Genomic DNA, 112,553 nt, shown 5'->3' with positions numbered 1-112,553 from the left:
CCTGAGCTTTAAAGATCTTTTCCATCCCAGCCCATTCGGTGAGTTGCATGGCCTGGAGCTGGGTAGGAGATGGGAGCAGCGATCATCATCCCTGCCAGCACAAGGGTGGGTGCAGTGCTGCCAGCACCGGCGAATGCTCATCCCCCCGGTGCACGGCCAGCGGCAGGGAGCTGAGGCTCTGACGCACAAAGGGAGCTTGCTGGTGGCCCCTGTGCAGGACCTCAAAGTGCTCTGCCAGTGCCAGGCTGATCCCTGGCAGCCGCCTGTGCTGGGAGGGAGGAGGCGTCGCTGTCCCCTGGAAAACCAGGGGAAAAGAAACAAGGTGGCAGAGACGAGCCGCGGGCACCGTTTTGGGCCTGTGGGAACCGAACCGGCGGAAATTAGGGTCCCAGGGGCTTGAAGAGCAACGACACAACCGCTGCGCCACGGCGGGGCCTCCGCGACCGCGCGTCCGGCCAGCGCCGGGCGGGGCGGGGCTATGCAAACGACGGGGCGTGGTTATGAGACACGAGCGTGGCCGCCATGGCGGAGCCGGAGGAGGTGAGCGCGCGTGGGGGCAGCGCGGCCCCGCCGCTCGCCCCGGCCCCGCCGCTCGCCCGGCCCCGGCCCCGGCCCCGCCGTTCCCACCGGCCTCACCGCTCGCCCCGGCCCCGGCCCCGGCCCCGGCCCCGGCCCTTCTCCCACCGGCCCCGGCCCCGGCCCCGCTCCCACCGGCCCCACCGCTCCCACCGGCCCCGGCCCCTCTCCCACCGGCCCCGGCCCCGCTCCCACCGGCCCCACTCTTCTCCAGGAATCCTCGGAGCCAGAGACGAGAGCGCCCCGGCTGCGGGACACCCCCGAAGATATCTGCTTCGAGGCCACAGCCAACGCCATCGCCCTGCACCCGGCCCGCCCGCTGCTGGCGGCGGGGGACGTCGACGGCGACGTCTACCTGTGAGTGTGGCCGGGCTTGGGGAGGTGTTCCGGGTGTGGGATCCGCTGAGCACCAGCCGCTGGGGCTCCCCGTCCCTCCGGGTGAGGCTGACCTGGAGCCGGCAGGTACTCGTACTCCTGCACCGAGGGGGAGAACCGGCAGCTCTGGTCGTCGGGGCATCACCTCAAGTCGTGCCGGGATGTGGCCTTCTCGCAGGACGGGCAGAGTGAGTGCGGGGGGCATGGGGTAGCATGGGGGCGTGTCGAGGGACACCGGAGCTGGGGGTGCTGAGGCTCCTCTCCAGAGCTTTTCACCGTTTCCAAGGACAAGTCCATCCATCTCCTGACGGTGGAGGAGGGACGGCTGGAAACGCGCTTCCCCAAGGCCCATGGGTAGGTCTGGGGGGGACTTTTCCCTGGCACCCACTGCTGGGCCAGCAGCCTCTTCCCTCCCCCAGGGAGGCAGAGGCCAGAACATCATCCTCCAGGCTCTGGAGGTGGTCGCTGTGGCAGTTCCAGTGTGGGGCTGGGGTCTCCACAGCTCGGCCCTCAACTGCGTGCTGCCCATCGACCCCCACGTCTTTGCCACGGGCGATGACAACGGGGGACTGAAGGTGTGGGACCTGCGGAAGGGAGACTCCATCCTGGAGGCCCAGCAGCAGGAGGAGTACATCAGTGCCATGGCCGTGGATGGCAACGGGAAGATGCTGCTGACCGCCAGGTACCGGAGGTGCCGTGGCACTGGGGACAGCTCTCCGTGGCTTGGGGGCATGTCCTGCACCGTGTGCCCCCCTCATGACGTGCCCCTTCCACCTCCCACAGCGGTGATGGCACCCTGGGCGTCTTCAACATGAAGAGGAAACGCTTTGAGCTGCTCTCAGAGCCCCAGAACGGAGACCTGACCTCTGTCGTGCTGCTGAAGGTGAGCGCCAGGCCCTGCCCCAGATCCCTCTCCAGGCCCCGGGGTTCCCTGCTGCGCCTTACTGTGCTCCATGCTGCCCAGCGGGGCAGGAAGGTGGCCTGTGGCTCCAGTGAGGGCACCATCTACCTCTTCAACTGGGACGGCTTCGGGGCCGCCAGCGACCGCTTCGCACTCAGGGCAGAGTCCGTCGACTGCATGGTGCCCGTCACGGACAGCATCGTCTGCGTGGGCTCCCTGGATGGAGTCATCAGGTCAGAGCCACGGGGTGAGGTGGGGAGGGCCTGAGACAAGATCTGCCTGAGTTATGGACAAGCTGTGGCAGAACCTGCCCAGCCTCAACAAGGCCAAGGGCAAGGTCCTGTGCCAGGGCTGGGGGCAGCCCCAGGTAGCAATACAGGCTGGGGATGAAGGGCTGGAGAGCAGCCCAGGGGAGAAGGACTTGGGGGTGCTGGAGATCAGCCAGCACTGAGTGTTGCCAGCTCAGAGCCAGCCCTGCCCTGGGCTGATCCCCAGCAGTGTGGGCAGCAGGGGCAGGGAGGGGATTCTGCCCCTCTGCTGTGCTCTGCTGAGACCTCCCCTGCAGTGCTGGGGCAGCTCTGGAGCCCTCAGCACAGCACAGACAGGGACCTGGTGGAGCAGGGCCAGGGAGGCCACAGCAATGCTGGCAGGGCTGGAAGCCCTCTGCTGGGAGAGTTGGGCTTGTGCAGCCCGGGATAGACCAGGCTCCAGGAACACCTTCTGGTGGCATTTCAGTGCTTACAGAGCGCCTACAGGAAAACTGGGGAGGGACTCTCTCAGGGACTGTAGTGGTAGGACAAAGGGTGATGGTTTGAAACTAAAAGTAGCCTCCTGGTAGCCTTTCAGTGCTTCAAGAGCTGAGGACAGTATGGAGCAGGGTCTGTTGTGACAGGCCAAGGGGCAATGGTTTGAACTGGAAGAGGGACATTCAGAGTGGAGAAAAGGGAGAAATGTTTGACGCTGAGGGTGGGGGGAGCCTGGCCCAGGCTGCCCAGGGAGGTGGGAGCTGCCCCATGGCAGGTGAGGTTGTCTGGGGCTCTGAGCAGCCTGCTCCAGCTGCAGCTGTCCCTGCTGACAAAGCTGTAAGGTCCCTTCCAGCTCATTCTATGGTTGAACACCGGAGCAGGTGGGCTTGTGGAGGCCCCTGCAGGGCCCTCACTGCCCTTGTCCCGTCCCAGGGCGGTGAACGTCCTGCCGAACCGTGTGCTGGGCTGTGTGGGGCAGCACCTCGGCGAGCCCATCGAGCAGCTGGCAGTGGCGCCGGGCGGGCAGCTCCTGGCCAGCTGCGCCCACGACCAGAAGGTGAAGTTTTGGGACATCTCGGCGCTGGGGGGGATGGTGGTGGACGACTACCGCAAGAAGAAGAAGAAGGGGGTCCCGCTGCGGGCCCTCAGCGGCAAGGCGTTGGGCAGCGGCGAGGACTTCTTCGCCGATCTGCGGGACGAGGCCGAGCCGGAGGCGGCTGCGGGGAGCGACAGCGACGATAGCGACTGAGGGAGCGGCGCCAGGCAGGGCCTGGCCGCGACCTTCCCTCAGAGCGCGCTTCCGGGGTAGGATTCGACTCGATTGGGCGGTGCTGGCACCAGCCCCGGAGCCTGATTGGCTGCCGGCGGTGCCACTCCTGGGCGTAGGCGGGTTCTTAAAGGGACACGACAGCCGCCGGGGCGCCTGGCAGGAGGCCGGCAGCGCTTGTGGGGCGCAGCGGGCAGCCTTGGGGTGGCCCAGGGCTCGGGGGGGGGAGCCTAACATGGGAGGGACCTGGGGGGAGGGGCAGGAGGTTGGGGGGGGGTCTTGGGGAGTGAGGATTTGGCTTTGGGGGTCCTTATGGAGAGGAGCATGGGGAGGGGATGTGACTGAGGGCTGCTGGGGGGGGCAGGGGCAGTCCAGGGCTCCTCTGGGATGGGGATTGGGCCGGTGGGCCCTAGGGAGGAGGATTTGAGGGCTGTGGGGTGTGATTGGGGGGTTCTGGTATGGAGGGGGGTTCAGGGGTGGGGGAGCATGGCCGGGGGTCTGTGGTGAAGGGGTTGTGGGGGGCTCACATCAGTGGGAAGCAGCTTACTGGGGTCACTGGTGAGGGACTGCAGGGTGGGGTGGTGTGACTGGGGGGTCTCAGAGGTGTCCGGGGTGGATGTGGCTGTGGGGTACATTTGGGGGGGGAGGGGGAAGGGGGCTGGAGTTGTGACTGAGGGTCCCTGGTGTGGTGGGGGCAGGGGGATGTCCAGGGGTGGGGGGTCAGTGTGTAGGGGGGTCTCTGGTGGAAGGGTTTGGGGCAGGGGTGGGAGGTGTCATGAGTGAGGATCCCTGATGGATGGCATGGGGGTGTCTCTGATAGGGGGTTGGGGGCCCGTGGTACCCCAGGGTGGGGGTTGGCCATGGCTGGGGTTTGCTGATGCATCTGGGGGGCTTGGGGAGGGGTGAGAGGCAGGAGGTTCTTGGAGGAGAGTGGGTCTGCCCTGGGTGGGCCTGGCCTGGGCAATCAGCTCCATCCCTTTCCTGGAGACGTCGCTGGCCCCCACTGCCTATTAATGAATCATTAATTAATTAGCCATCAGCTCTACTGCAAATAAACCCAGTGCCTTTCACTTCCCAGTGCCTCCTGCCCGTGGCTTGGCACCCCTGGCACGTGCTGCAGGGTGCTGGGGGACACAGGGGGTGGCAGTGCAGAGGGCACCCTGTGCCTGGCTGTCCTGACCTGCAGCTGGTGCGAGGAGGGAACTGGGCTGGGCTGGGGCAGAGCTGCAGGCACTAGACTGGACCCTCCTGCACAGGGTGGTTGGTGGCTTCAGGACACTGCAGGCAGCACAGATGAGGACAGGGGACCAGCACCACCTTCTCCTGCCAGGAAGGGGGCATCTGCACCCTGGCAGTGCCCTGGCCAGATGCAGCTCCTCAGCCATGGCACACGGGGAGCAGTGCGCTGGGCTGGGGAGCCAGATGTGCCCAGTGCCTGGAATGCTGGAACCAGCTCTGGAGTCTCAGCACAGACAGCAACCTGCTGGAGCGGGGCCGGGGGAGGCCACAGCCATGCTGGCAGGGCTGGGAGTGAGGCCAAGCTGGCAGAGTTGGGGTTGTTCAAAATGGAGAAGAGAAGGCTCCAGGGAGAGCTTCTGGTGGCCCTTCAGTGCCCAAAGGGGTTGAGCAGAAAGCTGGGGATGGAGTTTTGAGCAGAGGCTGAGGTGCAGGACAAGGGGGGGTGGTTTGAACTCAGGAAGGGAGAGATGTTTGGCACTGAGGGTAGGGAGAGCCTGGGCCAGGTTGCCCAGAGGTAGGAGCTGCCCCATGCCTGGCACCACTGCAGGTCAGGTTGTTTGGGTCTCTGAGCACCCTGCTCCAGCTGGAGATGTCCCTGCTGGCTGCAGGTTGGACTGGATGAGCTCTGAAGGTCCCTTCCAAGCAAGCCCTTCTGTGATTTGATGATCTCCTGCTGAGGCTCTGGCTGCAGCAGGGAGGTCACCACCAGCACCCAGCTCTCATGCCCGGGCACCAGACCCTGCTCTCTCCCCTCCCTCACAGCCCAGCCCTGAGTGGCATCACCATGGGTCAAGAAGGACATGGGCACAAAAGATGCCATGACCAGGTTGGTGCTTTCCAGGCTACTTTAATCCCAAATGAACAGTGTGGACCTCCCAGCCCTGAGGAGCCATTCGTGGACCCCATGGCTGCTTCCCCACAGCCTCCCAGGGCCCACAGGGCCTCCCCCTGCTCCACCACCCCATGGAGCATCCTCCTTCACCAGGGCTGTCCCCAGGAGTGGCCTCCTCCACCTCTGAGGCTGTTCATCAAGAACCAGGCATGCCAGTGGAGGGGAGATGATCCCCTGGTGAGCTCAGGCAGCCTCATGTCCCCTCCCCCTCCCCAGCCAAGGCTGCCACTGTCTCCAACAGCTGCTGCCTCTGCTGAGACCTCCACCAGGCCCTCCACTGCAGCAGAGCAACCTGCTCCACAAAACAGCTAGGAGCTGCTCCTCCAACCACCAACTGGGAGCTGCTCCTCCAACCACCAACTGGGAGCTGCTCCTCCAACCACCAACTGGGAGCTGCTCCTCCAACCACCAACTGGGAGCTGCTCCTCCAACCACCAACTGGGAGCTGCTCCTCCAACCACCAACTGGGAGCTGCTCCTCCAACCACCAACTGGGAGCTGCTCCTCCAACCACCAACTGGGAGCTGCTCCTCCAACCACCAACTGGGAGCTGCTCCTCCAACCACCAACTGGGAGCTGCTCCTCCAACCACCAACTGGGAGCTGCTCCACCAACAACCAACTGGGAGCTGCTCCTCCAACAACCAACTGGGAGCTGCTCCACCAACAACCAACTGGGAGCTGCTCCTCCAACAACCAACTGGGAGCTGCTCCACCAACCACCAACAACCAACTGGGAGCTGCTCCTCCAACCACCAACTGGGAGCTGCTCCTCCAACCACCAACTGGGAGCTGCTCCTCCAACAACCAACTGGGAGCTGCTCCTCCAACCACCAACAACCAACTGGGAGCTGCTCCTCCAACCACCAACAACCAACTGGGAGCTGCTCCTCCAACCACCAACTGGGAGCTGCTCCTCCAACCACCAACTGGGAGCTGCTCCTCCAACCACCAACTGGGAGCTGCTCCTCCAACCACCAACTGGGAGCTGCTCCTCCAACCACCAACTAACTGGGAAGTGCTCCATCAACTAACTGGGAGCTACTCCAACAACAAACTGGGAAGTGCTCCATCAACAACCAACTGGGAGCTGCTCCACCAACCAACTGGGAGCTGCTCCATCAACCAACTGGGAGCTGCTCCAACAACCAACTGGGAGCTGCTCCAACAACCAACTGGGAGCTGCTCCAACAACCAACTGGGAGATGCTCCAACAACCAACTGGGAGATGCTACAACTGGGCAGGTGAAGCTACATCCCCAAAAAACTGGAACTGTGCCCAAGAGCTGTCTGGGCACAGGGCAGGTGTGCCAGGGCAGGTGTGCCAGGGCAGGCCACCAGCCCTGCTCTCCAGGGGCAGCTCTCCAAACAAAGCCAAAGGAACTCAAAGCAGAACTGGGACAGGAGCAGGACCCCAGCAGGGCTCTGGGCAGTGCTGGTAGCTCAGGCTCCAGGTGTGCTTGGGGCAGAGGCTGCCTACATCAGCTGGCACCCTGCAGAGGAGAGGAAGCAGTCAGGTGGGCAGCAGCACTCCAAAGCCCTCCCCTCCTGCTTCCAACCTTGGAGCTCAGAGCTGCTGGAGGCATGGCTGGGGGGGATGTGAGGGTGCCTGGCAGGCAGGGCCCCACCAGTGCTGGAAGCACCACAGCTTCCCTCCCAGACTTTGGGACGGGCAGGGGGCTTGGCACCAACCCTGAGGGAGGACTCACCCAGTCTCTGGAGAAGGTGCAGTGCCACGGCCACTTTGGCCTGCTTGTGCCCGCTGCTGCCAGGCCTGTCCTGCCACACCCACACGAAGCCACTGAAGGCCAAGGGGCACCCTGGGATGGCCACTTGGCACCAGAACCGCAGCCACCCGCTGGGGGCCACCTGGACACACTTGGTGAGGAACAGAGGGGTGCCCAGGCGCCACCTCTGGCACAAGGTGTTGAGCCGGGCCAGGGCATCACGGGGCACCGGCGCCAAGGGCACTGCAGCCAAGGGCACCGCCGGGCACTCAGCCTCCTGCTCCTGCCCGGGCGCTGCGCTCTCCTCACACGACTGCAGCCTCTGCTTCAGGTCACTCTTCAGCCAGTCCACGTTCATCTCCATGCCCACCAGCCTCGGGTTCCCTAGGGCACACCAGTGGCACCTGGCAGGAGCTGGCAGTGCACCAGCCCCCACTCACCTCACCCCCTGCTCACCCCCACCCCCAGCAGCTGCCCAGGGACCCCATGGCTGGTGTGACCCCAGGGGTGCTGGGACCCTCACCCACAGTATGCAAACTGCTGGGGTCCTCCCCCTGCCTCCACAGCCACCCCACAGCTGCTTCTCCACCTCCTTTCGCTACCACGATGGGCTCAGGGCTGCTGAGCTCAGGGGGCTTTAGGGACAGATGTGAAGATGGCAAAGCCAAAAGCTTCTCAGCTGGGGCAGAAACAGCTGCAGAGCAGGACTTTGGAGGCTCTGCTCAGAGATCTGAGCAACATCAGAGGGCACTACCATCAGTAGGGTTTCATCACTTGATGAAAGCTCAGGATGCCCTGGGCTGGTCCTAGGGATGCTTCTGCTCCAAGCATCTGCCCCCATCCGCCACTAGGTCTGCACAAGGACTGCTGGGGAGCAACACCAGGGAGGAGAGCTGCCTCCCATGGGACAGAGGCAAGGGATGAGGCTGAAGCCACCTGGCAGCTGAGCCTGGAGATGTGATCACTGCTTCCTGAGAGGCACCAGGAAGACTGCTTGAGAGAGTCCAGCCCAGAGTCCCAGAGCTGCTGCAGGCAGTGGAACGTCTCCTGTGAGGCCAGGCTGAGGGAGCTGGGGCTTGGAGCTTGGAGCAGAGGAGCCTGAGGGCTGCCCTCATTGCTGGGGATAAAGATGTGCAGGGCTGGAGCCAGGCTCTGCTCAGGGATGGCCAAGGACAGCACAAGGGGCACTGGGGGCAAGCTGGAGAAGAGGAGGTGCCAGGGGAACAGGAGGGAAAACTTCGTCCCTGTGAGGGTGCCAGAGCCTAGAGCAGGCTGCCCAGAGAGGTTGTGGAGTCTCCTGCTCTGGAGCCTTTCCAGCCCCATCTGGCTGTGTTCTGTGTGCCCTGCCCTGGGTGCTCCTGCTCTGGCTGGGGGCTGGGCTGGATGATCTCTGGAGGTCCCTTCCAACCCCTTGAACATTCTGTGCTCATCCCAAGCAGCACCCACATCTCTCCAGCCTCCCCCTGGCCCTTACCTTCCACGAGGGTTTTCTTGGCCATGGCAGCGGCGTGGTGCGAGCTGTACCTGAGCAGCGCCAGCTGGCACCGCTCCCGGAAGGGGCTGGGGTAGAGGGCGACGCTCAGGAGCCCCTGGGTGAGCCTGCGCAGCGCAGCCTCCAGCTGGGGGCGCCCCAGCGCGGGGCCCAGCCCGTCCAGGCTGAGCTCGCACTTCTCGGTGCTGCGGCACACCAGGATGGCGCAGCCCCGGCGCACCTCGCGGTTGTGCAGGGTGGCGATGGCCTGGCTGGCGCCGCGCCGGGAGCTGTACCTGGCGTAGGCGAAGCCGCGGTTGAGGCCGCTGAAGGTCATCATCAGGCGGAACTCGTAGAGCTTGCCCACGCTCTGGAAGAGGGGGATCAGCTCGTGCTCGTACATGTCCTGCGGCAGCCTCCCGATGAACACCTCGGAGCCGGCGCGCGGGGGGCTGCCCACCCAGCCTGCGGGGAACGTGCGGGAGAACGGAGACCCCGGCTCAGCCCCGCGCCCGCCGGGCAAGCCCTGCCCGCCCTGCTCCCGCGGCGCCCAGAGGCTCTCCAGACCTACCCGGCGGGGGCCCTCCGTAGCGCCGCTGCCCGTTGATCTGCACCAGGGTGATGCCAGTCGCCTTGGCCCAGGCAAGCAGGGCCACCTTGTTGGCCTGGTTGATAGTGTTGGGCCACAGCTGAGGGGGAAGATGGGCACAGAGTGGGTTGGGTGGGAAGAGAGCTTAAAGATCATCCAGTTCCAACCCAGTGATGGTGGTGCCTGTCTGGGCAAAGAGGGTTCCCAGCCTCCCAGCTGGGGACATCCTAACTCCACGAAGTAGCCCGAGATGGTCACAGAGTGGGATGGGAAGGGTTGGGAGGGAGCGCAGAGATCCCAACCCAGTGATGCTGATTCTTGCCTGGGCAAAGAGGGTTTGCAGCCTCCCAGCTGGGCACATCCCAACTCCATGCAGCAGCTGCAAGGCCTAGCACCAGAAAGTGGAGAAGGAAATGCTGAACCCCTGCACCCTCAGGGAGCTTGAGGACCCTCTCAGCACTGCACACCCCAGGGACCACCCACGCTGCGTGCTCCACAAGGCTCAAGCCAACAGCTTCAGCAGAACACAGGGACCCCAGCAGCTCCTCCAGGGACACCTGCAAGGCCAAGCCACGACAGGCAGCACATGGCCGGTGCTGCAAGAGGGGTCTGAGCCAAGTGACCCATCACGGCACCACATGCCAGGCAGGCTGGCACCCCGAAAAGCCAACACTCTTCAACCAGCAGCACCCAGGAGGGTCAGCACCATCCATGCTGCATCAGTGTTCAGCTCGCTAAGGCCTGCGAAGGCTCAGCAGGGCTGGGAAGCTGCACCCCAGCTCAGCCTGGCTGCACCTCTTGCAGCATCCGCAGCTGCTGGCACCTTCCCCGCAGAGCAGGGAAGGCCTCGGGCCGCGGGTGAGGCCCCACGTGGGGCCAGCCGGCGTGGGAAGGCCGCAGAAGCCCAGCCAGGCACAGCCGGGGCCAGGGGCTCCGCGGCTGCCAGCGGGAAACGGCACCACCCTGCCCCCCGCACCGGGAGCCGCCGCGGCTCCGGGAGAGGCTGGACCCGGGGAAGTTCGCAGCCCATGAGGCGCTAACGAGGCTCCATCATCGGTCCCCGGGGCAGCAGGAGGGAGCTCACGGCGGGGGGAAGCGGCTCCAGGCCGGGCCAGGTGCAGGCTCGGGAACGGGGCCAGGCTGGAGCCTGCCGCGGCGCCCCGGGACGGAGCAGTGCCCCGAGACCGGACCGCAGTCCCCGCTCGACGGCCGCCTCCGTGAGATCCCCAGCTCCTCCCCGCCGCGCCGGGGCTGCTCGTGTTCCCCCGGCCACCCGGTTCCCGCCAAGCCCTCGCTCACCTCCGCCTCCATCGCCACTCTCCCGCCGCCCAGCAGCGCTCTGGAAGGTTCCAGCGGCCCCGCTCCGCCCCTCGGGCCGCGCCTGCTCCGCCCCGGGCGGGGCAAGGGACGCCGTACGGCAGCGACCACCCTCGGCAGTGAGGGGAGATGGGGGGCACCTCGGGTACCCATTGCAGCCGTGACTAGGCACGGGGGCTGCGGCCTGGCTGGTGCGGGCTGGCCCTGCACGTAGAATGGTTTGGGTTGGAAGAGACCTTTGAGCTCATGGAGTCCAACACTGCCAGGGCACCACCAAACCATGGCCTTCAGCACCACATCTCCACAGCTCTGAAGAGCCTCCAGGCATGGAGACTCCACCACTGCCCTGGGCAGCCTGGGCCAGGCCTCTGACAACCCTTTTGGAGAAGAAATTGTTCCTCATGTCCAACCTAAACCTGCCCTGGGGCAACCTGAGGCCATTTCCTCTTCTCCTCTTCCTTGGGAGGAGAGACAGATCCTCACCTGGCTGCAGCCTCCTCTCAGGAGCTGTAGAGAGCAATGAGGTCTCCCTCAGCCTCCTCTGCTCCACACTAACCACCCCCAGCTCCCTCAGCTGCTCCTCCCCAGCCCTCTTCTCCAGACCCTTCCCCACCTTTCTTGCCCTTCTCTGGACCTGCTCCAGCTCCTCAATGTCCTTCTTGCAGTGAGGAGCCCAGAACTGAACCCAGCACTGCAGCTGTGGCCTCCCCAGTGCCCAGCCCAGGGGCACAATCCCTGCCCTGCTCCTGCTGCCCACACACATGGTGCAGGGGTCAGAGCTGGAGGCGAGGGAGCGTCACAGACATGGAGGCATCCTCAGCATCACAGCTGAGGAAAGGTTCCCTGTGACATTCCCAAAGCAGCTCAGGAAGGCAGGAGAGCAGCCAAGCAGTGACAGACAGCAGCCACCAGCGTGGGGGGGGCACATTTATTGTTCCTGGGAGCCTTTGCATGGCGCTGGGATCAGGTCAGCCACCCACCTGCAGACAGAGCAGGGCTGGGGCAGGAGGCTGATTCCAAGAGATGGGAACAAGGAGCTGCAGCCAAGCCCCTGGGGGCCTGCTGCCAGCAGGGGGCTCCGCCTGGCACCGCGGCCAGGAGGCCACTTGGCAAACAGCTCTGCAGGGGACATGGTGCAGGAGCTGCTGCTGTGACCTCTCTGCTCCCACCGGGGAAGGGAGGGCACCAGACAAGAATAAATAGAGCTGCCCGAGGCCAGCTGCTGCTGCTGGCCTGGAAAAGGCACTGGCAGGAGGCAGCTGCCAGCCAGGATCCATCACAGCAGGAGATGTGTCGGGGGGTCAGGGCTGGCTCGTTCGCATCCTGATCTCCTCAACCAGGCTCTCCCTGCCGACGTTGACCTGCACAGGGTGAGCACAAAGCTGCTTCAGTGCAGCCTGAGGGACCTACCCTGCTCCAGCAAGGGTGGCCCTGCCCTGCAGCCATGCTGCTGGCCCCAGCCCCTCCACAAGGACTGAGTGGGGAGCTGAAGCTGACAGAGCAAGCTGCTGCCTGCCACCCTGCCCCAGAGCCGTGCCCTTCCCACCCCTTCCTACTGGTGCCAAAGCCCAGGGCAGTGCCCTCCCTGATCAGCATAGGTCCAACTTGTGCCAAGAGGGCAGCTCCAGGACCTTCACCAATGGTCTTCTGCCCTGGCCAGAAGGTACAGCCCCTGGATCTCCCTTCATGCTCCAGGCTCCTGAGCTGGGGAGCAGCAGGGAGGTCAAGGAGGCCATCATGGAGGGGAACTCTGCAGAGCTGGAGCCAGTGGTGCTCCACAGCTCCAGGAACCTGCGTGGGCTGAGGGAGGGGAACATGGAGTGACAGAGGCTCTGGAGCGACCTCTGCCTGGAGAGGTCTAAGGAGGAAGCCAAATACAGTCCTGAGAAACTGCTGGGATGGCTTGGTGGCAAACTGACACCAGGGCAGCTCCACAGCAGGTCAAGAGGGGCTGAGGATGCCACCCAGTCTCCAAAAGTACACCCACAAGGTCACCCCCATGTGCCCACAGCCCTCACCACCAGTCTGCCAGCCCATGCTCCTCTGCCTCCCCCTCACCACCCCTTCTGTGCAGGCAGCTTTGCTAAGCCCTGCAGGTCTTTTTCCCCTCAGGTGGAACTGCTTGAGGGCTCTGGTTTCCCTTCTGGCCACCAAAGGTGGGCTGGCAAAGTCACCTGGCCATGGACAGCCTGATGGCACCGCTGCAGAGCAGGGCACAGAGGGGGCTGGAGGCCTGCTCTGAGCTGGCTCCAGTGGCCAATGCCCCCCCAGGCTGAGCCACCCTGGGCCTCACCTCCTCCCTGGTGGCCAATGCCCCCCCCCCCCAGGCTGAGCCACCCTGGGCCTCACCTCCTCCCTGGTGGCCAGTGCCCCCCCCGAGGCTGAGCCACCCTGGGCCTCACCTCCTCCCTGGTGGCCAATGCCCCCCCCGAGGCTGAGCCACCCTGGGCCTCACCTCCTCCCTGGTGGCCAATGCCCCCCCCAGGCTGAGCCACCCTGGGCCTCACCTCCTCCCTGGTGGCCAATGCCCCCCCCCCGGCTGAGCCACCCGGGGCCTCCCCTCCTCCCTGGTGGCCAATGCCCCCCCCCAGGCTGAGCCACCCTGGGCCTCACCTCCTCCCTGGTGGCCACCACCCGCAGCTTGACGACTCCTTCCTTCAGCTCCTGCTCCCCCACGATGGCCACCAGTGGGATGCCACTCTCCTCACAGTACTGCAGCTGGTTCAGCAGCTTGGGGTTCTTCTTGTAGAGCACTTCTGCCTGCAAGGGGAGCAGAGCAGGACACCATCAGCACCACGGGCCTGGGCACCCCTGCTGTGGGGGGTGGACTGCTGGAGGTGGTGATGAGCAATGATGGAAGCACAGAATGCTGCTGCTTGGGAGAGACCTTTAAGGTCGTGGAGCCCAACGCTTACCCCAGCACTGCCCAGGGCACCTCTGAACCATGGCCCTCAGCACCACATCTAGACAGGTTTGAAACTCCTCCAGGCATGGGGCAGCCTGGGCCAGGGCTTGGTAACTCTTTTGGGGAAGAAATTGTTCCTCCTGTCCAACCTAAACCTCCACTGGCACAACTCCAGGTTATTTCCTCTCCTCCTATCACCCGAGACTAGGGAGCAGAGCCCAACCCCCACCTCACTGCAATCTCCTCTCAGGAGCTGTAGAGAGCAATGAGGTCTCCCTCAGCCTCCTCTTCTCCACCCCCAGCTCCCTCAGCTGCTCCTCCCCAGCCCTCTTCTCCAGACCCTTCCCCACCTTTCTTGCCCTTCTCTGGCCCTGCTCCAGCTCCTCAATGTCCTTCTTGCAGTGAGGAGCCCAGAACTGAACCCAGCACTGCAGCTGTGGCCTCCCCAGTGCCCAGTCCAGGGGCACAATCCCTGCCCTGCTCCTGCTGCCCACACCATTGCTGCTCCAGCCCAGGCTGCTGCTGCCCTTCTTGCCCACCTGGACACTCCCTGAGCTCATCTTCAGCTGCTGGCACCCAGCACCCCCAGGGCCTTCTCTGCTGGGCACTTTCCAGCCACTCCTCCCCCAGCCTGGAGCCTTCCTGGGGTTGTTGTACCCCAAGGGCAGGACCCAGCCCTGGGCCTTGTTGAACCTAATCCCATTGACCTCTGTCCATTGACCTAGCCTGGCCAGGGCCCTCTGCAGAGCCTCCTGAGCCCTCAGCAGATCATCACAGCCACCCATCCTGGTGTCATCTGCAGGCTGCCTGAGGGTGCCTGGATCCCTTCATGTAGATCTTTGAAGAAGACATCAAAGAGAGCAGGCCCAGCTCTGAGCCCTGGGGAACAGCTCTGAGGCAGCACAGCTCAGAAGTATTCCCAGAGCCTGGGGAAGCATCAGGCCATTACCTCCTGTCTGTGTGTGACCAGAGCTGGCCTGTGGTGTCCCTACAGGCTCAGGAGACCAGCAGAGCACCCATGCATTGTCCTCCCCTCAGCCATCAAGGGCCTCTGCCTGCAGCAGACAGGGAGCAGGGCCCTGCCTCACAGCTTCCCTGTGGCAAGAAGCCCCTCCCTGGCTCCTCTCCCTGCTCACTCTATGGTGCTTCACTCTCTGTTGGAAGCAACAGGGTATCCCATGGGAATCTGTCCTGAGATGGCAGACAAAGAGCAGCCCAGGCAGGGTTCCATGGCTGACCACACTGCCCAGCCCTTCATGGAGAACACCTGGTTGAGGACACCAGGAAGGGGCAGGCTCCACCCAGGCAGGCATCTGCTGCTCACCCTCTCTGTAGGGCCCCCTGCTCCCACAGGAATGCCAGATCTGATCCCTTCCTGGCACAGGGTGGACCAGGCAGCTCCTGACTTTGCCACTGCCTGCTCATACCTTGATGCCAGCATCCCACAGCTCGCTGACAAGCTTCAGCCTCTCCTCAAGGAGCTTCTTTTGTGCAGAGGCCACCAGCACCTGCGTCTCTGTGGTCCTGATCTTCTCCCCAGAGGCCTAGAGAGGAGACAAGACTCAAATGGTGCCATGGACACACACAGAGGTAGCTGAGACTCTCTGAGCAGCATGGGTCACCACCCCAGGCCCAGCACTTCAGAGGTGAAGAGGCCCAGTGGGAGAAGGGTATCAGCTCAGGAGAGGCAGCAAAGCCCCACAGACCCCATCCTGGAGCTCAGCTTCTGCAGTGCTTCCATGATGGGGGCTGAACACTGCAGGTGCAGCCAGGCTGGGGAGAAGTAATTTCCCTGCCAGCTTCTGCCTGGAGATTGCTCCACACCCAAGGACATCCCAGAGGTCTGCTCCAAGCGGCCCAGGAGCAGCAAGCCCTGGAGAAGCTGGGCAGAGGCAGCTGCCTGCTCTGCAGTGCAGCTGGTGGCTCTGGGCTGGATGAGCAGCAAGCTGAGATACCTCCAGCACCACCAGGATGAGGAGATTCAAAGTGGCATTTTCCTGCCACTGCTTTTGCTGAAGGGAGAAGCTTTCAAAAGGTCATCTGGGCAGGAACAAACCAGGCCAGCACTGGAAGGTGGTGGGGGAAGAACTCAGTTTCTAGGTAGAAATCCTGGTGGTATCTGGCTGCCAAGAGAGAAGTTCCCACAGAGGCATGAAGTGTGCAGTGGTGGTGTGGGAGCCTACAACATCAACAGCCACTGCCTGGGATGGAGGGAGGGAGGAGAACAGGAAAAGGGTATTTGGGAAACCCCCTGAGGACATCCCATCCCTGGCTGCTCTGCAGTGTCTTGGGCAGTAGAAGAGACCTGAGGCTGCCATTTCCCTGGCCAAGGAGGACAGGGGGTCACACATGTGTGGGGAACACCAAGACATCTGACCTGGGCACCTGGTACTGCTGGGGATGGAAGTGCCCCCTCCATGGCTGCAGCTGAACAAACCATGCTTGGGGGGCTGCTGGGAGAGGCCTCTTGTCTCCAGTGGGAGCCCCAGAGATCATCTCCCAGGCCAGAGATGATGTCCTGCTTCCAAGGCCTGCTGCAGAGCACAGCAGCTGCCTGGCTGCCCCCCACCGAAGGCTGCAGCAGGGCACAATCACTTCAGCCCCTGCTGGCCCTGGGAGGGGCGAGGGGAAGCTGGAAGTCCTTGCTGTGTGTCCCTGCTGAGCTGAGCCCCTGCAGCACCTACCTCCAGCCTCTGCTCCAGGATGGAGAAGATCCTCTCGACGCCGATGCTGACCCCCACGCAGGGCACCCTGCGGCCCTTGGGGTCAAACATCCCAACCAGGCCATCGTAGCGCCCGCCGCCGGCCACGCTGCCCACGCCCAGGGGCTCCTCCCCAGCCTGCCCCTCCTGCTGCAGCAGCACAGCCTCGTAGATCACCCCTGTGTAATAGTCCAGGCCCCGGGCCAGGCTCAGGTCGAAGCAGATCTGCAGGACATGAGGGCAGCTGCTGGTACCTCAGAGGCTGTGAGTGCCTTGAAGGACCACAAAGTGCCAGACCTCAGGGGGGCAGTGCCCAGCAGGGGCACTGGAAGGTGTATTTCCTTCCCACAAGTCCTGCAGCCCTATAAAACTGATTGCAGAGTCAGTTCCCTTCCCTTTTCCTTCCCTCTCTCTCCTCTGGGAAGGACGCCCAGGCTCTTACCTCTCTCAGTGGGGGAGTGAGAGCTGGTGTCAGCCTTGGCAATGCTGCCAATTAGGCCTGCAGTAGCCCAACTGGAGCCTGGAGTGGCCCAGCTGGGGCCTGGAGCTGCCAAGCAGAACGTTAGCAGCATCACAATGCTGTGGTATGGAGAGCAGAGATGCTGGGGGGGTAATGAAGGCCTGGGTTTGTTGTCCTGGTTTAAAGAGAGGTTTATGTGAAGCTCTGGCTTGATGAGCTTCTGTGGTAAGGCCAGACCATGGATTTTGTGCATTTTGTGTGCTTTGCATTGTTGAATGGAGTTGGGAATGGCCCTTCCACCTAAACTTTCCCCTCCCATCCCATCCTTTGTGTGAGCAGTCCCCTTGTGCCCCTTTGGCAGAGGTGAAAGAGCAAATCTGTCTCTCTCTAAATCACGACACAGCTCCAGCACCGGGGGCAGGGAGGGGCCCCAGGAGGGCTGCCCACCCAGGAGGGCTGTGCCCCCCCTGCCCCTGCAGCTCCTCACCTTGCCAGTGATGCCAAACAGGGTCAGGTACTCGAACAGCAGCTTCATGTCCCCCAGCCCCTCCCTGGCCAGCTTGTTCTGGGACAGCTTTGGGTCCTGCAGGAGCTGCTCCACCAGCTCCAGGCCACCTGCGGGCAGCAGCCGCGGCTCAGGTCGGCAGCAGGCACCAGGACAGGGCTGGGCAGCTCCGCCTGGGTCTGGCACCGCTGCAGCTGCGGCCCTGGGGAGGCCAAGGGCAGGGGCTGGGGGCAGCGGCGCTCACCCTGCAGCCGGACGTAGTCCCCAATGCGCTGCGCGGCCTCGGGGCACAGCCCCTTCTCTGCCACCATCTCGCTCCTCACCTCCTCCCACGACATCTGCCAGGGACACAACAACAGCAGGGAGGTACTGCAGCCAGCTCTGGGCTGCCCAGCTCAGCAGGGACAGGGATCTGCTGGGGAGAGTCCAAGGGAGGGCTGCAAGGATGCTGAAGGGACTGGAGACTGCCTGGGGAGGGGAGGCTGAGAGCCCTGGGGCTGAGAGTCTGGAGAGGAGAAGGCTGAGAGGGATCTGATCAATGTCTATCAATAGCTGAGGGCTGGGGGTCAGGAGGGAGGGGACAGGGACAGGCTCTGCTCAGTTGTGCCCTGGGATAGGACCAGGAGCAATGGATGGAAACTCCAGCACAGGAGGTTCCACCTCAGCATCAGTCACTGCCCCATGCTCCTGGGCTCTGCTGGGCAAGCTCCCTGCTGGTCCTGCACAGGGCAGGTGAACATCTTCTGCCCTCAGCAGATCTCCACATGGCTGAACCCCCCCAGTGTCAGCAGGATTGAGGTGTGTGGGAGAAGCAGCAGATCCAGTGCCCTCAGAACGTGGCCCTGTGGGCACACCTCCAACCCTTGCACCTCTGCACTGCCTGTTTGCATCCCAGCCCCTCCGCAAAGCCCCAGGGGGAACACTTTGTGCCTTGTTGCTGGCCAGCAGTGAGCAGCAGCGCTGTAGAAGCCTTGAGAGAAGTCCTGCTGCTGTGGTGGCCCTCCCTAGCTACTTGGTCATCACCACCTGCCAGGAGAGCTGGCCAGGCCTGCCACCTGCAAAGGGGTGAGGAGTTGGCCAGGTGAGGCAAACCCAGGACAGGCTGCAGCTTTCCCACTGACCAAGGGGCCAGCAGAAGCAGTGTGGATCACATCCAGCTGCACTGAGGGAAGTCAGAGGGTTTCAGGAGGAAACAAAGCAAGGCTCCCACTGCAGAACAGCCCCAGCAGCTCCCTGCTGCTCTTCCATGCATGTACAGCCCCAAAGCCTTCCCTTGGGCCATGCCTGGCAGCAGATCTCACTGCTAACAGGGCTCTAAGGAGCTGCCTCTAGGCTGCCTTCAGTCAAGTGTCCAACGAGGCCTCCAAAGGGGAACTCATCCTTGAAGGGCCAGGGAGGGGATTCTGCCCCTCTGCTCCACTCTGCTGAGACCACACCTGGAGCTCTGTGTCCAGTTCTAGAGCCTCTGTTCCAGGAAGGATCTGGAGGTGCTGGAAGGGGTCCAGAGAAGGGCCACGAGGATGAGCAGAGGGCTGGAGCTGCTCTGCTCTGGAGACAGACTGAGAGAGTTGGGGTTGTGCAGTCTGGAGAGGAGAAGGCTCCCAGGAGACCTTCGTGTGGCCTTCCAGGATCTCAAGGGGGCTCCAGGAAAGCTGGGGAGGGACTTTGGAGGGTGTCAGGGAGTGATAGGAGTGGGGGGGATGGATCCAAGCTAGAGGAGGGGAGATTCAGATTGGATGTTAGGAAGAAATTCTTCCCCATGAGGGTGGTGAGAGACTGGCACAGGTTGCCCAGGGAGGTGGTGGAAGCCTCATCCCTGGAGGTTTTTTGCAGCCAGGCTGGATGTGGCTGTGAGCAACCTGTTGTGGTGTGAGGTGTCCCTGCCCATGGCAGGGGGTTGGAACTGGCTGAGCCTTGAGGTCCCTTCCAGCCCTGACAGGTCTGTGATTCTGTGAACAAAGCAGCAGGAAGCCAGGAGCTGAGACACAAGGTCCAGGCTTTGGGTCAGGCTGTTTGGGGCTCTGAGGACCCTGCTCTGACTGCAGCTGTCCCTGCTGGCTGCAGGGGCCTGGACTGGCTGAGCTTTAAAGGTTCCATCCCATGACTCTATGGTTTCCCAGGAAGGCTGGGAGCACTCCAAAGCCCACAGTGTGTGTCCTCCACACACAGAACTTTACCTTCAAATTCCACTTCAGATCCTGAGCCACAAAAGCTCAGCTTTTAGACTGCACTTGGAGGTTCCTCTTGCTCAGCTGCTAGCAGAGGACTGACCACCCATGCAAGGGCTGACCTTGGTACCTGAGCAGAGCCCACAGCCAAGACAGCTGCAAATCAAAACCTGTACGTAGACTGCCACCTTCCCCCAAGGTGTCACACAAGGGCCTGAAGCCCTCAGAGACCTTCACAGCAGCTTGCTGAGCATAAACCAGTGGGGACTTTGTGTCTTACAGGACAGAGGAGGCTCTCCTGTGCCCCACCAAACCCAAGTGATACCTACACACAGCACAGTTTATCTAAGCACCTGTGCTACCTGCCCAGGCCTGCAGAGGGGGGAAGGAAGTGACCAGGAGAGGTGGGATGGCTGCCACCAGCTCCCAGCAGCAAGCACTGAGCAGAATGTTTGCCCTGTGACCACATCCACCCTGCCTGAATGCAGCTCCAAGAAGCCCTGTTGCAGGGCTTGTGCTGCTGGCAGCCACAAAGGGGCATGGGCACAGCCTTTTGGGGCACATGGTGCCCAGAGAGGGCAGCCCAGGAGGCTGCTGGGGTCATCAGCTCTCTTTCTGACCCTCTTCCTCCTTCCCACTCCAGATCCTTTTCTCTGCTTCCAAACACAGAAACCTCCTCTCTGCTGTCTCCCTGCTGCTCCTCACCACCTGCTGAAGGTCCCACCAGCAGCCCAAGGCTGATGCTGGCACAGCCTGGCCAGCCATGCTGTGGGCTCCACAGGGGTGTCAGACACCACATCACTGACCCACAGCTGCAGCAGCTCCCAGGAGCAGTTTGATGAGGAGGGTCCTGGACAACAGAACTCCAGCAGCGTGCTCATTCATGGACTTCCACTGCTGGCCCTGCCACCTGCAAGCTCACCATCTCACAGCCTTCCACTCCTGATGGCTCTCCTCTACTCCTGCATGACCACAGATCTCCCTCTTACCTCACACTCACCCTGCAACCAAGGTGTAACCTTGTAAGAAAGGTTTGGCTGGATGACCTTCCAAGATCCTTCCCATCTGGGCTGGTCTATGATTGCAGGACACACCTGGGATTCCTCACATCACCTGACACAACCTGGTGCACTCAAAGGCTTTTCAAAGCCCTGGCTGAGCCTAGGGTAGGTTCTCATGCTCCTGGTTCATAAGAAGCAGCAGCACCTTCAGAAGGCCAAGGGTTGGAATGCTCAGCCTCCTGTGAAGAGCACGTTTGCTGTGTGACCTTTCTAGGTGCCCCTGCTCTGGCAGTGGGGCTGGACTGGATATCTCTAGAGGTCTCTTTCAACCCCTAACACTCTGTGTATGATTTTCTCTCCCTTCTTCCCACCAGCCAGGACCCTGGGGGATGGTGGTGAAGCAAGCAGAGGATCCAGCATCCCTGCATCACTGTGCTGCCTCCTCCAGAGACAGGGGGAACCAGAATGACTCCAGGTTTATCAGCATCCCCCAGGCAGTTCTCAGGGACTATGGGAAGAGCAGCCCAGAGGGACAGAAACTCCCTGAGCCTCCAGCAGCAGCTGCTGCAGCCCCTACCTTGTCCAGCTTGTCCACACTGGAGCAGATGGTTCGGAACTTGGGGTCTGGAACTCCGCAGACTGCGAACATCCCATCCAGGATGCGGCGATCATTGACCTGCGGAGAGGCAGCCAGGGCTGGGGTCAGCTTTGGGCTCCTCGCTCCAAGAAGGACATGGAGGGGCTGGGGGTGTCCAGAGAAGGGCAAGGAAGCTGGGGAAGGGTCTGGAGGGCTGGGGAGGAGCAGCTGAGGGAGCTGGGGGATGGTTAGTGTGGAGGAGGGTCAGGAGGCTCTGCAGAGGGACCTGGCCAGGCTGGGTCAGTGGACAGAGGTCAATGGGAGGAGGTTCAACAAGGCCCAGCCCTTGGGGCACAACAACCCCAGGAAGGCTCCAGGCTGGGGGAGGAGTGGCTGGAAAGTGCCCAGCAGAGAAGGCCCTGGGGGTGCTGGGTGCCAGCAGCTGGAGATGAGCTCAGGGGGTGCCCAGGAGGGCAAGAAGGGCAGCAGCAGCCTGGGCTGGAGCAGCAATGGTGTGGGCAGCAGGAGCAGGGCAGGGATTGTGCCTCTGGGCTGGGCACTGGGGAGGCCACAGCTGCAGTGCTGGGTTCAGTTCTGGGCTCCTCACTGCAAGAAGGACATTGAGGAGCTGGAGCAGAGCCAGAGAAGGGCAAGAAAGGTGGGGAAGGGTCTGGAGAAGAGGGCTGGGGAGGAGCAGCTGAGGGAGCTGGGGGTGCTGGAGAAGGCTCCAGGGAGACCTTCTGGTAGCCTTTCAGTACCTAAAGGGGTTGATCAGAAAGCTGGGGACAGGCTTTTGAGCAGGGCCTGTTGTGACAGGACAAGGGGGGATGGTTTGAACCGAAAGGGGGAAATTTAGACTGGATGGAAGAAATGTTTGATGCTGAGGGTGGTGAGACACTGGGCCAGGTTGCCCAGAGAGGTGGGAGATGCCCCATTCCTGGAACCATTCCAAGTGGGGCTGGAGAGGAGTCTGAGCAGCCTGTTCTGGTTGCAGATGTCCCTGCTGCCTGCAGGAGGGTCACACTGGCTGACCTCTGAAGGTCCCTTCCAGCACAAACCACTCAGGGGCTGACTGTTGAGGCACACAGACGATGAGGAGCAGAGAGGTGGGAGGACCTCCTGTGCCAGGCCTCAGTGGTCACTAGAGTGCAAACCCAGAGGAACAATGAGCACTGCTTCCCAGCAGGGCCCAGAGAGACCTGCCCAGCCTCACCTTGATGATGAAGTCCCCGAGCTGCAGGTCACTCAGGATCTCGTGCACGACCTTCAGGCACTCGGCGTCGGGGATCATGGGGTCGAACTGCCCAGCGATGTCGAAGTCCTGGGCCACAGCAAGGGGCAGTCAGCAGCACAGCTCCAGCTCTGCTCCTCAGCTGGGCCTCCAGCAACACAAACGGGGTGCAGGGGAGCACCAGCCCTCAGCAAGGGGACCCAGAGGGGACAGGAGGTAGGTGAGGACCCTGCACTGAGCTTGTGCACTGCACAGGGACCACTGCTTGGGAGAAGCTGCTCTGCATCTCCCTGCCTCCTGATGCTGGAGGGGCAGGAGATCCTTGGAAAACAGCACCCAGGAGGCAGCAGAGCCAGCAGGAGGTCAACAAAGAACACAGGAGGAAGAGAGGGCTCACTTATTACTGGGTATCACCCAAGTGGCAGCCTTTTGGCCTCCATCCTTCGGGTGCTCTGCTTCTAATGCAGGTGGCAAAGCTAAAGAGCAACAGGGATCTCAAATGGGACAAAGTTTCAGCTGCCAAGACAGAAACAGAAATCAGGAAGCCTGAGTGGTCTCTACCAGACATTGTCAGATGTGGAACTAAAGCCCAGCAGAAGGAATTGGAATGGGCTAGGTCCTTGTGGCCAGGAGACAGCAGAGGGCACAGCAGTGGTCAGAAACAAGGCACAGCAGCAACACAGAACCTCGTCTCTGACTGCCACTGATGGACCCCCAGGTGCCAATCTTCAAAGAGATTCTGAGCACAAGAATGAATCAGAGATCCACAGAATGGATTGGGTTGGAAAAGCTCTCCAGGATCATCAACTCTAATTACCAACCCAACCCCACATGGCCACCAAACCGTGCCCCAAGTGCCATGGCCATGCAGTTCTTGAACACCTCCAGCCATGGGGACTCCACCACCTCCCCGGGCAGCCTGTGCCAATCCCTGACCACTCCTGCAACAAAGAAATTGTTCCTCATCTACAGCCTAAGCCTCTTCTGGCATAATTTCAGGGCATTTCCTCTCCTCTCACCTGATGCTAGGAAGCAGAGCCCAACCCCCACCTGACTGCAGCCTCCTCTCAGGAGCTGTAGAGAGCAATGAGGTCTCCCTCTGCCTCCTCTGCTCCACACTAACCACCCCCAGCTCCCTCAGCTGCTCCTCCCCAGCCCTCTTCTCCAGACCCTTCCCCAGCTTCCTTGCCCTTCTCTGGCCCTGCTCCAGCTCCTCAATGTCCTTCTTGCAGTGAGGAGCCCAGAACTGAACCCAGCACTGCAGCTGTGGCCTCCCCAGTGCCCAGCCCAGAGGCACAATCCCTGCCCTGCTCCTGCTGCCCACACCATTGCTGCTCCAGCCCAGGCTGCTGCTGCCCTTCTTGCCCTCCTGGGCACTCCCTGAGCTCATCTTCAGCCCTTGTCTACCACCAGGTCCTTTCCATCCACCCTGTCCCAGCTTGGAGCCTTCCTGGGATTGCTGTGCCCCAGGTGCAGGACCCAGATGGTAAATTTCAACCTGGCTTCTCCAGCTTCCAAAATACACTGAGGCAATGGAGAAGGAAGGAGAGGAGCTCACATCAGCTCCCCCTGGATCAGCTGAGTGTGGGAAAGGCTGATGCAATCCCTGTGGAATGCTGGGCAAGGACTGGAACAGCCAGGGAAGTGCCACTACCCCTGGGCATGGCTGAGGTGAAACCTCACTGAAGTAAAACCCAGCAAAGGGAGTTGTTTCCCTACCTGCTCTGTCTCTGGCCTCTGGGCTTCCCTTCCTTTGAAGGAAAGATTGACTCTGCCTTACAGCTGTTCAAGACCAGGCTGGATGAGGCCTTGAGCAACTTGGGCTGGTGGGAGGTGTCCCTGCCCATGGCAGGGGGTTGGCACCAGATAAGCTTTAAGGTGCCTTCCAACCCAACCCATTCTGTGCCAGGAGCTGTCCTCCTCCACACAGCAAAGCAGGGCAGAGACCTGGGGGCTGCAGGACCAAGTTCCCTGACACATCAGCACCCCATGGCACAGCCAGCAGCCACTCTCCTACTCTCAAGCTGTTTTCCACAGCCATAAAGAGAAGATGAGTAGATCCTCCTGAGCTTCCCACAGCCACTGCAGGGCACCACAGCCAGGACAAGGAAGCTGGGGAAGGGTCTGGAGAAGAGGGCTGGGGAGGAGCAGCTGAGGGAGCTGGGGGTGGTTAGTGTGGAGCAGAGGAGGCTGAGGGAGACCTCATTGCTCTCTACAGCTCCTGAGAGAAGGCTGCAGTCAGGTGGGGGTTGGGCTCTGCTCCCTAGCATCAGGTGAGAGAAAGAGAGGAAATGTCCTGAAATTGTGCCAGGGGAGGATTAGGTTGGAGAGGAGGAGAAATTTCTTTGCTGCAAGAGTGGTCAGGGACTGGCAGAGGCTGCCCAGGGAGGTGGTGGAGTCCCCATGGCTGGAGGTGTCCAGGAGCTGTGTTTCTGGGGTGCAGCCCAGCCCCCCTTGGCAGGCCACACTCACACACTGGTAGAACTCCCTGTAGCGGCCCCGGGTCATGGCAGGGTTGTCCCTCCTGTAGACCTTGGCGATGTGGTACCGCTTGATGGTGGAGAGCTTGTTCATGGCCAGGTAGCGAGCGAAGGGCACCTGGGCAGGGCAGTTAAGGCTGCCCACAGGAAGGGCTGACCACCCAGGCATCCCCCACACACCCTGTGGGGTCCTCACTGCCTCCCCAGCTCCCACACACACAACCAGCGGGGGGGGTTGGAAGGGAGCTCTGGAGCTCACCCAAGGCCCTGCTCCAGCAGGGCACCAACAGCAGCATGCCCAGGGGCACAATGCCCTGGAGGGGTTGGAAGCTCTCCAGAGGAGACTCCACAACCTTCCTCAGCTCCACACCCAGCCATGGCTACACCAGCTCCACACACAGCCATAGCTACACCAACTCCACACCCAGCCATGGCTACACCAACCCCACACCCAGCCATAGCTACACCAACCCCACACACAGCCATAGCTACACCAACCCCACACACAGCCATGGCTACACCAACCCCACACACAGCCATGGCTACAGCAACCCCACACACAGCCATAGCTACACCAACTCCACACACAGCCATGGCTACAGCTCCACACACCCAGCCATGGCTACACCAACCCCACACACAGCCATAGCTACACCAACCCCACACACAGCCATGGCTACACCAACCCCACACACAGCCATAGCTACAGCAACCCCACACACAGCCATGGCTACAGCTCCACACACACAGCCATAGCTACAGCAACCCCACACACAGCCATGGCTACAGCAACCCCACACACAGCCATAGCTACACCAACCCCACACACAGCCATGGCTACAGCAACCCCACACACAGCCATGGCTACAGCAACCCCACACACAGCCATGGCTACAGCAACCCCACACACAGCCATGGCTACAGCAACCCCACACACAGCCATAGCTACAGCAACCCCACACACAGCCATGGCTACACCAACCCCACACACAGCCATGGCTACACCAACTCCACACACAGCCATGGCTACACCAACCCCACACACAGCCATGGCTACAGCAACCCCACACACAGCCATGGCTACACCAACCCCACACACAGCCATGGCTACACCAACCCCACACACAGCCATGGCTACAGCTCCACACACACAGCCATGGCTACACCAACCCCACACACAGCCATAGCTACACCAACCCCACACACAGCCATGGCTACAGCTCCACACACACAGCCATGGCTACAGCAACCCCACACACAGCCATGGCTACAGCTCCACACACAGCCATAGCTACACCAACCCCACACACAGCCATGGCTACACCAACCCCACACACAGCCATGGCTACAGCTCCACACACACAGCCATGGCTACAGCAACCCCACACACAGCCATGGCTACAGCTCCACACACACAGCCATGGCTACACCAACCCCACACACAGCCATGGCTACACCAACCCCACACACAGCCATAGCTACACCAACCCCACACACAGCCATGGCTACACCAACTCCACACACAGCCATGGCTACACCAACCCCACACACAGCCATGGCTACACCAACCCCACACACAGCCATGGCTACACCAACCCCACACACAGCCATGGCTACACCAACCCCACACACAGCCATAGCTACACCAACCCCACACACAGCCATGGCTACACCAACCCCACACACAGCCATGGCTACACCAACCCCACACACAGCCATGGCTACACCAACCCCACACACAGCCATAGCTACACCAACCCCACACACAGCCATGGCTACACCAACTCCACACACAGCCATGGCTACACCAACCCCACACACAGCCATGGCTACACCAACCCCACACACAGCCATGGCTACAGCAACCCCACACACAGCCATGGCTACAGCTCCACACACACAGCCATAGCTACACCAACCCCACACACAGCCATGGCTACAGCTCCACACACACAGCCATGGCTACACCAACCCCACACACAGCCATGGCTACACCAACCCCACACACAGCCATGGCTACAGCTCCACACACACAGCCATGCCTACACCAACCCCACACACAGCCATGGCTACAGCTCCACACACACAGCCATGGCTACAGCAACCCCACACACAGCCATGGCTACAGCAACCCCACACACAGCCATGGCTACACCAACCCCACACACAGCCATAGCTACACCAACCCCACACACAGCCATGGCTACAGCTCCACACACACAGCCATGGCTACAGCAACCCCACACACAGCCATGGCTACACCAACCCCACACACAGCCATGGCTACAGCTCCACACACACAGCCATGGCTACAGCAACCCCACACACAGCCATGGCTACAGCTCCACACACACAGCCATGGCTACACCAACCCCACACACAGCCATGGCTACACCAACCCCACACACAGCCATAGCTACACCAACCCCACACACAGCCATGGCTACACCAACTCCACACACAGCCATGGCTACACCAACCCCACACACAGCCATGGCTACACCAACCCCACACACAGCCATGGCTACACCAACCCCACACACAGCCATGGCTACACCAACCCCCCACACAGCCATAGCTACACCAACCCCACACACAGCCATGGCTACACCAACCCCACACACAGCCATGGCTACACCAACCCCACACACAGCCATGGCTACACCAACCCCACACACAGCCATAGCTACACCAACCCCACACACAGCCATGGCTACACCAACTCCACACACAGCCATGGCTACACCAACCCCACACACAGCCATGGCTACACCAACCCCACACACAGCCATGGCTACAGCAACCCCACACACAGCCATGGCTACAGCTCCACACACACAGCCATAGCTACACCAACCCCACACACAGCCATGGCTACAGCTCCACACACACAGCCATGGCTACACCAACCCCACACACAGCCATGGCTACACCAACCCCACACACAGCCATGGCTACAGCTCCACACACACAGCCATGCCTACACCAACCCCACACACAGCCATGGCTACACCAACTCCACACCCAGCCATGGCTACACCAACCCCACACACAGCCATGGCTACAGCTCCACACACACAGCCATAGCTACACCAACCCCACACACAGCCATGGCTACACCAACCCCCCACACAGCCATAGCTACACCAACCCCACACACAGCCATGGCTACACCAACCCCCCACACAGCCATAGCTACACCAACCCCACACACAGCCATGGCTACACCAACCCCCCACACAGCCATAGCTACACCAACCCCACACACAGCCATGGCTACAGCTCCACACACACAGCCATAGCTACACCAACCCCACACACAGCCATAGCTACAGCAACCCCACACACAGCCATGGCTACAGCTCCACACACACAGCCATAGCTACAGCAACCCCACACACAGCCATGGCTACAGCTCCACACACACAGCCATAGCTACACCAACCCCACACACAGCCATGGCTACACCAACCCCACACACAGCCATGGCTACACCAACCCCACACACAGCCATGGCTACACCAACCCCACACACAGCCATGGCTACACCAACCCCACACACAGCCATGGCTACACCAACCCCACACCAGCCATGGCTACACCAAACAGAAGTGACATGCAGTAAACAACTGAGCAGGGGTCCTGCTCCCACCAACCCACACCTCCCCATAGGCACAGGGTCAGAGCCCCAGGACTGGCCTCCCTCCTCCTCCTCCTCCTCGCCCCCTGGCCATACTGGGCAGTGAAGATGGAGAGCCCCCAGCAGAGGCTGCAGCAGGATACGGTCAGGTCATAGCGCAGGGCCAGCAGCTCCCCACCCTGATCCTTCAGGTCATAGATGAGCTTCGAGTCTTCACCATACTTCCCTGTCAGGGTCTCCTACAGCAGGGCACAGGGACAAAGAGCACCTTCAGGGACAGAGAGCACCTGCAGGGACAGGGCAGAGAGCACCTGCAGGGACAGGGCAGAGAGCACCTGCAGGGACAGGGCAGAGGGGCAAAGAGCATCTTCAGGGACAGAAAGCACCTGCAGGGACAGGGCAAAGAGCACCTGCAGGGACAGGGCAGAGGGGCAAAGAGCATCTTCAGGGACAGAAAGCACCTGCAGGGACAGGGCAAAGAGCACCTGCAGGGACAGGGCAGAGGGACAAAGAGCACTTTGAGTTACAGGACAGAGCGCAAAGAGCACCTTGAGTGAGAGGGCATCAGCCCTGCAGCACAGAAAATGAGGAGAGGCTGGGAGGGGAGCTGAGGGAGGGAAGAGCCTTGCCAGAGGGGCAGCAGGCCCCTGAGCAGCTGAGCTGTGAGCCCCTCACCCACCTTCAGCTCGAAGACCGGCGTGTCGATGACCTGCGCCCCGTGGCGCCGGAAGCAGGAGGTGACTGCGCTGAGGACCCTCTCGCGGATGGCCATCTGCCGGGGGCCGTAGTCCCGAGTGCCCTGCGGGAGCACAGCACACACTGCCTCAGGCAGCCTGCACAGCCCTGCCAGCCCCAGGCTCTGCCTGCAGGCCTTGCACAGCTCTTGGGCAGAGAGTAGTACAATGGCAACAAATCACTCTTGGGTGTAAAAAAGGAAAAGAAAGATAATTCCAAACAATCCCCTTGGAGAGAGACCTGCCGTAAGATTTGGTTCCCAAAACCATCCTCTCCCCTCCCCCCTCCCTTCCCTTCCCCTCCTCTCCTCTCCCTTCCCCACTTCTCCCCTCCCCTCCCCTTCTCTCCCCTCCTCTCCTCACACAGTCTCACAGCATATCAGAGGTTAGAAGGGACCTCAAGACATCATTGGGTCCAACCCCCCTGCCAGAGCAGCATCACCCAGGGCAGTCTCCACAGGAATGCATCCAGGTGGGGCTTGAAGGTCTCCAGAGAAGGAGACTACACAACCTCTCTGGGCAGCCTGCTCCAGGGCTCTGTCACCCTCACTGTAAAGAAGTTTCTCCTCATGTTGAGCTGCAATCTTCTCTGTTCAAGCTTGAACCTGTTGTTCCTTGTCTTATCACTGTGCACCACCCAAAAGAGCCTGGCCCCCTCCCCTTGCCCCCCGCCCCTCAGCTATTGATAGACATTGATCAGATCTCCCTCAGCCTTCTCTTCTCCAGACTAAACAGCCCCAGGGGTCTCAGTCTCTCTTCACAGGGGAGATGCTCAAGTCCCCAAATCATCCTCCTGGCTCTCCCTTGGCCTCTCTCCAGCAGGTCTCTGTCTCTCTTGAACTGGGTAGCCCCAAACTGGACACAGGATTGCAGCTGTGGTCTCAGCAGGACAGAGTAGAGAGGGAGAAGAACCTCCCTAGCCCTGCTGGCCACACTTTTCTTGCTGCACCCCAGGATCCCATTGGCTCTCTTGGCCACAAGGGCACTTTGCTGTCCCATGCAGAACTTGCTGCCCGTCAGCACTCTGTGGAGCTGCTCTCCAGCAGGGCAGCTTGTGGTGGTTTTAAGTCTGTGCCTTTAATTTCTTTTCACAGAATTCGAGCAGAAAAGCGAAAGAATGTAAATAAATCACAACTGGGTGTAAGAAAGCAAAATAATGATGATTCTAAACACTTCCACTGGAGAGAGAGAAACCTTTAAGGTTCAGTACTCAAACCAAAGTTCAGTCTGTCTGGTGGTGTTCTGCTGGGCAGCCTAGCAGGCTGCTTCTGCCTTTCTCTTCTGGCTTTGTTACCAGCAGCACTAATGTCACAGTCATGTATGCCCTGCGTGAGCAGGCTGGCTCAGTCTGGAAGCAAATGAAGCTGTATTTTACAGGCAACACTACAACCTGTGACGAAATGCAATGAATCTGTACAGACAGACACTCCTCACAACACTTACAAATGTGTACAGTCAACAGAAAAGCACAACCAGGCCCCCTGCTCCCCTCGAGGGGCTGTGCTTCCTCCCCAAGGACCTCCTCCCCCCGACCCCTTTTTCCACAGAGAAAGCAAAGAGGTAGGAAAGCCAAGAAGCTCCAGGCCATTGTCCCTCAGCCTGGCACTCCCAGCCCTTGTCCAAAGTCTCTTCCCAGCTCTCCTGGAGGCCCTTCAGGTACTGGAAGGCTGCTCTGAGGTCTCTCTGGAGCCTTCTCTTCTCCAGGCTGAGCAGCTCTGTTTCAGCTGCAGCAGCCAGACCCCTGCACAAGGAGCCACCCAGGGGGAGGAATGAAGGACAGGGACCTTGTGCAGCTGTGCAACAAGCAGCAGCTCTGCAGTGCCCAAACTCAGTCAGGGAGAAATCCTTTTTCCAGAGTGTGCTGCCTGGCCAGGGTGCATCTGCTGCTGCCTGGGATGTGCTCCCTCTGCACTGTGTCACTGCCAGGAGTCACTCAGTTACCTGGCTGAGCACCTTCAGGCTCTCAGCAACACAACCCCCCCCAGTTCACAAACTGGGCCTCCTGCTCTCATCTTCTAAGTGCTGGTGGTGATGGCAGGAAGCAGAGCAGGCAGCTCCCCACCCCCCACCTGCAGGTCACAGAGTGAGGAGCAGCTGATGTGGCTGGGAGGCCACCAGCTGCTGCCTTGCCCTGGCCCTGGCAGGGCTGCAGAGTCCTCTCTGCAGAGCTGGCAGCAGTGACACAGCCACAGTGCAGGCCTCACAGCACAGCCTCACAGCACAGCAGCACAGCCAGTGCCAGCAGCACAGCCAGTGCCAGCAGCACAACCTGCTTCATCCATGAGCAAGGTGCAGAACCTCCTCAGCACCACAGCTGCAAACACAGCTGGGCTCTGACCATCTGCTAGTGCTGAAGCCCTGAGGTCCCCCAAGATCTCAGCACACCTTGCATTACAGACACTACTCTCAGGGGCCTGGAGAGTCAAAAGCTACCCCTGAAGGAAGGTTCCTCCTGCAAGAGGACACAAAACTGTCAGCAGCTGGCCAGACCTGCTCAGGAAATGGAGTTCCCCACCCCACAGAGCAGAGCCAGATCAGAAGCCTGGAGGCCTTTCTTGCTCCCCACATTTCATAGAATCAGTGAGGTTTGGAAGGGACCACAAGGATCATCTAGTTCCAACCCCCTGGACAACAAGTGCTGAACTCTCCTGGCAATCACTGCTGGGTTTCTGCAGCTGTGGTTCCAGCACAAGCACAGAATCCCAGACTGGGCTGGTTTGGAAGGCACCTTTCAAGCTCATCCAGTCCAACCCCTGCAGCCACCACGGACATCTGCAACTAGAGCAGGCTGGTCAGAGCCCCAAACAACCTCACCTGCAATGGTGCCATGGATGGGGCTTCTACCAACCTCTCTGGGCAAGCTGGGGCAGGGTCTCACCACCTTCAGTGTCAAATATTTCTCCCTTCTCTCCAGGATGAATCTCCCTCTTAGTTTCCAACCATCCCCCCTTGTCCTGTCACAAGAGGCCCTGTTCCAAAGTCTGTCCCCAGCTTTCTGATCAGCCCCTTTAGGTACAAGAAGGCCTCCCTGAAAGAAAGGCCTCCAATGGGAGACCTTCCAAGAGAGCTTTCCAGTGAGCCTTGCACCAGCAGAGCTGCACTTGGTAGCGTCTTGTGCTCACTTAACCCATCAGCAGCTTCACTCCCTCTGCCCAGGTTACCAGCTGGAGGTTAACAGGAACAGCCTGGGGACCCTTGGTCCATGGGAGGCCTGCAGGCACTAGTGGGGTCAATGCTACAGGAGCTGAGGAGTCCTAATCCTAAACTCCTCACAGCAAGGCAGGTCATGACCTTACTTCCAACAGTGCAACCCTGCAGATACAAAACCTCCCACTCTGGGCAGCTCTGCCAGATCTTGACCAAGAGGGAAGTTTGCTTCCTGACCATTAGCTCTGGTCCCAGAAGCACCAGAGAGTCTTTAAGTCAGTGTGGAAGTATCAGGGTCAGATGCTGTCAGGGATGTTTGCACAGTCACAGATTGCATCATGCTGAAAGGGACCCTCCAAGGCCATCTTGTCCAAGCCCCCTGCACTCAGCAAGGGACACCTCCAGTCTGAGCAGGCTGCCCAGGGACACATCCAGGCTGAGCTTGGATGTCTCCAGGGATGAGGCCTCAACCCCCTCCCTGGGCAGCCTGTTCAGTGTCTCCCCACCCTCACTGTGCAGAACTTCTCCTGATGTCCAACCCAAGTCTGCCCTGCTCCAGTTCCAAAGCATTGTCCCTCAGCCTATCCCCACAGCCCCTTCTGAACAGTCCCTCCCCAGCTCTCCTGGAGCCCTTCAGGTACTGGAAGGCTGCTCTGCGGTCTCCCTGGAGCCTTCTCTTCTCCAGGCTGAACAGCTCCAACTCTCCCAGCCTGTCCCCATAGCAGAGGTTCTCCAACCCTCTCATCATCTTCCTGGCCTCTTCTGGACCCTCTCCATCAGGTCCATGTCCCTCTTGTGCTGGGGACCCCAGAGCTGGACACACCCCTGCAGGTGAGGTCTCCCCAGAGCAGAGCAGAGGACAGGATCCTCTCTCTCCATCTCTGACCACACTGCTTTGGATGCAACCCAGGCTGCCCTTGGCCTTCTGTGCTGCAGGTGCACTTTCACCCTCACCCCTGCTGCTCAAAGTGAAAATGGAAGCAAAAGTAAGAAGAAAGAGAGGCAAGGCTGTGCTGAGACTTCACAAAGGTGTGGGGGTGCTGTATGACCATGGCAGCAGGGGGTGGACACAGAGGGGGGGTGCTGGGGGCAGTTACCTTTGGTGTCTTGAGCACAAACTTGTGTTTGCCCTCATCTCCCCCCAGCTGTGTCTTCATCTCCAGCAGTTTCGCCACCTCCTTCGCAATCTGGGGGGAAAGAAGGAGGGAGCTGGGGGTGAGCCCAGCCAGCAGGCCCAGCCCACAGCCCCTTCAGCCTCAGCACTCCCAGTGCACCCAGACTGCCCAGCCTCAACAGCAATCAGAGGTCCTCACTGCTCCTCTCCAAGTCCCCCACTTCTGCTACAAGCACCCCAACCTCAGCAGCCCCAACAGCCCTTCCCCATCCTCTGATTCCCCTGATCTCCACTGCCCCCCATTCGCCTCTCCAGTCTCCTCCTCCCAGTCCCAGCACCCAGCTCCTGCTCCATGCGCCCGGCAGCAGCAGCCCCCCGCATCCTCCCCCCAATCCTCCCACCCCCAAACACCTTCTCGGCAGTCTAGCAGCAGCATCACCACTTCCTGCTGCCAGTGCAGAGCCCCCCACGCCCTTCTTCCCAGGCACTTCGGCCTCTCCACTCTCCAAACGCCAGCGTCCTCCTCAGCCGCATCCCCCAGGCCCGCAGTCCCCACGCCAGCACTCGCAGTCCCCCACAGCACCCTCCCACCAAGCCCAGCAACCGCGATAACACCGCAGTCACCTTGGCAACCCTCGTTCGATTTCAGCACCAGCACTCCCACTCCCCAACGCCCCTTTCCCCTCTTCCCTTTCCCCAGTCCCGGCGCCTCAGCGCCCTCCCCGCCCAGCCACACCAGGCTCCAGCTCTCCCTCACGCCGCTCCTCCCCCAGCACCTCAACGTCCATCACTCCATCCCCAGCCCCACCAGCGCCTTCAGGCACCAGCCGCACCTCATCGGGATCGGCCTTCTCCTGCTTGAGCCTCCGCACCGTCTCCGCCTGCTCCCGCACCGCTACCTCGTCCGCCATCGCCGGCCCGCGCCTGCGCCCCGCCCCGCGCCTGCGCACTACGGCGAGAGGGAGGCGGCGCCTGCGCACTGCGGTCCTGAGCGTTGCCATGGCAGCGGCCCCGCGCCTGCGCACTGCGGCAGAAGAGCCTGCGCCTGCGCACTGCCGTCTCGAGTGCTGCAATGATAGCAGCCCCGCGACTGCGCACTGCGGCAGGAGAGGCTGTGCATACTGCCGTCCAGCGCGTTGCCATGGCAGCAGCCCCGCGCCTGCGCACTGCGGCGGGAGAGGGGCAGCGCTGGCGCGCTCCGGCCCTCCGCGTTGTCATAGCAACAGCTGCCCGCGGCCTCAGATTTGCGCCTGCGTACTGCGGCTCCGTGCACTACCGCAGCCGCAGCTGTGCCCGCCCGGTCCCGCCTCGATCGTTCCCATGGCAACAGCCCCGCGCATGCGCACTGCGGCCGCCCGCATCGGCGCGGCCCCGGCGCTGCTCCTGCGCGGTCCCGGCCCGGCCGTTGCCATGGCGCTGGGGGCTGGCGCCTCGGCTCGGTTCCGTGTCTTTGTTTGCTGTGTGTAGAGATGCAGGGGATCGATCCCATCCTAAGCCTCTCACACAGGCTTCAGACGCGGGCCCGAGCCATCCTCATGAAGTGCAACAAGGCCAAGTGCGAGGTTTTTGATCTGGTTCGGGGCAATCCCAAGCACCAACCCAGGCTGGGTGAGGAGTGGCTGAGAGTAGCCTGCAGGAGAAGGCTTTGGGGGTGTCAGTTGGTGACAAACCCCCCAGGAGCCAGCAATGTTCACTGGCAGCCCAGAAGCCACATGTCTGCTTCAAAAGATGTGTGGCCAGCAGCACAGGGAGGGGATTCTGCCCTCTGCTCTGCTCTGCCCCCACCTGCAGCACTGCCTCCAGCTCTGGGTCCCCAGCACAAGAAGGACCTGGAGCTTCTGGAGAGGGTCCAGAGGAGGCTACAAAGATGATCAAAGGCTGGAGAGCCTGTGAGCACAGGCTGGGAGGGCTGGGGTGGAGAAGAGAAGGCTCCAGGCAGACCTCAGAGCAGTCTTCCAGTACCTGAAGGGGCTCCAGGAGAACTGGAGAGGGACTTTGGACAAGGGCTGGCAGTGATAGGACAGAGGACAATGGCTTCGAGCTGGGAGAGGGGAGACTGAGACTGGAGAGGAAGAAGAAATTCTTTCCAGTGAGGCTGGGGAGACACTGGCACGGGTTGCCCGGGGAGGCTGTGGCTGCCTCCTCCCTGGAGGTTGTTCAGGGCTAGGCTGGATGAGGCCCTGAGCAAGCTGGGCTGGTGGGAGATGTCCCTGCCCATAGCAGGGGGCTGGAGCTGGGTGATGCTGAAGGTCTGTTCCAACCCCATCCCTTCTATGACTCTCTGAGCTGGAGGCTATCATGCAAACAGAGGTGCATGGGTGGAAGCAGAGACATCTTCCTTTATCATGAGATCATTGAACCTTCTTCTGTTTCCATCTCTCTTTGACCAGCTCAGTTGTCACCTCAGAGCAGCTGCTGTCACAACACTCAAAGAAAGGTCCCCAGGGCTTTTTTTGTTGTTGTTGTTTTTTGGGGGTTTTTAATCTACAAAAAAAAGAGTTCTTCACACTCACCCCTGCTGCAGCCTGCCTGCCCAGCTGCACCAGCCCCTGTGTCATGTCCCTCCCTGAGCATTCCCACAGTCCCCACAGGCTCTTGTCACAGCCCCGGCTCCCCCGACAGCATTTGGCCCCACTCTCAACATCAGAGCCTGGCTGCAGGCTGGGGCTGGCCCCTGCAGCCCCAGAGGAGTGGAGGTAGTCTTCCACTGGCATCCTCTCCTCAGCCTGCAGGCACCCAGCACACCACAGATTCCCCCACACATCACACTCTGGAGCTCAGGCTGCTCCTGCTTGAGCTGCAGTGTCCATCCCTGCTGGTGCCACCTCCTGCAGTGGATGGAATGGCTGCAGAGGGACAGGTACTGAAAGATTAGGAACCCACAAGCTTGACCCAGCCTTCAGAGCTGGTCACCAGAAGGTTAACCTGCTGACTTTCCTAACCCACTTGCTCCTTCCTCAGCAGATGTCCCCTGCTGGGCACTGCCTCAGCCCAGGCTAGTGGATGGTGACCAGACCTCAGCGGTAGGTGCATGGCTAAGGGTGCTGGAGGATTCCACTTGTCCAGCAGGTCCTAGGGCTCCAGCCTTCTCCTGATCTCACCAACAAGCTCTGCTCTTGGGATGTCAACCTGCAAAGCAAACAGAGAGGAGGTGGCAGCACTGGAATCCTGAGCAGCACAGGGTTTGAGCTGGCCCTAAGGACTTTGGGACTGGACTAAGAATCCCACTCTGTTCTCTCAAACCTTGTGTGGTGCTCAGCAGTCCTTGATGACCCCAAAACTGCCCTCTTCTGGCCCTGGCTTCCTCCCTTCTGGCTCAAGGTCAGACCTGCTCCTTGCAGCTATATTACCAATAGGAAGAGATCAGTTCTGTGTGGGCAGGGCAGTGCCAAGGAGAGGTCCAAAGTGGACACAACACTGGGAGGAGCTCAGGCAAATTAGCTCCTCCTGTCCACACTTCCTATGGATCTTGGGGATGCCACCCAGACCCCAGGTGCAGAAAGAGACAGCAACATTTTGATCCCACCACTGAAGAGCTCCAGGTCCTGTGAGACATGGCTGGGTCCAAGGGTGGAGATATCTCACTGTCAGGGCTTGACCTGCTGGAGGGCAGCTCCACAGAGAGGGATCTTGGTGGGCATGGGACAGCAATGTGCCCTGGTGGCCCAGAAGCCCAATCGTATGCTTGGGTGCATTCAGAAGAGTGTGGCCAGCAGGTCAAGGGAGGATCTCCTCCTCCTCTACTCAGCCCTGCTTAGACCACATCTGCAATCCTGAGCCCAGTTCTGGGCTCCCCAGTTCAAGAGGGACAGGGATCTGCTAGAGAGAGTCCAGGGAGGCTGTGAGGATGATGAAGGGACTGGAACAGCTGTGTGAGGAAGAAAGGCTGAGCCCCGGGGCTATTCAGTCTGGAGAAGGCTGAGAGGGGATCTGATCAAGGTCTATCAATAGCTGAGGGCTGGGGGTCAGGACGAAGGTGCCAGGCTCTGTTTGGTGGTGCCCAATACCAGGATAAGCAACAACAGGGACAAGCTGGAACCCAGGAGGTTTCACCTCACCATGAGGAGAAACTTCTTTGGTGTGAGGCTGCTGGAGGCCTGGAGCAGGCTGCCCAGAGAGGTTGTGGAGTCTCTGGAGACCAAGCCCCACCTGGCTGTGTTCTGTGTGCCCTGCCCTGGGTGACCCTGCTCTGGCAGGGGGTTGGGCTGGATGATCTCTGGAGGTCCCTCCCAACCCCTCCCCATTCTGTGATTCAGATCTGCACTACAGCCCCCCAAAGAAACACCACCCCTGAGGGAAAACCCAGAGTCTTTCAGCCAGACTATGGCAGCACTCCCCAAGCCTGGTGTGAATGTCCCTCCTCACCTCCTGCCTGCTGGTGACATCTCTCAGCTTGACAACTCCCCCTGCCAGCTCCTGCTCTCCTATGATGGCAGCCAGGGGGATGCCTGTGTCCTCACAGTACTGCAGCTGCTTCAGCAACTTGGGATCCTTCCTGTACAGCATCTCAGCCTAAGAGGGAGGGAGGGAAGGACAAAACTGAGTCATCCACTCAAAAATTCACTCCCCACCTGTCTTGGAGCAAAGCAGCCAGCAGCAAAACCCAGCCCAAAACTCTGCCTCCTTACTCCTGCAGCAAGGCTTTGCCTTTAGAGCTCTCAGCTCTTCTCCTTTTCTGCCTCTGACATCTCAGGCAGGTCCTGATATTGTGCTTCATAGGATCACAGAATGGCTCAGGTTAGAAGGGGTCTCAGAGATCATCTGCTCCAACCTCCCCACCATGGACAGGGACACTTGGTTGCTCAAGACCTCATCCAACCTGGCCTTGAACACCCCCAGGGAGGAGGTATCCACAGCCTCCCTTGGCAGCCTGTTCCACCATCTCCCCACTCTCATAATGAGGAATTTCTTCCTCAGCCCCAGTCTAACCCTGCTGTCCCTCAGCTTCAAACCATTCCCCCTTCTCCTGTATCTACACAGCCTCAGGAAGAGTCCCTCTGCAGCCTTCCTGTAGGATCCCTTCAGGTACTGGGAGGCAGCTCTGAGGTCCCCCTGGAGTCTTCTCCAGACTGCACACCCCCAGCTCCCTCAGCCTGGCCTCACAGCAGAGCTGCTCCAGGAGCTTCATCTCCTTTCAGGCTGTCCCTCTCTCACCCACAGCACTGCCAAGCCCAAGCCCTTCCTTTACCTTGATGCCTGCCTCCCAGAGCTGGGAGATGAGCTGCAGCCTGGCAGCCAGCAGGTGTCTGTGGGGCGTAGCCACCAGCACTTGGGTCTCAGTCGTCCGAATCTTCTCACCAGAAGCCTGCAGGGACAGACACACTCCTGGGCTCTGAGGCAGTCTGCAGCTCCCAACCAAAGCTCAGCTCACCTCCTCTTCAGACCTCCACCCAGCCCCTCAAACCCAGCCCACCTGAAAGCTACCCAGCACCACACACTGAGCATCATCCAGAAGCAAAGGAAGTGCAGCCTGGGCACGAGGCCCACACAGAGTCCAAGCTGTGACCCCACTGAATGTCCTCTTGAACCCTGGCCTCCCTCCTGGATGGGTCCCAGACAGCTCTCCCATGGCCCTTTGATTCTCCAGACACAAACACACTGCCCCAGCCTCACTTGCTGTGAATCAAGGCTCAGAACTAAACAGAGATAAATATCTCCTGCCCCTCTACTCTGCCCTGGTGAGGCCTCAGTTGGACAATTGGGTCCAGTTCTGGACTGTCCAGTTCAAGAGAGACAGAGAACTGCTGGAGATGGTCCAGTGGAGGCTCTGAAGATGCTGAGGAGCCTGGAGCAGCTCTGTGAGGAGCAAAGGCTGAGAGCCCTGGGGCTGAGAGCCTGCAGAAGAGCAGCCCCAGAGGGGAGCTGAGCAATGCTCAGCCAGAGCTAAAGGAGCTATGGGGGGCAAGAGGCTGGGGCCAGACTCTGCTCAGTGGTGCCCAGGGACAGCACAAGGGGCACAAACTGGAACCCAGAAGGTTCCACCTGAAGAGGAAGAGAAACCTCTCTAGTGTGAGGGTGCTGGAGGGCTGGAGCAGGCTGTCCAGAGAGGTTGTGGAGTCTCCTTCTCTGGAGAGCTTCTAACCCCCCCTGGGCATTGTGCTGCTGGGCAAGCTGCTGTGGGTGCCCTGCTGGAGCAGGGGCTTGGACTGGATCACCCTGCTGGGATCCTGGGATTTTATGAACTCCATTGTGTGCTTTCCCAGGGTGCTCATTACAAAATGAGTGTCAAAGCTGACACCAAACTCATCACCCCCCAGTCCCCAGGACAGAAAACTTCACAGGCATGAGACAGAAGCAAAACGATTGGGGAATCAAGTTCAGAGCCAAGAGCAGATCTCAGGGCCCATCTCCAAGGCTTCCTTGGGGTTTGCTACAAAATGCTGCCTTCAGCTGCCCACACCTGCAGGAAAGGCTTCTGTCTGCTCTGCATGGGCACTGAGATACGAGAGAAGCCACCCCCTGCCCCCAAACCCTCCTTCCACTGCACACCAAGCTGCAGAGCCCTGCAGAAACACCAGGGAGCCTCCAGTGCCCAAAAGGGACTACAGGAAGGATGGAGAGAGACTGTTTGCAAAGGCCTGCAGGGAAAGGACCAGGGGCAATGGCTTCAAACTAGAGCAGAGCAGATTGAGATTGGATGTGAGGAACAAGTTCTGCACTGTGAGGGTAGTGGAACACTGAACAGGTTGCCCAGGGGGATGGTTGGGGCCCCATGCCTGGAGATACTCAAAGTGAGGCAGGACAGGGACCTGGGGGTACTGGTTGACAGCCGCCTGAACAGTGCTGTACACAGCATGGTTAGGCCACACCTTGAGTCCTGTGTCCAGTTCTGGGGCCCTCAGTTTAGGAAAGATGTTGAATTGCTGGAGCATGTCCAGAGAAGGGCAACGAGGCTGGGGAGAGGCCTTGAGCACAAGCCCTATGAGGAGAGGCTGAGGGAGCTGGGGGTGTTTAGCCTGGAGAAGAGGAGGCTCAGGGGAGACCTCATTGCTGTCTACAACTACCTGAAGGGAGGTTGTAGCCAGGAGGGGGTTGGTCTCTTCTCCCAGGCAATCAGCAGCAGAACAAGAGGACACAGTCTCAAGCTGTGCCAGGGGAGGTTTAGGCTGGAGGTGAGGAGAAAGTTCTTCACAGAGAGTGGTTGGCCATTGGAATGTGCTGCCCAGGGAGGTGGTGGAGTCACCATCCCTGGAGGTGTTCAAGAGGGGATTGGACGTGGCACTTGGTGACATGGTTTAGATAGGCATGAGGTGTAGGGTGACAGGTTGGACTCGATGATCTTTGAGGTCTCTTCCAGGCTTCTTGATTCTACGATTCTAGTGGAGGATGTCTCTGCTGACTGTCCCTGCTGTCCCTGAGGGGTTGGACTGGATGAGCTTTGGAGCTCCCTTGCAGCCCAGACCATTCTATCACAGTACATTAGAGGCTGAAAGGGACCTCCAGAGATCATAGAGTCCAACCCCCCTGCCAGAGCAGCATCACTTCAGGTACTCCACACAGGAATGCATCCAGGACTCTATGATTCTGTGGTTCCTGGAGCCCTGTGCCCCCTGCAGCACTTACCTTGAGCCTCTGCTCCAGGATGGAGAAGATCCTCTCGACGCCGATGCTGACCCCCACGCAGGGCACCCTGCGGCCCTTGGGGTCAAACATCCCAACCAGGCCATCGTAGCGCCCGCCGCCGGCCACGCTGCCCACGCCCAGGGGCTCCTCCCCAGCCTGCCCCTCCTGCTGCAGCAGCACAGCCTCGTAGATCACCCCTGTGTAATAGTCCAGGCCCCGGGCCAGGCTCAGGTCGAAGCAGATCTGCAGGACATGAGGGCAGCTGCTGGTACCTCAGAGGCTGTGAGTGCCTTGAAGGACCACAAAGTGCCAGACCTCAGGGGGGCAGTGCCCAGCAGGGGCACTGGAAGGTGTATTTCCTTCCCACAAGTCCTGCAGCCCTATAAAACTGATTGCAGAGTCAGTTCCCTTCCCTTTTCCTTCCCTCTCTCTCCTCTGGGAAGGACGCCCAGGCTCTTACCTCTCTCAGTGGGGGAGTGAGAGCTGGTGTCAGCCTTGGCAATGCTGCCAATTAGGCCTGCAGTAGCCCAACTGGAGCCTGGAGTGGCCCAGCTGGGGCCTGGAGCTGCCAAGCAGAACGTTAGCAGCATCACAATGCTGTGGTATGGAGAGCAGAGATGCTGGGGGGGTAATGAAGGCCTGGGTTTGTTGTCCTGGTTTAAAGAGAGGTTTATGTGAAGCTCTGGCTTGATGAGCTTCTGTGGTAAGGCCAGACCATGGATTTTGTGCATTTTGTGTGCTTTGCATTGTTGAATGGAGTTGGGAATGGCCCTTCCACCTAAACTTTCCCCTCCCATCCCATCCTTTGTGTGAGCAGTCCCCTTGTGCCCCTTTGGCAGAGGTGAAAGAGCAAATCTGTCTCTCTCTAAATCACGACACAGCTCCAGCACCGGGGGCAGGGAGGGGCCCCAGGAGGGCTGCCCACCCAGGAGGGCTGTGCCCCCCCTGCCCCTGCAGCTCCTCACCTTGCCAGTGATGCCAAACAGGGTCAGGTACTCGAACAGCAGCTTCATGTCCCCCAGCCCCTCCCTGGCCAGCTTGTTCTGGGACAGCTTTGGGTCCTGCAGGAGCTGCTCCACCAGCTCCAGGCCACCTGCGGGCAGCAGCCGCGGCTCAGGTCGGCAGCAGGCACCAGGACAGGGCTGGGCAGCTCCGCCTGGGGCTGGCACCGCTGCAGCTGCGGCCCTGGGGAGGCCAAGGGCAGGGGCTGGGGGCAGCGGCGCTCACCCTGCAGCCGGACGTAGTCCCCAATGCGCTGCGCGGCCTCGGGGCACAGCCCCTTCTCTGCCACCATCTCGCTCCTCACCTCCTCCCACGACATCTGCCAGGGACACAACAACAGCAGGGAGGTACTGCAGCCAGCTCTGGGCTGCCCAGCTCAGCAGGGACAGGGATCTGCTGGGGAGAGTCCAAGGGAGGGCTGCAAGGATGCTGAAGGGACTGGAGACTGCCTGGGGAGGGGAGGCTGAGAGCCCTGGGGCTGAGAGTCTGGAGAGGAGAAGGCTGAGAGGGATCTGATCAATGTCTATCAATAGCTGAGGGCTGGGGGTCAGGAGGGAGGGGACAGGGACAGGCTCTGCTCAGTTGTGCCCTGGGATAGGACCAGGAGCAATGGATGGAAACTCCAGCACAGGAGGTTCCACCTCAACATGAGGAGGAACTTCTTGACTGTGAGGGTCACAGAGCCCTGAAGCAGGCTGCCCAGAGAGGTTGTGGAGTCTCCTTCTCTGGAGACTTTCAAGTCCCCTCTAGATGTGTTCCTGTGTGACCTGTGCTGGATTCCATGGTCCTGCTCTGGCAGGGGGGTTGGACTTGATCTCCAGAGGTCCCTTCCACCCCCTAACATCCTGTGAGCATCTGGTGCTGCAGGACCTGCTCACACCTGCTGTCTCCACCAGAAGTCAGCCTCCTCACCAGTGCCACCCAGGAACTGTGGGGGACACCAGGACTTGTGGCTAACCACACTGAAATGCTCCCCAGAGCCCTCCCAAGCACCAGCAGCAGCATGGCTGCTGTGCCCCTCTCTAGGATGAGGACAGCCTCCACCCCCCAGGCTGGAGCCATGCCCCACACTGACCTTGTCCAGCTTGTCCACGGTGGAGCACATGGTGATGAATTTGCTCTCTGGGATGCCACAGACAGCGAAAACACCATTCAGAACCAGCCTGTGGTTGACCTGAGAGGGGAAGAGGGACACTTGGCTGCAAGGACATCCCCCCCATCACCATTTCCTCCTGCCCCAGCTGCACTGCTGCTGCTTCCACCTCTGCACCAGCACCTCAGTCCCATGGGAAGGGAAGGTGCAGAGGGATCACAGCACCACAGAACTGCTGAGGCTAAAGGAGACCTTTGAGACCATCAAGTCCCAACACTCACCCAGAGCTCACAATCCACCACTGCTGCTCAGCCACTGCCACTGCACCACATTCCTCAGCACCACATCCAGGCAGCTGTTAAACACCTCCAGGGATGGGGATTCCACCACCTCCCTGGACAGCCTGTGCCAGGGCCTGAGAACCCTCATGGGAAGGAATTTCTCCTAATGTCCAATGTGAACCTCCCCAGGCACAACTTGGGGCCATTTCCTCTTGTCCTGGCACTTGACCTCACCTGACTCCAACCTCCTCTCAAGGGGCTGTAGAGAGCAATGAGGTCTCCCTTCGGCCTCCTCTTCTCCAGGATTAACAACCCCAGGTCCCTGAGCTGCTCCTCTCCAGCCCTGTGTTCAAGGCCCTTGGCTCACCTTCCAAGCAACTCAGGTGGTGATATGACACCACTCAGCTCTGCTCTCACCTTGATGATGAAGTCCCCAAGCTGCAGGTCACTCAGGATCTCGTGCATGACCTTCAGGCACTCAGCATCAGGAATCATTGGGTCGAAATTTCCAGCAATGTCAAAGTCCTGGGGGCAGAAGAAGCAGCACAGGCTCCTGGCACAGCTGAGGGGCTTCAGCTCGTGGCAGGGACATCCAGAGATCAAAACTGAGAATCATAGAATGGTTTGGGCTGCAAGGGACCTCCAGACCTCATCCAGTCCAAGCCCCTCTGCAGTCAGCAGGACATCCTCCACTAGATCAGGTTGCCCAGAGCCCTGTCCAGCCTCACCTTGAATATCTCTAGGGATGGGGTCACAACCACCTCCCTGGGCAACCTTTTGCAGTGTCCCAGCAGCCTCCTGGTGCAGAACTTGTTCCTAAACTTCTCCACTAGTGACAGGACTGAGTTAAAACTCAGAGCTGCAGTTTGAATGTCTCACAGCCCAGGTGCGGTGCAGGTCTCACAGAGCTCTGCAGTGGGTAGGAAAGGCAGGACCCTGTGCTCAGCAGAGCAGGCCCTCAGCCACTGTGGTTGAGAGAAGGTTCCAGACCACCGACCATACAGCACAGCTCAGATTTGGCTGCTGGAGCCCAATCAGAAGACAAATGGAGCCAGGCTGCCCTCAGAGCAGTGGGTCTGAAGTTGGAGACTCTCCCCTTGGAGCGCGATGGTGCCCAGGGTGAGGCCTTTGAAGGGTGAGAGCCTTCACCTCTCAGGTGGGGCTCTGTGCATGTTGCATTCTCCTCCCTAAAGCTTAAGTCACGGAACCACAGAATCCATGGTTGGAAGAGACCTTTAAGACCATCAAGTCCAACCCTTACCCCAGCACTGCCAGGGCACCACTGAACCATGGCCCTCAGCACTACCTCTGCACAGCTTTTAAAGCCTTCCAGGGATGAGGACTCCACCACGGCCCTGAGCAGTCTGGGCCAGAGCTTGACAACCCTTTTGGGAATGAAATTGTTCCTCATGTCCAACCTAAACCTACCCTGGGAAAACCTGAGGCCGTTTCCTCTTGTGCTGTCAGTTACTACCTGGGAGCAGAGCCCAACCCCCACCTGGCTGCAGCCTCCTCTCAGGAGCTGTAGAGAGCAATGAGGTCTCCCTCAGCCTCCTCTGCTCCACACTAACCACCCCCAGCTCCCTCAGCTGCTCCTCCCCAGCCCTCTTCTCCAGACCCTTCCACACCTTTCTTGCCCTTCTCTGGCCCTGCTCCAGCTCCTCAATGTCCTTCTTGCAGTGAGGAGCCCAGAACTGAACCCAGCACTGCAGCTGTGGCCTCCCCAGTGCCCAGTCCAGGGGCACAATCCCTGCCCTGCTCCTGCTGCCCACACCATTGCTGCTCCAGCCCAGGCTGCTGCTGCCCTTCTTGCCCACCTGGGCACAGGCAGAGGGCAGCAGCAAGTAAGTGGCCTCCTGGCCTCCCATCAGCCACCCACGTGAGAGTCAGTGCAGGCTGATTCAGGCCAGGATCCTGGTGGCATTCTTGGCCACCTGAGCACAGCCTGTGTAGATCAAACTCCCTTTGCCTGACATCCAGACCTTTAGGTTCCCAACATTCTCATCACAAAACATCTTCCCCATGAGGGTGGTGAGAGACTGGCAGAGGTTGCCCAAGGAGGTGGTGGAAGCCTCATCCCTGGAGGTTTTTGCAGCCAGGCTGAATGTGGCTGTGAGCAACCTGCTGTGGTGTGAAGTGCCCCTGCCCATGGCAGGGGGGTTGGGACTGGCTGAGCCTTGAGGTCCCTTCCAACCCTGACAGTTCCATGATTCCATCTCATTGTTGAGCAGATGCCTCCACAAGACAGCTCCACAAAGGCCACCACAGCCCTGCAGCAGCTGAGGACAGCTCAAGCAGTAACGCCATGGCACCCCTCAGCCCCCCAGCACTCACGCACTGGTAGAACTCCCTGTAGCGGCCCCGGGTGGTGGCAGGGTTGTCCCTCCTGTAGACCTTGGCCACCTGGTAGCGCTTCATGGTGCTGACCTTGTTCATGGCCAGGTAGCGAGCGAAGGGCACCTGGGTGCTGAGGAGTTAAGGGTAGCAACGTGGAGACCCCTGAGCTGAACCACACCAACCCCCTTGGCTTTGCCACCTGCCCCTGATCTCTAGGGACGCCTTCAGCCCTGGCTGGCAATGAGCACAATGAACCACGCCGAGGTCCTCCGAGAGCAGGACAACTCCAGGCCCTCCTTCTGCACCAGTCTGGTGATGCCTTGCAAACACAGCCCTTTGGGAGGTGGTTTCACCCTTCTAGGGTGTGAGCAAAGGTTCAGCCTGTGGCACAGACACACAGAGCTTAACTGGAGAGCTCTGTGGTAAGACAGTGCAGATGAGCAAGGCCAGGAGGGACATCCTGCAGCACACACTTCTGCTGGCTCAGAACTGCTGAGGCTCTGCAGAGGGGGGATGGGCAGGACAGGGGAACTGGGAGGAGGTAAAACCAGTGGAGTGGAGCATGCTGGTGCATGCCCACAGCCCAAGGAAGGTCAAGGCTGCTGCAGAACCAGGCTGTGGGCTGCTCCAAGTGGGGTCACAGCATCCCCACTGCTCAGCAGGAAGGGGGGGAGGTTCCATCACCCAGATGGCACCCACAGGGGTCAGGGGTGGCCCAGCGTGGTGGAGGTGGCAGCAAGCTCAGTGTATCCCCATGCCCTTGGTGTGTCCCCGTGCCCTTGGTGTGTCCCCGTGCCCAGGCAGGATACAGTGAGGTCGTAGCGCAGGGCCAGCAGCTCCCCTCCCTGGTCCTGCAGCTCATAGATGAGCTTTGCTCCCTCCCCGTACTGCCCAACCAGGGTGTCCTGCAGAGAGGTGGTGGAGGCTGGCAGGGTGACCAAGGGCTGAGGTGGCTTTGGGGTGCAGTCACCCAGGCCCCCCTGAGCCCCAAAATCAAGCAGAGATGGGGGTGAGCAGAGTTCGGTGTCCCCATCCCCCTCCACACAAGGGGGACCCCAGAAGGGCTGTCATGGTTCCCCCCACCCAGGCATGCCCCACACAAGGGATTCCCTCCAGTCCCGAAGAAACAATGGTGGACCCCCACAGCCCCATAGGGAAGCAGAGAGAGGGGGTCCCACAGCCCCATAGGGAAGCAGATGGGGAGCAAGATGGTCCCACAGCCTCCCAGGAGAGCGGAGACGGGTCTCATAGCCCCCCGGGGCAGCACAGGGTGGAATGCACACCTCCCTCCAACACGCAGAGGGGGGTCCCAGAGTCCCCTTGGGAAGCAGAGGCAGGTCCCGAAGGCCCGTGGGGGAACGGTGTATGTGTGTCCCACAATCCTCATGAGAGCCACCCCTCACACCATGGAGGGTGGCCCCGAGCCCCCTCACCCGTAGCTCCAGCACGGGGGTGTCGAGCGGGGCCGCCCCGTGCCGCTTGAAACAGGCGATCACGGTGGCGAGAAGCCGGTCACGGAGCACCACGTGAGCGGGGTGATGGTCGCGGGTGCCCTGTACCGGGACGGAGAGCGGCCGTCAGCGGCGGGGACGGGCAGGCGCAACTCCCGGTGACCGCCGGCGTGACCCCCGCTCCCCGCCGTTACCTTGGGGGTCTTCAGAACCAGGCTCCGCCCACCGCCGGCGGAGCCCCCAAGCGCTCCCCGCAGCCGCCGGGCCAAGAGACCGCAGTCACCGAGCGGGTGCGGCGGACGGGGCGGCCAGGGCCGGGAGAAGCTCCGCAAGCAGCAAGCGACGGTGAGCGGCCCCAGCCGCAGCATGGCCAGTGCCCGGCAGCGGCTGCGCCCCACGTGAGCTGGTGCCGCTCTAGCCCTGCGCAGTGCACTCGTTGGTTCCTGGCAGGCACTCTCTGGTTCCTGGAGGACTGTCTTGCTTTACGGCCGGGCCGCCGCGGCGCGACAGCTGCGGTTCCCTGGTCGATCTCGCCCTCAACATGGCGTCGGGCAGCGGGGTAGGTGCCGGAGGCGGAGCTGCGCCCTCCGCCTTCTCTTTCGCTCGGGAAGCTTCGCGCCGGGCTGGGGACAGGGCAGGGGTGGCTGGGCCCGCTCTGGAGGGGTAGGCGGCGGGAGGGGTCGCTCCGCTGCGGCCCGGCCGCGCTCGGGGGCCTGTTGCTAGGCCGGGCCGCGGGGCGGGGGAGCCCGCAGGTGGGGACGCGGCGGGGCCGGGGGTGGTCAGGAGCGCCTGGGGAGGTCCTGTGCTGGCTTTTCACACTACTGTGTCCGCTGGGTGTGGGAGATCTGGGGCACCCTGAGAAGCCGCGGTGCGTTCGGGGCCAGAAAGGGAGTGGATCCATCCCGATCCTCCCTGGGGTCAGGCGTCCCTCGTGGGGAGCCTCTGTTTCAGCCCGGCAGCATGGGGAGATCCGAGCCTGCCCAAATCCCTGCGTGGTGAGGGCTGGAAGGGAGTTCTGGAGATGACTTAGTCCAACCGCCCTGCGACACCAGGGTCGCCCACCGCAGGTTCCAGTCCCCAGGGTGCTCGCCTGCCGTAAGCACCCCATAGGGTGGCAGCCCAGGGGCCTCCTGGATGATGCTGTGTGCAGGCAGCTTCCTCCTTTCCTTCCCTCTCCTGTCCTGCTTCTCAGCCCCTTTGGGAAGGGGTTCCCTGTTTCCCAACTGGCTCTTGCAGCGTCCTGCTGGAGCTGCTGCACGTTGTCACCTGCCCTGCCCAGAGGAGCTGCCCTCCCTGTGACTCTGATGGTTTCCGTGTGGCTTTATTGGCTCTGTGCCGTTGGTTTAGCCTTGCAGTGGGGACTTCCTTCATGGATCCCACAGGATTTGGTGTTGGGAATGCCAAGATGAGATGGGTGAGATGGATGATGTTGGTATGGCCTAACTGGAGAGCCAGACTGGTTTAAACACCTCCAGGTTTTCAGCTTTCTTCCCTGACCTTGCCTTAACTGGAAGCCACTTGGTGAGGAGTGAGGGAGGCTGAGCGAGGCCAGGAGCAGGATGTCTGCCTGGGGGTGAGCTGGGGGCTGTGGTTTGAGCTGCTGCTGGTTGTGCTCCTGCTTGACTGAGCCACAATTGAGCCTCCTGTATTACTTTGTAGGCTTTGGTGGTGAGGCTGGGCAGGGGGTGGAGGTGAGGCTGGGCAGGGGAGGGTGCTGAGGCTAGGCAGGGGGTGGTGGTGATGAAGCTGGGCAGGGAGTGGAGGTGAGGCTGGGCAGGGGAGGGTGCTGAGGCTGGGCAGGGGAGGGTGGTGATGAAGCTGGGCAGGGGAGGGTGCTGAGGCTGGGCAGGTCAGTGCCTATTTCCAGAGGGAGCAGGAGGCTCAGGGGCTCTCCTGGTTTTTAACTTATTGGTTATTTGAGGAATGCTCTCTCTCACCCAGAGCAGTTCCTAGATAAAGTTCTCAGGGCTTGGAACCTTCTCAGCTTCCACCAGAGCAGTTCAGAAGAGTTCCTCCAGCTACTGTCTAGCCAAGTTCTTACTGTGTTTAACTCCTTCCCCTGTGCTTGGGAAAAAGAAATTGGGAAATGAACTGGGAAGGATTCTGATCCCTTATCCATAAACTCACAGAATGGGATGGCTTGGAAAGGCCTCTGAGATCCTCCAGTCCAACCAGCAACCCAACCCCACCATGGCCACAGGGGTCTGGAACACCTCCAGCCATGGGGACTCCACCACCCCCCTGGGCAGCCTCTGCCAGTCCCTGACCACTCTTGCAGCAAAGAAATTTCTCCTCCTCTCCAACCTAACCCTCCCCTGGCACAATTTCAGGACATTTCCTCTCCTTCTCTCACCTGATGCTAGGGAGCAGAGCCCAACCCCCACCTGACTGCAGCCTCCTCTCAGGAGCTGTAGAGAGCAATGAGGTCTCCCTCAGCCTTCTCTGCTCCACACTAACCACCCCCAGCTCCCTCAGCTGCTCCTCCCCAGCCCTCTTCTCCAGACCCTTCCCCACCTTTCTTGCCCTTCTCTGGCCCTGCTCCAGCTCCTCAATGTCCTTCTTGCAGTGAGGAGCCCAGAACTGAACCCAGCACTGCAGCTGTGGCCTCCCCAGTGCCCAGCCCAGGGGCACAATCCCTGCCCTGCTCCTGCTGCCCACACCATTGCTGCTCCAGCCCAGGCTGCTGCTGCCCTTCTTGCCCACCTGGGCACAGGCAGAGGGCAGCAGCCAGTCAGTGGCCTCCTCCCAGGCCTCCCACCAGCCACCCACGTGAGAGTCAGTGCAGGAGAGCCAAGCCTCTGGAAGATGCCCCCAGACATTCATTCACACTCCCTGATATTTCCTTTCCTGTGGCTAAGGCTCCCAAAGCCTCTTCCTGAGATGTTCTAAGTGCTTCAGAAGCTGTGGGGATCCATGAGATGTCTCCATGCCTCCCCCAAGCCTTCCCACTCCTAGCACTGGTTGTTGGTTCCAGCTGAATGATTGCTGGAGGAGGGAACATTAAATGGCTCTGCTGCTGCTGCTGCTGCAGCCTGGGATGGGATTTATTGCCTTGGCAGTGTGATTAGATTCCTGCTTTGGTTGAGTGGAGAAGGCAGTGTGGAGGGGGGGGGGGGGTGGTCCTTCCTTCCCTGAGGTGCTTTAAAATACACCCAGCCTGGTTTGCTTTAACAGGAAACTGCCAGCCCCCTGCTGCTCTGCCCAGAGAGAGACAGCAGAGATCTGAGCTACAAACCCTGCACGGGGGGGAGAGGCTGAACTGCTTTGCTGAGGCTGGGCTGGGCCTGGGCTTCCTCTCCAGCCACTTCTGTCCTCAGTGCTGGTGGTGAGCTAAAAACGTGAGCAGGGTGGGGCTGTGGAGCCTGGAGAAGAGAAGGCTCCAGGCAGACCTCAGAGCAGCCTTCCAGCACCTGAAGGGGCTCCAGGAGAACTGGAGAGGGACTTTGGACAAGGGCTGGGAGTGCCAGGATGAGGCACAATGGCTTTGAGCTGGGAGAGGGGAGATGGAGAGTGGAGAGGAGGAAGAAATTGTTGAGAGTGAGGCTGGGGAGAGACTGGCACAGGTTGCTCAGGGAGGCTGTGGCTGCCTCCTGCCTGGAGGTGCTCAGGGCCAGGCTGGATGAGGCCTTGAGCAGCCTGTGCTGGTGGGAGGTGTCCCTGCCCTGGCAGGGGGTGGCACTGGCTGATCTCTAAGGTCCCTTCCCAGCCGTCCCACTCCGTGAGCCTCTGCCCCCGGAAGCACAGGCTGTGTTGCTCGCTGCTGGCCTCCCCTGGGTTCACAGGACCACAGGATGCTGTGGCTTAGAAGGGACCTCCAGAGGCCCTCCAGTGTCAGCCCCTGCAGTCAGCAGGGACACCATCCCCAGAGCAGGCTGCTCAGGGCCACATCCCAGCCACCACTGAGTGGTTCCAGGGATGGGACATCTCCCACCTCTCCGGGCAGCCTGAGCCAGGCTCTCACCTCCCTCCCTGCCCAAACCTTCCTCCTTCTACCCAGTCCTAACCCACCCCCTTCAGCTCATAACCACCCCCCCTTGTCCCATTGTCTGCCAAACAGACCACCCCCATCCTTCCCAGGGGCCCACCTCAGGCCACCCCAAGGTCACCCTGGAGCCCCCTCCCCTCCAGACTGATCAACCCCAACTCTCCCAGCCTGCCCCCACAGCAGAGGTGATTCTCTTTCCACTGGGGCCACCTCCTGTCTGCTGTCCCCCAGTCTCCTTCAGATGCACCAAAGACCCTTTTGAGGAGCACCAAGAGTTTCCTGCCCACAGTCTCCACTGGCAACAATTCCCAGGTTCTCCATGCCCATCCCCACCTCCACTTTGCTGCTGGCAGATTATTTGTTCATTCTCAGCCTTGTTGACCACAGTTCCACAACTCCTGAGGGGCTGCAGATGCCTCTTCAAATATTCAGGAGCCAAGTTTCAGGTGGATTTTGTCCTGAGTGAACAGCAAAGGCCATGGCACTCTTCAGCCCATGCCAAGTCCACCTCTTCCCACAGCATCCTCCTGGAGAAGCTGGCAGCTCATGGCTTGGATGGGGGAAGGCTTTGTTGGGTTAAGAGCTGGCTGATGGCCAAGCCCAAAGAGTGGTGGGGAATGACTTAACTCCAGTTGGTGGCTGGGCACCAGTGGTGTTCCCTAGGGCTCCGTGCTGGGCCAGTTGTCTTCAGTGTCCTTATCAATGAGCTGGCTGAGGGGATGGAGGCAGCCTCAGGCAGTTTGCAGAGGACACTAAATTGGGTGGGAGTTGATCTGCTTGAGGGTAGGGCCAGAGCTGTCCTCCAGGGCTCAGCACTGGGCCATTCTCTTCAGTATTTCTATCAATCATCTGCATGAGAGGACTGAGACATCCTCATAGGTTTACTGATTGTCAGCCCACCAGGTTGGGTGGCAGTGCTGCTCTGTGGAGGGTCAGGAGGCTCTGCAGAGGGACCTGGCCAGGCTGGATCCATGGCTGAGGGCAGTGCAGGAGGTTCAGCAAGGCCCAGGGCTGGGTCCTGCACCTGGGGCACAACAACCCCAGGAAGGATCCAGGCTGGGGGCAGAGTGCCTGGAAAGTGCCCAGCAGAGAAGGCCTTTGGGGTGCTGGATGCCAGCAGCTGGAGATGAGCTCAGGGGGTGCCCAGGAGGGCAAGAAGGGCAGCAGCAGCCTGGGCTGGAGCAGCAATGGTGTGGGCAGCAGGAGCAGGGCAGGGATTGTGCCCCTGGACTGGGCACTGGGGAGGCCACAGCTGCAGTGCTGGGTTCAGTTCTGGGCTCCTCACTGCAAGAAGGACATTGAGGAGCTGGAGCAGATCCAGAGAAGGGCAAGAAAGGTGTGGAAGGGTCTGGAGAAGAGGGCTGGGGAGGAGCAGCTGAGGGAGCTGGGGGTGGTTAGTGTGGAGCAGAGGAGGCTGAGGGAGACCTCATTGCTCTCTACAGCTCCTGAGAGGAGGCTGCAGCCAGGTGGGGGTTGGGCTCTGCTCCCTAGCCTCAGGTGAGAGAAGGAGAGGAAATGTCCTGAAATTGTGCCAGGGGAGGCTTAAGTTGGAGAGGAGGAAAAATTTCTTTGCTGCAAGAGTGGTCAGGGACTGGCAGAGGCTGCCCAGGGGGGTGGTGGAGTCCCCATGGCTGGAGGTGTTCAAGGACTCTGTGGCCATGGCACTTGGGGACAGGGTTTGGTGGCCATGGGGGGTTGGGCTGAGGGTTGGACTGGAGGATTTCTGGGAGCTTTTCCAACCCAAACCATTCTTTCTCCTTTGTGTTGTGGTTTCATAGCAAACTCAGCTTCGTGGCTGCAGTGACCTCAGAGCAGGTACTGGGGGCCCTCCCTGCTGCTGTGTTGTCAGCAGCCTCTGCACAGCTCCTGTGGTGTGTGAGGGCTCCAGCAGGGTCTGCAGGCTTGGCTCTAGCCCAGGAGGGCTGCGTGGACCCTGCGGGTGGCTCAGCTGGGCTCCTCAAGTGCCACTTCCGAGCTCCTGGCTCAGCAGGGGGTGAGCCCTGTGCCTGGGTGCAGAGCAGGAGCCCGGGAGGGGGCTGCAGCTCCCCCCTTTGCTTTCCTCTGAGCTTTGAAAGCCTTCCAGAAGGAGCAGGGCAGGTCCTGCTGGGTCTTCTCCTAAGCTACAGCCTTCATCCCAGGTGTGAAGGCAGAGGACAGGGGGGGCTGAGCCCGGACTGACTGCTGACAGGTGAGGGATTCCACTGCCCCCGGGCCGGAGCCTTAACCCTTGGTGCCCTCCCAGGACCCTTGGTGTGCTCCCAGGGCCATTAACCCTTTGTGTCCTTCCAGGACCCTTTGTGTGCTTCCAGGGTCCTTAACCCTTTGTGCCGTTCCAGACCATTAACCCTTTGTACCCTTCCAGGACCCTTTGTTTCCATCCAGGACCTTTAACCCTTTGTGCCCATCCAGGACCCTTTGTGCCCTCCCAGGACCTTTAACCCTTTGTGCCCATCCAGGACCCTTTGTGCCCTCCCAGGACCTTTAACCCTTTATGCCCATCCAGGACCCTTAACCCTTTGTGCCCATCCAGGACCCTTTGTGCCCTTCCAGGACCTTTAACCCTTTATGCCCATCCAGGACCTTTAACCCTTTGTGTCCTTCCAGACCAAGAACCTGGACTTCCGCCGGAAGTGGGACAAGGATGAATATGAGAAGCTTGCAGAGAAGAGGCTCACAGAGGAGAGAGAAAAGAAAGATGGTGAGTGGAGAACTGAGCATGGGCTGGGCAGGAGACCCTAACCCTACCCTGAGGGAGAGCAGCTGGCAGTGAAACCCTGTGGGGAGCCAGCAGCAGTTGGAGGCTGGCTGCTCCTTTCTGCCCTGCTTGCACCAAATGGTTTGGCAGAAGCAGTGACAGAGAACCTTTGCCTCTCCCTGTTCTTTGTGGGGGAGAGGAGAAATCAGCTCCTGCAGCTAAGGAGATCTCACCTCAAACTCCTTCTGGGAGTGAGGGCCCCAAATCTCAAGGTGTGGACACACCAGGGCCCAGTCCAGGGTGGCAATCCCTGCCCTGGTGCTGTAGGTCACCAAATCAGAGCTGGAAGTCTCTCAGATCTAACAGAACCAGGACATGGTGAGGAGGAAATGATTCTTTTACTGATTCAAAGGAAGAGTTGCAATTTCTGCCTGAGTTGGGTAGCTCCTGGCAGGTGCTGTGTGAGCACTAGGGACAGGCCAAGGATTGGTCCCTGCCTGCCAGGTGCTGGGGAGGCTACACCCTGAGTGCTGGGTTCAGTTCTGGGCTCCTCACTGCAAGAAGGACATTGAGGGGCAAGAGCAGGTCCAGAGAAGGGCAAGAAAGGTGGGGAAGGGTCTGGAGAAGAGGGCTAGGGTGGAGCAGCTGAGGGAGATGGAGGTGGTTAGTGTGGAGCAGAGGAGGCTGAGGGAGACCTCATTGCTCTCTACAGCTCCTGAGAGGAGGCTGGAGCCAGGTGGGGGTTGGGCTCTGCTCCCTAGTCTCAGGTGAGAGAAGGAGAGGAAATATTCTGAAATTGTGCCAGGGGAGGCTTTGGTTGCAGAGGAGGAAAAATTTCTTTGCTGCAAGAGTGGTCAGGGACTGGCAGAGGCTGCCCAGGGAATCCCTATCCCTGGAGGTGTTCCAGACCCCTGTGGCCATGGCACTTGGAGCCATGGTTTGGTGGCTGTGGTGGGGTTGGGTTGCTGTTGGTCTGGATGAGCTTCGAGGCCTTTTCCAACCCTTCTGTGGTTCTGTGGCTCCATCATGGCAGGCTGGAGCTTTCCTGCTGAGCACTCTGGGGTTGTGTGTTCCAGGCAAACCAACTCAGCCTGTCAAAAGGGAGCTGCTGCGGCACCGCGACTACAAGGTGGACCTGGAGTCGAAGCTGGGCAAGACCATTGTCATCACCAAAACCACCCCTCAGTCAGAGATGGGAGGGTAGGTGCTTGCTGGCCTTCCTCTTGTAGCCTCAGGCTTGTGCTGGTGGCACCAAGGGGCTGTGACACAGCAGTGAGCTCTTAGGGTGGTGATCTCCTCCTTGGGGCTGCACTGGGCTACACCAGAATGGGATCTTGGAGGGGACACAGGAGGCTGAGCCCCTCTGACCCCTCTGACCTCAGTCAGCAGCTGAGGCAGGTCTCTGCTGCCTGCTGGGCTTTGCTGGCCAGGAGGCCTCCTGCTGGTGCCTGCTTTGGATATCTGAGTGCTGGGAAGGGGAGAAACATCCAACACCTGTCCTTAGGGATGATGTTTGGCCACTCTTTGTGTAGGTCATGTACAGCCAAAAGATGAAAGAGCTTCTGGCTCATCCTAAGCCACCCAGAGGTGGAAAAGAAGACACTGAGCTGTTTAGTGCCACTGTCACAGCCTGGTGGCCAGCAGAGCCATGCAGATGTGCAGCCCTGAGAGCATCCAAGGGGTGAAAGTGCTGCCCAAGGCTGGGCTTTTGCAGCAGTGAAACCACTTCTGCTTGATGTCTGCTTCCATCAGCTGGCTGAGGGGATGGAGGCACCCTCAGGCAGTTTGCAGATGACACTAAACTGGGTGACAGTGTTGGTCTACTGGAGGGTCAGGAGGCTCTGCAGAGGGACCTGGCCAGGCTGGATCCATGGCTGAGGGCAGTGCAGGAAGTTCAGCAAGGCCCAGGGCTGGGTCCTGCACCTGGGGCACAACAACCCCAGGAAGGCTCCAGGCTGGGGGCAGAGTGGCTGGAAAGTGCCCAGCAGAGAAGGCCCTGGGGGTGCTGGGTGCCAGCAGCTGGAGATGAGCTCAGGGAGTGCCCAGGTGGGCAAGAAGGGCAGCAGCAGCCTGGGCTGGAGCAGCAATGGTGTGGGCAGCAGGAGCAGGGCAGGGATTGTGCCCCTGGGCTGGGCACTGGGGAGGCCACAGCTGCAGTGCTGGGTTCAGTTCTGGGCTTCTCACTGCAAGAAGGACATTGAGGAGCTAGAGCAGGTCCAGAGAAGGGCAAGAAAGGTGTGGAAGGGTCTGGAGAAGAAGGCTGGGGAGGAGCAGCTGAGGGAGCTGGGGGTGGTTAGTGTGGAGCAGAGGAGGCTGAGGGAGACCTCATTGCTCTCTACAGCTCCTGAGAGGAGGCTGCAGCCAGGTGGGGGTTGGGCTCTGCTCCCAAGGAACAAGGGACAGCACAAGAGGAAATGTCCTGAAATTGTGCCTGGGCAGGTTTAGGTTGGACATGAGAAACAATTTTATCCTCAAAAGGCTTCTCAAGGCCTGGCCCAGGCTGCCCAGGGCAGTGGTGGAGTCTCCATATCCGGAGGGGTTTCAGAGCTGTGCAGATGTGGTGCTGAGGGCCATGGCTGATTGGTGCCCTGGCAGTGCTGGGTTATGGGTTGGCCTCAGTGATCTTCAAGGTCTCTTTCAACCAAAATGATTTTATGAGCTAGTCCATGTTTCTAACATCTCCTGAGGTGGGCAGAGGGCTCTGCTGTCTGCAGCAGGGAGCTGCTGCTGTGAGGCAGTGGGGGTGGGAGCCAGGGAAGAACCTTCAGCCAGCTGCTGCTTGAGCTGTGTGGCCAGGGAGACCTTAGAGCAACCTTCCAGGACCTGAAGGGGCTCCAGGAGAGCTGGGGAAGGACTTTTGACCATGGCTGGGAGTGCCAGGACGAGGGAGAATGGCTTTGAGCTGGGAGAGGGGAGATTGAGACTGGAGAAGAGGAGGAAATTCTTTCCAGTGAGGCTGGGGAGACACTGGCACAGGTTGCCCAGGGAGGCTGTGGCTGTCCCCTCCCTGGAGGTGTTGAAGGCCAGGCTGGATGAGGCTTTGAGCAAGCTGTGCTGGAGGGAGGTGTCCCTGCCCATGGCAGGGGGTGGAGCTGGATGATTTGAAGGTCCCTTCCAGCCCAAGGTGTTGTGTGCTCCATGGTCCCTGCTCTGCAGCTGATGTCTCCTCTCTCCTGCAGGTACTACTGCAATGTCTGTGACTGTGTGGTGAAGGACTCCATCAACTTCCTGGATCACATCAATGGCAAGAAACGTGAGGACCATTGCTCTGCCTTTGGGGGGCTTGGGGGTTGCAGAGCTGGGTGAGAGCTGCTGCAGTGCTCAGGGCTGCTCCTTTCATACAATCCCAGGCTGGTTTGGGTGGGAAGGGACCTCCTGAGGCTATCCAGTCCAACCCCCCTGCAGTCAGCAGGGACATCTGCAACCAGAGCAGGCTGCCCAGAACCCCAAACAGCCTGGGATGGTTCCAGGAATGGGGCAGCTCCCACCTCCAGGGGTAACCTGGGCCAGGCTCTCACCACCTTCAGTTAAACATTTCTTTCTTCACACACCAGCAGCGTCTGAGAGGAGGACACTTAGACAGGGAACAAAGTGTACTCTGGAGACCAGGATGGAGCTAAGGTTTGCTGTGGAAGTGCTGTTTGTATCACAGAATCACAGAACTCTCAGGGCTGGAAGGGACCTCAAGGCTCAGCCAGTCCCAACCCCCTGCCATGGGCAGGGACACCTCACACCACAGCAGGTTGCTCACAGCCACATCCAGCCTGGCCTTAAACACCTCCAGGGATGAGGCTTCCACCACCTCCCTGGGCAACTTGTGCCAGTCTCTCACCACCCTCATGGGGAAGAATTTCTTCCTAACATCCAATCTGAATCTCCCCACTTCTAGTTTTGCTCCAACCCCCCCAGTCCTATCACTCCCTGACACCCTAAATCCCCTGGCACTTCCAGGGTGCTGTACCACTTCCATGGCAGCAGCCCAGCAGAACTAGGGAGTGGTTTACCCTGGCTAGGGGCACATGCTGGCCCCCCTCAGAGTGTCCATGCTGCAAGCAGCCCAGCATCAGCACCTCCTGATGTCTCCTCTCAAAGTCTGGCCTGGGGCTTCTTTTCAGCACCAAAAGCTTTGAAGATTGTCTTAGAGCCAGGACATGGACTTGGACTCACTTTTGGATCAGCAGGATCTCTGTGGGATCTGAGTGTGGAGCTGAACCCCAACTGCTCTTGAAGGCTCCAGAGCTTGGAGCAGAGCTCACAGGGATGGAGGCCACACTGAGGGTGAGCAGAGACAGGAGTGGAGCAGGATGAGCCTGGAGCTGTCCTCTAGCTCTCTGTGGTTCTTCTCTCCACTCTCCCACACATGAAGGCAGGAGAAAGGAGCTCCCAGTTCACCAGTCTGATCCCTGACTGGATAGCCTGAAGAAGAGGACACTGCCCTCACTGAGCTGACGGATTCCTGGCTGTGGGCATCACTTCTGCTTGGGCTGTTCAGAGAGGGGGCAGCAGGGCACCCTGCCACACCCTGCCACACCTCTGGCACATTGTTCTGCTCCTGAAGGTCTTTGTGGCTTCCTGGGGAAGGCAGCAGCAGGTCCCTTTACACAAAGGGGGTGATGGACATGATCCAGGCCTGCACCCTCAGCTGCTTGAGCCTTTGAGGAGTGGCGGTTCAGAGCAGGACCTGAGGGTCAGGTTTGTGTAGCTAGGAAAAGAAACCTCAACCTGTTACACCTCTGTGTGACAGAGAGGAGGACACTGAAGTGCCACCTTAAGGTCTTAGAACCACAGAACTGCTGAGGTTGGAGGGGATCTTTGACACCACCCAGGGCAGCCACTCACCCAGAGCTGACAGTCCCACAGCCACTGCCCCTGCACCACATCCCTCAGCACCACAGCCATGGGGCTTTGAAACACCTCCAGGGGTGGGGACTCCACCACCTCCCTGGGCAGCCTCTGCCAGTCCCTGACCACTCTTGCAGCAAATAAATTTTTCCTCCTCTCAAACCTAATCCTCCCCTGGCACAATTTGGGGTCATTTCCTATCCTTCTGTCATTTGTTACATGTGAGAAGAGCTCAACCCCCCCCTGGCTCCAACCTCCTCTCAGGAGCTGTAGAGAGCCAGAAGGTTCTCCCTCAGCCTCCTCTTCTCCACCCCCAGTTCCCTCAGCTGCTCCTCCCCAGCCCTCTTCTCCAGACCCTTCCCCACCTTTCTTGCCCTTCTCTGGCCCTGCTCCAGCTCCTCAATGTCCTTCTTGCAGTGAGGAGCCCAGAACTGAACCCAGCACTGCAGCTGTGACCTCCCCAGTGCCCAGCCCAGGAGCACAATCCCTGCCCTGCTCCTGCTGCCCACACCATTGCTGCTCCAGCCCAGGCTGCTGCTGCCCTTCTTGCCCACCTGGGCACTCCCTGAGCTCATCTCCAGCTGCTGGCACCCAGCACCCCCAGGGCCTTCTCTGCTGGGCACTTTCTATCCACTCCTCCCCCAGCCTGGAGCCTTCCTGGGGTTGTTGTGCCAAGGTGCAGCACCCAGCCCTGGACCTTGTTGAACCTCACTCCACTGGCCTCATCCCACAGATCCAGCCTGGCCAGGTCCCTCTTCAGAGCCTCCTGACCCTCCAGCAGAGCAGCACTGCCACTCAAGTTGGTGTCTCCTGTCTGAGGCAGCCTCAGTTCCTTGCCCGGGTGCTTGCCGCAGCGCTCGGAGGCCAGGGTGGAGCACTGAGCATCCTGCATGGATGTGGCCTGGCCCTGGAAGCTGCCTGGAGGGGAGGTGTGGCTGTCAGGCAGAGGTTGCTGTGCTGAGATGGGGCCTGGGGCCAGGACCAGCAGAGATGAGTGTCTGGACACAGCTGTTCCCACTCCTCTCTTCCAGACCAGAGAAACCTGGGCATGTCCATGCGAGTGGAGCGCTCCACGCTGGACCAGGTGAAGAAACGCTTTGAGGTGAACAAGAAGAAGATGGAGGAGAAGCAGAAGGACTATGACTTTGAGGAGAGGATGAAGGAACTCCGTGAAGAGGTGAGTCTGGGCAATGGCTGATGAAGCAAAGCCCTCCAGAAACGTGTCCTTTGAGGAGGACAACCTTGGTTCCTAATCTTGTTCCATGGAAGCCTTTCTCCTCTTCCCATTGGCTTCTCAGCTGCTCTGTCACTGACTTCTGTTTCATAAATTCATAAATTCATTCACAGCATGGGTTGGGTTGGAAGGGACCAGATCATCCAGCTCCAACCCCCTGCCATGGGCAGGGACACCTCCCACCAGTCCAGGTTGCTCAAGGCCTCATCCAGCCTGGCCTGGAACACCTCCAGGCAGGAGGCAGCCACAGCCTCCCTGGGCAGCCTGTGCCAGTGTCTCACCACCCTCACTGCCAACAATTTCTTCCTCATCTCCAGTCTCAGTCTCCCCTCTCCCAGCTCAAAGCCATTGTCCCTCCTCCTGGCACTCCCAGCCCTTGTCCAAAGTCCCTCCCCAGCTCTCCTGAAGCCCCTTCAGGTCTTGGAAGGCTGCTCTGAGGTCTGCCTGGAGCCTTCTCTGCTCCACACTGCACATCTCCAGCTCCCTCAGCTGCTCCTCCCCAGCCCTCTTCTCCAGACCCTTTCCCACCTTTCTTGCCCTTCTCTGGCCCTGCTCCAGCTCCTCAATGTCCTTCTTGCAGTGAGGAGCCCAGAACTGAACCCAGCACTGCAGCTGTGGCCTCCCCAGTGCCCAGTCCAGGGGCACAATCCCTGCCCTGCTCCTGCTGCCCACACCATTGCTGCTCCAGCCCAGGCTGCTGCTGCCCTTCTTGCCCTCCTGGGCACCCCCTGAGCTCATCTCCAGCTGCTGGCACCCAGCACCCCAAGGCCTTTTCTTCTGGGCACTTTCCAGGCACTCTGCCCCTAGCCTGGAGTCTCCATGTGGTTGTTGTGCCCCAAGTGCAGCACCCAGCCCTGAGCTTTGTTGAAGTGCTTTAAGAGAGAAGCTTCTGACAGAGGAGCTTCTCTGGATGCTTCTCCCTCAGAGGTCACAGCTAGACATTACCAGAAGCTGCCTGTGGGTCTGCTTGGTCAGTCTGAGCTGTAGTCCACCCCTGGGCTCCCTGCTGGGGTGCAGGGATGTGCTGGGCCCCATTGGGGTGAGGTGGCAGGAGCCTGGTGCCCTGGCAGTGCAGGGAGTGCCAGGCAGTGGATGGCAAGCCAGGCATCAGCAGCAGATTCTGGTGGAGCTCCCTGCAGGGCATGGCTGTCTGCAGCTGCTGTGGCTCAGTGGACACTGATGGGACTGGCAGGGGCAGTTGCTAAGTCTGGAGCCAGAGCCATGCTTCTGCATGGCCCAGTCCAAGGCTGGCTCTGCTCCAGGGCTTGTGATCCTCACAGAGCAAACCACTTTGATTAGAGCAGTGCCAGCTCTGGTGCCAAGCTGCCCACCCCTGAGCTGTGCAGAGCTTCAGCTTCTGTTCCAGTGAGCAGCTGTCACCCTGCCAGGCCCAAAGCCAGCAGGGCATTGCCACCCCCAGAGCTGGGCATGGCGGCAGGGAGAGGCCTCCTGCTCCTTGCCTTGGCTCCAGACAAAGCTGCTGATGGTTGCTCACAAGAGAGAGGTTCATGAGGCTGCATCTGGTGTGGTGGGAGACTGCTCTTGGGGTGCTCTGGAGGCTGGGAAACGTCCTCCTGGGCCACCACAGGCCAGGATTTCACAGCATGGCAGGGGTTGGAAGGGACCGCTGGAGATCATCCAGGCCAAGGCAGGGGCACTAGAGGGCAGGGCACACAGGAACACATCCAGGGGGGTTGGAATCTCTCCAGAGATGGAGACTCCACCACCTCTCTGGGCAGCTCCAGGGCTCCAGCACCCTTCAATTAAAGAAGTTCCTCCTCATGTTCAGATGAACTTCTGATGGTCCAGTCTGTGCCCACTGCCCCTTGGCCTGTCCCTGGGCACCACTGGACACAGCCTGGCCCCAGCCTCCTGCCCCCCACCCTTGGAGCATTGATCAGCACTGATGAGATCCCCCCCAGGCTGCTCTTCTCCAGGCCCAACAGCCCCAAGCCCCTCAGTGTCTCCTCACAGAGATGTTCCAGGCCCCTCAGCATCTCTGCAGCCCTTTGCTGGGCCCTCTCCAGCCAGTCCCTGCCCTCCCTGACCTGGGCAGCCCAGCACTGGCCTCACCAGGACAGAGCCAGAAGGCTTTCTGCTGGCTGCGTCCCTTCCTTGGGATGCTCTTGGTAGGGCCTGGATGAGCTGTGTGGTGTCTCCCAGGGTGACCCAGCTCAGAGGGCTGATGTTTTGCTGTCCTGTGCCTTTGCTGCAGGAGGAGAAGGCCAAGGCCTACAAGAAGGAGAAGCAGAGGGAGAAGAAGAGGCGGGCGGAGGAGGAGCTGACGCTGGAGGAGGACGACGAGATGGCAGCCGTCATGGGCTTCTCTGGCTTCGGCTCCACCAAGAAGAGTCACTGAGCAGCTCAGGGCTCTCCTCTTGCCTGTTTTTACCCAAGGGACTCTGCATAACTCTTACAAGGACTTGGCTGAGGACTGCTCCCCGAAGGTCCCGGTAGAAGTTGGCCGGAGGAGCGGAGAAGCGATTCCGGTCCCTCCCCGTGCTGCAGAGCAAGCCCTGCCTGTCCTTAGCTCCCCAGCTCCTTCTGTGTCCTAGATCTGGCTGCTCAGCACCGCTGCCTTTGTGTGTCACTGAGGTGCCACCACCCTGTGCAGGAGGCCTGGCTGGGGCTGACTCTGTCACCCTGGGCTCGCTGCTCCAGGCCCCAGCTGCTCTGCGCCTTCGCAGCGGTCGGGGTTTGGATCACACACGGCAGGGAGCGGTGCTGAGCCCCCTGCCCTGCGTCCCTCTGGCTTGTGCTGAGCAGGGCTGGGCTGGGGCTGGGGTCTGCATGGGGGTCTGGGTCACCTGAGCTTCCCTCTGTGCCTGCTGTGCACGGGGCAGCTCCCTGCTTTCCCTTGAGTTTCGTCCCATGCCTGTGGTGAGCGGGAGAAGGGGGGCGTGCGGGTTGCCAGAAATAAAGAGGAGGTTTTAATGAGGCCTCTGCCAGGGCTCTGGGGCCTTCCTTGCTGCCACAGCCTCCTGATGCCTCCTGAGCTGGGCAAGACTCTGGGGGCCTCCTGGGGACCTCGCTGGAGGCACAGGTTTGTGGCCTCCTCTCTCTGGGCTCAGCCACCAGCTGCCCTTGTTCCTGGCTTGTAAAGGCAGCCTGGAGGTGGGTTTGAGAACAGGGGCAGGAGCAGCAGAGTGAGATGGGAAGGGAGAAGGAAAGGAAAGGAGGAGAAGAGGATGGGAAAGGGGAAGGAGAAGAGGATGTGCCAGTGGAGGGGGAAGAAAGGGATGAAGAAAGGGAAGGAGGAGAAGAGAATGGTATGGAGAAGGAGAAGAGGATGGGAAAGGAAGGGGATGGGAAAGGGAAGGGAGACAAATGGGAGTGGGAAAGGGGATGGGAAAGGGAGAGGGGATGGGATAGGAGAAGGGATGGGAAAGGGACAGGGGCAGGCGAAAGCAAAGGGGGAAAGGGATTGGGGATGGGTTAGGGGAAGGGATGGGGAAGCCGATGGGGATGAGGATTGGACATGGGTTGGGAGAAGGGGTGGGAAAGGGACTGGGCAAGGGATGGGAAGGTAGCACAGGAGCAGGGAGCTGTGTTTCCTGCCAGCAGCCCCAGGGGCAGCAGGGCTGAGTTCCCGCAGGTAGCAGTGGGTGTGGGGCCGTTTGTCTCCTGCCTGCTGCCTGTCAGAGTCTCCTCACCTCTGCCCTTCCCCAACCCCACTCCATCTCTGCTTTTATTTACCTCAGCCAAACCTTGGGTGACTCATTCCCGTCCCCAGGCAGGATTTATCTCCTGACTGCCTGGCTCTCCTCGCCCTGCCTTTGGCTGGTTATTGATGGGCTCCTTGCTCATGCCCTTCCCAGGGCTGCCCGGCGCGGAGCCTGCCGCGCTCGGCTCGCTTCTCCCTGCTGCATCCAGAACAAATCCTGTAACGCTGGGGCTGCTGTTTTAATTCCTTAATCTTAGCCTGCTGACAGCTTCATTGCCTCGGGTCTTTCCGCTTCGATTCAGATTATAATCCCCGCTGAAGACGCCGCTGCGATGATCTAGAGCCAGTCAGCCCCAGCTGTCCTTGGAGCTCTGACCCTTTTAACTCGGCAAGCCTCGGAGTTGGGCGAAGGCTCCCTGCGAGCACGCCGGAGCTGAAGGGCAGCTTTCATTCCAGCCACGTCCCCGGCACGGCTCAGACGCGGCTCCAGCTGAATGGGAGAGAGGAGAGGCTGTGCCTTGGTGCCCTGCGGGCTGTGCAGGGGACGCTGCCGCTCTCTCCTGCGCATTCAAAGTTTAGGATGGTTCAGGGAAGGCTTTTAGCAGCAGCCATGTTAGCCCCAGCGTGGGTCTGGGCAGGGCCCCCAGGGAGCCCTGCTGCAGGCACCCACCGAGCCCTGCTGCAGGTACACACAGAGCCCTGCTGCAGGCACCCACCGAGCCCTGCTGCAGGCACCCACCGAGCCCTACTGCAGGCACCCACAGAGCCCTGCTGCAGGCACCCACCGAGCCCTGCTGCAGGCACCCACAGAGCCCTGCTACAGGCACCCACAGAGCCCTGCTGCAGGTACACACAGAGCCCTGCTGCAGGTATACACAAAGCCCTGCTGCAGGCACCCACAGAGCCCTGCTGCAGGTACACACAGAGCCCTGCTGCAGGTACACACAGAGCCCTGCTGCAGGCACCCACCGAGCCCTGCTGCAGGTACACACAGAGCCCTGCTGCAGGCACCCACAGAGCCCTGCTGCAGGTACACACAGAGCCCTGCTGCAGGCACCCACCGAGCCCTGCTGCAGGCACCCACCGAGCCCTACTGCAGGCACCCACAGAGCCCTGCTGCAGGCACCCACCGAGCCCTGCTGCAGGCACCCACAGAGCCCTGCTACAGGCACCCACAGAGCCCTGCTGCAGGTACACACAGAGCCCTGCTGCAGGTATACACAAAGCCCTGCTGCAGGCACCCACAGAGCCCTGCTGCAGGTACACACAGAGCCCTGCTGCAGGTACACACAGAGCCCTGCTGCAGGCACCCACCGAGCCCTGCTGCAGGCACCCACCGAGCCCTGCTGCAGGTACACACAGAGCCCTGCTGCAGGCACCCACAGAGCCCTGCTGCAGGTACACACAGAGCCCTGCTGCAGGTACACACAGAGCCCTGCTGCAGGCACCCACAGAGCCCTGCTGCAGGCACCCACCGAGCCCTGCTGCAGGCACCCACCGAGCCCTGCTGCAGGTACACACAGAGCCCTGCTGCAGGCACACACAGAGCCCTGCTGCAGGCACCCACCGAGCCCTGCTGCAGGTACACACAGAGCCTTGCTGCAGGCACCCACAGAGCCCTGCTGCAGGTACACACAGAGCACTGCTGCAGGCACCCACCGAGCCCTGCTGCAGGCACCCACAGAGCCCTGCTGCAGGTACACACAGAGCCCTGCTGCAGGCACCCACAGAGCCCTGCTGCAGGTACACACAGAGCCCTGCTGCAGGTACACAGAGCCCTGCTGCAGGTACACACAGAGCCCTGCTGCAGGCACCCACTGAGCCCTGCTGCAGGTACACAGAGCCCTGCTGCAGGTACACACAGAGCCCTGCTGCAGGTACACACAGAGCCCTGCTGCAGGCACCCACCGAGCCCGGCTGCAGGTACACACAGAGCCCTGCTGCAGGTACACACAGAGCCCTGCTGCAGGCACCCACAGAGCCCTGCTGCAGGCACCCACCGAGCCCTGCTGCAGGTACACACAGAGCCCTGCTGCAGGTACACACAGAGCCCTGCTGCAGGCACCCACAGAGCCCTGCTGCAGGTACACACAGAGCCCTGCTGCAGGCACCCACCGAGCCCTGCTGCAGGTACACACAGAGCCCTGCTGCAGGCACCCACCGAGCCCTGCTGCAGGCACCCACCGAGCCCTGCTGCAGGCACCCACAGAGCCCTGCTACAGGCACCCACAGAGCCCTGCTGCAGGTACACACAGAGCCCTGCTGCAGGTATACACAAAGCCCTGCTGCAGGCACCCACAGAGCCCTGCTGCAGGTACACACAGAGCCCTGCTGCAGGTACACACAGAGCCCTGCTGCAGGCACCCACCGAGCCCTGCTGCAGGCACCCACCGAGCCCTGCTGCAGGTACACACAGAGCCCTGCTGCAGGCACACACAGAGCCCTGCTGCAGGCACCCACCGAGCCCTGCTGCAGGTACACACAGAGCCCTGCTGCAGGCACCCACAGAGCCCTGCTGCAGGTACACACAGAGCCCTGCTGCAGGCACCCACCGAGCCCTGCTGCAGGCACCCACAGAGCCCTGCTGCAGGTACACACAGAGCCCTGCTGCAGGTACACACAGAGCCCTGCTGCAGGCACCCACAGAGCCCTGCTGCAGGTACACACAGAGCCCTGCTGCAGGTACACAGAGCCCTGCTGCAGGTACACACAGAGCCCTGCTGCAGGCACCCACTGAGCCCTGCTGCAGGTACACAGAGCCCTGCTGCAGGTACACACAGAGCCCTGCTGCAGGTACACACAGAGCCCTGCTGCAGGCACCCACCGAGCCCGGCTGCAGGTACACACAGAGCCCTGCTGCAGGTACACACAGAGCCCTGCTGCAGGCACCCACAGAGCCCTGCTGCAGGCACCCACCGAGCCCTGCTGCAGGTACACACAGAGCCCTGCTGCAGGTACACACAGAGCCCTGCTGCAGGCACCCACCGAGCCCTGCTGCAGGTACACACAGAGCCCTGCTGCAGGCACCCACCGAGCCCTGCTGCAGGGACACACAGAGCCCTGCTGCAGGCACCCACCGAGCCCTGCTGCAGGCACCCACAGAGCCCTGCTGCAGGCACACACAGAGCCCTGCTGCAGGTACACACAGAGCCCTGCTGCAGGCACCCACCGAGCCCTGCTGCAGGCACCCACAGAGCCCTGCTGCAGGTACACACAGAGCCCTGCTGCAGGTACACACAGAGCCCTGCTGCAGGTACACAGAGCCCTGCTGCAGGTACACACAGAGCCCTGCTGCAGGCACCCACTGAGCCCTGCTGCAGGTACACAGAGCCCTGCTGCAGGTACACACAGAGCCCTGCTGCAGGTACACACAGAGCCCTGCTGCAGGCACCCACCGAGCCCTGCTGCAGGCACCCACAGAGCCCTGCTGCAGGCACACACAGAGCCCTGCTGCAGGCACCCACAGAGCCCTGCTGCAGGTACACACAGAGCCCTGCTGCATACAGACACAGAGCCCTGCTGCAGGTACACACAGAGCCCTGCTGCAGGTACACAGAGCCCTGCTGCAGGTACACACAGAGCCCTGCTGCAGGCACCCACAGAGCCCTGCTGCAGGCACCCACAGAGCCCTGCTGCAGGCACCCACCGAGCCCTGCTGCAGGCACCCACAGAGCTCTGCTCCAGGCACCCACAGAGCCCTGCTGCAGGTACACACAGAGCCCTGCTGCAGGTACACACAGAGCCCTGCTGCAGGCACCCACAGAGCCCTGCTCCAAGCACCCACAGAGCCCTGCTGCAGGCACACACAGAGCTCTGCTCCAGGCACCCACAGAGCCCTGCTGCAGGTACACACAGAGCCCTGCTGCAGGCACACACAGAGCCCTGCTCCAAGCACCCACAAAGCCCTGCTGCAGGCACCCACAGAGCCCTGCTGCAGGTACACACAGAGCCCTGCTCCAAGCACCCACAAAGCCCTGCTACAGGCACACACAGAGCTCTGCTGCAGGCACACACAGAGCCCTGCTGCAGGCACACACAGAGCCCTGCTGCAGGCACACACAGAGCCCTGCTGCAGCCCTGGTTTGGGCTGTGGTGCTGGGCAAGGGGCAGAGCTTCCCCTGCTCTCTTCCCTCTTTCTTTGAACCACAGCATTGTTTGTCTTGGGAAAGACCTCCAAGATTTAGTGTGTCAGGGAGTGATAGGACTGGGGGGAATGGAACAAAAACTAGAAATGGGGAGATTCGGATTGGATGCCAGGAAAAAATTCTTCCCCATGAGGGTGGTGAGAGACTGGCACAGGTTGCCCAGGGACGTGTTGGAAGCCTCATCCCTGGAGGTTTTTGCAGCCAGGCTGGATGAGGCTCTGGCCAGCCTGATCTAGTGTGAGGTGTCCCTGTCCCTGGCAGGGGAGTTGGAACTGGCTGAGCCTTGAGGTCCCTTCCAACCCTGACAGTTCTGTGATTCTGTGGTCACCGAGTCCAACCTTCAGCCCACCACCATGGCCACTAAACCATGTCCCAAAGTGCCATGGCCACACAGTTCTTGAGGTGGCTCCACCACCTCCCTGGGCAGCCTGTTCCAGTGCCTGACCACTCTTGCAGTCAATTAATTTTTCCCAGGTTGTGACCTTGGAGCCTGTGGCTGCTGCCTCGGTTTCCCCACAGAGCATCCCACTGCCCTTTTCCCACCCAAGGGGTGAGGTGTGAAATGAGCTCTCCCCCCCCCCAAAAAAAAAAACCTCCCTGAGTTGATGGCTGGAGCCTACCCAGACCTGTCCCAGTGCCCTGCCCAGCTCTGCCTCCTGCTCTCATCCCTGGGGGAACAGGAGGAAACCTCTCTGTGGTACAGAGGAGCAGGAGAGGGCTGAAAAATCTCCCATGAGGACAGGCTGAGAGCTGGGGCTGTTCAGACTGGAGAAGCATCCAGGGAGACCTCAGAGCAGCCTTCCAATACCTGAAGGGGCTCCAGGAGAGCTGGGGAGGGACTTTGGACAAGGGCTGGGAGTGCCAGGAGGAGGGACAATGGTTTTGAGCTGGTAGAGGGGAGATTGAGACTGGAGAGGAGGAAGAAATCCCTGAGACTGAGGCTGGGGATGCACTGGCACAGGTTGCCCAGGGAGGCTGTGGCTGCCTCCTCCCTGGAGGTGTTGAAGGCCAGGCTGGATGAGGCCTTGAGCAACCTGGGCTGGTGGGAGGTGCCCAAGGGGTAGGAAGGGGATGATCTGGAAGGTCCCTTCCAACCCAACCCATTCCATGGTTCCATGATCCATTAATGAGATTCCTTTGGGGAAAGCCTGCCATGGCCAAACCCCAGCCCGGGGCTGTCTGCATCCTTGGGGCCTCTGTGCTGCTGCTGCTGCTGCTGGAGGTCCCAGCACTGGGGCTGCTCTCACCAGGGGCCCCCAGCTCATTGTAGGGGCAGCCTGCTGGGAGCAGTGGTGTGCAGCAGCAGATCCCAGCTCTCCCTGGATTCCCAGCAGCAGCAGGAGATGCCTCTAGCCAAGGATGAAAAGCTGCTTTCATGGGAGGAAATAATGTTTAGAGAAAAGACAGATAATGTTCCCTGCCTTAACCCTTTGCTCCCACTGCTGCTTGCTGCTGCCCTGGGCTTTTAGCCCTTTCCTCCTGCTGCAGTGCTGGTTCTCTGTGGCTCTCCATCAGCCCTCACCACCCTCAGGCTGGGGCATCCTGCCTGATCTCACCATGAGAGTGCTCTGAGGCACCTGGAGCCAGCTTGGTGCTCAGTGCCTGGGCAGAGGGTGCAAGGTTCTACCCTGGCCACAGAACAGTTCCTCATGGCTCTGAGAACCTGGAGGAAGGATCACCTGGATCAGAAGATCTACCTGCACCTCCCCACCCCAGCCAGGTTGATGACCATTCTCAGCCTGAGCTGGACTGCAGTTTCATGCCATGAAATACTGCTGGCAGCATTTGGAGAAGCACTTGGATGTCACAGCAGACCCTGGAGGAGACACAGATCTGTCATGTCCCTAGCACTTCTCTCTCAGCTGTCTTCTTCTCCAGCCCCATCCTGGGAGGGAGGGGTGAAGCACCATGGGGGAGCTGAGCACTAACACCCACAGTGTGAAAGTATTTCCCTTCCCTTCCCTTCCCTTCCCTTCCCTTCCCTTCCCTTCCCTTCCCTTCCCTTCCCTTCCCTTCCCTTCCCTTCCCTTCCCTTCCCTTCCCTTCCCTTCCCTTCCCTTCCCTTCCCTTCCCTTCCCTTCCCTTCCCTTCCCTTCCCTTCCCTTCCCTTCCCTTCCCTTCCCTTCCCTTCCCTTCCCTTCCCTTCCCTTCCCTTCCCTTCCCTTCCCTTCCCTTCCCTTCCCTTCCCTTCCCTTCCCTTCCCTTCCCTTCCCTTCCCTCTTCTCCTTGCTCTCTTCAGGTCCTGCTCAGGACTAGAGCAGCAGCAGCCAGATCCAGCCCAGCATTCCAACCATCCCAGTAAAGTCTCCTGGAGAAGCAGGGGTGCCAGGCTGGCCCTGGCCATCACCCAGCCTTGCCCATTACCTGCTTCAGTGCCTTTTCTGAGCCAGAGGCCCCAGGTTTTGAGTGATTGGCACCAGTTTTACATCCTGCTCTCCTGAAAGAGAGGTTTAAGAGCTTGGCAGGAGCTGCAGTCCTCCCATAAGCTACTGCTGCCCCAGTTAGGCAGCCACTCTTGCCGTCATGAAGCCAAACAACATCCATAGGCAATATCCCAGCAAGCTTCCCGTTCCTACTCCGCTCTGACCCGGTGTGGTGGTACCAGGAGGATGTGCCACACACACCCTGCTCTGCTGGGGACAGGCTGTGTGGCTCCTGGGTCTCCTACACATCATCAGCCAACCTTCTGCTGCAGCACCATCCCACACAGCCCTGGAGCCAGTATCCCTGAGCCAGTATCCCTGAGCCAGTATCCCTGCCCCTCCCCAGCTCTGTGGATGCTCTGTTGCCTCCATCAGTCACCCCCTGGCCCAGCAGGTTCTGCTTTCCTCATGTGAGGGGACAAGGAGAGCCTGATCTGTGCAAGGACAAAGGTTGGGGCTGGTGTCACAGAATCACAGGGGAGGGAAGGGACCTCTGGCGATCATCCAGTCCAACCCTTCTGCCAAAGCAGCATCACCCAGGGCAGGAGTGGGAAGGGAGCAGGAACAGGAGGCTGAAACAGGGGAAGGTAGAGACTTGGAAGAGGTGTCCCAGGGCTGGGAGGTGTTTGCTTCCCATCTGGAGCTTGGTTAGGAACCACAGCCACTGTGTTTTCCAAAAGGGCCAAGCAGGGAGTGAGGGACACCCCCAGCAGGGTGGCCTGGAGACCTCAGCGAGTTGTGCTGCTCTCCACACACTCAGTACCTGAGGCTGAGCCAGAGATTGAGAGGGAACCAAACTGGGAGGAAGGAGACAACCTCAGTGGCTTTCCCCCACAATTCCTGCTGGATCTGCTGCCACGGCCAGGGTGGGCTGGAGGGTTGCTGGGAGGGTGGATGGTTTCTGCTGGGCTGGGTGGTCAGACTCCTGAGCTAGGGGGAGGGATTTCTTTGTCACAAGTGAAATGAAAACCCATCCCCAGCCGGAGAACAAACAGCTGCGGGCTGCAGAAGGCAGAGGGCGAGATGCAGAGAGGGTGGTGGGGAGGAGCAGGGGGAGCGTGGGGACAGGGGCACAGCAGGAGGGGGTTTTGGGACCGGTGCTCTAGGGGCAGGTTCCTGCCGCTGGCTGCGCACCAGCAGCAGCATTTCGCCGCCTCACGCCTGCTCCCCGGCGCCAGCTCCGCGGCGCTGAGCGCCCGGGGTGGGGGGGGTTCGGGGCTGCGGGAATATGGTCCCTGCTCGGAGAGCCTCTGATCTGCCAGGGAGCCCGGCGGGCACTGCCAGCCCTTTGTTCCTCCTCTTTCTTTTCCACCTTCAGATTTCTTTTTTAATTTTTTTTTCACTCTCCCTCTGCTTCCAGCCTGCTCTGCATGCAGAGCTTCCCTCCCCCTTTCCACCCACAGTTCCTGTCTTGATTTTCCTTCCCCTCTACAAATATGTGCTCCTCAGGCTCCTTCTCCTCCCTGCCCAGCTCCCCCCTATCAGCGGTTCCTCCTCAAACTTCTTTTTTTTTTCCTCCCTTGCCCCCTCTCCCTCTTTTCCCACAGGCCCTCCTGGTCCCTTCCCCTGCCCTCTCCTCTCCCTTTCCTCCCTCCCTCCTGCTCCGTCTCCCCTTCCCTGACAGTTTGGGGGGAATCTGTCTGTGTCAACACACCAGCTCCATTATTTATTGGCTGAGTGGAGCGAGGTCCTCCACTCCTCTGTGATTGTCTGGAGATCAAAGCAGTTGCTGATGGCAGCTTTGCCTTCTCCCAGCAGAACACCCCCACCCCCCAGCTCCACGCTCCCACCCTCCCGGGGGAGTCGGGTGCCTGTCGACACCCTGGATGACTGATCTCCCAGGCAGGCAGGAAAGAAGTAGGGCTGGGGGGGAAGAAAAGGGAGACCTAGAGGAGCTGCAGAGCTCCCAGGAATGCATGGGGATGGTGGGGGTTGTGTCAGGGGGGAACACAGAGCCTGCTAGGCTCTCAGGAGAGAGTGGGATGGTAGACATGGTCCTGGGAATAGGGACAGAGAAATAAAGTGAAAGGAGGGATGAGGAAGCAGGAAACATCCCTGTAGCTGTCCAGGACTGGAAGAATTGGAGTTTCTACTCCAGAGATGCATCCCCAGAGATCCAGGACAGCTCCAGAGAAGCAGATGGCTAAAAACCAGGAAGAGGAACAAAGGGGAATGTGCCTTTCCCTGTCTTTCCCTCCTGGAGACACTGGCACAGGTTGCCCAGGGAGGCTGTGGCTGTCCCCTCCCTGGAGGTGTTCAGGGCTGGGCTGGATGAGGCCTTAAGCAAGCTGGGCTGGAGGGAGGTGTCCCTGCCCATGGCAGGGGGTTGGCACTGGATGATCTTGAAGGTCCCTTCCAACCCAAACAATTCTATGAATCTATGAAACCACCAACACAGCCCAGGGGTGTGGCACTTCAAAGTGGAATGCAGGCACCCACTGGGTGGTTGGGTGTTGGTGCAAGGAGATGTCTGTGGGGAGAGGATGAGGAAATAGCCACAAAGCAGGGTCCCAATTCCAACATTTCCAGCTGCTGGTCAGCGTAGGGAGAGGGAGGGGAGGAGAGGAGAGGAGAGGAGAGGAGAGGAGAGGAGAGGAGAGGAGAGGAGAGGAGAGGAGAGGAGAGGAGAGGAGAGGAGAGGAGAGGAGAGGAGAGGAGAGGAGAGGAGGAGAGGAGAGGAGAGGAGAGGAGAGGAGAGGAGAGGAGAGGAGAGGAGAGGAGAGGAGAGGAGGGGAGAGGAGAGGAGAGGAGAGGAGAGGAGAGGAGAGGAGAGGAGAGGAGAGGAGAGGAGAGGAGAGGAGAGGAGAGGAGAGGAGAGGAGAGGAGAGGAGAGGAGAGGAGAGGAGAGGAGGAGAGGAGAGGAGAGGGAGGAGAGGAGAGGAGAGGAGAGGAGAGGAGAGGAGAGGATAGGAGAGGAGAGGAGAGGAGAGGAGAGGAGAGGAGAGGAGAGGAGAGGAGAGGAGAGGAGGCAAAGGGAAATTTTCAGGTTATGTTTGGGTTAATGTTAAGGTTGCAGCCCCTTCTCTGGAGCCCTTTGTGAGCTGACAAGATGCTTCCTTGTGGCTACAGGCCCTTCTCATAGGAAAGAGCTGGTCAGATTCCTTGTAGCATCATCCACGTGAGAGGAGAGCTGCAGTGGTTTGTCTTCTGGGGGAGGTGAAATCAATTGGAACCTCCCGCCCAGGGCCAACCTTCCCATTTCATGGAGATCCACTGGGGAGCTTGGGAAGCTTGGGCTTTATGAAGCCAAATCTTCCATTCCACATGGATCTGCAAACACCAAGAGACACAGACACCACCAGCAGTTGTGACAGCTCCTTCCCCTCACTGCCCAGTGCATGAAGCTGCCTCAAGCTTGCCCAGCACTTCCTCCTTGTGCCACCTCCCTGCCTCTACCATCAAACCTCTTCCAGCTTCTTTCTGCAGGTAGCTGAGGAGTTCCACTCACACCTCTCCTGTGAGGCATTTTCCAAGCCTTAGATAATTTTTTTTCTTTTCAATCTTCTCTCAAAACTTCAGGTGCAGGCACTGTGCACAGTGTGCCAACATCAGTCACACTGCTGCCTGGCAGAGGAGGGCTGGCACCTCCTCCCTTCCAAAGCCTCTGCTCTTCCCCCATGGGAGTACCACGCTGCTGCCCACCTTTGCTTTCCTGCTCACTGTGCCCCTTCCTTCTCAGTCCTTCCCAGAGGAGACATTCCCAGAGGACACTTTAGTGGGGAGAACCTCTAAGAAGATGCCCAGGGCAGTACCAGTCCCAGCTCTGAAGATAATGAGGGCACAGCTCTTGTGCTTTAGGTCCAAGGTCTCTTCAAGAGGCACAGCCATGCCAGCAGCCATGAAAGCAGCTCCTTTTGCAGGCTTGGGCTTGCAAGAAGATCTTCCTCCCTGAAGCAGGGGCAGAGATGGTGGCTTCCTGAGCTGCTGGTGAAGTTTTGTGTCCTACAGGGAGCCAGAGTAAGCTCACCCAGAAGCTGAGCAGGACAGGCCCCCCCGGACCTTGATCATGGCCATGGAAGGTCTGCTCAGAGCTGAGCCTCAGCCTTCAGCTGTCTTAGGCAGAGGGGTCATGGGATTTGTTCTTGTGTTGCTGGTCCTTGAGTTGATCTCAGCTACATCTTCTCACCTACAAACCACATGGAACTCGAGGAGAACTTCCTCGACACTCCAAACCTGCGTGGTGTGAAAGATCTAACTGCCCTGCTGCCAGGGAAGAGGAGGATGCTGATGGGACCCAAGCACCTTGCAAAACACAGCCCCCAGACACAGGATTTACAGTAGGAGTGGAGCCTCAGCTCCATCATTGCTCCATCACCTCACTGCTGGGCAAGGCATTTGTGATAAGAAATGGCCCCTTGACCCACACAGGACCTCACTCTATTGAGGCCAAGGCTCTCTGGGCAGTGACCTCCCTCACCTTGGTGGCCACTTCACCTCTGCTCAGTGTGGACTGCTACAGATTGGGGCTTTTGGAGAGGGACTTTGTATAAGGGCCTGTGGTGATAGGACAAGGGGCAATGGTTTGAAAGTAGAGCAGGGGAGATGCAGGTTGGGCATTAGGAAGAAGCTCTTTGCTGTGAAGGTGGTGAGACACTGGAACAGAGAAGTTGTGGATGCCTCTTCCCTGGATGTATTTAAGACCAGGCTGGATGAGGCCTTGAGCAGCCTGGGCTGGCAGGAGGTGTCCCTGCCCATGGCAGGGGGGCTGGAACTGGATGATATTTAGGGTCCCTTCCAACCCAAACCATTCAGTGATTCTATAGAATTATAGTGGTTGGGATCTCTGGAGATTCCTGGTGCATCCCTGCTCAGAGCAGGACTGGGAGGTTGCTCAAGAGGATATCCAAGGCTGACAATTCTTGCCTCACACTGTGCCAGTGTTCTACCCCCCTCACAGCGAAGATTTTTACCTTAATATCTAATAAAAATGTCCTTTCTCCAGCTTGTGTTTGTAGCTCCTCATCCTGTCCTTGAGCATGTCTGAAAGGAGCTCAGGCACGGTCCCTGACTTCCATCCCAGCACCCAAGGGCAGGCAGAGTGCTCCACCAGCCTGACAAACACATGAAGCCAGCCAACGTCTCCTTCGGGGCACTGCTTCTTCTTCCCGAGGGAAGGCAGGGAGCCAGAGCTGGGGAAGGAAGGAGCAGCGACCCTGAGCATCCTGCTGCTTAGAGCTTGGTGGCTTCAAAGCCCCAGCCCCCAGTGCCTGACCCCGCACAGGCCACCGGGGAGTGACTGAGCAGCCGTGGGGCCAGGGCTGCTGTGATCTTCAGCCAGGAGAATCCCTTCCCGCCGCGGTGTCCCTCCCGGGCGCCGCAAACTAAAAGTGCTCTGGCTCCCAGCGAGGAGGGAGCAGCGGAGCCCACACGCTCGGCTGGGCAGACTGGTGCCGTGGGGAGCTGGGGGAAGGGATGTGTGGGTCTGGCAGGGACAGCTCCTCTGCCAAGCCCTTCTGCTGCCCCGCGGTGCAGTGGGCAGCAAAACGGAGCGAGGGTGGCGGCTGGGCAAGGCTCGGTGCGTGCGGGCAGCCGGGTGACAGTCCCCCAGCCCTCTGCTCTCTGCGTGACTTTTCCGAGGCGGCTCAACCTGCGGCATCTCCTGCTACACTCCCACCCTGATCTCTCCGGCTGGCCTTGCCAAGGCACATCAGCGCTGACCTGCGGCAACCGGCCACCCGCCTGCCTCTGCCAAGACATTTCAGACATCGCCCCCCCCGCTTCTTCTACCTTCCAGTGTCCTCCAGAAACAAGCTCCTAGCCGCATCCTGATTCGTAGAATCATCGAATTTTTGTTTCAGTTGGAAAAGACCTCGAAGATCTGCCAGCCCAACCACCAACCCAACGCCACCACGGCTCTTAAATTGTGCCCCCAAGAAGAGGGAGCTGGCAGGTGAACGCTTCCCTGCCTCACAAGAGGGCACTTAAGACCAATAGGACACGAAGTGGGGTGGTAGGGGGGTACCAGACTGTTCCCATGCCACCTCCCCCACCCTGCTGTCAGCCTTCTCTGTGCTTCCCCCCTCAAGCACGACTGGATTTTGGAGCCCCTACGCCTATGCAGCACATTCAGCCTGTGCCAGTCCCTTCAGGAAAGGGACCCTCAGACCAAGCCCCCTTGAGCTCCCCCACTCTTGACCTTGATCTGCTGGGATCAGGGGGGCTAGGGAGGGGCAGGAAGAGACACCCGGGTTTGGGGAGGTGATGAAAAGGAGTAGAATGGAGCTATCCTATGACCTCCCTTAGGAGAGGGAAGCAAGTCTGGGGGCCATGGATCCTCTCCCAGAGAGGCAGCTATGGAGAGCTGCGGGAGGAGGGGCGGGGGGACCACCTCCGAGAACAGCCTGAAAAGGGCAGGCAGGGGCGGGCAGGGGCCGGAACGGGCATGGATCCTGCCGGGAGCGGATGGCATCTAGGGAGGGGTGGAGGGGAAACATAAAAAAAGGGCGAAAGCTGCTCCGAGGGTTTCCGAAGCACACTTGGTCGGAGACGGGAGAGGACCTGGGGGAAGGAAGAGGAAGACCCCGAAAATTCCTGTGACCGGCGTCAGCCTCTGGCCTGAGCAGTCCCCGGAGGACTGCCCGACCAGTACCCGCCCCAGCCCTCCCATCCCCGGGCGCTGCGGGGCGGGGAGCGGGGACAGAGCGGGGGTTTGAGGGGGTGATTGTGGGATGAGAAACGGATCGGGGCGGGGAGAAGGGGTGACAATGATGACATCGGGGTGGCCTCGGCGTGAGAGATGGTGCGGAGACTGTGGTCGGGCTTCACTTACCGGGAGCTGTCCCGATTCCGCCCGAGCCCGCGCGTGACCCACCCGCGACGCTCCTTCCCCCACCACCCCCTGCGGCACCTCCCCGGGGCACGTCCCGCGTGGGTCGCGCTGCCCTCCCGGGGCCAAATCCCCTCTCCCCAGCCCGACAAACCCCTCCAGCCCCGCCGCCTCCTCCGCTCTCCCGTGAGGAGCGGGGAGGAGCGGGGGGGAGCCGGTTGGGGCCGGCCGTTGCCTCCCCACCGGGAACCGGGAGACAGAGACAAAGGCGGTGAGATATCAGTACGGGGCTAAAGCCTCCCCGAGCCCTTAACGAGATCGTTAGGGGATTATCCGTGCCCTGAGCAGCCCCGGGCCGGGGGGGGCAGCGGCCGCCCCGTCCCTTTACCGAGCGCCCCCCGGGGACGGCGCCGGTGGGAGGCAACGCGCAGAGCTGCCCAGGCGAGGCGGCAGCTGCAGCTCGGTCTGCGGGGAGAACGGATCGGCCAGCGGAGGGACCGTGATCGGTAACTGTGAGGGGAGCCGAGGTTGGGGGATCGCGGGGGGCTCCGTCTGTCCCCCTCCCGGGGGCTGGGACGTGGAGACACCATCCGCGGCTCGGTCCGCTCTCGCCTTCCGCAGGGGGCGGAAAGTTTGTGCCCGCGGGTGGGAGACATCGCGAGGTGGGGACAGATTTTGGGGTCTCCGGTGGGATCGTACCCCGAGGGGGACTGACACGGGGGTGCCCGAAGTGGGGGAAGCAGGATTAGGCGCTGTGGGCAGGCGGGGTGCCGGGGGTGGGAGAGAGCAGGGAAGGAGCGGAAGGGTCTCTGGGAATGGGGGGGGGTTGTCTCTCTATGCCTCCGCGCTGATGGGCTCAGCTTGATCCGGGGCTGTAATCCCCCCTGCTCCGGTAATTAAAAACTCCACATTACAAGGCAAACGTGTGCCGGGAAATGTAATCAAGGCTGGAGGGGCTTAACCATCTGGGGAAGGTTAGGATCGGCACGGCGGGGGACGCGCCTGGGGGGGATTTGGCAGCCGCCGCGATCCGGGCTCTTCTTAATCTACCGCGGGGGTCGAGCGCAGCAGCTGCGGGGTATTACCGGTGCCCAGGGCAGCAATCGGTCTCCCTGGAGCTCCCATTGGCGTTAACGGGACCTCCCGGTGCTATCCACCCCCGCTCCAAGGTGCATCCGGCTCCGGCAGAGCGATTCTGGTGTGGCACTTGGGGACAGGATTGCACCGGGAGACAGGATTGCGTCCCCTCCCCGGGGCCAGCAGGAAAAGGGTTAAGTGGCCGCCGGTAGCCGCGGCTTGTCCCCACTCCAAGGCTCCGGGCAGCACTCCCCCGCTCCCCCTTCACCCCCTCACCCCGGGAGCTCGAAACTCTTGGGAAGGTGAAGGGGTGAGCAGAAGCGAGGGAGGACGCGGCGGGATCCGGCGTCCCCGGGAAGGCTGCGAGACGATGGGGGCCGGGGCACGTTGCGGGCGGGAACAGTTCTTCCTCCCCTCCCTTCTCCTCCTCCTTCTCTCCGGGCCCCCGTCCCCGCGCCCGGCGGGCGGGCAGCTGCGCTATGCCGTGCCCGAGGAGCTGGAGCACGGAGCCTTTGTGGCCAACCTGGGCGAGGACCTGGGGCTTGACGTGTCCACACTGTCAGCGCGGAGGTTTCGCATCGTGTCGAGGGCCGGGGCCAGGCAGCACCTGGAGGTGAACCTGGAGAACGGAATCCTCTTCGTGAACGAGCGGATTGACCGGGAGGAGGTGTGCGAGGCGGGGGGGACCTGTCTGCTCCACCTGCAGCTCCTCGTGGAGAGCCCGCTGGAGCTCTACCGCGTCGAGGTGGAGGTTCTGGATATCAATGACCATGCGCCCACCTTTCCCTGGCAAGAGTACGTGCTGGAGGTGGCCGAGTCCGCCGTGCTCGGCGCCCGTTTCCCGCTAGAGAGCGCCCAGGACCCTGACGTGGGCACCAATTCGGTGCATACCTACAGGCTCAGCCCCAACGGGTACTTCTCGCTGGAGGTGCAGACGCGCAGCGACGCCAGCAAGTTCGCAGAGCTGGTGCTGGAGCGTGCCCTGGACCGCGAGCAGCAGAGGGCACACCGGGTGCTGCTCACTGCGCTCGACGGCGGCGTCCCCGAGCGCTCGGGCACGGCTCACATCCTCGTCACGGTGCTGGATGCCAACGACAACGTGCCCGCCTTCGACCAGCCCTCCTACGGCGTCAGCCTCCCCGAGGACGCTCCTGCTGGCACCTTGGTCATCCAGCTCAACGCCACCGACCTGGACGAGGGCCCCAATGGGGAGGTGGAGTATTCGTTCAGCGGGCACGCACCGCCGCGCGTCCGGGAGCTCTTCCACATAGAGCCCCGCAGCGGGCAGGTGCTGCTTAAGGGTGCCCTGGACTACGAGCGGGCACATCTCCACGAGCTCTACGTGCAAGCCAAGGACCGCGGGCCCTCGGCAGTGGCCGTGCACTGCCGGGTGCTTGTGCACCTCCTCGACGTGAACGACAATGCCCCAGAGGTGACCCTCACCTCTGTGTCCACGCCTGTGCTAGAGGATGCCCCACCGGGGACCGTCATCGCCGTCATCAGCGTCCTGGACCGGGACTCTGGGGACAACGGGCGCGTCAGCTGCGAGCTCAGCCCCGACCTGCCCTTCGAGCTCCGTTCCTCCTTCCGCAACTACTACACCCTGGTCACCACGCAGGCGCTGGACCGGGAGGCCGTGCCCGAGTACAACGTGAGCATCACGGCGCGGGACATGGGGTCCCCTGCCCTGCTGACCCGCAGCGCCCTCACCGTGCCGGTGTCGGACGTGAACGACAACGCCCCCCGCTTCCTCCAGCCCTCCTACAGCGTCTACGTGATGGAGAACAACGCGCCGGGCGCCTCCATCTGCTCCGTCAGCGCCCTGGACCCCGACTGCCAACAAAACGCCTACCTGTCCTACTCCATCGCCGACGGGCACATCCACGGCATGCCCGTGGGCACCTACGTCTCGATCAACTCGGACAGCGGGCATATGTACGCCCTGCGCTCCCTCGACTACGAGCAGATCCGCAGCTTCCAGATCCAGGTGCAGGCGCAGGACGCGGGATTCCCCCCGCTCAGTGCTAACGTCACCGTCCACATCTTCGTGCTGGACCAGAACGACAACGCTCCGGTCATCGTTTCCCCCATGCCGCGCAATGGCTCGGTGGCCACCGAGCTGGTGCCGCGCTCGGCCAGGCCTGGCTACCTGGTGGGCACGGTGTCGGCAGTGGATGCGGACGCGGGGCTCAATTCCCGGCTCTCCTACCAGCTCCTGCAGGCCACTGACTTCACCCTGTTCAGCGTGGCACCAGAAACGGGTGAGCTGCGCACCCTCCGCTCCTTTCTGGAGCAGGATGCCAGCCGGCAGCAGCTGGTGGTGCAGGTGCGGGACGGTGGGCAGCCAGCCCTCTCTGCCACCGTCTCCCTCCTGCTTTCCGTGGTGGAGACCCTGCCTCAGACTCTCTCCGACTTCAGCGAGTTCAGCCTCCCCCCGGAGGCTTCCTCATCCTCACCGCTCACCCTCTACCTCCTTGTCTCCCTGGGTTCCATCTCCTTCACCTTCCTCCTCGCCATCCTCATCCTTACGGCCATTCGGTGCCGCGGAGAGCGACGCTCTCGCCAGGGTGACAGCTGCTCGCTGCCGCGCTGCCACTGCTGCCCGGGCTCCAGACCCTCCCCTGATGGCCTGAAAACGTCCAACCTGACAGCGCAGCCCCTCACGGGGACCTCAGCTGCCACCTGCCTCGACGTGCCCGGGGGCGGCCCTCCAGGCTACTGCTACAAGGTCTGCCTGGGTCCTGAGTCTGCCCAGAGCGATTTCATGTTCCTCAAACCCTGCAGCCCCCCTCGGAACAACGAGAAGGACCCCGGGAAGCAGTCCCAGCCAGGCCAGCATCTCCAAGTCTCCAAGCAGGTAACGCCATGCTCGGAGTAGCCCCGCGGCTCCCCCCGCCCCCCTCCCTCAGCCTGAGCCGTGAGAGAAGCCAGGGAGGGCTTTTCCCGGAGAATAACCGGCGCCTTTGATCAGCCCGGGAATTAGGAGCCGTCAAGCAGCGGGAAACTGCACCGAGCTTCCCGACGGCTCTAATTACCGGGGGAGCGTCAGGCTCAGCTGAGGCGAGAGGAAATCCCTTCCCACTGCCTTTTGCACCCATTCGAGATGCTCCGGTGCCCCCCGGGGTGGGGGGAGGTAGGTTGGTGGAGGTGGCATCTCTTTTGTGTGGGTGAGCACAGAATCACAGAACCACAGAAACATTCAGGTTGGAAGAGACCCTCAGGATCACCAAGTCCAACCAAGAACCCTGCTCTACAAGGTTCACCCCTAAACCCCAGGCACCACATCCAAATCACCTTTAAACACATCCAGGCTTGGGGACTCCACCACCTCCCTGGGCAGCACATTCCAATCCCTGACCACTCTTGCCCTGAAAATTTTTTTTCCTAATATCCAGTCTAAACCTACCCTGCTGCAGGTTGAGGCTGTTCCCTCTTGTTCTATCAGTAATTACCTGTGAGGAGAGATCAGCACCAACCTCTCCACAGCATCCTTGCAGGTAGCTGTAGACAGCCATGAGGTCTCCCCTCAGCCTCCTCTTTTTCACACTAAACAGCCCCAGCTCCTTCAGTCACAGAATCACAGACTCACAGAAATATTCAGGATCACCAAGTCCAAGCCAGAACCTTGCTCTACAAGATTCACCCCTATACCCCAAGCACCACATCCAAACCACCTTTAAACACATCCGGGCTTGGGGACTCCACCACCTCCCTGGGCAGCACATTCCAATCCCTGACAGCTCTTGCTGGGAACAAATGTTTCCTACTGTCCAGTCTAAACCTCCCCAGTCACAGCTTGAGGCCATTCCTTCTTGTTCTGTCACTAATGACCTGTGAGCAGAGACCAGCACCAACCTCTCCACAACCTCCTTTCAGGTAGCTATAGACAGCCATATGAGGTCTCCATTCAGCCTCCTCTGTTTCACACTAACCATCCCCAGCTCCTTCAGTCGCTCTTCATCAGATTCATTCTCCAGGCCCTTCCCAGCTTCCTTGCCCTCCTCTGCACTCCCATTTCACAAGGGGACAGCCCAAGCATTGCTGCCTGCTCCATGTCCCCCACGCTGATTGGAGTCCGCAGTGCCCTGCTGCTGCACCCAGGGCTGGGTTAGGCCCCATCCCCAGTTCTGTTCCCCCAGGCCTGGCCACTGTGCATGAGGGGAGGGAGTGGGGTCTCCAGGGCTGGATTTTGATGTCAGCATTTGTTAGGTGCTGAAATGGGGAAGGTTTCATTTTCCTGATGAAAGGCTCTTTCCGGAAGGCGATTACAAGGATCGGGAGTGATGAGGCGTCTAATCCACTTACTTTTAATAATGCAGCCCATCCAAGGAGAGCCCCAGCCTGCCTGCCAGGAGGCTCTCCCCACACAGCTCCTTGCACTGCTGGACTCTCTTCTCTATCACATCAAGAGGATTTTCCCCTAGGTGTTTGCAGCCCTCAATGGGATGTGAGGAACGCAGCCAATTTCTGCAGCCTGAGACCGGGGCTGGGTTCCCACCCACCTGCAAAAAGGTCTTGTTGAAATCCACAGGATTAGGAAAAGCCTTCCTTTCTCTCCCTCCTTCTGGAAGAGCAGAGCTTGGCAATTAAACTCCCAGAGACACAGAGCAAGGCGCAGACAACCCCAGGGCTCAGACACCCCCCCCCAGCTGTAGTGGTCTTAGGGTGATGGCTGGACTCAATGATCTTAGAGGTCTCCTCCAACCAAAACAACTCTGTGATTCTATAAGGCCTAGACAACCCCAAAGTCTCAGGAGAACGAGGAAGGAAAAAAGGTGAGGAAGGTCCTTCTGGACTTGGGAACAAAATAAGGAAGGTCCAGAAGGGACCAGACTGGTTCAACACTGCCTCAGTTTCCCTAAAGCAGAAACTTGCTGCTTGCTTCTCCACAAAGAGCATGGGGAAAGAGGGAGTCAGATCCTGCATCCCTGGGTGCTGCAACCTGGTGCTGGCAAGGCAGGGCTGAGGGACAGAGTGCCACCAGCCAGCCTTGCCCTTCCCTGTGTTTTCCAGATCAAGCAGCCCAACATGGACTGGCTGCCTCCAAGCATGCAACGACCTGCCCTGAAGAGGTAACAAATGGAACATTGTGGGAGAGAGTGGAAGGGAGGTGGGAGAGGGCTTGTACTGATAGGATGAAGGGCAATGGCTTTGAGCTGGGAGAGGGGAGATTGAGACTGGAGATGAGGAAGAAGACAGTGAGGGTAGGGGAGACACTGGAACAGGTTGCCCAGTGAGGTTTTGGATGCCCCCTCCCTGGAGGTGTTCAAGGCCAGGTTGGATGGGACCCTGAACAACCTGGGCTGGTGGGAGGTTCGTGGCAGGGTGGGGTTGGGACTGGATAATCTTGAAGGTCCCTTCCAACCCAACCCATTCCCTGGTTGTGTGATCTCTGATGCAGCTTTGAAATGATTTCTCTTTAGCTCCCAGAGCCTGGAGGACGTGGGGGAAATCCGCAGAGCCCTCCAGAAGGAGCACGAGAGGCTGTGCACACTGGTGACCCCTGTCTCTGGTTAGTCCTGGGGTGCTGGGGCTGGCCACACCAGACTCTCTCTTACCCCTTGATGGAGCTGGGGTGTTGGGGCACATCCCTGCTCCTAGCAGTTGTAGAGTTTTGCAGGGTGGAAAGGGTGTTCGGGCTCCAGCAGGGTGGTTGGTGACACATGGGCATGGGCTGGTACCCTGGGACTGTCCCACTGAGGTAGAGATATGACCTCTCCTGAGCTGGGCTCTCTCACACTCACCTTTACTTCTAGAGTTCCAGAAGGCTTCAGCAGGCACCAACAGCATCTGGACACCCCAGTACAGCTCCTTGTACCCAGGGCATGTGCCAGCCCTGGATTATCAGCACAATGTCTACATCCCTGGCACCCCCACTCTGCTGTCCAGCAAAGATGGGTCCCTCTTCCTGGGCCGGGAGAGCAAGAACAGCTTCTCCACCTTCGGCAAGAGGAAGAAGATGACAACTTACTGTGACATGTATGACAGTGTGGTTATCAACAACGACCTGAAATAATGCCCAGCAGCCCTGCCCAAGGCCCTCTTTCAGCTGCCAGGTCCCCCTGCAGCACACAGCTCCACCTGTGGATTGCTCAGGGCTTTGTGGGGCTGCTGGGGTCCTGCTCCACCAGAGCGGGGAGAGAGGATTCAAGGAGCAATGGACTGGAAAGTGCTAGGGAGGGGCAGGGGGAAGGGGTGGGGAGGGCATTGCTTGCAGCTCACCCTGCAGAGCTGTGTTGGCAGCAGGTGCTGCTGGGGTCCCTATGCCCAGATTTAAGCAAATCTGCCTTGATTGTACCCATTCCTGTGTCCCCTCCTGTCCCTCTCTGTGAGCATTGTCACTTTGTCTTGTCTGGCTGTGTGAATGTACTCAGCTGCATGCCTCTGCTTCTGCCCCAGCAGGCATGGGAAGTGTGTGCAGACCAAGCCTGCTTCAGCCAGGCCTGGCCCTGTGTGCTGGGGCAGCAACCCTTGCTCTGTCCCTGTGACCCAGTGGGATCTGTTGCATGTCCAGAGCAGATGTTGGTGTCTGTCTTCTCCAGCAAATGAGTGTAAAACCCAGGCATCATGGATGCTTCCTTTCAAACCCTGACCCAACACTTTGGAGGGCTGGAGACCCAAAGTCCAGGACCCAGCTGAGGTCCAGGAGGCAGTGAGGCTGTGCTCCGGGAGCAGCAGGGGCTGGAGCAGGCACAGGCTGTGCCAGGAGAGCTGCCAGCCTGAGCAGCTGAGAGGGGCACAGGGTGAGGTCCTGTTGGGTAACTCTCTAGCTCAAGGCAACATCATCTGAAGGAAAGGTGGTTGCCAACCATCAGAGGTGTGCTCCCACACCGATGACAGTCCTCTTCCCTGCTCTTCCTACCCTCAACCAGCTCTCTATTTCCCCAAGCTCTGAATGCCTGGACGGAACCCTCGCACTGGGGACCCCTCCTGCATGGGACAGATGTCTCCCATTGCACCCTGCTTCTCTTGGAGGTCTTTTATCTGGCTGGCAGGAGCTCTCACGGGCACAACTCCAGCCCCAGAACAGTCTCTTCCCTGCCCTGCTCACCCTACACCTGTCCACCTGGCCTGTGTGCCAGCGCTGCCAGTTGCTGCTGTCACAAGACAGTTCCTCTGCAGTCCATCTGTGCAGAACATGACAGCTCTTTCTAGATCAAGTTTGTCTCACAATGTCTGATTTGTACCAATAAATTGTATTTTAATAGCTCACCCTGGCTCCTGGCTGTCCCTGAGCTGCTTATGGCAGCAGCAGTCAGTGCTCAGCTCTTGGAGCAGAGCTCTTGGCTCCAGGAGACCTGTGTGTCCTCCTTAGTTGTTGGGGCAGCTTGGGAGAGCTCATTTCATTCACTTCACCTGAATGCTGGAGGCTCAAGGTCCCTTTCCCTCCTTTCCTGCACCCCGGAGTACTTTGGAGTCATGGCCAGAAGGAGCCTTGTGCTGGAGATGTGGTGCAGGTCCTTGCTCCATGCTCCAGCTTGGGCAGAGCCTCTGCAGGGATTTGCATCGAGGTGTGGGACCTAAAGGGCTTTGAAGTGCTGGGGAGAGGGGGCTGGATCTGGCACTGATGACTTGTTGTTGTTGTTGTGCATTGCTTTCCATGGCTCCTTTAAGCTTTCCCCTGGATGCTCACCACCCACCAGCTGGCCACAGGAGTCACAGAGATAACCTGGAGGGGTGCCAGGCCTAGGGACCAATTGCTTTGGAAGAGGCAAGCCTGTGCCTGCTGGTGGGATGGCTCCTCACAGCCCAGCTCCAGCTCTCTGGGTTTCACACTCAGTCACCTCTAGATGAAGTCCTGAGGTGGCTGCTCTGTAGCTGTCCTTCTCCTGCCCCCTGCTTGCTGGGCTGCTGCCTTGGGGAGGCTGCAATGCTGCTTTCAGGATTGACCCAGGAAAGTCCTTGTCCTCACGTGGGTGATGTGCTCCTTGGTGGGAGCAGGGGGCAGGGAACGTTCAAAGGGGCCCCGTGGGAGTCAGGGACCCAGGAGCAGAGTGCTTTGGACATGAAAAGAACCTGGCTTCTTCTGATGACTTCAGTCCCAGCTGCCATCTGCCTGCCTCTGCACAGATGAAATATTCCCTGTTGCAGTTCAGGGGTGGGATGAAGGATTTGATGCTGCCAAGTGCATTCTCCAGTGGCCCCTAAGAGTGTTAAGGGTGAAGAAAAAAAGCAGCCAAAGAGCCCCAGCCTTGGTCCTCTGTACAGCAGGAGCCTGTTTCACTGCTTCAGAAGAACAAGAGGATTATGTGAAGTGAAACAATAAAATGAATAATAGCCTCAAGAAGTAATAAAAGCATCAAATGGAGCTGACTCCCTGCGGGGCAGCAAGCATCTCCCTCTGCCAGATTAGCCTTGGCAGTGTTTTCCCTGCCCTTTGCAGGTAGTGATCATCCTAAGATAGGTCCTGAGGTCCACAAGGAGCTCAGCTCCAGCCCTTCTGCAGCAGGACCAAGCCCTTAGCTGTGGTTTAGCTCTCATAGCAAGAGCATCCAGACACATGCTTCATGGTGCCCAGGATCCAAACAGACACAGGGAGCTGGCACAGATTCCCAAAGGGAAACTGATCTCAGAACTGTTCCCCAAAGTCACTTGGAAGTGACACTTTGCATCCCTTTCTTTGCACAGCCATGGGGCTGAGCAGCTAAGCAGGCAGCTTTTGCCACCTCCCTATGAGTGTCTCACTCTCCAGGGTATTTTGCTGGCATGGTTTTTAATCCCTGCTACTAAGACTCCACTGATGCTCAATAAATGGCCTCCCTCTCCTCTTCATCACCCCTGGTCATCTTCAGCCCAGGAGGTGAGGTAGATACACACAGAAACCTGCACGTCTTGCTGATCCTCAGGTCTGCATGTTCAGGTCAGGCCTCCTCCAAAAGGGATTTGAGGATCAACACATCACCCAGCCCAGCTCCCAACACCTCACACTCCCCAAGGCTCTCTTTTGGCCTCTCAGAATCACAGAATGTTAGGGCTTGGAAGGGACCTCCAGAGATCAGCCAGTCCAACCCCCCTGCCAGAGCAGGGTCACCCAGGGCAGGTCACCCAGGAATGCATCCAGGTGGGTACTGAAAGCCTCTAGAGAAGGAGACTCCACAACCTCCCTGGCTTCCTTGAAGGAAATCCTGCACTGTCAAGGGCTCATTTTCAATCTTTGTTGCTGCTATTGACACAAAGGACAATAAAAGGCATTTGCTGTGGGGGAGGGAGCACCTCCTGAACCACACCACTGCCCCTTCTTCAAAGGGCATGCCTGGGCAGAATGGTCCATCTCATAGATGAGATCTCTTTTGAAGGTCCCCCCCAGGGGCAGGAGGTGGTTAAAAATGCAAGGTCTTTGCCTTACAACCAGTTATTTTTCCACCTCTTCCTGTGCTTACCCCTCCTGCACAGCTCATGAGCATGAGCTACTTACTGTACTCTGGTAATGCACTGGGCAAGGCACACTCCCCAGCATGCTTTCTGTGTGCCCCTTTCATACCTTCCAGCAGAGATCCAGAGGCAAATCCAGCTTTCAGGGACCCTCCAGCCAGCTTGAGATTTGCTTCCACAGCAGCAGGAAAGTTGCCATGTGGTGAGGATGGCTGCAAAGTGCTGCAGGCCATGCTAGGCAGGCACATAGTGCTTCTGGGCACCCGGGCAAGAAAAGGGTTTTGTGCTCTTGCTGAATAGACTCTTTGGATGGAAACATCACTTACAGCTCTGTAATGACTTGAAAGCCTGTACCAGAGAGAGACAAAATGAATCCAGAGACAGAGAGTGAAAAGAGGCTAGAGGGAAAGACCCAGAGGAGCTGGTGCTCAGCTCAGCTCCAGTCTGCAGCACAAGGAGTCAAGTAGCAGCCAGTGAAGCCCCCTCAAGGGACACAGTGCTCTGAGTGCAGTCAGGTTAGGCTGGGTAGAGCCAGGAATGCAGGGCAGGCTCAGTTCCCCATAGGGCTCAGTGGCACTAGGACAGAGCTAAAATCCATGGGGGCCAGTCAGAGTCTGCACATTGACCTCAGAGGGTTTGAAGTCTGTGGCACTCAGTGGTTAATTACTGCCTCCAAAGGTGTTAGGACTTCTCCTTCTCCTCTCTTTTCTTTTCTCTTCTCCTTCTCCTTCTCCTTCTCCTTCTCCTTCTCCTTCTCCGTCTCCTTCTCCGTCTCCTTCTCCTTCTCCTTCTCCTTCTCCTTCTCCTTCTCCTTCTCCTTCTCCTTCTCCTTCTTCTCCTTCTCCTTCTCCTTCTCCTTCTCCTTCTCCTTCTCCTTCTCCTTCTCCTTCTCCTTCTCCGTCTCCTTCTCCTTCTCCTTCTCCTTCTCCTTCTCCTTCTCCTTCTCCTTCTCCTTCTCCTTCTCCTTCTCCTTCTCCTTCTCCTTCTCCTTCTCCTTTCTCCTTCTCCTTCTCCTTCTCCTTCTCCCTCACCTCAAGATGCTGCTGGAACATCCTTAATTTACCCAAGCCAGGCTCAGGGCCCATCCTGCTTTCTTTTCAATCTGCCTCAGTGTCTTACCTTCCTCCCTGGGCTTACCCTGGGGAGCACCCTGCTGTTCTTGGCTGGATTCCATCCTCCTGCTTCATTTTTTTTTATTAATTTATCATTGCAGTAGCTATTCTGTAGAAATAATTATCCTTTAGCTTTTGCCATAATAATTGATCCTGTGCCAGGCTGCAAAATGGTCTGGGTGACTGTTTTTTCTCTGCTCCTTTGCTCCTTTTGTTTGTTTGGTTTTGGTTTTGGTTTTGGTTTGGTTTGGTTTGGTTGGTTGGTTTGGTTTTGGTTTGGGTTTGGTTTTGGTTTTGATTTTGGGTTAGGTTTGGTTTTGGTTTTGATTTTGGGTTTGGGTTTGGTTTTGGGTTTTTTTTTGGGTTTGTTTTTGGTTTTGGGTTTGGTTTGGTTTTGGGTTTGGTTTTAGTTTGGTTTAGTTTTGGTTTGGGTTTGGGTTTGGGTTTGGGTTTGGATTTGGTTTTAGGTTTGGGTTTGGGTTTGGTTTTAGTTTGGTTTAGTTTTGGTTTGGGTTTGGGTTTGGGTTTGGATTTGGTTTTAGTTTGGTTTAATTTTGGTTTTGGTTTTGGTTTGGGTTTGGGTTTGGATTTGTTTTTTCTATTTTGTTTTTTGTTTCTTTGGGTTTTTTGTTTGCTTTGGTTTGGGTTTTGTGTGTGTGGGGGGTTGGTTTGGTTTTCTGGGGTTGCTTGTTGTTGCTGTTGTCTTTTGTTGTTGTTGTTTGATTTTTTTGTTTGTTTTTTTTTTTTTCCCTTTGCTGCTCTCAGAACATCCATTGCCAGCTCCTCCACAGAGCTCAGCTGAAGGGGGAGGCCTGGGCTAAGTGAGGCTTTTGCCTCTCCACTTTGCCTGCAATGCATTTGCAGCCTAAGTGGTGGAAATGTCACTGAGCCTGTTGGCAGCGCTCGCTCGAGTGGAATGAATGCTTCTTGTTAGTGATAATATGACTTAATCAGCTTAATTATTGTGAGCCAGGAGGAGACACCTTTGTGTATTGAATAACTTATGACATGCTGGACCCAAACAGAAAAAAAAAAAAAAGCAGGAAGGCAGGCTTGGAATATAAATTAAATATGACCTCTTAGAGCAGAATGCACTTCGACTAACGATTCGCCTTGCCATGAAACTCAATCATTTACAAAGCTCACATTTGAATAAATGATACATTAGTGGAGCTTTGGGGTCGGTTTTTGTTTGGTTTGAGGGTTTGGGCTGGGTTTGGGTTTTTTTTTTTTGCATGTTTTAAACAATGGCAGCAGTTTGGATTTCAGCTCTCAGCATTCAGAAGTGGTTCTCCGACGGTGGCGAGCAGGGCAAACAAGTTCATGTGAAAACGGATTGAGGAGGAAAACATTTGTGCAGCCAACCATCAGCAAGGCAGCCAGAGGAGCTGCAGGCAGCTGTGAGGAGGTTATTTGCTTTGATTCAGTGCTAGGAATGTCTGCAACAACAGGTGAAAGGAAAACAAACAAACAAATTGCATCAGAAGGAATGAAGAGAGAGCAAAGAGTCCCAAAAGGGTCACTGAGGTTCTTCACATCAAATCTGTTCTTGTCCTGTGAGGACGGACTGAGAGAGTTGGGGTTGTGCAGTCTGGAGAGGAGAAGACTCCCAGGAGACCTTCTGGTGGCCTTCCAGGATCTGAAGGGGGCTCCAAGAAAGCTGGGGAGGGACTTTGGAGGGTGTCAGGGAGTGATAGGACTGGGGGGAATGGAGCAAAACTAGAAGTGGGGAGATTCAGACTGAATGTTAGGAAGAAATTCTTCCCCATGAGGGTGGTGAGAGCCTGGCAGAGGTTGCCCAGGGAAGTGGTGGAAGCCTCATCCCTGGAGGTTTTTGCAGCCAGGCTGGATGTGGCTGTGAGCAACCTGCTGTGGTGTGAGGTGTCCCTGCCCATGGCAGGGGGGTTGGAACTGGCTGAGCCTTGAGGTCCCTTCCAACCCTGACAGGTCTACGATTTCAGTAATGCCTACCATGGAAAACATCATTAAAGAGCTCCAGAAATATCTTATCTTTGATTTGCCCTGCACAGAAAAATATATCAGACTCCTGCAAAGGACAGAGGAGCAGGAGAAGCAGCCATCAGTCACAAAAATGATGATGAGCATGAGGAGGATAGCTGATAGGCCAGGAGGCAGTGACTGTGTGATAGGAGGCTGGATGGCAGGCAGCAGAACTGGGGTAAAATTGCTGTGTGAACCCAAGAGGAGAGATGAGCTGTCTGAATCTGTTGTGTTGCAGTGAGTCACAGGATTTCTGTAGCCAAATCTGCCCCTCAAAAGCACTGGAGGTCACCATGGTGCAAACAGCAGCACCACCACACATCTCTGAACAGGGACTCCTTCAGCCCAAGTCTACCTGGAAAGTCAGAGGTTAGTTTAGATTCCAGCATCCCAGGGAATGGTTTGATGAGTGTCCTCCTCAGTCCGTATCCATAATTCATAGATTCATAGAATGGTTTGGGACCTTACAGCTCATCCAGTTCCAATCCCCTGCCATGGGCAGGGACACCTCCCACCAGCCCAGCTTGCTCAAGGCCTCATCCAGCCTGGCCTTCAAAACCTTCTGGGAGGGGGCAGCCACAGTCTCCCTGGGCAACCTGTGCCAGTGTCTCCCCAGCCTCACTCACAAGGATTTCTTCCTCCTCTCCAGTCTCAATCTCCCCTTTCCCAGCTCAAAGCCATTGCCCTCATCCTGGCACTGCCAGCCCTTGTCCAAAGTCCCTCCCCAGCTCTCCTGGAGCCCCTTCAGGTACTGGAAGGCTGCTCTAGGGTCTCTCTGGAGCCTTCTCCAGGCTGAGCATCCCAAACTCTCCCAGCCTGTCCCCACAGCAGAGGTTCTCCAGCCCTCTGACCATCTTTGTGGCCTCCTCTGGACCTGCTCCAGCAGCCCCAGGTCCTTCTTATGGGAGGGCACCAGAACTGGATGCAGTACTGCAGGTGGGCATCTCACAACCAACACAAAGTTGGATACAAGGTGAGGGCTGAGGGCTCTGGGATTAATTTTCCTGTCAAAGAGTTTGTCCTCATTCACACCTGGTTCATTGCTGCTCTTGCTCTGCAGTTGTTCAGTCCGTACTGATTCCATCTCCAAAGCTCCCCTGAGGACAGAAGGAACACAGCCACCCAGGTATGGGTTTCTTGTGCCCAGGTCCAGAGAAGGGCAACAAAGCTTGGGAAGGGTCTGGAGAACAGGGCTGGGGAGGAGCATCTGAGGGACCTGGGGTTGGTTAGTCTGGAGGAGGCTGAGGGAGACCTCATTGCTCTCTACAGCTCCTGAGAGGAGACTGCAGTCAGGTGGGGGTTGGGCTCTGCTCCCTAGTCTCAGGTGAGAGAAGGAGAGGAAATGTCCTGAAATTGTGCCAGGGGAGGCTTAGGTTGGAGATGAGGAAAAAATTTCTTTGCTGCAAGATTGGTCAGGGATTGGCACAGGCTGCCCAGGGAGGTGGTGGAGTCCCCATGGCTGGAGGTATTCCAGACCCCTGTGGCCATGGCACTTGGGGCCATGGTTGGGTTGCTGGTTGGACTGGATGACCTTAGAGGCCTTTTCCAACCCAAACCATTCTGTGGTTCTATGATCTAAATGTAAGGAGTATGACCTGGGGCTGAATTCCAGCTGGAGGTTCCCACTTGTCCCCAGTCTCTTCCTTGATCTGCCTTTAATATCATTTACCACCAGTGGAGGTAAAGCTGAGGTGGTCTGGTGGTGGTAATGTTGGGAGGAGATTCCAACCCTCCACACACCCCCAGCACCTCTCTGCCACTGGCATTCTATCAGAGCCCAGAGGAACCAGATTTGCTATTTGCTATTTGCTTTGAGTCTCTCCTCCCCTTCAGGAACGTAATCCTGGAATCAGTTCCCAATACTAGAGCTTCATTTTCCTGTTGCCAGGAACTGTTCTGTTCAGTTTGCTTACCAGAACCTTCCCCTGCAAACCAGTGTTGTAGAGAGATCTACAGTGGGGTTGGATCCTTCTCCTGTGTTCCCCAAGAATCCCTTTGGCTCCTTGGGCCACATGCCATGAGCCATCTGATGCCCTCAGTGCCTGTCAGGTGGCACTCACCCTGCTGGCCATGCCCTTGTGAGATCTGAGCAGGCTTCAGCCTGCTCCTCCTGGCACTGGGGGGTCCACCCTCATGCCATATTTTCTGCTTCAACCTTCCTAGTGAGGTCGGGCCAGATCTGACCCTCCTTTGAGCCCATCATTTCCAGGCATCCCTTGCTGTCCTAGGCTTTGTGTGGATTCTTTGTGTGAATCCATGAAGATCTCATGCTTCAAACTGCCAAATCCCCAGGGAAATTCTGTTCCTTCCATGCTACCTACATGATGCATGACACCAGCAGCACCCAGCTGGGACAAATCCATCCTGCCTGCTGAGCCCTCTTGTGTTTGGAAACCAGGAGGGATCTGCTTGGGGTATCAGAGCTGACCAGCCCTGCAGTCAGTCTTGCAGGGAGGAGTTAGAAGATGAGCAATGTGCTCCTGTGGCCAAGAAGGTCAAAGGCATCCTGGAGTGGATTAGAAAGTCTGTGGTGAACAGACTGAGAGAAGTTCTCCTCCCCCTCTACTCTGCCCTGGTGAGGCTGCATCTGGAATATTGTGTCCAGTTCAAGAATGACCTCAGGGAACTGCTTGAAAGAGTCCAGCACAGAGCCACAAAGATGATTAGGGGAGTGGAAGATCTTCCTTGTGAGGAGAGCCTGAGGGAGCTGAGGGCTCTGTAGCTTGGAGAGGAGGAGCCTGAGAGGTGACCTCATTGCTGGTGATAAAGATGTGCAGGGGGAGTGCCCAGAGGCTGGAGCCAGGCTCTGCTGGGTGATGCCCAATGCCAGCACAAGGGGCAGTGGTGGAAGCTGAGGCAGAGGAAGTTCCATGGCAACAAGAGGAAGAATTCTTTCCCTGTGAGGGTGACAGAGCCCTGGAACAGGCTGCCCAGGGGGGCTGTGGAGTCTCCTTCCCTGGAGGTATTCAAAACCCACCTGGATGTGTTCCTGTGTGATCTGCTCCAGGTGCTCCTGCTCTGGCAGGGGGTTGGACTGGATGAGCTTTGGAGGTCCCTTCCAGCCCCTAGCAGTCTGTGATTCTGTGATTTCTGCTCCTCCTGGCTTGGAAACCAGCAGAGGCAGGTTACAGCCTTTGTTTTCATGTTGCATCTTCTTTAGAAAGATGAAAAAGCAATCAAAAACTTGGATCTGGGCTGCAGGGACAAATCACAGCACAGAGCCTGGGAACACAACAGGGACCCTCAAGTCTTCATGAGAGGTTGTGGAGTCTCCTTCTCTAGGCACTTTCAAGACACATCTGGATGTGTTCCTGTGTGACCTGCCCTGGGTGATCCTGCTTTGGCAGGGAGTTGGACTGGATGATCTTCAGACGTCCCTTCTAACCCCTGCCCTGCTGTGATTCTATGATTCCCTCAGGTCTCTCTGGCTTGTGAGGCTCTGTCTGTCTGCTGCAGGAATGAGGAAGAAAGACCACTCTGGGAACCACTTGTGAACAGCTTCATTCTGTTGGCACAGGGAATTTTCCTCACAGAGGACCTTTAGAGTCAAACAGGGAATTGAGATGGAGTGGGAAATGAGAATGAGCCCAGCAAGAAATCAGGGAATTTTTTTTTTTTTTTTACTTTTTGCTGCCTGCAGGTGTTAAAAAAAAGAGAGAGAGAGAGAGGGGGGAGTGGTGGAGGGGAGGAAGAAAAAAGAAAGCAAAATGAAGCAGCCTCCTCCCTGCATAGATTGCCTTGCTGGAGGAGCTCTGAATCTTGCAAGGCATAACCATTGTCTGCTCAGAGGTTCTTTCCCTGGGGACTTTTTGCCTGGGATAGTTCCATCCATTCAGCCCTGACTCCTGGCATCTGCATAACACTCTCACAGAGAGAGTTATTAGTTTAATTTTCTTGTGAATTACAATGGAGGCAGAGAGAATTAGGAAAGACTTTAGACTTCCTTCTTTTTATTTCTTTTCCCTTCTCCTTCTTCTTCTTTCTTCTTCTTCTTCTTCTTCTTCTTCTTCTTCTTCTTCTTCTTCTTCTTTTTCATCTTCTTCTTCTTCTTCTTCTTCATTCTTCTTCTTCTTTCTTCTTCTTCTTCTTCTTTCTTCTTCTTTCTTCTTCTTTCTTCTTCTTCTTCCTTTTCTTTTCTCTTTTTTTTCAATATTATCATTACTTTTTGTTTTCCACTTGAGAGACTGTAAATGAGGCTATTCATCCTGCCAGCATCAGTGGGGACCCAAGCCCAAGCCTTTCTAGGGTAATTGGTTTCTGATGAGCAATCACTTGTGAAACCAATAGCAGAGGCAAAGGAGTGAGGTATAAATTCTGCCTTTGCATATCGAGCTCGTGGTTAAGATTGGGGCCCTGCTCTCTCTGGGGGCTTCAGTGGAACAGCCAGGAAGTAATAAAGACAGCAGCAGACCTGAGGATCTCCAGAGGTCCCTTCCAACCCCATTCTATGGTTCCCTTACAACCATATCCTATGCATCCCTTCCAACCCCATCCTATGGATCCCTTCCAACCCCATCCTATCCTATGGGTCCCTTCCAACCCCATTCTACAGATCCCTTCCAACCCCATCCTATGGATCCCTTCCAATCCCATCCCATGGTTCCCTTCCAACCCCATCCTATTGGTCCCTTCCAACCCCATCCTATGGGTCCCATCCAACTCCTACCACTCTATGATTCTGTGACTAAGCCTGGCTAGGAGTTTGTATTAGAAAAAAAAAAAAAAAGGGAGCACAGCATTGCCTGATGCCCTTGGGAAGAAATAAAGCAGCTGCAGAAACCCTCAAGCTACAGCTTTCCAGTGAGCACTTTGGACCTGGTGGAGAGGGTCCAGAGGAGAGCCATGAAAATGCTCAGGGGGTTAGAGCAGCTCTGCTATGGGGACAGGCTGAGGGAGCTGGGGGTGTTCAGCCTGGAGAAGAGAAGGCTCCAGGGAGACTTTAGAGCAGCCTGCCAGGACCTGAAGGGGCTACAAGAAGACTGCAGAAGGCCTGTTTGCAAAGACCTGCAAGGACAGGACCAGGGACAATGGCTTCAAACTAGAGCAGAGCAGATTGAGATTGGATGTGAGGAACAAGTTCTGCACCAGGAGGCTGCTGGAACACTGCAACAGGTTGAGGTCCCATCCCTGGAGATATTCAAGGTGAGGCTGGACAGGGCTCTGGGCAACCTGATCCAGTGGAGGATGTCCCTGCTGAGTGCAGGGGGTTGGACTGGATGAGCTTCGGAGGTCTCTTCCAACCCAGACCATTCTGTGATTCTATGAAACCCAGGCCCTGGGCAGGAACCAGAGACAGCAGATCTCAAGAAGCCTCTGGTCCTCATGTGGGGTGGCTCTGGGTGCCTTTGCCCCAAAGAGACTGAAAGGCTGAAGACAGCAAAAATAAATTAGACCTTAGGGCAGCCTTCCAGTACCTGAAGGGGCTCCAGGAGAGCTGGGGAGGGACTTTGGACAAGGGCTGGGAGTGACAGGATGAGGGACAATGGTTTTGAGCTGGGAGAGGGGAGATTGAGACTGGAGAGGAGGAAGAAATCCTTGAGAGTGAGGTTGGGGAGAGACTGGCACAGGTTGCCCAGGGAGGCTGTGGCTGCCTCCTGCCTGGAGGTGTTCCAGGCCAGGCTGGATGAGGCCTTGAGCAAGCTGGGCTGGTGGGAGGTGTCCCTGCCCATGGCAGGGGTTTGGAAGGGGATGGTCTTGAAGGTCCCTTCCAAATCCAAACCATTCTAGGACTGTATGATCAAGGACAAGTGTCCACGCTGCAAGTCCAACCAGAGTGGCTGGTGGAAATCTTCACTCCCTGGTATCCTCTAGGTAGCAAGATTCAGTGAACCTCAGTATCTGGGTTTGGTGCCAGGGCTGAAACTCTGAGTCAGGCTCCAGTGATCTCCCCCCCTGAATCCCTTCTCAGTTCCAATTGAGGAGGAGGCTGCTAATCTGCACTACCTTTTGTTTCCTTGATTGAGGTATTTTATCTATCTATCTATCTATCTATCTATCTATCTATCTATCTATCTATCTATCTATTTATCTATTTATTTAAGTGGTAAATTAAGTGTCAGTCGAGATGCAGCTTCCAGTGTTTTCCAGGCTGGGGTTGTGGGGCTGCCACTCCTTGGCTTAACTCCTTGGATTGTCTGGTTGGGGTTTGTTCAGGAAAAAAAAAAAACCTTTTGGCATGCACACAGCTGCTTGTTGCCTTAAAGATGAGCAGAGAGCAGCAGGCTTGCCACAGACATGGAACAGTTTTCAGCTCATGAGGGCAGAAAGGCCTCCCAAAAGGATATTGATGCAGACACAGCTCCAACAAAAGCAAGCAAACAAAACTCCTCAGACAAATCTACTGCTCCAGCTTCCCAGTGCTGAAAGCTGATGCCAGAGAAACCAACACACAGAGAGGAAAATCCCTGCCTGGACTCAGCCCTGTGCAGCCTGCTTTGAGCAGAGAGGAGTGGACTTGATGTTGCCCAGAGACCTCCTCCAAACACAGCTACTCTGTGACTCCCTGGCCACAGCTTTTCCCTTTCCTTAAGCCCTAGGAAATGGGCAGCTCGTTTGTCCCATGGGAGGCAATCCAGGCACTTCCATATTTGCATCACATTTGCTTACAGCGTGCAGCCCAGCGCCGGGTCCTGCACAGCTACCAAGGAAACCAGAGGCTGCCTCCCTCCCGTGGAGCTCTCCAGCAGCATCACAATGCCTGGCTGCACCCTGGGCTTGACCCTGCCTTGCTCCCCCACATGCACACCACTCAGGTTCTGCTGCCTGCCCTGGACTTTTAGTCTCCCACCTAGAATCAGTCAGGGTGGGAAGGGACCACAAGGATCAGCCAGTTCCAACCCCCCTGCCATGGCCAGGGACACCTCACACTAGATCAGGCTGGCCAGAGCCTCATCCAGCCTGGCCTTAAACACCTCCAGGGATGGAGCCTCAACCACCTCCCTGGACAACCCATTCCAGGCTCTCACCACTCTTATGAGGAAGAACTTCTTCCTCACTTCCAGCCTGAATCTCCCCACTTCCAGCTTTGTTCCATCCCCCCAGTCCTGTCACTCCCTGATATCCTAAAAAGTCCCTCCCCAGCTTTCTTGTAGCTCCCTTCAGATCCTGGAAGGCCACAAGAAGGTCACCTCAGAGCCTTCTCCTATCCAGACCAAACAGCCCCAACTCTCTGAGTCTCTCCTCATAAGAGGTGCTCCAGCCCTCTGCTCATCCTTGTGACACTTCTCTGGACACCTTCCAGCCTCTTGTAACAGAGGCTCCAGAACTGGATGCAGTACTCCAGGTGTGGTCTCACCAGAGCTGAGCAGAGAGGGAGAATCACCTCCCTTGACCTGCTGGCCACACTTCTCTTGCTGCAGCCCAGGCTCTGGTTGGCTTTCTGGGCTGCAAGTGCACATTGACAGCTCCTGGTGAGCTTCTCCTCCCCCAGCACCCCCAAGTCCCTCTCCTCAGGGCTGCTCTCCAGCCAGTCCCTGCCCAGCCTGGATTTGTGCTTGGGAATTGCCTCGACCCAGCTGCAGGACCTTGCCCTTGGTCTTGTTGAACCTCCTCAGGTTGGCTTGTGCCCAGCTCTGCAGCCTGTCCAGGTCCCTCTGAATGGATCCCTTCCCTCCAGCCTGTCCAGGTCCCTCTGGATGGATCCCTTCCCTCCAGCCTGTCTGCTGCACCACACAGCTGGGTGTCATCAGCAGACCTGCTGAGGGTGCACTCAATGCCTCTGTCCATGGCACCAACAAAGATGTTGAACAAGCCTGGTCCCAGCACTGATCCCTGAGGGACTCCACTTGTCCCTGGCCTCCACTGGGACATGGAGCCATTGACAGCCACTCTTTAGTTGCTGCCATCAAGCCAGTTCTTTATCCATCTCGTGGTCCACCCATCACACCCATGTGTCACCAGTTTGGAGCCCAGGCTGTGGTGTGGGACAGTGTGGAAGGCTTTGCTCAGCTCCAGGTCAATGCCATCAGTTGCTCTCCCCTCATCTATTACTGTTGTCACCTGTTCATAGAAGGCCACCAGGTTTGGCAGGCAGGATTTGCCCTTGGTGAACCCATGCTGACTGTACCCAATCACCTCCTCACTCTTCTTCTGTCTCAGCAGTGCCACCAGGAGGATCTGCTCCATGATCTTACCAGGCACAGAGCTGAGACTGCCTGGCCTCACAAACATCAGGCAGCCTGTGTGATTTTGGTGCTGCTGGAGCAGAGTCAAATGCTTCTCCATGGCAGTGCCCAGGATCACAGATTATGGCTCACAGGATGTTAGGAGTTGGAAGGGACCTCCAGAGACCACCAAGTCCAACCCCCCTGCCAGAGCAGGACCACAGAATCCAGCACAGGTCACATAGGAACACATCCAGATGAGGTTTGAAAGTCTCCAGAGAAGGAGACTCCACAACCTCTCTGGGCAGCCTGCTCCAAGGCTCTGTGACCCTCACAATGAAGAAGTTCCTCCTCATGTTGAGGTGGAACCTCCTGTGCTGGAGTTTCCATCCATTGTCCCTGGTCCTATCCCAGGGTGCAACTGAGCAGAGCCTGTCCCTGTCCCCTCCCTCCTGACCTCCAGCCCTCAGCTATTGATAGACATTGATCAGATCCCTCTCAGCCTTCTCCTCTCCAGACTCTCACCCCCAGGGCTCTCAGCCTCTCCTCCCCAGGCAGTCTCCAGTCCCTTCAGCATCCTTGGAGCCCTCCCTTGGACTCTCTCCAGCAGATCCCTGTCCCTCCTGAACTGGGGAGCCCAGAACTGGATGCAATATTCCAGGTGAGGTGTCACCAGGGCAGAGCAGAGGGGAGGAGAACCTCCCTGGATCTGCTGGACACACTCCTCTGAATGCAGCCCAGGATCCTTCATGAATTTCAGCCATGGGATGATATTTATAGTTGTTGCAGAAAGAAGGAAGGAAAATAGGCAGAACCTTCAGAACTCCATAAAACAGCCACTCCCTAAGTGGGATTCAGGGGAATGTAAGGCATTGAGAAGAGGTTTTAGCTAAGGCTGTGGTGTGACCAAGAAGGGGTAGAAGAGGGTCAGCAGGCCCAGGCAGTTTTCTGCCTGTAATGAGGGCAGAGATTTGCCCCAGATTTGTACCTCAAAGACAACTTTTGTGAAGGGACTCACAGAATCACAGAATATTAGAGGTTGGAAGGGACCTCCAGAGATCATCCAGTCCAACCCCCCTGCCAGAGCAGCATCACTCAGGGGAGTCTGCACAGGAATTAGGTTATCAGGTAGTGATAGGACTGGGGGGAATGGAATCAAGCTGGAAGTGGGGAGATTCAGGCTGGACATGAGGAAGAAGTTCTTCCCCATGAGAGTGTTGAGAGCCTGGAATGGGTTGTCCAGGGAGGTGGTTGAGGCTCCATCCCTGGAGGTGTTTAAGGCCAGGCTGGATGAGGCTCTGGGCAGCCTGATCTAGTGTGAGGTGTCCCTGGCCATGGCAGGGGGGTTGGAACTGGGTGAGCCTTGTGGTCCCTTCCCACCCTGACTGATTCTATGATTCTATGATTCTGTGAATGCAGCCAGAACGAATGTGTCCAGAGCAGGACACTTCAAAAACTCTCTGGCAGCCTGCTCCAGGGCTCTGTCACCCTCACTGGAAAGAAGTTTCTCCTCATGTTGAGCTGAAACCTTCCATGTTCAAGCTTGTATCCAAGTTTGTATTATTACTGGGCACCACCAAAAAGGCCTGGCCCCTTCCACCCCTTAGCTATTGATAGACATTGATCAGCTCCCTCTCAGCCTTCTCTTCTCCAGACTAAACAGCCCCAGGGCTCTCAGTCTCTCTTCACAGGGGAGATGCTCAAGTCCCCAAATCATCCTCATGGTTCTCCCTTGGACTCTCTCCAGCAGGTCTCTGTCTCTCTTGAACTGGGTAGCCCCAAACTGGACACAGGATTGCAGCTGTGGTCTCAGCAGGGCAGAGCAGAGGGGCAGAAGAACCTCCCCAGCCCTGCTGGCCACTGCCTTCCTGTCAGCCTGCACAAGGCCATTCCCCAGGGCCTGACCCTGCATCCCATCACTACTCTACCTGTTTAGAATCAATTTCTAGTGACCAGGTTGTCTTGCTTCGAGCAGCTGCCCCACAAGCCCTTGCTCCCCACCTCCTTCTCTCTTCCCCAGATGTTCCCCCATGCCCTTGCTGTGGGGAGAGCTGAGCTCCCCCAGCGAGCTCTCCTTTGCACACTGCCTCTCTGCCTTTGCTGGGATGGCTGGCTTCCAAGTGAGGAAGAGTGTGGCTGATCCTCTCACTGCCAAGCTGGGCAGAGGGACACATGCTTCTAAAACTGCTGAGGAAGGATTATCATTTATTCATGGGCTGGTGCCACAGATCTCTCACAGCTCTTCACCCCTTCTCTCCAGCAGCTTTGCTGCAGCAGGGAATGGTTCTTTTGTGGAGCCCCTGAATGAAAGCAAGAAGGAACCAAGGAGTTGCTTTGGACCAGTACAGGTCAGGAGGTGATCTGCTGGAGAGCAGCCCTGTGGAGAAGGACCTGGGAGTCCTGGTGAACAACAAGTTCTGCATGGGACAGCAATGTGCCCTGGTGGCCAGGAAGGCCAATTGGGTCCTGGGGTGCACTCAGAGGAGTGTGTCCAGCAGATCCAGGGAGGTTCTCCTCCCCCTCTGCTCTGCCCTGGTGACACCTCACCTGGAATATTGCATCCAGTTCTGGGCTCCCCAGTTCAGGAGGGACAGGGATCTGCTGGAGAGAGTCCAAGGGAGGGCTTCAAGGATGCTGAAGGGACTGGAGCACTGCCATTGGCCTTCTGTGCTGCAAGCTCACACTGCCTGCTCCTGTCCAGCTTCTCCCCCACCAACACCTCCAAATCTTTTTCCTCATGACTGCTTTCTATCACCTCCTCTCCCACTCTGTACTGCAGTGAGGATTGTTCCAGCCCAGATGCAGAACCCTGCACTTGCTCTTGTTGAACCTCACGAGCCTCACCTGGGAACCACCCCTCCAGCTTGTCCAGCTCCCTCTGGATACCATCCTGCTCCTCTGGTGTATCAACAGCACCACTCAGCTTGGTGTCACCTGCACACTTGCTGATGGTGCCTCTACCCTGCTGTCTATAGCAGTGATAAAAATATTAAACAGCACAGATCCCAGTATAGACCCCTGAGGGACACCACTGCCACTGCTCTCCACTGCTGGTGGAGATTTCTCTAACTGAACAGCTTCTGAGAATTTCAGCCATGGAATAATATTGGTAGCTGTTACAAAAAGAAGAATGGGCAGAACCTTGAGGACTTAATAGAAAAGCCACTGCCTGAAGAGGAAACCTGTACCAGGGCTGCAGTTTCCCTCCATTAGCTTTCAGGTGGCCATTTCAGCGAATCTGTGGTATTAGAGGAACCTGTGGATAAGAAGGGAAATTGCTATGGAAGCAGGGTGCAGCAGGGAGCTCTTGTGGCTGAGAAGGCAAATAGTCTCCTGGGCTGCATTGAGAAGAATGTGACCAGCAGGTGGAGGGAGGTTCTCCTGCCCTAGAAAAGCCACATCTGGAGCACTGGGTCCAGTTCTGGGCTCCCCAGTTCAAGAGAGACAGGGAACTGCTGGATAGAGTCTAGTGGAGTCAGTCTAGTGGAGTCTCTGAGGATGCTGAAGGGCCTTGGAGCATCTCTGTGAAGAGGAAAGGCTGAGGAGCCTGGGGCTGCTGAGCCTGGAGAAGAGCAGCACCAGAGGGGATCTGAGCAATGCTCAGTAAGAGCTAAAGGGGGGGAGAAGGGGGTGGAGCAAAAGGATGTGGCCAGGCTCTTGTCAGTGGTGCCCAGAGGCAGGCCAAGGGGCACAAACTGGAACCCAGGAGGCTCCATCTGAACAGGAGGAGAAATTCATTTGGTGAGAGGGTGCTGGAGGCCTGGAGCAGGCTGCCCAGAGAGGTTGTGGAGTCTCCTTCTGTGGAGAGCTTCCAAACCCCCTCTGGCCATTGTGCTCCTGGGCAAGATGCTGTGGGTGCCCTGCTGGAGCAGGGGGCTGGACTGGATAAGCTGCAGAGGTCCTTTCTAACCTCCACAATTCTGTGATTCTATGATCATTTCTTATATAATTTCCATCTGAAATCACAAAGAGCTCGGCCCCTGATAGTTCCCAAGCTCCTCTTCACCCCATGCTCACATCTTAACATCCCCAGCTCTCCCATCCTCATTCTCCTTTCCATGGCAGAGCCCTGAGTGACCATTTCATGCAGTTTTTCCCTATTGCTGCAGAGCAAGGAGGAAGAAGTCAATTCCCTCCCCCCCTCCCCAACTCCCTGCAACTGCAATAATTCTCTCACTTTATTTACAGAGGCTGGAAGGAAGAAAACTCACCCCTGTGCTAACTCTGCTGGGCACAGGGAGCAGGGGGGGAAGGCAAGGAAGTGGAATTATATTGCAAATGTCAGGAGCTATGAAAAATGTAACAGCCTTTAATATTCTTCTGCTGTTATTGCTGAGAGTGTCTCTCACCTGCATTCACACCGAGCAGAGAGCCTCTGACTGAGCCCAGCTGCCACTCACAAAGCAGAAAAGGTTGCCCTGCTTCCTGGTCTTGTTTTAAACCTGCTCCACAGTGTGCATCCCAACAACCAATGCACTTCCCCTCCAAACTCTCCCTCTAACAATTGAACTGCAGCTTCAAAGCTTACTTTAAGCTCTCTCCCTTTAGGGTTAACTCCTGCGTGGTGCTCCACTGATCTTTAACCCTAATTGCTCTATTCTCACACCTTACAAGTGACTTCTACACTCAAAAAAACGTGTGAGCACCTCTTCTATGGAGACAGGCTGAGAGAGTTGGGGTTACTCAGTTTGGAGAAGAAAAGGCTCTGAGAAGACCTTCTTGTGGCTGTCCAATAACTGAAGGGGGCTACAAGAAAGCTGGGGAGGGACTCTTTAGGGTACTGGGTAGTGATAGGACTGGGGGGAATGGATCCAACCTAGAGGAGGGAAGATTTAGGTTAGACCCTAGGAAGAAGCTCTTCCCCATGAGGATGGTGAGACACTGGCACAGGTTGCCCATGGAGGTGGTGGAAGCCTCATCCCTAGAGGTTCTTAAGGCCAGGCTGGATGTGGCCCTGAGCAACCTGATTTAGTGTCCCTGCCCATGGCAGAGGGGTTGGAACTGGCTGATCCTTGAGGTCCCTTCCAACCCTGATAATTCTGTGATTCTGTTTGGACATGGCACTTTGGGACAGAGTTTAATGGCTCTGGTGGCCTCAGGTTGACAGTTGGAATCATTGAATCTTAGAGGTCTTTTCTAATCAAAACAATTCTGTGACTCCATATTATAAACAGACCCTACCTTCTGGATACCTGATGCTAGCTGGTGCTGAGCCAGCCACTTGGATGCTGCTCTGAAGATGTAAAACATTAACCACGCATCTCTCCATCGCTCCCTTTCCCGTGGGGTTGTCTTTCAAGGTAAGTGGTTTGCATAAGATCCCTCAGAGACCTGCAGTTAGTTTATTCAGTAGTATAAACAACCTGCTGCTTTTGTGCTTCTCCCTACAGAGCAAAGAAAAACCCATTTTATACATTAAAATTGAACGTGGCATTGCTGAAAGGTCTGTGATGGCTTTTTCTGGAGCTCAGAGCATCTTAGCTAGTTCCGGGAGGGGTCTCCCAGGGTTTCAAGCAGTTTCTCCCCATACATCCCCCTCCTCTCTTAAGAACCTGTGCCTAGGAGGGAGATGAGGGTCCACCAGTCTCCAGTTCTGCCTATCTTGCTGCCTGAACTGCCCAAGGTGGAGGGGGAGGTCATGCCGAGGGCAGTCTTCTTCCCGGGGCTGTTTTCATTTCGCCTTGATGCAGCGATCCCCAGCGTTCAGAAGGCAGCTCGGGGAGAGGCAACCTGACTCTCCGCGACCCAGTTAGCATAAGCCGGGAAACAAAGGGCATAAATCGCGACTCCTGCTGGTTTACCGCCAGTCACGACAGGTCGCTCTCTGCCAGACACTGGTGAGGCAGGCTGCTGCCAGGCACCTCGGCTTCCAGCCCTGCCTCCGAGAGCAGCACTCGAGCGTCCCGACGGGGATCAAAGCAGCCCCGAGAAGAAGTTCTTTACTGTAAGGGTAGTGAGACACTGGAACGGGTTGCCCAGAGAAGTTGTGGATGTCCCCTCCCTGGAAGTGTTTAAGACCAGGCTGGATGAGGATTTGAGCAACCTGGGCTAGTGGGCAGCTGTCCCTATGGCAGAGGGGTTAATGATTTTTAAGGTCCCTTCCAATTCAAGACATTTTATGAGGCATCAGATCTACTTCAGCTCCTGGATGCTTAGATACAGGATCGGGGCGGAGGAGACAGGAATTTCAGCTTTTCCCTCCTTGTCTGGTCGGTGCTGGTGAAGCACAAAGAGGAGCGGCAGAAGATAAATGAGCAGCTCCCCCCCGGGCCGGCATTTGAGCAATCAGGAAATATAATCTGAGCTGGGAAGTGCCCCAGCAGCTGTTGGGTTATTAATAAATTGTATCCAATCTGTTCGGGATGAACCTCGGGACGTAGGGGAACCATCTGCTCCCGAGCGTGGCTCTAATGGTGTCTGGGGAATGAATTTAGCAAACGAAAGGCAACGGGACCGGCCAGACGAGCTCCCGGCATGCGTGGGATGGGATAAATTGGGAGTCCCCTCCCGCTTCCGGGATACGATCTCGCAGAGATGCACAAGGCACTGGCATTCAGGCTGGGTGTGGGCATCACCTGTCCAGCCTCGCACGGAGGGGCAGCCCTTTTGGGATCCTTTCCAAGTACAGAATCACAGAATCTCCTGCTTGGAAGAGACCTTAGGCCCATAAACAAATATCTCCCTATACACAGCTCTCATACCTTGTCTTTAAGCTCCTCATCCAAACATCTTTTAAACACCTCCAGGGATGGTGACTCCACCACTTCCCTGGGCAGCCTGTTTCAGTGCCCAATGAAGAAAAGATTGTTCCTAATATCCAACCTAACCCTCCCCTGGCACAATTTCAGGCTATTTCCTCTCCTTCTGTCCCCTGGTATTAGGGAGAAGAGACCAAGCCCCTCCTCACTCCAACCTCCTTCCAGGGAGCCGTAGAGAGCAATGAGGTCTCCCCTCAACCTCCTCTTCCTCAGGCTGAACAACCCCAGCTCCCTCAGTCGCTCCTCATAGGACTTTTGCTCAAGACCCCTGACCAGCCTTGTTGCTCTTCTCTGGACATGCTCCACCTCCTCAATGTCCTTCCTGTAGTGAGGGACCGAAGGCTCCCGGGCTAAGGAAAAGCCTCACGTCCAGGGGCCAGCCTTGTGCCCCCAGTCCCGGGGCGGAGAAGCTGATCCCGCCCCCCCTTCCTCTGGGTCAGTGCTAATTGCCGCCCACAAACATTATTTCCCAAGTTTTTATCCTTCGCCTCCAACGGCGCCTGATGAGTCTTCTCGGACCAGGGGGAGAGGATTTCCAGCTCGGCTCCTGCCAGGGCTGGGCAGCAGAAGGGGCGGGCTCCGCAGCCAGCCTTCAGCCCACCACCGGGTCTCGATGTCCGCTGTCCTCCGGGGAAAATGATGACTTGTGGGGCGCTGCGAACGTCTAGATGTCAGTGATGTTAATTGAGGAAGGCTGGAGGGCGTGGAGGGGTTGTCACACGAGATCTCGTCGCAGGTAGAATAGCCAAAATGTTTATTGCTAGAGGATATTGCTCCGGGGAAACCTTCTTGTGGCCTTTCAGGACTTAAAGGGGCTGAAAAGAAAGATGGGGACAGACTTTTTAGCGGGGCCTGTGGTTGTCAAGGGTAGGAAGCAATGAATGAATGAATGAATGAATGAATGAAAGTCGAAAGATCATGTCTTAAGAAACAATTAATGACTAATTGCTGAAAGACAATCTCGAGGAACAAGGAGATGAGAAAAGCCTCGAAAGAGGAGGTATTGCCAAACAAACCATATAAAATTGGCCAAAAAAGGAGTGGACTTAGTGGTGATTCATACATTGATGGACCCATCGCTCTCTACAACTACCTGAAGGGAGGTCAGAGCGAGGAGGGGGCAGCCTCTTCTCCTTGGTGTCAACTGGCAGGAGCAGAGAAAATGGTTTCATGCTGTGCCAGGGGAGGTTCAGGCTGGATGCTAGGAAGTATTTCTTCACAGAGAGGGTTCTCAAACACTGGAACAGGCTGCCCAGGGCAGTGCTGGAGTCGCCATCCCTGGAGCTGTTTAAGCAGCTGTGGACCTGGTGCTTGGGGACATGGTTTAGTATTGACCCTAAGCTGTGTCAAAGGTTGGACTGGATGAGCTTTGAGGTCTCTTCCAACCAGATGTTTTCTGTGATTCTGTGATTGTGTGAACGATGTACATTATAATGTGATTAACATTATACAGGTACCAGTACAGGTTAGAGGCTGCCCTGCTGGAAAGCAGCTCCATGGAGAAAGACCTTGGAGTCCCAGTGGACAGCAACTATTTCATGGGACAGCGACGTGCCCTTGTGGCCCACGGAGCAAATGGTATCCTGGGGTGCATGGAGAAAAGTGTGGCCAGTAGGGCTAGGGAGGTTCTTCTGCTCTTCTACTCTGCCCTGATGAGACCACACCTGCAATACTGTGCACAGTTTGGGGGTCCCCAGTTCAAGAGAGACAGAGACCTGCTGGAGAGAATCCAAGGGAGAGCGAGGAGGAGGATTTGGGGACTTGAGCTTCTCCCCTGTGGAGAGAGACTGAGAGCCCTGGGGCTGTTTAGTCTGGAGAAGAGAAGACTGAGAGGGGATCTGATCAATGTCTATCAATAGCTGAGGGGTGGGGGTCAAGTGGAGGGGGCCAGGCTCTTTTGAGTGGTGCACAGTAATAAGGCAGGTTCAAGCTTGAACAGAGAAGGCTTCAACTCAACATGAGGAGAATCTTCTTTCCAGTGAGGATGACAGAGCCCTGGAGCAGGCTGCCCAGAGAGGTTGTGTAGTCTCCTTCTCTGGAGGCTTTCCAAACCTGCCTGGATGCATTCCTGTGCAGACTACTGTGGGTGATGCTGCTTTGGCAGGGAGGTTGGACTGGATGATCTCTGGAGGTCCCTTCCAACCTCTAATGTACTGTGGTGCTGTGATACTGTGCTAACATCTGACGGACACATCTCCTCTCTTAAGAGACCTCCTTGAAGAAGAGGCCTTCTGCTCTTGAGCATGCTCCTCTGATATTTATTTATTTATTTAACTATTTATTTATTTACACATTAAGTAGAAGCACGGAATGGTGCAACCAATAAAGGACTAGAATATGAATTAATATGTGTCAGGTGGGGAGGATTTGCTAACCCAAGATGTGCATTTGTGTGATTCAGTGCTCTCTCTCAGGTGAATCATCACCGTGTGTGTCCTTAGTTGCAAACAGCTAATGCAATCCAGGTTCCTGGGCTGTGTGTGTACCTCGGTGTTACACACACCAGGCTAACGACCCGGAGGGACAACAACGTGACAGGACAAGGGCCGACGGCTTTAAACTAAAAAATGAGAGATTTAGACCAGATAGAAGGAAGAAATCTTTACACTGAGGGTGGGGAGACACTGGCACAGGTTGTCCAGAGAGGTGGTAGATGTTCCATCTCTGGAACCATTCCAGATCAGGGCTGGGCACTGCTCTAAGCAACCTCACCTAGTCGAAGATGTTCCTGCTCACCGCGAAGGAGCAGGAATTTCAACCCAAACCATCGGACCAGACCTTCCATGATTCTGTGCTATCTTCGTGACGGGAGCGGCCCGCAGCACCCACAGGCGGGAACCCCTCGAGCACCTTGCCCCTCAGACACTTCACCGTGAAAAAAACCCCGAGCTCCCATAAACCCCACTCCGGCCTAAATAAAGGCCAGCTGGGGACGAAACCCGGGGCGACCGGACACGGGAGAAAGGGAAGGAACAAGGACCAGCGGTCTGGCAGGACCCGTACAGCCGTGTCCCAGCGGCAGCTGCCCGCGGGCGAAGCCGTCGCTTCCCCCTTCCCGAAAGCCCGGGGCTGCAGGGCTGGGGCTGTAAGGCTATAGGGTTGGTGCCGTAGGTACCAGCCGCCGGGATCTCGCCACGCCGCGGCAGCGCCCGCGCACGGTCCCGGTTCTTGGTGGCGCGCGCAGAGGCTGCTGGGTACTTCCGGCAGCGGCAGGAGCGGGAGGGGGCGGGGGGAGGAGGGGCTCGGGCTCCGCTGGGGGGTCCCCGGACCAAGAAGCGGCTCATGCCCTCCCGCGGCCTTGCGGTTTGCAAGTGGTCGGGAGTGGGTTTGTTGTTACTCTTTTTTGATGCCTTTTCCGACCAGAGCCGCCGATGTCGGCGGGGAGCCCTGCCGAGCGGAGTCAGGACGCAGGAGCCGGATTCACCGGGCCGGTCGTGGGGAGGGGAAGGGGTTTGCGTGACCCTGCGACGAGTCCTGCTTCCACCTGAGTGCCGGGCCGAGCGGCGGCCGCCGTTGGGTGCGCGGCAGCGGGAATCGCCGGCAGGTTCCCGAGGAACCGGCGGAGCCGGAGCCGAGGCTCCATCTCTGCCCGAGCACTGAGGTGGAACGGGACGGGTTTGGTGTCCGTCCCCTGTTCTCTGAGCCGGCTCCGTTACATTCCGTGGTGCTGAAGAGGATGTGCAAAAGCGAGGACTAAACCCCGCAGCGGTGAGCGACCAGGTCAGCTCCTTCCCGGCCTCTCCACCGGCATTGCTCGGGGCTGAAGGACGCCCGGGAGCCCGTACGGGCGGTCCCTCGCTCGGCGATTAGGGCACTCCAGAATGATGGAAGCTGTGGAGGAGGGCTTTAAAACCAGACCTTGGCTTTTCTGATCGTGCTCTAACCGCTAAACTGCGTTAAAGAGGCGTGAAGGACCCGCTTTGCAGGAAGACAAATCCGATAGCAGGAGCTCTTCTGCCCTTCAGGAGGGGACAAGCTCTCCTTTCCCGATCGACGGAGGCGGTGGTCCTGAGCCAGACGCTCTGCGCCACTTTCCACCTCAGAGATTCCTGAAGCTGCAGGTGGCCCTTGTCACGGCAGCGATTCTGCCGATGCTGCTGCTTTTCTCCCTCTGGCCAGTTCTCTATCTCGCGTTTCGAAGTGTAACTGAAGTCATGCTTTGAGTACAAGCGAGGGTCGAACTCGAGCTTTCCAAATATCCCTGGAAAAGTCTGTCTGTCTCTCCACTGTCCAAAGAATGACAAGATCTGAACCTTTTGGCTTTGCGTGTCCTTGGGCCGTCCCTGCTTTTCTCAGAACCCAGAATTCACTCCCTGAGCTGTGGTGGAGGAACTGAGCTCGGGATGCCCAAACTTGTGGTTATTTTTTTGGAAGCGGTTTAATCTTTCATCCCTTTCTATCTAACAGAGGAGGCTCAGAGCGACACCTGGGCACTTGGTGGGCTCTCAGTATAAAGGTAAAAGTAAAGGTGAGTAGCTGTTAATGGATTTTTTTTTCTGAACAGATCCTTTCTTGAGGTGGATCACCACTCCTCACATCTTCCCGCATAGTCAGAAGTACAGGGGACACTGTGCTGAGTCTGACCCAAGCTGGTGAAGTTAAACTGAGCCTTCCACCACACCAGGTGCTTTTTGCAGGATCATCTCAGCTTTTCCTTCGTAGCTTCTTATTGATGCAGGTTGGTATAAAAGGCAACTTAGATATACATCTGTGGTAGCAGTGCAATGCTACATGTGATGGTTACACTACACTGTCACACTGTTACACTACAACGCTTAAGGATTTGCCGGTGCCACGCCCTGACCTACTGCTACTCAGACAGTAGCTGGATTTCGTCAGAATGTGAGAATCTCATACGGGCTAAATTTGAGTAAGCAAGAAATGACTTTTCCTTGGCGCCAGTGCTTCTCATCTCATTAGCAGCTCTTTTACCGATGTAAAACACACAACTGCATTTTACAGCCAGCTTAACTCAGACCTCAGCACGGCTCTAAGCTACCTGAAAAAGAAATGGTGCTCTTTTTGCTGACATCGGTACTGTATTTGCATCCCTATTTAATACTGCATGAAATATTCCTCCAGGGAAGATCTACTTGTTCCAGGTAAGTGGATTAGCTTAACAAATGTCTAAGTAGGGGAAAAAAAAAAACAAACAAACAAACCCAAAAAACCCAAGCAAACAACAAAACCAAAAACCCCACAAACAACCAACTAACCAAACCCACTGAAACTTATCCTGCTTAAACTCTTCTCGTCCTGGACTTGCATGGAGCAAGCACAACGAATGAGTTGATAGAAGATCCGTCCCAGCACCTCCCTCTATCCACCTGTCAAGGCAAATGATCTCTCCTCAAACCTTTGTTTTCATTTTGCTACACGAATTAGAAGAAACAGACAGAAAATTTCTGGAAATTCAGAGGTTGGGAACATGCCTCCAGGCTAACCTTGGCAAAAATCATGCCTGGTAGAATCTTACTCGTTGGTCTTCTGCTGTTAAAGGAAGCACTTCTGTCACCTTCACCATTAAAAAGTTAACAAATGCTGGTCTACTTAGTAGGGTAGGTTTGTCTCTGTTTGCTGTTGGTCTGTGGTAACGATGCCATGAGACTGCAGGAAATCCACGTCTGGACCTAAACAATGGAAGAGAATTACAAAACCTGTGTGGGATTATGGGCATTATGAGTGCACTTAATAAACCTGAGCCCTCACAGTCTGCTAGAGCTCTTTGGCTATTCACTCTGGTCTGCTCTGCTCAAGAGCAGCGCTGAAGTGAAAGACCACTCTTCATCTTCAAAGGCTGCACTTCCACAAGGATTTGGGATGTGAAAAGTGGCCTGTCAGAATGTCTTCCTTGGGGAAAAACCCCTGTCACTACTCAGGATAGGGAAATGCAGGTAGGTTACAAAAGTACAGGAGGAAGAGTTCATCCTTGCACTTTGAAGGCAAAGGCCATACAAAAAATGGCATCAGGAATGGATCTGGAATCAAGACATCATTGCTGTCCACAGAATGCCTGACTACCTTCAGCAACAGATTTCCATATGAACCAGCAGCTCTGTGGAGAACAGTTGGGCAGGAGCACAGTTGGGCAGGAGCACCAAAAGGTCAGTAGACAAAATTGTGTTCAATATGCTTGAACTGTGACCTGTGTATGAGCTGCAGAGGGAAGAGTAGAACAGATGAGAGCTTTATGGGCAGACAGTGGGTTTTGCTCTGAACCTTCAAATGGTGGTTGAAAATCCTCCCAGCAGCCATGCACCCAGGTTTGCTGGAGCTGGGGAGTGAAGGACAGTAGGTTGGTTTTTGGTTTTATTTATTGCTGGAGCAGGCTGCTGTGATGGAGCAGTGTCTGACTACTGTGGCAGCCATCATCACTGTGACACAGAGTAAGGCTTGGGGCATCTGGGGAAAAGTGACTTTGAGTGAGGAGGAGTCTTCCCTGACAAAGTGGAGATGCTGTGTAGAAGCATCTCTGTAGAAGCATTGGTGAAGGACTAAAGACTGTCTGCTTAGCTGGAGATCTCATTTCCCAGGACTTTAGATAGAGGATTGCAGTAGAAAACTTTGAGAAGAGACTTGGCACACAGGGTTGCTTGCCCAGGATCCCCTTAGGATCTCCTGAGTTGGTGCTGACGTTGAGAGAATGTTCTTAGCTTGCAGGTGTCCCTCCTGCTTCCTCTGTGATAGAGGTGCTCATGGGAGCACTCTGCAGTGCCCAGTGATTTTGAGGTTTTGCAGAATGTGGGATTATCTAAATTCTCTAGAAATCCCTGATATCAGGAAGGAAAATGACTCTTAAAATCAATTCCCCTCCCCTGAAAATGATTCTTTTCTGAAGAAGCAACCAGTGACTCTACAGGTAAGTTGCTCCTACTTCAAGAAGATGAGTCTGAGAGTTGTACTTTTGTTCCTGTTAGGTCCTGGTATCATCCTCTTGGGATTGAGTGAGTGTTGGCTGGACTGGGAGTAGAACTTGATGATTCTTAGGAGGTCCTTCCAACTTGAGATAGTCTATGGCTGGACCAGCAAAGCACCACTGTGTGCTCTGGATTCCTTTTTTGCTGTAGGAGGCAGCAAGAACAGATGAAGGAGGGACCCTGAAGTGGATGTGTTGGGCAGGGAGGGGATGTCCTTAGTGAAAGTGTCATGGTGTGACCTTCATGTCTTCATTCATATGACTTGTGCTGATGAATGAGAAGCATTTCAAGGGCACTAATGCCTCTGGGTACTGAGTTTCTTGCTGTGTTGTTCTGGCAGATCATAGCTACTTGGAAGGGGAAGCAAGAGCTAGACATTCATCACAATGAGGCCAGAAGTAGAGATTTTTCATCGAGGACTAAGAGTGCTTGGGGTCTGTGGTTGCTTTGGGCTTCTTTAGCCTTTGTGAAG

The 112,553-nt window shown here is 58.2% G+C and overlaps 6 protein-coding genes across 6 annotated transcripts; 3 read left to right on the top strand and 3 right to left on the bottom strand.

Moving 5' to 3' along the window:
* The first annotated feature begins 522 nt into the window (after positions 1-522).
* WDR55 (WD repeat domain 55) lies at positions 523-3,346 on the top strand. Its single transcript, XM_054389015.1, has 8 exons — positions 523-540; positions 791-933; positions 1,039-1,139; positions 1,218-1,305; positions 1,454-1,633; positions 1,735-1,834; positions 1,916-2,085; positions 3,031-3,346. Exons 1-8 carry the CDS (start codon positions 523-525, stop codon positions 3,344-3,346), a joined length of 1,116 nt encoding a protein of 371 aa, XP_054244990.1.
* A 38-nt stretch (positions 3,347-3,384) lies between these two features.
* DND1 (DND microRNA-mediated repression inhibitor 1) lies at positions 3,385-9,386 on the bottom strand (the record flags this gene model as incomplete). The annotated part of the gene is made up of 4 exons (XM_054389014.1): positions 3,385-3,594; positions 7,186-7,604; positions 8,695-9,156; positions 9,263-9,386. Coding segments are annotated over 4 exons (1,215 nt in total), but the record flags the coding sequence as incomplete, so codon positions are not given.
* A 2,174-nt stretch (positions 9,387-11,560) lies between these two features.
* Positions 11,561-34,178, bottom strand: LOC128973187 (histidine--tRNA ligase, cytoplasmic-like). The gene is made up of 13 exons (XM_054389427.1): positions 34,095-34,178; positions 33,245-33,334; positions 28,946-29,065; positions 28,410-28,505; positions 24,619-24,744; positions 22,129-22,236; positions 20,916-21,014; positions 17,414-17,507; positions 17,152-17,279; positions 16,187-16,429; positions 14,930-15,046; positions 13,211-13,357; positions 11,561-11,958 (listed from the first exon to the last, which is right to left on the bottom strand). Exons 1-13 carry the CDS (start codon positions 34,170-34,172, stop codon positions 11,899-11,901), a joined length of 1,506 nt encoding a protein of 501 aa, XP_054245402.1. The 5' UTR covers positions 34,173-34,178; the 3' UTR covers positions 11,561-11,898.
* Positions 34,179-36,333: 2,155 nt separating this feature from the next.
* On the bottom strand, positions 36,334-47,531 carry LOC128972890 (histidine--tRNA ligase, cytoplasmic-like). Its single transcript, XM_054389013.1, has 13 exons — positions 47,475-47,531; positions 47,183-47,431; positions 46,971-47,090; positions 46,347-46,442; positions 45,535-45,660; positions 43,618-43,725; positions 42,902-43,000; positions 42,052-42,145; positions 41,790-41,917; positions 40,825-41,067; positions 38,450-38,566; positions 37,627-37,773; positions 36,334-36,390 (listed from the first exon to the last, which is right to left on the bottom strand). Exons 1-13 carry the CDS (start codon positions 47,529-47,531, stop codon positions 36,334-36,336), a joined length of 1,641 nt encoding a protein of 546 aa, XP_054244988.1.
* ZMAT2 (zinc finger matrin-type 2) lies at positions 47,515-62,665 on the top strand. Its single transcript, XM_054389164.1, has 6 exons — positions 47,515-47,547; positions 53,578-53,671; positions 54,745-54,868; positions 56,848-56,921; positions 59,542-59,687; positions 61,960-62,665. Exons 1-6 carry the CDS (start codon positions 47,530-47,532, stop codon positions 62,101-62,103), a joined length of 600 nt encoding a protein of 199 aa, XP_054245139.1. The 5' UTR covers positions 47,515-47,529; the 3' UTR covers positions 62,104-62,665.
* A 15,524-nt stretch (positions 62,666-78,189) lies between these two features.
* LOC128972924 (protocadherin-10-like) lies at positions 78,190-83,835 on the top strand. The gene is made up of 4 exons (XM_054389057.1): positions 78,190-80,676; positions 82,833-82,891; positions 83,243-83,331; positions 83,576-83,835. Exons 1-4 carry the CDS (start codon positions 78,190-78,192, stop codon positions 83,833-83,835), a joined length of 2,895 nt encoding a protein of 964 aa, XP_054245032.1.
* Positions 83,836-112,553: the final 28,718 nt, after the last annotated feature.

Source organism: Indicator indicator, chromosome 18, assembly GCF_027791375.1.
Source record: "Indicator indicator isolate 239-I01 chromosome 18, UM_Iind_1.1, whole genome shotgun sequence".
NCBI classification, from domain to species: Eukaryota; Metazoa; Chordata; class Aves; order Piciformes; family Indicatoridae; genus Indicator; species Indicator indicator.
The sequence above is the reverse complement of the archived record's forward strand: the minus strand, read 5'-3'. Positions and strand labels throughout refer to the sequence as shown.

Bases quoted from the DNA above. Each gene is read 5' to 3' on its own strand.
- WDR55 (XM_054389015.1), top strand. The intron at 1,140-1,217 runs GTGAGTGCGGGG...GCTCCTCTCCAG, and splicing joins CTTCTCGCAGGACGGGCAGA to AGCTTTTCACCGTTTCCAAG. The intron at 1,835-1,915 runs GTGAGCGCCAGG...CATGCTGCCCAG, and splicing joins CCTCTGTCGTGCTGCTGAAG to CGGGGCAGGAAGGTGGCCTG.
- LOC128973187 (XM_054389427.1), bottom strand. From the start codon at position 34,172: ATGGCGGACGAGGTAGCGGTGCGGGAGCAGGCGGAGACGGTGCGGAGG. The intron at 17,508-20,915 runs GTAGGGGCTGCA...TGTCCCTGGCAG, and splicing joins GTGTGGACAAGCTGGACAAG to ATGTCGTGGGAGGAGGTGAG. The intron at 11,959-13,210 runs GTGAGGCCCAGG...CACCCTGTGCAG, and splicing joins TGGTGGCCACCAGGGAGGAG to GTCAACGTCGGCAGGGAGAG.
- ZMAT2 (XM_054389164.1), top strand. The intron at 53,672-54,744 runs GTGAGTGGAGAA...TGTGTGTTCCAG, and splicing joins GGAGAGAGAAAAGAAAGATG to GCAAACCAACTCAGCCTGTC. The intron at 56,922-59,541 runs GTGAGGACCATT...CCTCTCTTCCAG, and splicing joins TCACATCAATGGCAAGAAAC to ACCAGAGAAACCTGGGCATG.
- LOC128972890 (XM_054389013.1), bottom strand. From the start codon at position 47,531: ATGTTGAGGGCGAGATCGACCAGGGAACCGCAGCTGTCGCGCCGCGGC. The intron at 45,661-46,346 runs GTATCCTGCCTG...CTCAGCACCCAG, and splicing joins CCCTGCGCTACGACCTCACT to GTGCCCTTCGCTCGCTACCT. The intron at 37,774-38,449 runs GTAAAGGAAGGG...CCTCCCTCTTAG, and splicing joins TCTGGGAGGCAGGCATCAAG to GCTGAGATGCTGTACAGGAA.
- LOC128972924 (XM_054389057.1), top strand. From the start codon at position 78,190: ATGGGGGCCGGGGCACGTTGCGGGCGGGAACAGTTCTTCCTCCCCTCC. The intron at 80,677-82,832 runs GTAACGCCATGC...TGTGTTTTCCAG, and splicing joins ATCTCCAAGTCTCCAAGCAG to ATCAAGCAGCCCAACATGGA. The intron at 83,332-83,575 runs GTTAGTCCTGGG...CTTTACTTCTAG, and splicing joins ACTGGTGACCCCTGTCTCTG to AGTTCCAGAAGGCTTCAGCA.